The sequence below is a fragment of the Lithobates pipiens genome, unplaced genomic scaffold (genome assembly GCF_037356315.1).
Source record: "Lithobates pipiens isolate NorthernLeopardFrog02 unplaced genomic scaffold, aLitPip1_a1.2 Scaffold_25, whole genome shotgun sequence".
Taxonomy (NCBI): Eukaryota; Metazoa; Chordata; class Amphibia; order Anura; family Ranidae; genus Lithobates; species Lithobates pipiens.
Window position 1 is genome coordinate 143,792,477 of NW_027507787.1, and position 144,179 is coordinate 143,936,655.

The following is a 144,179-nucleotide window of genomic DNA, read 5'->3' on the forward strand; positions in this document are numbered from 1 at the left end:
GCCCGGAAGAGAATGCCTGTGGGCTTCACATGCCCACAGGCAAGATGACAACGTTGTAGATCTTTTTTTATAAAGCATTCTTTTATTGACAAAAAGTAATGTGCAAAGAACAAAAACCGGAACATGTGAGTAACATATTTAAACACTAATTCGTTTTTAAATGTCCCAAAAAAAAAATTTGTCGGAAGCAGTGGAACCCCGCTTTAATGTCATGTAGTAATGACCATAGTTCAGGAAAATTGGCTCGTTTGAAATTCAGTGTTTTTGTACTACCCACATGCCACCTTTTCCTGTGATTTATGCTAAATGCGATCATCTTATGGTCGCTAGATCCCAAGTTGTCACATATCTCCACATCTGAGATCAGACCTGGATCATTCGTGATTAATAGATCTAACAGGGCATTCTTTCTAGTTGGGGAATCCACTAATTGGGAAATGAAGTTTTCTTGTAAAACATTTATGAAATGATGGACTTTTAATGAGTGAGCAGTTCCCTCTGCCCAGTCAATATCAGTGTAATTTTGAAGATTTAAATTGTTTCCTGTGTACTTTATCCTGTTTCCTTCCACATGTATTTGAAGGCATGTACCTGGTCAAGGACTGTTACTTTCTTTGGGGACCAAAGGTTCTTTGGCGGGGAGAGTGGTTAACGGGTGCCCCGTTTTTCCTGCGGCTTTGTCAAGCTGCCCGCTGCGAGTGCATAGGCTCCTCAGGGAAAGAAAGGACTGTCAGTGTCTGTGGGGGATTTCTCCCCCTTCTTTTTCTTCTCCTTACTGACTCACTCTGCATCCTCCCCTGTGTTCCTATTGACAGGAGTAGAGGGAGCCAATCAGAGAGGAGGCGATTACAGGAAGCAATGAGAAGGACTTTAACAGCAGCAGCAGCTTCAATGAATTCTGGGACATGTAGTCCCCATCTAAAATGGCCCCATAGTTTTCTATGGACACAGAACTACACAGAGTAGTTGCCCTCAGGATTAAAGAAAGCAAAGGATTCCATCTTGATTTTCTGAGGGAATTCAGTCACCACGAGGCAGGAGAAGGGACTAGAGCCAGGGGAGAGGTGCTGCCTCCCTGGTCAGTCCACCTCACTGTTCCAGGTGTCTACAGTCAGTCGGAACATCCAGCCTCAGGGAGGGGGATTCCAGGTGCACATCCAGGCGTACCTGCACCATTGGTGGTAAGTGTTCCAGCATGAGGTGACCAGTCTGGTCACTAGAAGTCTGGGCCTTGACCGCAGGATTTAGTGAGAGGGCACTTGCTATTTGCAGGAAACAATGACACTGCACACAGTTGGAGATGCTTAACTTTGCTCATCCAGCTCTATGAACACTGTATAAAGACATCCTTGCTCTTAGTTACCTTGCTGACACCTGTAGTGCCACAAGACACAAGGCCATTTAGATACAGAGGCACTGTATACAGACACCATTGTCCTTTCATCTGGGGTGGAACCTGCATTCTTTGCTTGATAATCCAGGCCAGTTTTATAGGTTGACCCTGCTATTCAGGAGTTTAAGTGCACCAATGATAGTGGATAGCCAAAGATACAAAGCATAGCTCCCAACTGTCCCTGATTTTGAGGGGCTGTCCCTGATTTGGAGCAGTGTCCCTCTGTCCCTCTTTCCTCCTCATTAGTCCCTCACTTTGGTCTGATCCATATAGTTTTATATAAAATGCACTTTTTATCTTTCAAAAAGTGTTCCCCAGTGCTAAACCTTTCATCCAATTTCTAAATTGCTGCATTTATACATTTTAAAAGCCAATATAAAGGAATAGTAGTGGTAAAAATAAAACACTTGTGGATTTAATTAACCTTTTTTTTTTGGTTAATTCTCCTTTAAGGGTGTGTGGCATGAGCGTGTCCTATGCTTACATATGTTTTTTAGTAGGTGTCCCTCATTATTATCTCAAAATGTTGGGAGCTAAGTACAAAGCCTCATCCTTCTTTAACTAGTAGCTGACCGCCGGCCGTCAAATGACGGCCAGGCGGCGCAGCTATTGTGGCGGGAGGCCGTCATATGACGGCCTCCCGTTTAAACAGGGAATGCGCGCGATCGTGCGCGCGCATCCCTGTTTCTTCGGCGGCGGCATGTCACGGAGACACCGCTCGCCACCGAAGGGGGTGAACAGCCATTCGTTATGGCTGTTTACCACGTGATCGGCCGTGATGAAGTCACGGCCGATCACAGATGGTAACACCCCGAACGTGCACGGCGCATGCGCGCGATCGCGCTGCGCGTGCACGTCGGTGGCGGCGTGTTCCCCGGGAACACTGCTCGTCACCGACGCTGGTAAACAGCCATTGGCCGGCTGTTTACCCACGTGATCCGCTGTGATCCTTTCACAGCCGATCACTCAAATGTAAACAAACCGCGGTAACGGGATGTTACGGGGTTCTCCTCCTCACACACCGATCGTGTGTGAGGAGGAGATTGCGGTAACATCTCGTTACCGCATACAGTGTACACCAAACATACTGATTGCCCCCCCCCAATAAAGAGGACCTGTCACCACCCCTCATAGTACCTGTCAATCACAGTCCATTAGAGTACCTGTCACAGCCCATCAGAGTATTTGAGTACCTGTCACAGCCCATCAGAGTATTTGAGTACCTGTCACGGCCCATCAGAGTACCCGAGTACCTGTCCCGGCCCATCAGAGTACCCGAGTACCTGTCCCGGCCCATCAGAGCACCCGAGTACCTGTCACGGCCCATCAGAGTACCCGAGTACCTGTCCCGGCCCATCAGAGTACCCGAGTACCCGTCCCGGCCCATCAGAGTACCCGAGTACCCGTCCCGGCCCATCAGAGTACCCGAGTACCCGTCCCGGCACATCAGAGTACCCGAGTACCCGTCCCGGCACATCAGAGTACCCGAGTACCCGTCCCGGCACATCAGAGTACCCGAGTACCCGTCCCGGCACATCAGAGTACCCGAGTACCCGTCCCGGAACATCAGAGTACCCGAGTACCCGTCCCGGCACATCAGAGTACCCGAGTACCTGTCACTGCACATCAGAGTACCCGAGTACCTGTCACGGCACATCAGGGTACCCGAGTACCTGTCACGGCACATCAGGGTACCCGAGTACCTGTCCCGGCTCATCAGAGTACCCGAGTACCTGTCCCGGCCCATCAGGGTACCCGAGTACCTGTCCCGGCCCATCAGAGTACCCGAGTACCTGTCCCGGCCCATCAGAGTACCCGAGTACCTGTCATGGCACATCAGAGTATCCGAGTACCTGTCACTGCACATCAGAGTACCCGAGTACCTGTCACGGCACATCAGGGTACCCAAGTACCTGTCACGGCACATCAGGGTACCCGAGTACCTGTCACGGCACATCAGGGTACCCGAGTACCTGTCACGGCACATCAGGGTACCCGAGTACCTGTCACGGCCCATCAGGGTACCCGAGTACCTGTCACAGTCCATTAGAGTACCCGAGTACCTGTCACAGTCCATTAGAGTACCAAGTACCTGTCACAGTCCATCAGGGTACCCGAGTACCTGTCACAGCCCATCTGAGTACCCGAGTACCTGTCACAGTCCATCAGGGTACCCGAGTACCTGTCACAGTCCATTAGAGTACCGAGTACCTGTCACAGTCCATTAGAGTACCGAGTACCGGTCACAGTCCATTAGAGTACCGAGTACCTGTCACAGTCCATTAGAGTACCGAGTACCTGTCACAGTCCATCAGGGTACCCGAGTACCTGTCACAGTCCATCAGGGTACCCGAGTACCTGTCACAGTCCATCTGAGTACCCGAGTACCTGTTCCAGTCCATCTGTGTACCAGAGTACCTGTCACAGTCCATCTGAGTACCCGAGTACCTGTCACAGTCCATCTGAGTACCCGAGTACCTGTCACAGTCCATAAGAGTACCTGTCACCGCCCTTCAGAGTACCCAAATACCAGTCACCAAACCATCAGAGTACTTGTCACCAGGCCATCAGAGTACCTGAGTACTTGTCACCAGGCCATCAGAGTACCTGAGTACTTGTCACCAGGCCATCAGAGTACCTGAGTACTTGTCACCAGGCCATCAGAGTACCCGAGTACCTGTCCCGGCCCATCAGAGTACCCGAGTACCTGTCATGGCACATCAGAGTATCCGAGTACCTGTCACTGCACATCAGAGTACCCGAGTACCTGTCACGGCACATCAGGGTACCCGAGTACCTGTCACGGCACATCAGGGTACCCGAGTACCTGTCACGGCACATCAGGGTACCCGAGTACCTGTCACGGCACATCAGGGTACCCGAGTACCTGTCACGGCCCATCAGGGTACCCGAGTACCTGTCACAGTCCATTAGAGTACCCGAGTACCTGTCACAGTCCATTAGAGTACCAAGTACCTGTCACAGTCCATCAGGGTACCCGAGTACCTGTCACAGCCCATCTGAGTACCCGAGTACCTGTCACAGTCCATCAGGGTACCCGAGTACCTGTCACAGTCCATTAGAGTACCGAGTACCTGTCACAGTCCATTAGAGTACCGAGTACCGGTCACAGTCCATTAGAGTACCGAGTACCTGTCACAGTCCATTAGAGTACCGAGTACCTGTCACAGTCCATCAGGGTACCCGAGTACCTGTCACAGTCCATCAGGGTACCCGAGTACCTGTCACAGTCCATCTGAGTACCCGAGTACCTGTTCCAGTCCATCTGTGTACCAGAGTACCTGTCACAGTCCATCTGAGTACCCGAGTACCTGTCACAGTCCATCTGAGTACCCGAGTACCTGTCACAGTCCATATGAGTACCTGTCACCGCCCTTCAGAGTACCCAAATACCAGTCACCAAACCATCAGAGTACTTGTCACCAGGCCATCAGAGTACCTGAGTACTTGTCACCAGGCCATCAGAGTACCTGAGTACTTGTCACCAGGCCATCAGAGTACCTGAGTACTTGTCACCAGGCCATCAGAGTACCTTAGTTCTTGTCACCAGGCCATCAGAGTACCCGAGTACCTGTCACCAGGCCATCAGAGTACGCGAGTACCTGTCACCAGGCCATCGGAGTACCCGAGTACCTATCACCAGGCCATCGGAGTACCCGAGTACCTATCACCAGGCCATCAGAGTACCCGAGTACCTGTCACCAGGCCATCAGAGTACCCGAGTACCTGTCACCAGGCCATCAGAGTACCCGAGTACCTGTCACCAGGCCATCAGAGTACCCGAGTACCTATCTCCAGCCCATCAGAGTACCCGAGTACCTATTTGCAGCCCATGTCTCATAGAATATATGTTGGGGTGTTTGCTTTCCAAAATGGGGTCATTTTGTGGGTAATTGCACTGTCCTGGTGGTCCAGGACCTTCAAAAGTGTGATGGGTAGGAATGAAATAAGATGTGTCATTTATGCTCCTAGAACGCCTGAACGTACTACTTCAATGTTCGGCCTCTCTATGTGGCCAGGCTGTGTAAAAGTATCACACATGTGATATTGCCGTACTCGGGAAGAGTAGCAGAATGTATTTTGGGATGTAATTTTTGCTATATACATGCTATGTGTTAGAAATATCTTATAAATTGACAAACTTGTGTAAAAAAAAATGCGTTTTAATTTTTTTCCACATATTCCAAAAACTTCTGGAAAAAAATTAACCATTCAAAAGACTCATTATGCCTCACAGATTATATGTTGGGGTGTCTGCTTTCCAAAATGGGGTCATTTTATGGGAAATTCCATTGTCCTGGTACTCCAGGGACTTCAAAAGTGTAATAGGTGGTTGAGAAATGAGATGCGTCATTTTTGCTCGTAGAACGTCTGAAGGTACTACATCAATGTTGGGCCTCTGTATGTGGCCAGGCTGTGTAAAAGTCTCACACATGTGGTATCGCCGTACTCGGGAAGAGTAGCGGAATGTATTTTGGGGTGTAATTTGTTGTATGCATATGCTGTGTGTGAGAAATAACCTGATAATATGACAATTTAGTAAAAAAAAATAAAAAAAAATTAAAAATCTTCATTTTGCAAAGAATTGTGGGAAAAAATGACAACTTAAAAAAACTCACCATGCTACTTACTTAATACCTTGGGATGTCTACTTTGTAAAAAGGGGTCATTTGGGGGGTATTTGTACTTTCCTGACTTGTTAGTGTCTCAAGAAATGAGATACACCTGATGTACTGAAGGCCTGATCAGAAGTGATCAATTTTCAGTGATTGGCACCATAGTTTGTAGACTCTATAACTTTCACAAAGACCAAATAATATATACTAATGTGGGTTATTTGTACCAAAGATATGTAGCAGTATAAATTTTGGCCAAAATTTATGAAGAAAAATTACTAATTAGCAATAATTTATGACAGAAACTAAGAAAAAGGCATTTTTTTCACAAAATTTACGTTTTATTTTATTTATAGCACAAAAAATAAAAACCCCACTAGTGATTAAATACCACTAAAAGAAAGCTCTATTTGTGTGGAAAAAAGGACGCAAGTTTCATATGGGTACAGTGTTACATGACTGAGTAATTGTCATTCAAACTGTGAGAGCGCTGAAAGCTGAAAATTGGTCTGGTCAGGAAGGGGGTGTAACTGCACTGTACTGAGGTGGTTAAAAGGACTGAAGTTACTAGTGCCATACGGGCATGCACACACATGTCCAGGGCTCTGTATATGTAGTGGGTGTGCGGGATAGTTTAATTTGAAGTTAAGCCATTAACCTCCCTGGTGGTATGATTATTTTAGATTTTAGTTGCTGAAAGCGGTACCATTATTTTGCATGGAAATTTAGCATTTTATATTGTAGGCCTGTAATTCTTATGCCGCGTACACACGATCAAACAATCCAGTGGAAAATTCCAGCGGACTCAAGTCCGCCGGACAATCCCCCCATGTGTGGGCTCCGGCTGACTTTTTTCTACCCAAAAGTCCGGCGGACTAAGAAAGTAGTTTTGCACTAAAATATGTCCGCCGGACTGGCAGTCCGACGGACAATATGGCCGTGTGTGTGCTAGTCCGGTGGACAATACGGCCGTGTGTGAGCTAGTCTGCCGTACTTTTGAAATGAACAGACTTTTCCGCCCGGAGAAAAGTCTGCTCATTTTGAGCGCGGCTCCAGCTAGCCAGGGTTAGCGAAGGAAGCATCGCTGGCCCCATCACCTGGTATGGAGTTAAAGGGGAAGCCCTAAGCTGAAAAAACAGCATGAGAGTCCCCCCCAGGTCCATATGAGACCCTTATCCAAGCACGCAACCCGGCCGGTTAGGAAAGGAGGTGGGGACGAGCGAGCCCCCCCTTCTGAGCCGTACCAGGCCACATGCCCTCAACATGGGGGGGTGCTTTGGGGATGGGGGGGCCGCACGCCCCCCAAAGCACCTTGTCCCCATGTTGATGAGGACAAGGGCCGTTGATTGTCGGGAGCTGCGGGCCGGGGGCTTATCGGAATCCATGAGCCCCCTTTAATAAGGGGGCCCCGGATCCCGGCCCCCCACCCTATGTGAATGAGTATGGGGTACAATGTACCCCTACCCATTCACCTGTGAAAAAAATGTAAAAAAAACACAACACACAAGGGTTAAAATAGTTTATTGCACAGCTCCGGGGGTCTTCTTCTGTCTTCGGGGGTCTTCTCGCCGGACTCCTCCACTATCTTCTGCTCTTTTGCTAGCTCTTTTACTAGCGGAGGAGCCCGGTTTTCTTCTTTGCCGCTGCCCTCTTCTTCCAACTTCGGGGGTCTTGCACCCCTCTTCGGGGGTCTTGTCCCCCTCTTTGGTTCTTCTTGCCGGGCCTCCGTGCCTTTTTCTAGCTCTTTTACAAGCGGTGGCCCGGTCTTCTGTCACCGCTTTCTGTTCTTCTGTTCTTCTCTTTTGTTCTTCTTCTTGAGCTGTTGCCTAGTCGCTGTCTCTGGCCACAATGACAGGCACGCGGCGTGTGGGGACTTATATAGGGACATCACCGGATGATGTCCCTGCCCATTATGATGTCACAGTCCCAGAGGATGCTGGGTTTGAACAAAGCTGCCTAGTTTGAAACAGTGATAGGTGCACTTAAATGTCTAATCATTAAGTGGATGAGCATGTTGTGTTTGGATATATATTTTGATATCTAAAAGACAAAGACAATCACAGTAAAAGCTGACCTGAATTTGTGCCATTCCAGAAGCACACAGACCATGTCAAAACGTTTTAGGAAAATGGCAGACAGCCTTTAGCCTGTGGCTTAATTTTACCTCACCCGGCCCGGACACAGAAAGGATTGACAGATTGATAGCTCTTTCTCGATTCTGTGGGTGGTGGTGCATAGCCGTTCTTAGTTGTGGAGCGATTTGTCTGGTTAATTCCTATAGCGAATGAAACACCTCCCTACTAACTAGTTACGTGACCCCCGGCAGTCCGTGTTCAACTTCTCGGAGAGACAAGTGGCGTTCGGCCACACGAGATCAAGCAATAGCAGGTCTGTGATGCCCTTAGATGTCTGGGGCTGCACGCGCGCTTAGTTTCAATATCCTTTGCTTTTTTACAGCTTTTAGGCTAAACACATTTTATACTGGGCCTTTTTGTGCTTTCTGTAAGCCCTATATATCAGTAGTGGCTGGTGCTCCATCTTTTTTTGGGGGGGGGGGGGGAACAAAAGGACTCCACATGATCTTACAACAGAGCATGCAGTGTCAAAAATAGTTCTAAGTGCTTTAAGAGATCAGCTAATAAACTAATGCCTTTTAACAGCCTTCCCAGCTTCCAGAGACAACACTGTTAATAGATTCTATTTAGAGATCCATAGAACTCTATAGTTTAGAAATTATATAACAGTTTTTGTTCACCCTGGAGTTATATTTAAAGGCTACATGTGTGGATGATTAAAAAAATCTAGGGACAACTAACAAGTGCTAGTTTTGGAAATAGGAATTTATTGAATTAATATATTGTTAGCAAGCTCAGACTAGCCCACCAAAGGACCAGAGAATCCTCTGGTGGCCCCCAACACCGTCTTCCAGTCTCCAGTAGCCAGTAGGATTTTTATAAGTTCAAATATTTTTGTTAAACAAACTATTTAGGCTGCAACTGCTATAAAGGGCCAAATCACCGCTGCCTAATGGCTCATACACACTATAAGAAAATCGTGTGAACATTTTCGTCTGAGGAACAATCGTATTATTTTCTGATAGAGTGTACACAACTTTTGACAGCCAATTCTGACCTACTGAATTAAAACTTCCAAAGGGACAAACTCCCAAATTTTTCTTGTATGGGAAAATAATTAATTAGTTTTGTTTAATGAATTTACCAAGAAATATCAGATACGAAAGGCTGTGCATGATATTTAACCACTTTCAGACCGGACCAATTTGCTGGTCAAAGACCAGACCACTTTTTGCGATTCGGCACTGCGTCGCTTTAACTGACAATTGCGCGGTCGTGCGACGTGGCTCCCAAACAAAATTGACGTCCTTTTTTTCCCACAAATAGAGCTTTCTTTTGGTGGTATTTGATCACCCCTGCGGTTTTTATTTTTTGCGCTATAAACAAAAATAGAGCGACAATTTTGAAAAAAACGCATTATTTTTTACTTTTTGTTATAATAAATATCCCCCAAAAATATATATAAAAACATTTTTTTCCCTCAGTTTAGGCCGATACGTATTCTTCTACATATTTTTGGTAAAAAAAATCGCAATAAGCGATTATTGATTGGTTTGCGCAAAAGTTATAGCGTGTACAAAGTAGGGATAGTTTTATAGCATTTTTATTAATACTTTTTTATTATTATTTTTTTACTAGTAATGGCAGCGATCAGCGATTTTTATTGGGACTGCGACATTGTGGGGGACCCATCGGACATTTTTGACACATTTTTGGGACCATTGTCATCTATACATTAATCACTGCTATATAAATGCAGTGATTCCTGTGTAAATGACACTGGCAGTGAAGGGGTTAACCAGTGGGTGGCAGTGTAGGGGTTAAGTGTTCCTAGGGGTGTGTTACTAACTGTGGGGGGGTTGGGCTTTCATTTAGTGAACACTGATCTCTGCTCCAATCACATGGAGCAGAGATCAGCGTCACTAGTTGCTAGGCAGAATGGAGAAATGCTGTTTACTCGGCATTTCCTCCATTCGGCCGCTCCGTGAGACGATCGCGGGGATGCCCACGGCGATCGAGTCCGCGGGTCCCGCGACCGGACTCACGGGGGTCACAACCAGCGCGGGAGCGCGCCGCCGGCGGCGCGCTCCCGATGGCAGGGCGGCATTGAATATTGGACGTACCTGTACGCCAATATGCCTGTCCGTGCCATTCTGTCGACGTACATCGTCGTGTGCTGGTCGGGAAGTGGTTAACATAGGCGTGCGCACAGGGTGTGCCAGGTATGGGCACACCCTAATCACCTTGTGAAAACAAAGAGGAAAATCAGGCGCAGAGATCAAATACTAGACAGCACCTCATCCCAATGTTGGTAAATTAAAAAGAAGGGAATGGGATTATTACGGTGCCTATCAATTTGGCAGACAAAAAGGGGTGAGTAATGATTAGATCAACATTATAGAATACAGAGGGAAAGAGAAAAGGGTACCATATAATAAAAAGAAGAAAATGTTTTTTATTTATTTATACAATTCATAAAAAGGTAGTCAAAATGATACACAGACCATATTGACAAATTTGTACATTAAAATTCATATCTATTCATTCTACTTGGTCAGAGTTGTGTTGGCTGTTTCAAAAGTTTCCCGACATGTTTCACCTTTACAAAGGCTTCTTCAGGGGAGCCAGTACTTGACACCAAGAGAATTCGACAGAGTTAACTATAGACATGACAAAAATAATAACTATAAGACAGGGCTCATAGTATGGTGCAGCTAGGTCCCCCCCATCAAATTCCAAAAGCTAATTTATATATATATAAAAAAAAAAAAAGTAAATAAATAATCGATTAGATACCTACCCCTGGCCTACAACCCACCGCAACAACCGATTGGGAGATCTTTCCTGAGACAAAAACTATCCCACCATAAGTACTGCCACAGGTGACTGCAGAGGATAAATAAGATGGCCAATTACCTATTGGCTCTTAAATATTAAGAACCCTATGTAGCCTTTAGTAAAACAAAGACTACAATATATTGCAAAAGTATATATACTATATATATATATATATATATATGTATATATATATACACAATATATATATATATATATATATATATATATATATATATATATATATATATATACAATAAATAAATAAATATATATATACAATGTATCTTTAAATACATACCCTAATTGCAGTACTATAGTAGATTGAGTCAAAAAGCGAGACGTCGCTGTTGGAGACAATGAGACCCCAAAGATAGTAGTGTCAGCCAGCCTGTATATATCAAACATAGCAAAGTCCCATATTGAAAATTAAAGTATAAAAAATCCCTTTAAATGAGTAAAAATTACGAAATAGCATTATGCTTTATGTTATACTAATGTTGCAAATGGGCTTACCTAGTCCCAACAGTAGTTGAGAATATACCATGCACATCCACATGGAACGTAACACACTGTGCAGCTAAAAGGCTGAACACAGTATGGAGTGTGCCGCTGAGCAATGTATCAATCTGGACAAGTCCTATCAAAACAAGATATAAGGGGGACATAACCACCAAGTCAGATAGTCCAAACATGAGGAAAGCCGTGGAAGGTGTGGATCAGTCCAAGCTAATTCCCTTCACTAACCTTAGTCCAAAAGTCTCCATACAACAGCGGCGTCCTCGCAAAGCCAGCACCGGCTTGCAATGCGGGCGTCTTATTTATCCCCCACTCAATCAGCGTAACAACGTATTTGCCGAGTGAGAGCGGACAGGGGAGTAGTGCTGCGCATGTGCACAGAGTATAGTAAAGCCTACAAGTCCCAGAGTACCTAGCGGCGGAGGTGCGTTCCCAAGGCAACAACAACGCCGTTGTAGGCATCGGCTGGACTTGCGTATGCCACAATGAAAGTATTAGTGGCTACGTGCCAGCAGGGATGTAGTGGGAAACCATAATCGGTGACTGGATGGTAATGTTGCAGCAAATACTTTAACGGGTCCGGCTTCCACATAGCCAGACCCGGGTGTCCATACAGGCACTATGGGCAGAGAGATTGGTGTGCTCAAAGAAAGATCCTACCCAAACCGCCGAATATGCGGAGGGGAAGGGGCGGGGGGCAAAAGTTTAGTCAAAAAAAAAAAGGTGAGATATATTGGAAGCAATAAAAAAAATTTAATAGATATATGCTAAATAGTTTGTTAAATGATGGGGGGACCGAGATGCCTCAAACACCAGAGCTCCATATAACAATGAATATAGTAAGGAAAAAAAAAAAATAAATTACAATATTTGTATTCGTCCACCTTCCCTTCTAATCACCTTGTGTGGTGCAGATTGCCCCTGTTTAAACCCCTGACATTTCAGCAAAGCCCCCTAACGGGGTTCCTAAACAATTTGTAAAAAAAAAAAAATTGTAAAAAATTAAATAACAATAAAAACTACTAACCCCAATCTCTGCCCTACTGGCACCATCCACTGCTCTACTGACACAGTCAGTATATATATATATATATATATATATATATATATATATATATATATAAATGCATGTGTTTGAGCTTTGAGGTGCACACCCTAATGCAATAGGCTGTGCACACCTATGATCAGAAACAACAAATAAAAAAAAAATCCTTTGTCGTACGAGAATTTTCCTACATTATTTATATCCTCGGTTCCAACTTGCTGCGAAACATTGAGAAAAACCATCCGATCGTTCCCCGATTTTCTCATAGTGTGTATGAGCTTAACCCTGCTTATGATCGATCACCCTGGTGTGCAGTCAATTCATTCACTGTACAAAGTGCTGGAGATTTGCTAAAACTGGTGTACACAAAATCTGGTGCAGCTGTGCATAGTAAACAATTAACTTCTAACTTTAACTTGTTCAATTAAGCTTTGACAATAAAACCTAGAAGCTAATTAGTTACTATGCACAGCTATACTAGATTATGTGTGCACCAGTGTTAGTAAATCTCAAACACTGTTGCTGGAGCTTGCGGTGGAATGGGATGTCCTGATTTGTCCTATTGGGTTGTTGAGGGTCAGAAGATAGGTAGCTTATCTAAAAATGCTTAAAAAGTATTTTGTTATGATACTGTGTATGTGCCCTAGTCTAGCCCCCATTGAATTCTTGGGCAGGATACCAACTAAGACACTTTTTGATTTTGCTCCCTGACCCAAACCCTTGATTCACTTCGAATGACTGTGTAATGAGGGCACAGTTGTACCCTTTATCCTCTCATCCATAGGGTGCTGAACACCTCTATGGAGGACTATGTTCCTCTGTATATCTGCATGTGGGAATCTGATTGGCAGGTTTCCCTTTCAAAAGCACAAATTAACAGGGTCATCCAATTATCCATTAGCTTTTCCTGTCGCTAACCACTTTCGGGAAGAGGACTATAAATTGTTGTCTAAGTGGTAGAGGGGCCCCATGTTACTGAACACATTTTACCTTCAAGTCTCCAAGATGTGCTGGAGAGAAAGCCCGGTACGCTATTAAATATTTTTTGGCAATGTCCTTTGACATTGTCTTTCAGTTGACCAACTGACATCAATGGGCCTTGGCACAGATCCTTTAGGTTACCTATTACATCTTGTGATGGAACCATCCAGCACCCTGCTTAGGTGCTTTCGCCAAGATACATATTGTAGGTTCCTCCAGTCTGGACATAAGAACCAGATATTATAAGATATTATAGCTGAACTCTGGAACTGGAACTCCTTATTGAAAACTCACATAGAATTTATAAAACACACTAGGTCAGATGAGCCTAATCACATTATTGTATGCAAAGGAAACTGTATGTATACAGGAATGTAATTAATATAACTAAAGAACAGCCAACATAAACTATGCTAAACCACCTCTAGCAACTAATAGCTGAGAGTGATATAATTAACATGAGCTAATTAACTAGTCGCTTAAACCAGCCTAGGTGACCAGACTGTTAGGCATCTACAACCCTGGTTACAAAGTACTATACAATACACATTATTACTAGTATGAACACATAGATGATCAGACAGACAGAAACAACAGGTGACTCAGTTAACAATGGGAGAAATACACTTGACACATAACACCTTAAACAAATTATATTAGGATACTGCAGAATCAGGTTACTTTGAGCTGATGATATTAACATCTGTTCTGAGTCTTATGCCTTGTACACATGGTTGGACATTCCGACCACAAAATCCATCGGATTTTTTCAGACGGATTTTTATCCTAAACTGATGTTGCATACACACGGTCAGACAAAGTTGTTGGAAAATCCAATCGTTCAGAACGTGATGGCGTTTGTTTGTTATGACGGGACTACGTTGAGGCTAGTAGCCAATAGCTTTGGTCTCGTAATATGATCTGAGCGTGCGTAGCACTTTGTCCGATCGGAGTTCTCTACAAACAATGGGAAAAAGTCCGATCAGATTTTTTTGTCTGAAAATTTGAGATCCTGCTCTCAAATTTTTTTCCGGCAGAAAAAGTCCGAGAGAACCCACACACAATAGAGCCCACACACGATACAAGGCATTACAGTCTGAAGCAATCATTGTTGGTAATGGGGCATCTAGGCCCTAAACATGGATCCTGGGCCTAGATTCCCAGAGTGTGTGTGTTTTGGGGAGACATGAACTTGAATCAGAAACAAGACCACTCCAAGGGTCTACCAGACATACACCTCCCAATGAGTAGTGCTCCCCTAAAAGCCAGGACCCATAGTCAGTGGGTAAGAGGCCACCCTGCAGTCCCCTCCAAAAGCCCCTGTCCTGTCTGGGTCTGTCGCACGTCTCAGTGAGGTACCACTCCATCACTATAGATCTTCACTGGCCATATGCTGAATGCATCTTGTGCTTGCATTCCAGACTTATGGAAGCAAACTTCCCCATCAACTCTTGGTCACTGGTTTCACGGATTGAATCTCAGAAGAAGAAAGCGGAGGCCCCGCAAGAAGAACCGAAGAGGGCAACAAGACCCCCGAAGTCGGAAAAGACCCCTGGATGGCGACGAAGAAGAAAGCCGGGCTCCGCTAGTAAAAGAGCTAGCAGAAGATAGCAGAGGAGTCCGGCAAGAAGACCCCCCACAAGACGGAAGACCACCGGAGCTGTGCAATAAATTATTTTAAAAACATGTGTTGTGTTTTTTTCTTTACGCTTTTTTTCACCAGGTGAAATGGGTAGCAGTACATGGTACCCCAATACTCATTCACATAGGGTGGGAGGCTGGTATCTGGGGGCCCCCTTATTAAAGGGGGCTCCCGGATTCCGTTAAGCCCCCCGCCCGCAGCCCAAGACAACCAACGGCCAGGGTTGCTGGGAAGAGGCCCTTGTCCTCATCAACATGGGGACAAGGTGCTTTGGGGTGGGGGGGCGCAGGGCCCCCCCTTCCCCAAAGGACTCCCCCATGATGAGGGCACGCGGCCTGGTATGGCTTAGGAGGGGGGGCGCTCGCTCATCCCTACCCCCTTTCCTGACCGGCCGGGCTGCATGCTCGGATATGGACCCTGGGGGGGGACCCCATGCAGTTTTTTCAGCGTAGGGCTTCCCCTTTAAGTCCATACCAGGTAACGGAGCCAGTGAGGTGTCAATCTTGCCGATGGAGGCAGTGACATTGACTTCCTACGCTAGCCCCGTCTACCTGGAGCCACGTTCAAAATGAACAAACTTCTCTCCGTGTGTGGGCAAGTCCATTCATTTCAAAAGTCTGGTCGTGTGTGGGCAGGTCCGTAGTTCAGAAAGTCCGATGGAAAAGTCCGGCAAACCCAATTCTGCCGGACAATGCGCCCGTGTGTAGCCTCCGGCGGACTTTTTTTTACCCAAAAGTACGGCGGACTAAGAAAGTATTTTTGCACTCCAATCTGTCCGTCAGACTCACTTTTCGGCGGACAGTACGGCCGTGTGTGTGCTAGTCCGCCGTACTTTTGAAATGAGTGGACTTTTCCGGCGCGGAGAAAAGTCCGCTCATTTTGAGCGCATCTCCAGGTAGCCATGTCGCTGACCCCATCACCTGGTATGGACTTAAAGGGGAACCCCTACGCCGAGAAATCGGCGTGGGGTCCCCCCTAGGTCCACATCAGACCCTTGCCCGAGCACGCTACCCGGCCGGCCAGGAAAGGGGGTGGGGACGAGCGAGCGCCCTGAGCCGTGCCAGGCCACGTGCCCTCAACATGGGGGGTGCCTTGGGGAAGGGGGGGACATGCGGCCCCCCCACCCCAAAGCACCTTGTCCCCATGTTGATGAGGACAAGGGCCTCTTACCGACAACCCTGGCCGTTGGTTGTCGGGGTCTGCGGGTGGGGGCTTATCGGAATCCGGGAGCCCCCTTTAATAAGGGGGCCACCGGATACCAGCCCCCCACCCTATGTGAATGAGTATGGGGTACAATGTACCCCTACCCATTCACCTGTAAAAAAAAGTAAAAAAAAACACAACACACAAGGGTTAAAATAGTTTATTGCACAGCTCCGGGGGGTCTTCTGTCTTCGGGGGTCTTCTCGCTGGACTCCTCCGCTATCTTCTGCTAGCTCTTTTACTAGCGGAGGAGCCCGGCTTTCTTCTTCGCCGCCGCCCTCTTCTTCCGACTTCGGGGGTCTTGTCCCCCTCTTCGGGGGTCCTGTTCCCCTCTTCGGTTCTTCTTGCTGGGGCACCGCGCCTTCTTCTAGCTCTTTTACAGGCGGTGGCCCGGTCTTCTGTCACCGCTGTCGCCGTCTTCTGTTCTTCTGTTCTCTTCTTTCTTTTATTCTCTTCAGATGTTGCCTCGTCGATGTCTCTGCTCACAATGACGGGGACGCGGCACGCGGCGACTTATATAGGGACATCGCCGAATGATGTCCCCGCCCATTATGGTGTCACAGTCCCAGAGGATGTAATTGCAATAATTGCAAGCTTCGCACATAAATGTGCCATTGTATTTGCACGGGTCTTTTCTAGCTTCCCCCTTATATTCACTGGTAATGAGCTTGTCTTTTATTGGTGGCGCCCTCCTAAATGTAAAGAGGGGACAATCAAGAACAAATTGTCCTAATAAAGGATCAAAGGATATGCCAATACTTGTTGACAATGTTGTTAACTTTGGGTTGTTGGTTTGTATATTTTGTGATGATACGTAGAGGATTTGTGTCATTTTTAGGTTTATGTATATATTCAATTTTTTTCTATCTTGTGTTGATGCCCGTTGGTATGCTCTTTTAAGGGAGGCATGCAAATAACCTCTCAGTAAGAGCCGGTCAGTTTTTGCCCCTCAATTTTAAAACTTGCATCATCAGAGCAATTCTGCCTAGTCCGCAGGTACTGGCTGAAGGGTATAGAGTTGACCAATGTTTGGAGGTGAAAGCTGGATGTATGCAGGATGTTATTTACTGCCGTGGGTTTCCAATATAGGTTATTGCCAAGGGTACCCTCAATGCCTCGATACACTTCCACATCCAGAAATGCTATGTGCTCGCTGTCATACGCCATGGTAAAATTTAAATTGAACTTGTTTTTGTTCATCCTAATCAAGCATTGCTGAAGTGTATCAATGGGTCCATCCCAAATGACGAAAAACATTGTTGATATACCTTACCATACTAACATATGGCCCGTGTACATCGACAGTGACAGTCCATGAAAAACATTTTTTCACACTCCCTCAGATACAGGTTGGCATAGGATGGGGCACAGCAAGTCCCCTTGCCACCCCCTGTATCTGGAGGTTGTGGGATCCATGGAAGGAAAAAATATTTTGTCCTAAAATAAATTTGAGAAGGGAAAGAATGAACTCATGGTAAGCCAGGTCCCTCTCTCCTCCCGAACGCGTAATATGTTTTATGACTGCAAGGCCTTTAGAATGTGGGATTGAACTATATAGGGCTTAGGGATATGTAAGATGTCTAATATTTTCCGAAAATGTATGGTGTCTTTTACATAAGGCCCCAAAATTATGGGTCTCCCTGGTGGGTTGTTTACATATTTGTGGCTTTTGGGTAGTGCATAAAAGGTTGGTTTTATGGGAAAGTTGGTTCTAATGAAATCCCATGTGCTTTTTGTGATGGTACCATTCAAGTATACTGTATCAACAAGTAAGTAATATTCGCTGTTGTATTTCTCCACTATATCTGCCGTGATCCGCCTATACCAATCCTGGTTTCTAAGAATTTTACATATAGCGATATATTTCTCATTGTCAAAAACAACAATGTTGCCTCCCTTATCAGCAGATTTTATCGTGATAAAATTATTTTGAGAAAGCTTTTCTAATGCTTGGGCTTCCTTATCGTTAAGATTAGTATGTGTTTTAGTCTGTGTTTTTTTTGTTTTTCCAGATCTTTATTTACCAGCTTTAAAAATGTTGCTGCATTAGGATTAGTGCTTGGGGCTGGACATTGATCTGACTTCTTTTTGAGTTTTTTTTAGGATTGCTGATGGTGGATCCTGATTCCTCGATTGTTTTTAATACTTGATCATTGATCAATCCGATCAATCAGATCGGCTGTATCATTCTCATCTAGCAGAGAGATGAGTTGGTCGAGAGCTTGATTTTCCTGTGCCGTGCAATCAGTGTTGGCTTGCTGTTTTTGGTACAAACTTTTCAAGAGCAGTTTACGAATGAAAATTTGAAGAGCTTTAAATATTTCAAATTTATTAAGGTCGTTACATGAGCTATTGTGACTGTTTTTATATTGGCAAGACAGAACTTGATTTCTGGAGACAAGCATATAGACACATAAGAAGTATGTAAATTAATAACCCTGATTTATCTTTGGGCAGACATATTAAAATTGTACATGGAGGTAAATTTCCAAAAATGAAGTTCCTTATACTAGATCGTATCCACTCCAGCTCCAGAGAAGGAGATTTTAACAAGATTCTCCTCCAAATGGAGCTGCACTGGATACACAATATCATCTTCGCCAGGCCTTAGTGAGGCCACATGCTTCAAACCCTTTCTCGAGGGATTTTCTTCAGGGGGAATGGAGAAATAGGATATAGTGTATCTATTCGCATCCCCAGGTCTGTTATAAGCATCCCCATTTAAGTAATTTGAGTTAATTTATATGTGATTAAATAGCAATCTTTGAGCACCAATATTATATTGGAATTGTAAAAACCTTTCATGTCCCCCTATGGTTGGCTCTATTCACGATGATTGAATATAACTAATGCATGAAATTCATTGATTTATGCCAGCTGACCCTTTGAGGATGGTCTGTAGGGCGCCTGGCACACGTAGCCGCCTGGATTTTCTAACCGTGGCGGCTCTCTATGGGGGCCATAGACGTTTCAGCATCTCGTCTGGTCTCCATCTTACTACTGCAGCGGACATGCACAGTCTGCTGGAGTAGCTTTTTGTGTCGGTGGGCTGTGTGCGCATTCTTTCGCGATGATGTTGCGCATGTGTGGTCGGGATGGGAACGTGAGCACACGGCTCAGGAAGCCAGCATAGGCGTGCTCTGGGTTTCTCATCCTCCCTCCCTCCCAGGCATAGCTGAAGCAATTAGGCCTGGGATTGGAGAGGGAAGTATATTTTAGGTGTCCTTGGAGTCATGGCCGACATCTACCTTTCTGTTTGGATGCCAGGACATTTCTCCATGTGACCACCGTCTGTATGCAAGGTTTGATATATTATCATTCTTTCCCCCGCCCCCTTTTTCGTCTCATTTGACATTGTGGGCATTTGACAAGTTTTACCATATTGATTTACTAACTAGTAACATGCTAATATAGAGATAGATCTCTGGCAATGGTATACATAACCTAAGCCAGGCATCTATGTAAATGGACATCAATTAGTTCATTATTATATATCTGGAATATATGTTACCTGGTCTATATCTGAGATTAATTTATATTTCTATACTTCCGTATCTCGCAGTATTATTAAAATACAATTATATGATCGATAAATAAAATACAAACTAAAAAATACATCAAATTGATGGAAACTTAGATGTTTAAGTTATTAGTTTATATACCTATATGACTAATCCACTGCTATGCATGCATTACTCCTTTAGTTTATGCCAGGGGTAGTGAATTAAAATTCAAGGAGGTCCGGTCACTAAAAATGTTTCTTGGCCGAAGTCCGAATCACAAATCTGTGCCATGAAAGATTGTATGCCTCTTCTTTACTTTTTTGGTGCAAGCCACACTCTCTGGTGCTTTTCTTACTGTTTCCTGTGCACATTCTGGTAATACTCTGTAAATGTAAATGTCCCCAATAGTGTTCCCCCTTATATCAGGTGCCCCTATCAGAGTAATTCATTACATTGGGTGTCCCCATCAGACTACCCCTATAAATAAGTTGCCATTCTCTTATATCAGGTGTCCCCATTAGAGTGTCCCGTTACATCAGGTATTCCCATCAAAGTGCCCACTTACATCAGGTTTCTTCATCAGAAAGCCCCCTTACATCTGGTGTCTCCCATCAGTGTGCCCCTTTACATCATTTGTCCCCATCAGGGTGTCCCGTTACATTAGGTACCATCATCAGAGTGCTCCTTTAAATCAAGTGTCCCCATCACAACAGGTGTGCCCCTTTTACATGAGGTGTCCCCATCACAGTGCCACCTTACATCAGGTATTCCTGTCAGAGTTCCCCCTTACATCAGGTGTCCCCATCACATCAACTGTACCCATTAGAGTGCCCCTTTACATCAGGTGTCCCCATCACAGTGCTCCTTTACATCAGGTGTCCCTATCAGAGTGCCACCATATATTAAGTATTCCCATCAAAGTGCCCCCTTACATCAGATGTCCCCATCACAGTGCCACCGTATATCAGGTGTCCCCATCACAGTGCCACCGTATATCAGGTATTCCCATCAAAGTGCCCCCCTACATCAGGTGTCCCCATCACAGTGGCACCATATATCAGGTATTACCATCAAAGTTCCCCCTTACATCAGGTATGTTCTTCACAGTGCTCCTTTGCATCAGGTGTCCCCATCACAGTGCCACCATACATCAGGTATTCCCGTCAGAGTACCCCCATTAGTATAATATGTACCCATCAGCGTGCCCTCTTAACATAAAATGTGCCCATCAGCACATCAGCATCCCCCTTATTTTATGTTACGGTTCACTTTGATGGGCACATTTTATGTTAAGGGGCGCTCTGATGGGCACAACATTTTGTTGTCCCTATCAGAGTGAGCTTTAACATACAATGTGCCCATCAGAGTGAACCGTAACATAAAATAAGGGGGATGCTGATGTGCTGATGGGCCTCTTAAGAGCAAATGTGCCCATCTGTGAGCCCCTGTAAATATTACATCCCACATACCTTAATGGCAGGCAGGGAGTGGTAGCCAGCATAGGTAGCAAGTTGCAGGGTAGAGAGCTGCGCTGGGAGTCTTGCTGAAGGGGGCAGTGTGCGGCCAGTAAGGAGTGAGCCATGATAGTGAGCAGCAGGGGCGGGCACACATGTGACTTCATGCCTTACCTCGCGGCCTGGCCAGGAGCCGAGAGATAGGCGGCAGCAGCAGGGGGCGGGGCACACATGCAATGTCATTGGTTTCAGGGACACCCGCGGTCCCTGCAGCCAATGGCGGCGGAGTGAAGACACTTTAGACTGGTGGCCTGACGGTTCGAACAGAAGCATTGCTCGGTCCGTATACGGATCGCGGGTCGCTATTTGATGATGGCTGGTATATACCATCCTCATATCTTCAAACCACCCTTGTACCATCAGCCGTTCCCTATTTGGCACAGGTAGGATGAATTATCTATACAAATTAATAGTTCTAGGACTTATTTTAATTAAATTAAGTTTCAATTATGCTTATTCTACATATCTTATCATCTTACCTACAGAGTGACACAGTTGCATCATTTCTATGCAATCATTAAAGCATATCATAGCTATTTTGAGCAGAAGGTTTATAGAGACACAGTTCTGTCTATGTTTGTTTTTAATAGTTATATGGAATGTTTTCATTGGTGACACCACTACAACATATGTGAGTTTGTTTAAATAAAAAAAATTTAATGCAGAGATATTATATTGTACTATTGATCGCTATATGATAACATTTATGATCTTTTGAAACCGCTATATTGTAGATACACAATTGATCTCCTCAAGACCCCTGAAGAAAGAGTAAGCCCACGTACACACGATTTTGCCAACCAAATCCGTCGGATTTTGCCTGTCAGATTTAGTCCGACGGATTGTGTCCGAAACTGTTGCATACACACGGTCGGGCCAAGTTGGCGAAAAATCCGATCTTTCAGAACGTGATGACGTAATTTCGTTACGATGGGACTACATTCAGGCTAGTAGCCAATAGCTTTGATGTAGGAATTTGATCTGAGCATGCGTGGCACTTGGTCCGATGAAAATTACTCTACACATGATCGGATTAGGTCCATCCGGCCCAGTTGGTCGGGAAATATTTCCAACATGTTGGAAAATTGGGTCGGACGGAGATTCGGACGGAATCAGTCTGATGCATACCACACACAGTCGGATTATCTGACAACACGGTCCGATAAGACTCATTCCGACAGATTCTCCGACCGTGTGTACAAGGGCTTACTCGATACTCTGAAACAGGTCAGGGGAACCCAGAGAATTCCAAAATAGAATATATGTAGTGATTTTGTTCAGCTATTGTAATCATTCCAATATATTTTATTGTTATGTTTTTTACTATGTTTAATAAATTATATACTTTTTTCAACAATTTACTACGTCAGTGCCTTTAAAGTCCATTTAGGGGTTTTCCTTTTGTGTCTAATCTACATGCAGGGCTGCGGACACATGAATTTCAATGTTTTTTTTTTTTTAAACAGATGATTAGAGCCTGAGGCTCTAATTGGCTTCAAAAAAGGGTGGGCTTGGGGCACAGTGACAACAGCGAATTAATATTCTCTATGGTCTTCCTGCTTGGCCAAGAGGAGAAGAGATTGTATTGGATGCCGAGGAGAAGGAGACGCAGGGGGAACCCGCCGAGGAGGATGAGACGCAGGAAGGAGCCGAAGCTGCCGGCGACCTAGGTGGGGTAAGTGCGGGTCTGGTGGGTGATCTGCCGATTGACCGAGCAACGGGGGGGGGGGGGTAGATTGGTGTGAACAACTGACTGGGAGGGGTTTTTTCTTGCCCTCCGCCAAAAAAAATGGAGCACCAGCCCCCACTGCTTTAGAACCAAGACTGATGGCCAGGCCTACTCAGGGGAGGAATTCATTGGCTAGAATAGATTTTATTTACTGATGATTATTCAAAATAATGATTATTCGGCATCTGGATTGTGCAGATATGGACAGGTACATTTTAGGTTTTATAGGTACTTTAAGGTGCACATTGTTTTCTCAATATAAAACCATTCTTTGATAGTACTTTTTTATCAGTACCTAGCCTATATGACACACTAGACATTATATGACTAGAATGGGTTAAACTGATAAATCATATATGAAGTAGACTTTTGAACAAGCAAATAATGATTTTTAAGCAGACAGAAAACACTTACAGGAGAAGTATGCCCAGAGCTTTTCAGTGGACAGCAGGCTAAAGCCCTTTGTTGGCTGATGTCACTTAGCTGGTTTAGTTTGTGGAAAGTTCCCGAATTTACAGTCTGAATCCACTCAGATACCTGGACAATAAGCCACTGGGAGATTGAGCCAGCCGCTTCTGCCCCCTCCTCAGCACAGCGCTCCAGTGAGTGCTGAAGGGGCAGAGCAGGGAGCTGGTGACTGAAAGTCACCAGCTCTCTTCTCACTGGAGATTGAGAACTGAGTGATCTGCTGTGTTTTATTGCTCAGAGCTTAGAGCTGGTGAAGGACAGATGCAGCATGAATAAAGTATGAATGTTTTTTTTTCCCCAAACTTCTCTTTTAAAAGAGATTTCATATTTTCTGGCACTTTACATGATTTGTTTGGCCCAGACTGGACCAAACAAATTACTTCCATGTCAGAGTTGACTGCTGCTTAGACTGTAATCTACTGTAGTAAGACTCAAGATACACTATAAACGCCTCCCTTCTAGTATATCATCACAGCGCTCAAATGCCCCCCTCCCTTCCTAGCTGCCACTTAAAAAATTGGTATACTTCTCAGAAGGTGATGAAATAAAGGAAAATAAACAAAATAGTAAATAATAAACAAAAATCACCTTGTGGCGCTGAATAAGCGCAATAACGCTAGATAACAGTGTACTCTAATGTCCTACTGGACTCCGTGAATAATAAACACAAGTGCATGAATATAATCCACATTGAAATAAATAGCAATAAGATCACAAAAAAAAATCACATGTGGGTGATAGCAATCAAAAAATCGCATAAACATACAAATATGTATGTTATATGCTAACTAGCACTAGGAAATGCTGGCAGGTTGGGTAAGACATTGAACGTCCCTTTAAATTAGTGGGAATCAATATACAGGATTTGTAATCCTTTATGTGATCTCCTCCGCTATCTGATTTATTTACTTTAAAGCATCTCACAGGTGTCACCTCATTATAAGTACGTATTCCTGTTTGTGGAGTTGAGGGCGAGAACACTGATATATGAGGCTATACATAGTATTATTTAAAACTACTAGTATTTTTTTGGAGCGATTAGATTAATTTTGCTGATTTCCCCCTGACTCGTTCAGCGATGATGCAGTTTGAAGGGGTTTGCCGATGGGGAGGAGTTTTTGCTCTCCTCGCTGTGGCATTATGTATGGGTTGGCGCCTGTGCAACCTATGGTCTATTCCGGGTGTAGTAAGATGCCGTGGGTGGAGTGGGCGGTCCACGGGAGGCATGCTAGCACAAGCGTGATGACGATAGTGCTGAGATATAACCAATCAGCTTGCGCACTGTACCAGCTTCCCCGGAAGTCCGCGCATGCGCGGAAATGAAATAAAAGTACTCATTACGGCGGGGACGATTTAATGGATGAGGCAAACAAGCGGTCGGGTCGGTAAGCCTCTCTTGATGTGGATGGTGATTGGCCTCTTTGGTAGAGTAGCGATCGGCTGATTGCTTATTTAATCTGGCTGTGAGCAATATATGGGGGTGGCCAATGAGGGACCCTGGACACAGAGATGGGGAGGAGCTGGGGAGTGACTGACTATGAACCACCCACCGCTTGTGCTCAATGACCAATTGGGTTACATAGGGGGGAGGAGCTACCTGTGCTGGGAGGGACTGGTCGCCTGTGATTTATAATAAAAGGGGGGTCGAGACAGCTGGATAGCCAAACCCATGAGGAAGTCCATTGGACGAAACATGTCGGGGGCGTGGCTATACGGCGACCAGTTTACACAGTATTAGGTAGAGAGAAGGCGGAGGAAGGAGCACATACCTACTGAAGGATTGACTATCACAATTTGGCGCTGCTTTCAAACCAGGCTGTCTGTTGTCAGGTACCACACAGCTGCCTTGTTATAGAGTTTGTGCTTTTTGATATCAACTGGACTAGCCTCCGATGTGCTTACCAATGCCTAAGAGTAAAGGATCTCCTGATTGACCAGTGGAATGTTGATTTGAAGTGCCTGTTTTTAATTTGATTCATGTGAGTGCGACTTTTTAGCGATTTTTCTAGTGAGATTAAAATTATCTTTGCAATCTTGCACTATGGGAAGTCTCTTTTGTCTCCTTGAGATAACTCTGAGATATTAACCAAATAACCTCTGCTGCGGAGCTTGGCACAAGAGTTGGCTGGAGGAACAGTTACCATCTGTATTCACTATAAGCGTTTCTGCCTGACACGAGAGTGCTGGGCAATACTGTTGGTGAGTGTTCTAAACGAGGGGGGCACGAACACTGAAGGTGTGGTGGAGGTTTGCGTTTATGGACACTTTATAGAATTTTCACTGGAGAAGGAGTCTTTGAACTACTGCGATCATCATTTCAATATTAGACATTGAATGTGTCTGATTGAATATTGGATTTGTGAGACCACATTTTTTTGGGACTGCACATTGTTATAAGAGCACTTTTATTTGGCTTCACTTATTTGCTTTATATAATTGTTTTCACGTATTTGACATTTTTTTTATTTATTTTATGTTTATGCGATTTTTTGATTGCTATCACCCACATGTGATTTTTTTTTTGTGATCTTATTGCTATTTATTTCAATGTGGATTATATTCATGCACTTGTGTTTATTATTCACGGAGTCCAGTAGGACATTAGAGTACACTGTTATCTAGCGTTATTGCGCTTATTCAGCGCCACAAGGTGATTTTTGTTTATTATTTACTATTTTGTTTATTTTCCTTTATTTCATCACCTTCTGAGAAATCTACTGTAGTAGTTTGTGCTACATACAGTATAGTAAGCATTGCTGTGTTCCAGCAGCAGCACAAGCAACTTTTCTTTTACTCTTGCATAGAGTTCCTCATTTCTGCCATTTAGAAGAAGCCTAGTATTTTAAGCAATGAATGCAAGGCTTCTTTCATTGTCCAAGGTGGGGCTGAATGATACCCTGATCTCCACCTCAGCCACTAATGTAAAATGCACAGTACAAATATAAACCCAGTTCTGGAACATTTGTTAGATCAGTGGAACATGAGGCCGCGTACACACGCGGGGACTGTTCGCCCAACTTTGTCTGTCAAACAGTTTCGGCAAACAGTCCGCTCAAACTTAGCATGGACGGACATGGCCACACACGACGGACGAACAGTTTGCTGAAACCGTGCGCGATGACGTGAACGGCACGTACGATGGGACGAAAAATACGACGTCCTATACACTGCATTATAACTTTCGGCGTGAAAATCCTTTCTGAGCATGCGCGCAACTTTGTTTGACGAACAAGCCTACACACGAGCGGACTGTTCGCTGAAACAAGGTTTCAGCGGACAGTTTTTCGGAAATTCCGAAAAACCTTGTCCGTCAAACTGTCCGCTGAAACTGTCCGCTGAAAGCCCACACACGAGCGGACTGTCCGCCCAAACACTGTTCAGCGGACAAAGTTGGGCGAACAGTCCGCCCGTGTGTACGCGGCCTAAGTGTTCTGCAGAGCAGGTAAAGAGTTTGTATTCAGGATGAAGACAGCAAGAGAACTGAAAATTTCATCCGGAGAAATTGAAGACTCACTGGTACCATAGGGAAGGCATAAGCTCTTTGAAACCTCCACTGATCCAAGAGAGCATCTATCCCATACGCCTGAGGGTCTCTGAACACCGAATAATATTTAGGCATCTTGTAATTGCATGGGGAAGCAAATAGATCGACCACTGGAGACACTCCAGGGTTAGAAGCCATTTGAACACCCCTCTCTGTAGAGACCACACGTTGTTGTTCATTTGAACATGAGCAAGGAAGTCCGTCTGTACATTCTGAATTCCTGGAATGTAAACTGCAGAGATGTTGGACAAGTTCTTCTGAGCCCAGCTCATTATTGGCTCCACTTCCTGTATCAGTGACCAGCTGTGAGTTCTGCCCTGCTTCCTTATGTAAGCTACCGAAGTTGTATTGTCCAACCTGAACATTACTGAAGAATTCATTGTTAGACGGCAAAATGACAGGAGCGCCTGCAAGGCAGCCCTCAGCTCCAGTATGTTGGAGACAATCCCTCAGGAAGGGGAATTCCATCTGCCTTGAGCCACTTCTGAAAGGCAATGAGTGCCCCAGCCCCGGTTGCTGGCATCTGACATTATCCTGACCCAAGAGATGGGAATTATTGAATGACAATTGCACACATTTTTCCCTTGAAGCTACCAAAGGAGAGACGTTCTCATGGTTGGAGTAAGGTGTTTGACCTGGATTTGGCTGGAGGAATCCTATTGTTGAAGGAACCCTTTTTGGAAGGGCCGTGTATGCCATTGGGCCCACTTCACCATAGGAATGATAGCTGTAATTGTGCCAATTACTTTCAGGCATTGGAGAGCGGAAAGATGAGATGACTTGAGAGCTGCATGTATTCTGTCTCTAATCATTCCAATCTTCTTTTCTGGAAGGGAGATAGTGCCTTCCACAGTATTGTAGTGAGCCCCTAGAAACACAAGGGATTGTGTTGGGTCTACATGGCTCTTCTCTAAATTCAGGAGTGACCTGAATTCTTTCAGGGTGGAAATGACTAAGCTCCTGTGCACCAACAGTTGGCCTTTGTTTTGAGCTAGGAGAAGTAGGTCATCCAAATAGTGGTGGAGACAAACCCCTTTGACCCGGAGAAGTGTAACCACTGCTAATAGGACCTTGGAAAAGACCAGAGGTGACATGAAACCGGAAAGGGAGACACGTGAATTTCATATGCTGATCGTCTACCGCAAAGCGGAGGAATTGTTGGAAGTTCTTTGCCACTGGAACATGAAAGTAAACGTATTTTAGATCGATCAAAATCAACCAGTCTCCTAGATGTACCGACTGTTGAATTGTAAGTAAAGATTCCATTTAGCATTTTTCCTTCCGGATAAAGAAATTGAGATGGGTCAAGTCTATGACTGGTCTCCATGTGCCGTTTTTCTTTTGCATTATGAATAGAGTTGAATACATGCCTTTGCTTCGTTCGTCTTCTGGAACAGGGATGGCTTTGCCATGATCCAATAAACAATTCACGTAAGTTAACAGGACCTGCTTTTTCTCTTTTGAACCTGGAAGAGTTGTAGGAACAAATCTTAGTCTTGGGGTGTTGTTGAAGACCCACGTGTGACCGGAGGAGACCGTCTTGATGGTCCAGTAATCCCGAAATGAGGCTCCTGGTTGCCAGAGGAACCACCTTTTGTGGATTTTTTTTTTAAAAGGACTGCCTGGATTTCTATGACCTTGAAAACTTCCGACCCGGTCTGTAGCTGCGTGCTTCCCTAGCACGATCAGAATTTTGTCTTCTTGGAAATGAGCAGTTCTGATTCTGTAGGCGTCAGTCTTGAGGGATGAAACCAGACTTACTCCCTGTGGCCCAGGTTATGGCACTATCAAGCTTGTTGCTAAAGAGAGAAGTTCCTTCAAAAGGAATTCGGCACCAAGCCAACCATGGACAGAGCCATAAGGCACAACGTGCTGAAACAGATGCCTGCATAACCCAGGCCATTAGGCAGATGACATCAATAGAAGCCTCCCCAAGAAAGGCAGACGCCAGCCTTATCTCCTGGATAGGAGAATCTTTAGCCGTTTCAACGGAGATACTTCTTAGGAACTCATCAACATTGTCAGACCAAGATCCCATAGGTTTGGATACTGCAGCTATCGCAAGTACTGGCTTGCATTCCGTTTCTGTTGTCAGGTAAATCCTTTTTAAATCTGAATCAATCCATCTTTCCAAAGGATCTTTAAAATATACAGTATCTTCTAAGGGAAGAGTTACATATCTTACTAGTCTCATAAGTGCTGCATCCACCAAAGGAGCTGACTTAAGGTGTTTTACTTCCTCTTCTTTGAAAGGACACAGTTTTAAGACTTTTGATTGCATGGAACTCTTTTTGTCCATCTTACTCCATTCATCAAATGTGATGTCACCCAGCTCAGGGAGAAAAGGAAAGTATTTTCGCTCCTTATTGAGCTGCTTGAAAATTTTTCTCTGTTTTGGGGGGAAAGTGACATGGTCTTCCAACTTCAGAGCCTCTCTTACTGCTTTCACCAAGGAAGGAACTAAGGCATATTCAAACCCCATACATGGATATTCCAGATCTGATTCGCTGTCTGAGATAGGAGCGGAACGGCGACTTGGCTGGGAAGATTCCCATGTCTCATGTACTAAACTTTCTCTCACTGATGAGTCTGATGGGGAATCACAGGGCTGTTGAGCCTCTCTTTCCTGCAGAGATTCTTTCACAACCCACCTCACCATACATTTTATACGCTGGTCTGCACCATCCCTCTCATCTACGGCTTTAGAGAAGCAGTGATCACAGAGAGATTTATCTACTGGAACAGGCATCCTACACTCCCAGCATCATTGTTATGGTCTCTTGCTAGAATGAGATTAAGAGGGGTGAGGAAGATCTTTACTGCGCCAATCAGATCTGGAAGGAGACCTATAATGGCTAGACCTGGAGGAAGATTGCCAGTGGTGTGATTTTGAGAATCCACTTCCTCTATGGGAACTGCGTTGTGGATCGGACCTAGAAGGGCTGTGAAAAAACAACACAGAAAAGAGAGAGAAACAGAGATCAACTGGTGCCCTAAGCCCTACTCTCTTTCCTTTAAAACAGGCAGAAAAGCACAAAAGTGCAAACATACATGCTACAAGCAGGTTGGCCACTAGGAGGCAGTGAGGAATCCATGGTATCAAAGCCAGATACTACAAGGATAAGACAAAGGTCAGCTGCCTATTCAGGTAGCCTAACCTCACCACTAGTGTCAGTGCTTACCTGGAAGTGCTAAATCAGCACAGGGAAGTCACTGCAGTGCCCACAATCATTCCCAGGGCTCTGTGGGATTATTCCAGCTTTTAAAAGCGGCGCCAGTGACGTCATCAACAACGTGAACCAAGCCTCATCTTCGCATTGGTTCCGCACATGCACAGAGCGCATGCTGGTACCCGGAAGTAAAGGAGCGCAAAGAGAGCCAGCGCCATTCCTAGGAACACCAGTGACAGGAAAACCAGAAAGAAAGGTACAATACAACACACAAACACTGCTGCCATGTATATAGATAGACTAACCACTCCACCTACAATCACCTGGGCGAGGGAACCAATACACACTGGACTTTCTTGCAGATAATGGCCGCCTGATAATGATAGGCAAACAGGCCGTGCGCACTCTGATGATCGAATATTCAAATCTTCAGCGCTACTTTGCCTCACCACTCCATGCCCTGCTTAACAGACAGGGCCTATCGAAGGAATTAAACTGGCATTTGGCCGATCCAGATCGCAGGGGAGTCATCTTCAGGTAAAGAACCAACAACATGGTCCTACGGAGGAGGACAAAAAAGGAACATGGATAGCAGCCTAGAGCAAAGATTTATGGGAGAGGGGTCCTATTGGGTAGTTATGGAGGTGGGGCTAACCCACATGTTGTTGCCATGGAGTCTGTCAGGAAAATAATATACTATAAAGAGGTATAGTACATAGTAGAAAAATGTATTTAAGAAAATGTATTATTAGGTCACGTTTTACCTAACACCAGATAGAAAAGGGTCATTATTATGAGTTCTGAAATTGTGCCTTGCAAGAAGACCAAAGGAATTTGTGACAGAAAATAGTTGAGAGCCCAAGGACAGGGAGGGATTACCAATAACCCTGTTTTCACAGGTATTAGTCAGTGCCTTAAGACAGACTATGACAAATGATAACAGCAAGAAACAAAGATCAAAGGCAACACACACTAATAAAGTTTAAATACTTGTTGGCTATAAATCATCATACCAAAAACAAATCATTATTATTATACAAATGCTATATATATTTTTTCTATTCTTACTGTAATATAATTGTCGAAACTTAAAAGTATGATAAGAAAGAAATAATACCCAGGTAAATATTCATGATAAAGCGGAGTTCCACCCAAAAGTGAAAGTTCTGCTTTAAGCACTCCTCACCCCCTTCACATTTGGCATGTCATTTTTTGGGTGGGGAGTGGGTACCTAGTTTTGACATGTACTCCGCTCCCACTTCCGCTCGGGCCGCCTAGATGTCTCAAGCAGAAGTTCCTCTCTCCCCCTCCCTCGCTACAAACTTCCGGGACATATCGCAGGAGGTCCCAGAAGATTGCCCGGCCATTGAGCAGGCCCAGCGTGACTCGCGTATGCGCAGTGTGCACCCGGCTGTGAAGCCACAAGCTGTCACAGCCGGGTGCCAACACTTGTAATGCCGGCGCCGGGGAGAGACGAAGGAGAGAACTGAAGGTTCGGGTGGCCGCATTGATGGATCCTGGGATAGCTGAGTGTCTATACTTTTTGTAGCTGCTGACTTTTAATAAACACAAAAACGACTGGAACTCCATTAAACAGTATAATATAGATTTATATGTCACATATTATTGGAAAACAGAGATGCATTCTGACTTCTCACTTATAATATACAGTAACTGGGTACTAACATTTTGGCTTCATGCACACTGGACATTATAATAAAGCCAGTAACGTTAGCTGTAGAAAGCTGTAGCTGTAGAGTGAGTTTTTCAGCAATTTTGTAGTAGGGTTTTTTAGCGTTTTCTTTTTTGGTGCTTTTTTATGGGTAGCGATTTTTAGCTTTTTTTTTTTTTAGAAAAACTATACTCGTGTAGCAGTCATAACCCTTTGTAGGGTGGCCTTCACTTATTGGGCTTACCAGTTACCTCCGCTTGGCTTGTTCTTCACGTCTAGGGGTTCCCATGGTTGATACCCAACAACTTGGACGCTGACACCAATAAAGTCCTTTTGAAAGGTTTTATTTTGCAGGGGTAACATCCAACAACACAGTCTCATATAGGAACAGAGGGCAAGGGTGAAGAACTCCGGCACCTTGAACTGCAGACATAACAAAGTCTCTAATACCACCCAGAGAGTAGACACTCACAGCTGGGCACTTCAAGGTTGAACAGATCTCTAGCCAGAGATCATGGCAATCAGCACGTTGAGTCAGAACTTGTAAAATTTCTGAAGGTAGACAAGTTGTAACTGAGAGTGAACAGGAACCTTTTCCCTCAGTACCTGGAACTTTCTCTGTCTCCTTGATAGTACTGGAAAAAGCGTGAGTTTGTCAATGTCCTTCCCAACTCAGTAACCAGGCACTTCTCAGGATGCCACTTGTCGGCCCTCCTCCAAAGAGTCCTCCCCCGGTCACTTTCACAAGCTGTGGTGCCCCTCCAAGCCGAGAGCACACCCGGACACCTTGAATCCTCCCTCAGTTACTGCGCCTCGGACCAGCCGGTTCCGAGACTCGGAAACAGGCGGATCCCTACCCCAGACCAGGCGGGTCTATTGGGGGTAACCGACAGAAGCATGTTGCAGGATGTCGAACACCCCGTGACCAGGACCCCTCGTGGGGCTATCCCGGTCCTGGAAACAAGACCAGACCACACGGGCCTCACGAACTCCTGCTGAACACGTGACCTTAACATCTTCCGAGAAGGCTGATACCCAAAACGTCCAAACCAGGCCTGGTTCTGGCTGGTCATGTGCACCTCGCCATCCACATGACCAAGCAGAACTTCTAATACAGCCCAGCCAATCTGATGTTAAAGTTAACCTACATAATTAACCCTCAGAACTCCACTACTGTTCTGAGGCAAAAACTAAATTTACACATGAATGACACTTTGTCCAAAATGTCATCCGCTACACTACCATAAAAGCTTTTGGCTCAAAAATGCTGATAAATGCTGAATAGATGTTTTTAAGCTGGTTTCAGCTTTTTTTTCAGAGAAACTCCTCTCAAAACCTACTAGTTCTGGGGGTTTTTTCCAGCTAGAAAGTGCCCCTGCCAAAAACTGCTGAGAACAGCCTATGCGTACATGAACACATATGATAACATGCTGGGGAGTTTAATGGCTGCAAAAAAAAAAAACATCTGAAGCCAAAAACAACAGCTGTAAAAATGAATCCTTATGCCGCGTACACACAACCGGACTTTTGAGGGACTAGGTCCAACAGAGTTCTGACGGAGTTATGACAGAGTTCTGACGGACTTTCCGAATGAACGGACTTGGCCACACACAATCACACCAAAGTCTGACGGATTCGAACGTGATGACATACGACCAGACTAGAATAAGGAAGTTCATAGCCAGCAGCCAATAGCTGCCCTTGCGTCAGTTTTTGTCCGTCGGACTAGCATACACACGAGCGGATTTCTCGGTAGGAACTGGGTCCGACGGAGTTCCGGCGGGAAAAATTTGAAACATGTTCCATTTCTAAAGTCTGTCGGATTTTTGCAAATCAAAAGTCCGCTGCAGCCCACACACGATCGAATGGTCTGCCGGAATTGTTCCGTTGGACCTTTGATGTTGAAAAGTCCGGTCGTGTGTACGCGGCATTATAGGTAAAGTTGATCCAGGGAATATCCAGTTGCTTCCCAGGAGATCAATTTTTTCCCCATGCTGGAGCAAATTGGATCTTGCTTTGCTGGTTTTTCTTGCCTTCCTCTGAATCAATTGTGGGTATAGGATTTTGTACATGGGATTGTATGATTTTTTTTTTCTTTTTTTTTCTTTTTACCTGTGAAAAAATGTAGAAAAACACAACACACAAGGGTTAAAATAGTTTATTGCACAGTTCCGGGGGTCTTCTTCCGTCTTCGGGGGTCTTCTCGCCGGACTCCTCCGCTATCTTTTGCTAGCTCTTTTACTAGCGGAGGAGCCCGGCTTTCTTCTTCACCGCCACCCTCTTCTTCCGACTTTGGGGGTCTTTTCCCCCTATTTGGTTCTTCTTGCCGGGCCACAGCGCCTTCTTCTAGCTCTTTTACAAGCGGTGGCCCGGTCTTCTGTCGCCGCTGTCTTCTGGCCTTCTGTTCTTCTCTTCTCTTCTTGAGCTGTTGCCTCGTCGCTGTCTCTGGTCACAATAACAGGGACGCGGCGTGCGGCGACTTATATGCACATGGCCGGATAATGTCCCTGCCCATTATGATGTCACAGTCCCAACATCCTCTGGGTGGGAAAAGTCAGTTCATTTCAAAAGTATGGCGGACTAGCACACACACGGCTGTATTGTCCGCCGAAATGCGAGTCCGGCGGACAGATTTATGTGCAAAACTACAATCTTAGTCCGCCGGACTTTTGGGTAAAAAAAGTCAGCCGAGCCCACACACGGGCGGATTGTCCGGCAGACTTGAGTCCACCGGACTTTTCCACCGGATTGTTTGATCGTGTGTACAGGACTTTAGAGTAATTTAACAGACCTTCCATGTACTAGCAATATCAATCTATCCCTCCCATATCTCCAGTTCTGTGAAATCTATATTTCTCCTCCGGGACTGAAAACAAACATTTGAAACGCCTTTAGATGTAGGTAAATCCAGACTCCTGCATTTTCTGACACCAAATGATTAGTTAAGTCATGAAGCAATACACAACTTGAACTGAGCATCATTAGATGCCTGCATATCCAGTCTGACAATTCCTAAGGTCTTTACGAGACTGACACACCTCTCTAGATCGCTCTCTTCTTTTGAGATCCTATGCTGAGATGCAACTCCTATGCCTCATCCATGCTCCCTTCTCTATATAGCGCACACAGGCAGGCACACATCATTTCTGGCATTCTTCCTTTGGCCCAAAAGATCAGTCTAGGGGTTTCTCTTTAGGGTTTTTATTAAAACATTAACTTGGGGATCTCTTAGGATAGGTATGGGTAGCATGGGATTTCCTTCGGAACTGTAGGACTGTACAACTTGGGGACTGCTTGACTTTTGGCTGCTATATACAAAATTCAGGCTGTATTGCTCAACCTCTGGCTCCGCTGCACTCTCCTGACTGTATTGCACAGTCCCGGGCTGTTTTGTCGAACTACTGACTGTGCTTGGCAAACTTCTGGCAGTATTGCACAACTCCTGGCAGCACTGGACTTGCAAAAGAATTAACCCGCAGGGCTCCTGATGGCCTGTGGCCTGTACTCCCTGAGGAGATCAAAGCACTCCACTGTCACTTCTCCTCTGTAGGGGGGTGGGGGATGTCCATTACTCATTCAGCCACAAGAAGGTTGGACTACTTCCCACCAACATCCTTCTGGCTTAGCTTAGTCTCTGGACAACTGGTTTTCGGTAGGCCCCTCAGCTAAGCCTAATTTGGACCTCAATGTCTTCACAAGGTCTCCTATTGTTTTCTCTGGCCCAGGGGCAGCGCCCTTGCACATGGGTCTCTTCCTGCAGGACTGGACTCAGGAACACTGAACTCTGCTGCCAAGCCCCAGACTACTTATGGGCACTTCATCCACCTTCTGGGCACACCTCCCCAGGGATTAGTTGGAGTTCCATAAATATTCTAGAAGATAGGGAGGAGTAGCAGTACAGCAGCCTGTGAAACAATGAGCAGCTGTAAGCAATCAAACCCTGCTCCACTGTTTACACAGGAGCTAAACTAAATTTACTTAGCAGACTACTCTGAATTAGGAGGGTGCTACATCTATGAAACCCTCACTGCACCACTGGAGGAATATTTCCCTCCATACATACCAAAATAGGAATCAGAACTTTAAGCCTTCCTCATGCCAGGTCCAGTTCAGAGAGCCATTACATTGACACACTGGTTTTATTTTGCCAACTGATTTTAGGAGCAAGGCTATAAACTGTTTGAGGGTGGGGCCAGTTAGTTGGTACCCAGTATGAAAGAATGGCACACAGAGACCAAGTAAAATGGCACAATTATGTTTTGAGTAATTGAAGGTAACAAATTACACTGCTTAACAGCAGCAAAGTACTTGCTTAACAGTTCCAAAACAATATGGTAGCAGAGTCTCAGTTGCACAATCAACACAGGTGCAAAGGTTCTCAGCAATGTTAGAGGCGGTCAATAGCTTACGTTAACGGAGCAGTGTCTGAGTAGAGGGGTGGCTGTTAGGCAGAGTAGCGGTGTAAGCGGCACTGAGAAGATTTGATGCAAAACTTTTTCATAGCACTGGAGTCCAGGCAACCTCTCCCTAAATAAAATGTCCTGATCCATTGAGGATTCATTCCTAATCTATCCACTTCATATGTGCGTGCCAACTGCAGCGGGGCACTGCTATTTATTAGCACTGCCCTCAACTTGACCACTGCTTATCTTATGACATCTACGGAGGCTGCAGAGGAACAGTGTTCCACTCATCCTCAATTCCCTCTGTACAGCGACCAGCAACACAGTGCCACCTACAGAGGGAAGGGCAAACTGCATCTACACGTTGACACAATAATATTCGATCCAATGCCTTCTCTAGAAAATGTTCCCACATGTTGGGGATGTTAGTTGGAACCTAGGATGCTACTTCATATTTTTTGGAACTGGTTTGGTTTGAAGTCCATAAACATACTTTCCATTCCATGGATTTAGGGACAAATGCTATTAGTTATTTACTTCATGTTATTAAAGTACAACTGAAGCATGGTTTGGGTGGGGAGAGGAGTATCAGAGACAATGCCATCATCAGGACACCACTGGCCCCTGGCCAGTTTTGTTAATTATGGTTTACCATATTTAACAAAATAAAACAATAGAAGAATTGACTGTGTCTCTTCACAATCATGAAGAACAATTTTGCGATACATGGTTTCTACTATGGATGGTCATCCTGGCTACTGACTTCACTCTATGGAAGTCTTTCAGCTGGTGGATTATGACCCCAGAACAACTTTCTGTGGCCCAACAACCAGAGGCCAGTGGTGTCCTGATGATGGCATTGTCCCTGACGCTCCCCTCCCCATCCCAACTGCCCTCCCCTCTTTTGAAGAGGTTTTGCTTTTTACCCATTCTTTTGCATTACCCCCCTTTTGATCCTTCTTTACCTCCCTCCCCTTCCCAGCCAACCCTTTCTTCTAACATTGCCCGACTCCTTACACCTCCCTTCAACTCTGTTCCTTTCCCATTTGCCCCCTGTTGCCTAGACGTCACATTTTAAAAAGGATGCACATTTCATAAACACAGTTCATGGTTTGGGGTCTTACATGGCAGGTAAGTAAGAACTGAGTAGTGAACTGATAGTTACAAATGTAGTAGGCCTTGGTTTGGGTAAAGGTTTACTTGCGATGATGGTTTCTTGTATGGGAATAACTTTCTATTGTATTGAACTGAATACAGGCATACCCTGCTTTACGTACACTCACTTTATGTACACTCACGAGTATGGACACATTGGTGTCTATGGAAATTCTTGGTCAGTTTGGCATGGCACTGCTCCCAGTTTTTAACATTGGTGTCAATGGTAAATCTTGGTCAACTTGACATGGCATTACCATGCCACATATCCGATTTTGGGGTCAGCCAGCTTGCCTAGGTAATCAGTTATGCCTGTAAATGATTATTGCAATGCAGTACATGCATTGAGAAGTGAAAAAGGGTATTGCTTCACTTTAAGTACATTTTCATTTTACTTACATGCTCTGGTATGATGTGCATTAAGCCTTAAATGTTTTTGTTGTAAAGTGCCCAATATAAAGAATTAAAAAACAAAAAAACATTTAAACCCTTTTGTTTCCCTTCTCCCCCATGACAGTAATAGCCTGAACTACAGATCTAAGATCAGTGGGCAACTTGGACCAAATGCTCGACCTTTACCTGACAGGGACAAATTGTGACAAAATGTGATACAAATAAATAGGTGATCTTAGTGTAGTGATCAAACCAGCTGTGGGGTTAATGTAAGCTTAATGGTAAAACTTCAATAATATACATAACTATTCATCGCCCAAGGTATATAACATTATCACACCATTAGTCCATAAACCAAATTGGCAAGTTCCGTGGTATTATTTAAAAAAAATAAAGTGCTTGTTCTCATGAAATTCAATGAAAGACAGGTGCTCCACTAGTGCTCAACTCAGGTGTCCCACATGGATGTGCACTCACCCTGGATGTGGACTACCTATCTTTAGTGTGGTCACTTGTGCTTATTGGGAAATCCACCCCTGGATGGGTTAGTCAATGGACATGGACCTCCTATCTTTAGTATGGTCAGGGCCGAAATAAACATAGGGGCTTGTGGAGCTGCAGCTCCAGGCCCCTCCCTCAATATAGGCCCATGCCAGTGGCTTATCAATATCTGTGTGCCTTTTTGAAAGAAGAGGAGCCCTCTGTGCACAGCACACATGGAGGAGACAAGTGTTAGTCACTGCAGCCAAGGCTTGTCTCTGCAGATGTCTGACTCCTATCACAAGATCTGTTAAGCCGCGTACACACGGGGCGGACTGTCTGGCCAACTTAGTCCATCAGACAATCTGACGGACAGTCCGTCATACTTTCGAATGAACGGACCTGACCACACACACCACTTTTTGAGCGGACTAATACGGCGTACTAAGTCCGCCATACTATCCGCCCTACTTTTGAAATGAACAGACTCGCTCCCACACACGCGGAGGAAAGTCCGCTCATTTCGAGCGCGTCTCCAGGTAGGCGGGGCCCGCGAAGGAGACGTCGCTGACCCCGCTGCCTGGAATGGACTTAAAGGGGAACCCCAACGCCGAAAAAAATCGGTGTGGGGGTCCCCCCCAAGTCCACAACAGACCCTTGTCCGAGCACGCTACCCGGCCGGCCAGGAAAGGGGTGCGAGCGAGCGCCCCCCCTCCTGAGCCGTACCAGGCCGCGTGCCCTCAACATGGGGGGGTGCCTTGGGGAAGGGGGGGCCGCGCGGCCCCCCCACCCCAAAGCACCTTGTCCCCATGTTGATGAGGACAAGGGCCTCTTCCCGACAACCCTGGCCGTTGGTTGTCGGGGTCTGCGGGCGGGGGGCTTATCGGAATCCGGGAGCCCGCTTTAATAAGGGGGCCCCCGGATACCGGCCCCTCACCCTATGTGAATGAGTATGGGGTACAATGTACCCCTACCCATTCACCTGTAAAATAAAAGTACAAAAAAAAACACAACACACGAGATAAAATACTTTATTGCACAGCTCCGGGGGTCTTCCGTCTTCGGGGGTCTTTTCGCCGGACTCCTCCGCTATCTTCTTGTAGCTCTTTTGCTAGCGGAGGAGTCCGGCTTTCTTCCTCGCCGCCGGCCTCTTCTCCCGACTTCGGGGGTCTTGTCCCCCTCTTCGGTTCTTCTGCCGGGCCACCGCGCCTTCTTATAGCTCTTTTACAGGCGGTGGCCCGGTCTTCTGTCGCCGCCGTCGCCGCCGCCTTCCCACCATGTCATGTGCTCTCTTGTGCCCAGTGCCCCCCATGTAATGTGCTCTCTTATGCCCATGGTGGGTACTGCAATGCCCACCATGTCATGTGCTGTGCATTGCAGTGCCCACCATGCAATGTGCTATGCCCACCATGGCATGTGCTGTGCAAGGCAGTACCCACTATGTAATGTGCAGTGCCCACCATGTCATGTGCAGTGCCCACCTTGTCATGTGCAGTGCCCACCATGTCATGCTGTGCCCACCATGTCATGTCATGTGCATTGCAGTGCCCCCATGTAATGTGCTGTGCCAGTATGTAATTTGCTGTGCATTGCAGTGCTCACAATGTAATGTGCAGTGCCCACCATGTCATGTGCTGTACATTGCAGTGCCCTCCATGTAATGTGCTGTGCATTGCATTTCTCTTCATGTGATGTGCAGTGCCCACCATGTCGTGCTGTGCCTTGCAGTACCCACTATGTCATGCTGTGCCTTGCAGTGCCCACCATGTCATGTGCTGTTCCCACCATGTAATGTGCTGTGCCCGCCATGTCATGTACTGTGCCATGCAGTGCCTGCCATGTAATATGCAGTGCCCACTATGTCATGTGATGTGCCACCCAGTGCCCACCATGTCATGTGCAATGCCCACCATGTCATGTGCTGTGCCATTCAGTGCCCACCATGTCATATGCTGTGCCTTGCACTGCCCGCTATATAATTTGCTGTGTCCACCATGTAATGTGCTGTTCCATGCAGTGCCCACCACATCATGTGCAGTTCCCACCATGTCATGTGCTGTTCTGTGCCCACCCTGCCATGTGTTGTGCTCAGAATGTAATGTGCTGTGCTGTTCAGCAGTGCCCACCATGTAATATGCCATTCCTAACATGTAATGTGCAGTTGCATTGCCCACCATGAAATGTGCTATGCCATGCAGTGCCCACCATGTAATGTGTTGTGCCCACCATGTAATGTGCTGTGCCGTGCAGTGCCCACAATGTAATGTGATGTGTCGTGCAGTGCCCACCATGTTATGTACAGTGCCCACCATGTAAATTGCTGTGCAGTGCCCACTTGTAATGTGCAGTGCTCACTATGTAATGTGCTCAGCTGTGCCCGCCATGCCATGTGCTGTGCCCACCATATAAGGTCCTGTGCCCACCTTGTGCATGTGATGTGTTGTGACCACCATGCAATGTGCTGTGTTGTGCAGGGCTCACCATGTCATGTGGTGTCATGCAGTGCCCACCTTGTCATGTGCTGTGCAGTGCCCACTATGCCATGTTCAGTACCCAACATATAATATGCTGTGCCCACCATATAATGCGCTGTGCAGTGCTCACTTTTAATGTGCAGTGCCCACCATGTAATGTGCTTAGCTGTGCCCACCATGTCATGTGCTGTGCCCTCCATATTAGGTCCTATGCCCACTTTGCGCATTTTCTGTGTTGTGCAGCACCAACCATGTCAAGTGCTGTGCCAACCATGTCATGTGCTGTGCCTACCTTGTAATGTGCTGTATTGGGCAGTGCCAACCATGTAATGTGCTGTGCCCACTATGTAATTTGCTGTGCTTTGCCCACCATTAAATGTGCTGTATCCATGTATCCACCATGTAATGTGTTGTGCCAACCATGTAATGTACTGTGCTATCCCCCCCCCCATGTAATGTACTATGCTGTGCTGCCCCCCCACAGACCCACCCCTCACTCTCACCCCCCTCTCTTTCACTCTTTTACCCCCTCACCCCCTCTACCTCTCATTCCCTCTCTTTCACCCTGTTCTCTCTCTCTCACCACCTTCATCCCCCATTCTCTCTCTCTCGCCCCCTTCAAACCCTCTTTCCCACATTTCTCTCTTTCACCCTCTCTCTATTCCCCTTTTTATCACCCCTTCTCTCTTATTCCCTCTCTCTCAACCCCTCTCTCTCTTTCACCCCCTTTCTCTCTCTTTTCCCCTCCCTCTCATCCCCTCTCTTTCAGCCCTCTATCTCTGTATCACCCCCCCCCCCCCCCTCTTTAATTTAATTTAACAAAAAATTGTTTGCATTTTCATTTTATTTATTTTCATAAAAAGGCCCACCAAAATCCTTAGCACCAGGCCCACGATGCTCTTAATCTGGCACTGAGTATGGTCGCTTGTAATTATTTGGGGATCCACCCCTGGATGTTATCTTTAGTGGCAGGCGCATCAATGGGTTGACAGGGATGGGGATACCACATAGTGTAAAACCGTAGGATTTATTCACAAGTGAATGCAAAAACAAAGGTCAATCAAATCACATTTTAAGGTACCTGTGACCTGGCACCCAGTATATGCACCATATGTATACGGAATCGCTCCAGCCGGCATGTAATGAATACCGCAATTCGTGGCTCATCATGGTCCTGGGCATGACGTAGGCTGTAGTGATATCGCAGTGAATCGATCAAGCCCCGACGCGTCTTATGCTGCGTACACACGATCGAATTGTCCGGCAGACTTAGTCCGGCAAACAATCCGGGAAACAATCCGCCGGACTTTCTAACGAACGGGCTTGGCCACTCCGAAAGTCCGGCGATTTCTAACGCAATGACATACAACATGTACGGCGGGACTAGAAAAAGGAAGTTCAGTAGCCAAAAGCTTCCTTCTCGTACTTGCTTCTGAGCATGCGTCATTCTTAGTCAGTCGGACTAGCACACTGACGAACGCATTGTCCGCTGAAAGCCAAGTCTGGCGGACAAATTTTGAGTACGCCGGAGTTTACTATGAAAAAGTCAGCTGGAGCCCACACACGATCGAATTGTCCGGCATAATGCGGTAGTCCGCCGGACAATTCGATCACGTGCACGCGGCATTAGCCAATAAGATGGGCCATCATCAGGAAGCTCTAATTTCCACCATTTTAGATGTGGGATTTTTATCTGCCCATTCCAATCAAACCAGATTTCTATAAATATATCAAATATCAATCATTTGCTGCATATTATATACGCTTAAAGTCTACTTATTTCAAATACATGAAATTGTTAACCCAAAAAATAAATAAAAATAAAAAATAAAGATCCTGTTCCTTTAAAGCATGTTATACCCAGAGCTTGTGCTGTGTAATTTGGCTCCCTGTATCATTTAAAAAAACTGGCTGATCCTGCCTGGTTCTGCCCTCCCCCCTGTAAACTGACCACGTTTTATCATGGCTGCTGAGCCCTGACACCGTGGTCAGCAGGGATGAGCTTTATGCTCGAGTCGAACGCATGTTCAACTTGAACATTGGCTGTTCGCCAGTTTGCCGAACAGCGAACAATTTTGGGTGTTCTAAACAGGGGAAACCTGCGCTCCTTTACAAGCATACTATAGACACCCCTCCGGTATGAAATTTAAAGGAATATTACACTTGTATTGTTTCACTAAGAAAGAGAAAGTGTCTCTAGAGATGTGACCAAGATGAAGGCAGAGATAATCTGGGCTGGATGGCTTAAAGCGGGACTGTACTGGGGAAAAAAATATTAAAAGCCAGCAGCTATAAATACTGGAATCTCTGCTGACTGCTGCTGACTTTTAATAAATGGACACTCACCTGTCCCGGGGTCCAGCGATGCCGGCAGCCGAGGCCGATCGATCGCTCGGCTCTCAGCTGCTGCCGCCACCATTCTAGGTGAGGGAGTCAGGAAGTGAAGCGAATCGGCTTCACTTCCCGGTTCCCTACTGCGCATGCGCGAGTCGCATAGCACAATAAGAATTGTCCACGCTGTCTCTGGGACCCGTGTGTGTCCCAGCAGACAGCGTGGCAGGACAGGAAGAGGCATAGACTCCCACGGGAGTCTATGCCCGGAAGTGGGTGTAAATACCTGTCTTTGACAGGTATCTCCACCCCCCTCCCCCCTGAAAGGTGCCAATTGTGACACCGGAGGGGGGGAGGGTTCTGATCAGCGGAAGTTCCACTTTAGGGTGGAACCCCGCTTTAAGTAGGCAGGACTGATGAGTTGGATATCATCAACATGGGAGTCACTGTGGAGAGATAGGAGCTGCCAATTAACCGACAGCCAGCTCAGAGAAGGAAGGACTGAGCCCAGCCCTGACAGTAATGACCCCTCCCGCTCGGAGGACCACCAGGCTTGAGAGGAAAATGTCTATGGAAAAAACAAAGGAGGACAGGGTCATGTATGTCTGAGGATGAGACCCAAGAGCGTTCCTCCGGACCTTACCCTTTACAATGCCCCAAATACTGCATGCACCCATGGAACCTACGGGAGTCAACAATGCACTGTACTTCATACTCCTCATGGCTCTCAACCTGTACAGGGTGAAGACGAGGCACTGAGGTGGTAAACCGGTTGCAGACCAAAGGTTTGAATAAGGAGACATGAAATACATTTGAGATACTCATATTAGAAGGAAGGTCTAATGTGTGAGCCACTGGGTTAATCCTGGGAAGAATATGGAAAGGCCCAATAAATCAAGGTGCAAAATTCAGAGAGGGAACACGAAGTTGGAGGATGCGAGATGACAGCCAGACCCTGTCCCCAACCTGGTAGGAAGGCTCAGGCAGGCATCTGCGGTCAGCATGGAGTCTGTACGTTTCAGCATGTCGCAAAGCCTCCTGGACTTGTGCCCAAGTGGAACAAAGACCACGGAGATGCTCCTCTAATGCAGGAATACTCTGCGGAACAAACGAGTCAGGCAACATGGAAGGTTGGAAACCATAGTTCGCCATAAACAGGGACAATTGGGAAGCAGAATTCCATGCACTATTGTGAGCAAACTCCGCCTACGGTAAAAGGTCTGACCATTTGTTATGACGGTCAGAAATATAGCAACGTAGGAATTGCTCCAATTACTGATTGGCGCATTCTGCAGCCCCATTAGACTGCGGGTGATACACAGAGGGGAAAGCAAGTTAAATTCCCAACTGTGCACAAAAGGCTCACCAGAACCGGGACACAAACTGACTACCCATGTCCGAGACAATCACCTTGGGTAGCACATGTAAACGAAAGATCTCCCGAGCAAAAATGGAAGCCAGTTCCTTAGAAGTGGGTAACTTCTTAAGTGGAATACAATGGGACATTTTCGAGAAATGGTCAACCACCATAAGGATAACTGTGTTGCCTTGGGAGTTGGGTAATTCCACAATGAAATCCATGGACAGGTTGGTCCAGGGCTTCTCTCCATCGGGTATTGATTGTAGGAGGCCTACTGGAAGGTGTTGTGGAGTCTTACTCTGAGCACACATGGAACAGGCAGCTACGAAGGCAGTTACATCAGTACGCAGACTAGGCCACCAGAATTGTTGGGAAATGGGCCAAAAGAGTTGATTCTTCCCAGGGCGGCCAGCAGCCTTGGGAGAATGGTAAGTCTGGAGCATGGCAGTACGGAGCCTCTCTGGGACAAAGCAGCGGTCACAAGGTTTCTCAGGAGGAGTATGGGCCTGAGCGGAAAGAATTTTGTCACCCAAAGGAGAAATGAGATCGGTGCGAACCATAGCCAGAATACGATAAGAAGGAATCACAGGAACGGGAACCGACTACATCTTGGAAGTGGAGGAAAATTGTCTTGACAAAGCGTCAGCCCTTTCCTAGTATCAGATAAGAATGAGACAATGTAATTGAAACTAGATAAGAAAAGAGCCCATTGCACCCTTCTGGGAGAGAGGCGTTTAGCCTCAGACAAGAATGTGAGATTCTTATGGTCATTAAGAATGAGAATCAGCACAGTGGTACCTTCTTTTGCTGGCGGACATACCCCCACTCCGCAAACACCTCTTTCCAATCCCAGGAAGTTATCCACTACCTAACTACGGATCTCAACCAGCGTCAGTCTGCCCCAGTCAGCTCTTTTAGCGCGGGCCAGGGGAGAATGGACACAGGAGGACTCTTATGACAATACATATAACATTTTCCAATACACAACATCTGGGTATGACGCTGAGCAGGTGCAGTCAACTTCTTTCGTCATCCGTGGCGAGGCCAGTTCTGAGAACGTGTCCTGTATGGTCTTGGCCACCGTGCTGCAGCTCAGTTTCAGGGTCTTAGCAATCTTCTTATAGCCTAGATCATCTTTATGTATAGCAACATTTTTTTTTCCAGATCCTCAGAGAGTTATTTGCCATGAGGTGCCATGTTGAACTTCCAGTGACCAGTATGAGAGAGTGAGAGCGATTCACATCTGAGACCTTGTAACACTAAGAGTCCATTCACACAGGAGCAACTTTGGATCCGACTTGAAGTCGTCCCAAGTTGCCTCAAGTCGCGCAAAATGATAAAATCAATGTAAGTGAATGAGAGCTGTCTTAATGTACACTACTGAAGTCGCTCCGACTTCAGAAAAGGTTCCTGTACTACTTCAATCCAACTTCTAGGCAACTTGTACCCATTGATTTCAATAGAAGTTGCCTCCAAGTCTGATCCCCTGTCTTAACTGAAGCAACTTTCCAGGAAGTAAAAATAGTTTTCTAGGCAAACCCCTCCCTCCCACAGAGCTGATTATTATGTGATTGACCACTGGTAAAGTCCCCTGTCCTGGAAGCAACTTCAAGTTGCCTTGTAAGTCGCCTCAAGTCGTGCTATGATTCATACTCAAGTCGTGTCCAAGTTGCCTCCCAAAGTCTCGCTCAAAGTCGTGTTGCCCCTATGTGAATGGACTCTAACGAGTCACATGACACTGGGGAGGGAAAATGGCTAATTGGGCCCAATTTGGACATTTTCACTTAGGGGCGTACTCACTTTTGTTGCCAGTGGTTTAGACATTAATGGCTGTGTGTTGAGTTATTTTGAGAGGACAGCAAATTTAAACTGTTATAAGCTGTACACTCACTATTTTACATTGTAGCAAAGTGACATTTCTTCAGTGTTGTCACATGAAAAGATATAATAAAATATTTAAAAAAATGTAAGAGGAGTAGTCACTTTTGTGAGATACTATATATTTTAAGAGAAATTAAGAACAATGCTAGGTGCCAAATTTCCTTCACGCTGAATGACTTCTAATGTATGATATTTTGATTCTTTAGAACTTTACAAAGAATATTTATGAAAATAAAAAGAACTACAGCACTCACAAAAATAAATAAATTTAACATGTGATAACGTCCATATGAATTGTGCAAATATGCTCCAAATGATAAAGTGCAATCGTGCTCCGAACTTCTAGGTGTATCACACACCCCTCCTTTGTCCCCACTCGAAAAGAATGGACCCCTGGCTTCTCAGTCCAGGAGTCAATCAGGCTTGGTTTTTGGCCATAAATAGCATATCCTTGAAGGATCCTCCACAAATCTTCAACACTCGTGATGATCATAAGGTGAGTATGGCACCAAAAAGTAAAGGAATGGCTAATAGTGAAGTACTGTTAAATAAACACTTTATTGCGCAAAGTGGATAGGTATTTTCAGACTAGCAGAATTAAACTCGCATGAGGTATTGTAGTGAAAAACAGACAGGAAATGCTGCGAAACCGGAAGTGACGTCGCTTGGACTGAAAAACTGGAAATTACATTGACGTGTTTCACTCTCCCACAAGGCGTCGTCAAGGACCTCTTGAACCTTTTGGAGGTCCTTGATGATGCCTTGTAGGAGGGCAAAACGTGTCAACGTAATTTCTGGTTTGCAAGTCCAAACGACGTCACTTCCGACTTCGGTGGAACACGTGCTGGATGCAGTGTTTCCTATCTGTTTTTCACTGTAATACCTCATGCGAGTTTAATTTTTACTTTAAAAAAAAAAAAGGGGGAATGAGTGAACACCCTTCAGTGAAAATATAAGGGAAGCAAATACATGCTTTGTTTTAATTGCTAATAGTCGGTGAAGTCCTCCCAATTCTGGGATTTAATTTATTCCAAATGTATTGCTGGCCTGGGGCTAAGGGATGATTCATAATTATTTACATATTGTCCAGTGAAGCATTTAGGATTAGGATGCTTCTATACAAAGAAACTATAACTGCTCAGACAAGTCTCTGTCTGAATCCTGGCATAACATACACTCCTCACTTAGTCACAGGGCTAGGCTTACAGCACTTTGTCAGGAGATTCCTCTAATCAGATGTTTTTCTTTCATCTACTATCATTAGATAATCCTATTTAATTGGACCATCTTCATTTAATATAACTGTTTTGGAAATGTATACGGTAAAAACTGCATTCTTCTTCTGCACAGTCCTTCCTGGCCCCCATGGGTAAAGACCTAGTTAAAGGGACGTTGGGGCGTGGGGATAAAGCCTGTGCTGCTTAAACTTTCCTTCTTTCTTTTTCCCATTTACTTCCTTTTTCTGTTGGCCAGTAACACGCAGGAGCGGACTGACCATTGGGCCACTTGGGCACTGCCCGAGGGCCCCGTGCCACTAGGGGGCCCCATCAAGGTTGCCACCCTCAGTAAAACCAGGGAAAGTATTTAAAAATCTGTGTTTTTTTTTACATCTGTCTCTGAAATTTCCCTTACCGACATCCTTTTGGTCTAAAAATCATGAGATTATAGCTGCCCCACCTCTCCAGTACCTTCTCAGCCAATAGAAACATGTCTGTGTATAATGTGTGATTGTATACTGTGTGTGTGTGTTTGTGTATACTGTGTGGCCCCATAATGTCTGATTGCCTGGGGGCCCCATGAGTTGTCAGTCCGCCCCTGGTAACATGTCTTCCTTTGTGCTTTCCTTCTGGCCAACTTTCTGCTCACATCGCAAGGTAATTAAGCGCCTAAGGCCTCATTCATTCACGTATCAGCCACATATCAGTGTTTGCTTGCGTGGCCCCTGAATTCACGCTGTCTGCATTTGGGGCTCTTACGTGGTTTTCAAACCCGGATGTGTGGTAGACATGTGTTTTAATTTCGTACGAAACAAAAATTCCTACGAATTTCCGAAAATTCGTACATTCGTACGAATCCGAAATACGAATTTTTATGCGTACGAAATTTGGTTTATGAATTTCGGATCCAAATTCATAACAAAAATTCGTACTTAATGAAAAGTTAACAAACCTAAAAGTTAAAAACCCAGGAAGTCAACACAACACAGGGATGGTGGGAACCCCTCATAATGATAAATTCATCATAACGAAAATTCGTAAACGTTACGAAAAGTTAATGAACCTAAAAGTTAAAACCCCAGGAAGTCAGCACAGGGATGGTGGGAACCCTATGGGAATTTCTATGCTTACGAATTTCATACGAATTATGAAATTTTGTTAACGAATTTCAGATCCAAATTAACAGAAACATGACTAGTGTTTTGTTCTCCAATCAGAGGAAGTCAGCACAGCACAGGGATGGTGGGAACCTCTAAAAATAGGCACAGCAGGTGTACAGACCTGGGAACTCAGCACAGAGATGGTGGGAATCCCTCATCATGATAAATTCATCATAACGAACATTCGTAATTGTTATGAAAAGTTAACGAACCTAAAAGTTAAAAACCCAGGAAGTCAGCACAGCACAGGGATGGTGGGAGCCCCTCATAATGATAAATTCATCATGTGATTGGACACGGCCATCATGTGATCAGGAGGGCCAATCACAGAGCCCTCCTGCTGATCCGAGATGCGCTGTTTCCTGGTGACATGAGCGCATCGGGATCGCGCTGCTGTGCGGACGCGCACGCGTGATCCCCCTCCTCCTGAAGGACGTTCAGGAATGTCCAGTCAGAAGCAGAGGGCATCCACCCAGCCATATATGTACATTGGCCGGGTGGGAAGTAGTTAAGGTAGAACTATGAGCAAAACTTTTTTTTTCATTTTGGATATAGTATAGGAGAGGTATGACCCCTGTCAGATTTTTCCTGCCATCTGTATCCCATCCCATAGCAAAACAGGAAGTGAGAAGAAATCCCTGAAAATTAAGGGAATTTCTTGGGGACCCTCAGGTCACCAGAAATAGTGTCTTCAATGGAAGATTTCCCCTCTGTTACTTTACCGGGGACAACACAAAATGTGGGCTTTTCTTTTACTTTCCCTCTCAATGATAATGGTAAGCAGGACAAACACAGAGGGTGAAACTCCCTAATGGGGGTACAGGTAGCAATTAAAACTGACAGATGTTCTAATTCACTCTCCACTCTATCCAAGACTAGAAAAAACATTTTTCCTTTAGTTATACTTTAATGGAAGTTACTGCTTCAGCCTGTATCCATTTAAAGAACCCTGTACCCCCCCTCCCCCCTCCTGGCCACCCACCTGAATGCTAACATTACAGCCTAACAGGGCTATACACATGACAGATGGCGCTGCCTGTCATCTCGCTGGAGCTACACAGAAACCTCAAGCCAAATGCTTGGCTTGCAGTTCGGGAATTTAAATAAAAAATAAAAAGAAACAGACATGAAAGGCTCTCAGGCACTTTTCTGCCCTCTTAAAAGCTATCCACAGCGGGTCGCTTTTCAGTGGTTGGCAAACACGACTGCCTATCTGAAAGAAGCCTTATAATATATAACTATAGAATAGACCAGTGAGTCTTAACCAAGGTTCCGTGGAACCCTAGGGTTCCTCCAGAGGTTGCTAGGGGTTCCTTCAGCATTGGGCAATTTCTGCCTCTGAGATAAGTTCCCACTCACACCAGTGATATTTTTAGCTATCTGTAAGGAGGTTATTATTCCCAAAGACCTCAAGTGTAAGGACCATTCTTCCCACTGACCATCATACTAATGTATCATGAGTTGTAGATCTCTAATTTTTAGCAGGGGTTCCCCTAGACTGGAGAACTATTTCAAGGGTTCCTCTGTGTTGAAAAGGTTGAGAAAGGCTGGAATAGACTCTCTCCTAAAGTGGTCCTGGTCAGCTCAGTAGATTGCTTTAAAACAGGCCTGGATTCTTTCCTAAATGTAAATAATATAAATGGGTACTAACATTAAGTAAAGTAAGTTGATTTGGGGAAAATCTGATTGCCTCTTGGGGGATCAGGAAGGACTTTTTTTCCCTGCTGGAACAAATTGGATCATACTTTGCTACGTTTTTTTTTTTCCTTCCTTTGAATTAACTGTGGGTATAGAATTGTGTATATGAGATTGTTTTTTTTCTTGTTTTGAACTAGATGGACTTGTGTCTTTTTTCAATCAGACTATGTAACTATGTACAGTATAATGTCCCGCTTAGTTTCCAGGACTGTCCTGCTGAAGAAAAAATGAAGAGAAGTAATAAGGCAGCTCAAGGTAATGAAGATGTTTGAAGTGCAGTAACCCAAAGCAACCAGAAATGTAAGCTCACTCTAGCAAGATGAAAACTGATTTGTACTGTTTAGTTCAGTGGTCTCCAAACTGTGGCCCTTTGCTTGCTTTGGGGTGATATTTCATCCTCTGACACCAACAATGGAACATAATTCCCCCCCACTGACACCAAAGATGGGACACAGTTCCTCCCAGTGACACGATGGGCAGGGTTGCTGTCCTCCCTCCTAGCACAAATCTCCCTCACCCCAAAAAAAACCCACCTAGCACATATCCTCTTTCTTCTCAAACTTTCTATCCTAGTACAAATCTCCCCCAAATTCCCCATTGTTTACTTCCACTGATGCTGGGACATTTTCTACTTCCAATGGCCACAGACCAGACCCCTACAGTCTGAGGGTCAGTAAATTGGCCCTTTGTTTAGGAAGTTTGGCGATCTCTGGTTTAGAGGATAATATTTCCAGCATCCTCTCAAATCCTTATGGGGGCAGCTTTTCCATAGAAAAGAATGGGGATTTCACATTGCACGCAGCTCACCTGGGAGACTTTTTCAGAAGAAGACCCCATAGTCAAGGTCTACAGAAAACAGAGACGAGTATTTATGGTGTGGGTTTACAGGATAACTGTACTACAAGTTATATATGTAAAAAAAAGTGCATGTAGAATTTATACATACTGTATACCCCACAATTAAGTTAATAAAAGTAAATAAATGTATCCTATGAAAGCATTTGAAAGTTTAGTGTCTTATAGACCTTTACTCTTCACAATGTGTTACTTAGTAAGTCAACCGTACTACTAAAACTACTACACAGCTCCTATATCCCAGAAAGCCAACAATGAAATCTGCCTGCTCAACTAGATATCATTTATCATGCCTATCAACATTGTACGAAATTGAAGCCCGGCACACCTAAAGTTGCCTATTGTTCTTCATTCCAAAGGCAGTCACAAGCTCTAGACATTTGCCTCTGGAAATTTCCTTCCAGGACACTAATCATTGTATTTTCTCCAATACACACTATTGTTCTATATGCTGCACCTGTTCACTCTGTACTATGTGTTCTTACCTTCAAATATCTCCAATCTGCGTATTACCTCTACTCCACTCTATATGGAATTTTCATAGCTGCCAACTGAACCTGATTTTGAGGGACTGTCCCTGATTTGTAGGCTCTGTCCCTCATTCCTCCTCATGTGTCCCTCATTTTGATCTGATCTGTATAGTTGTATATAAAATGCACTTTTTATCTTTCAAAAAGTGTTCCCCATTGCTAAACGTTTCATCTAAATTGCTGCATTTGTAAATTTTAAAAGCCAATATAAAGGAATAGTAGTGGTAACAAAAAAAGCCTTTGTGTATTTAATTAACCTTTTGTTTTTGGTTAATTATCCTTTAAGGGGGTATGTCAGGGGGGCATGTCCTATGCCTTCATACGTTTTGCTAGTAGGTGTGCGAAATTCCTATCGCAAAATGTTGGGAGGTATGCATTTTATACTTTGCCCCACTACACTGTTTTGTAAATTAAAGCTAAAGTTAAGCAATAGCAATTTTTACACAGTTACATTGGTTCACCTTGGACCCATGTAAGTATGTGTGTGCCATACCTGTGGGATCCCTTTGGAAGCTGAAAATCACTGTAGTAGTCACCGTTACTACATTGGTTGTTGCTAGCTTCTGGGTGCTATGCTGAGTGGCTGCCCTTCTGCTTGATGAAAACAGGAGGTTGCTCATCAGCACGGGGCCATTTTCTCAATGAATGCAAAGGGTTCTCTGATTGGATGAGGTGGAAATCAGGATGTCATCATCCTGTCTCTCACGCTCATCCAACTAGAAAATGCAAAGTGTTTTTTGAATGGCGCCCATGCTGAGCAAGTGACCTCTTGTATTTACAATGCAACAAGGCAGTTGCTAGTAGCGGTGCCTACTATAGTGATTTCCAGCTTCCATGGGGATCCCACAGGGTCCAAGCTGGACCAGTGTAACAATGTAAATTGGCATACAAAAAACTTCAGCTTTAAATATACCACACTGCTTCCCTTTGTACATTATGAACTCCACAACATTCCACTCTGTACAGTATGCTGCACACTACTTCACTTTGTACTACGTACTGTACTTTCTAATCTTTATTTCTACTCCACACGGTTAAAAACTATACACTCCGATGTATATGTTTTGTGCTACACTTCTCCACTGTATGTACACTAGTATATACTCTGCCACTGTCTATTTCCTCCCTCTCCTGATGTATACATATATAATGTATACATATATACTGTGTGTGTGTATATATATATATATATATATATATATATATATATATATATATATATTAATATATTTACACACAAATGTGTGTATATCCCATAAAATACGTAATTTGGAATAATGATGTTAACTTTTTTTGATTGGATTTTTAAGGTATAATATTATTAGTTATGATGGCCAATTATATTACGATCTCATTGTACAATCTGTTGAGTTTAACCTCTTGCTGACCTCCAGCAGTACATTTACTGTTGACAGGTGGCAGCCCTAGGCACTGGGACGTACCCGTTTGTCACGTTGTACTTCCTGGTTTAGAGGCACGCATGGACGTACCTCCTTCTGACCTGTGCTGTGATTGGACATAGCACAAGTTTGTTAGCAAGTTGCAGCCAATCATTTTGGCTGTATACCTGCTGAACGGCTGTGGCCAATCACAGCACAGATATCTGTGTGTTGCTAAACAGAATATACAGATCTGGCTGTATTTCTCCCTGCTTTTAGTTACTATTTAGAACTGAAAGCGGAGAGACTCCAGCCAGATGATCAAGTATGCCTTGGTTGCCCCTGTGATCAGTCCTGTCACCCAGCCAGTGTCATCAGTACAGTGTATACTATTATCACTGATCACTGTATTACTATTGACCTAAGTGTCAGTTAGCGTCCATCCCAGACAGTGTCAGTTTGAGCCAGACTTCCTGCCACACTATAGTAGTCACACTTTAAGTTGATGATTACTGCCATTACCAGTATAATGTCTGTACGGATCAGTATCTTTGTTATAATAAGTATTATACTAATGTTCCCTCTAGAAGGAGCAGCCAGCTCTGAGCGCATAGCCTTTCACCACTGCAGCCCTGATTGACAAGATTGCAGCCTTGCCTTAGTCCAATCAGACGTCGGTGACATCACTTCCTGTTCCACGGTCCATGCTGGTCAGTGTGGAGCTTCCTGGTTCCTTAATCCTGGAGAAACACACATGTGATCCATTCCAGCCAGCTGCTCAATCCTTTCCTTCTATCCAGAACAGCGGGACCCGCAGAGCCATGAGGAATGCCAGGACTGCACTTTACTTTGACAAGCATACATCTTCTATCATCTTGTGTTTTTAATCTTATCCTATTAAAGTCATAATTTTAATACTACACTCAGGTCAGCGCCTCCCCCTCCCAGTTTTTTCCTAACATTGCCATTTTATTCCCCAAGGTCTCTGTTAAAAAAAAATATATATTGTTTGGGGGGTTCTAAGTAATTTTTTATGGAAATGTTTACAATATTTTTACAATAAGTTCTTTATATTAGTTCTTATAAGGACATCACGGCGATTCCACACAAAACAGCAAGCACGTGCCGTCACCGAGAAGTGAATGCGCGTACCAGACAGCAAATTAAATGAGTCTTTAACTGTGAACCATCCGTGTCATTACTCATACACCAAAACTTATGGATCAGCCCTCCACAGGAATCTACGGTATCACTTAGATCTCCCAAGATCAGCAATCCAAAACGGATATTTGCACTATTGGTAATGATCACTAACTGCAAAGAAGTTCCTAATTTCTCTTTCCAGGCTCCACACACTCTGTGTTCATTCCTCGGCAGTGCTGCTGAGACTTTTCAGTCAATGCTGCTCTCTATTGCCACCTGCAGGCTGGAGGGAAGAGGCCTGTGCAATTTGCAGGAGCATTCCCGACTGGCCAAAGAAGAGGCCAGAAGGCCAGCACTCAAAAGAAATTGGCAGTGCCCAGGAGGGCCTGTTGGACAGGTAAGTATTTACCCTTTAGTTGCACTTTAATATATTCTTGCTACACCCGAGTGCCTCCCACTAGGTCAAGTAGCTACCAAGTCCTTATCCAGTTATAATTACTGTGCAATCCCATTTGGAGCTGTACAGCCTTTCTCAAGAAAACTTACACTTTGTACTGCACATGGAAAGCCGTACTCATGTCAGCCTACAGTGCTGCCATGCCATCACTTTTTATCCCACAAGAGAATTGAGCATTTTTTCACAGAAAAGGCTTACGTAAACAGTATTGTATTTTTTTTCTTACTGTGCAATATGACAATGTGATCCTGTTTAGCCCCTTGGATCCTAGTCTGCAGATGGTACCACAATGTCTTCCTCAGACAAAATATAACACCGCCCCTTCCTGACACTAAGCCTCACCCTTCTATTCAACTGTCAGAACCTCTATTGTCGCCTTTTGAGAAAGACTGCCAGAGAACTAGCAAGATCTAAAAAAAACAAAAAAACAAAAAAAACAAAGGCTAAAGCTATAGTATATATAAGTAAAGTTTTATATTTCATAATATCAGTAGTTCTCAATTTCTGTATGGCACACAATGCATTGGAGCTTGATATACAACTTTGAAAGTGTCGTTACGTACAGCTTGGATTAGCTTCCAATGCATATCAGAAGAGTGTCCCAAAATCCTAGAATAATATGTGAAAAAGTCATAATGCAACACAAGTTACTGCAATAATTTTTCACTCGTCATGTTCCTCTGTATCAGCCATTGGTTCTTTGTCCTCTGTTTCAGTTTGCTCTGCAATTGTGTTGGCTGAATCGAGGCCTGTGCTATTTTCTTCTGCTGGCTCATCAACCCTCACAGGAGCTTCCAAACCCTCTCCATGTTCTGCTCCTAAAGCAGGTGTCTCAGAGACTTCCTCAGGGTCTGTGGTGCCACTCTTCAGCTGGTCTTCATCTGGTTTTTCTTCACCCACTTCAGTTGCTTCCTCTGTGTCCTTCTGTCTCCCACCCTTAGGATATGAATATATGGGAAAATTATAACAGGTTTACAGAAAAGCCATTTATAACTCATTGTGGTCCCTACATACAGTGGCTGGTTCTTTTTAGATTTGAAGTGAAAATACTTTGGGGCTTGTGTATGATAATTGGAAGCTTAGTGGTTCTTATAGGCAACAGGATATGTCCCCGTTTTCATTCTTTTCATACGTAAGCCTCAATAAGGTTAACAAGAAAAAAAAAAGAGTCTCATTGTGCTCTAAGTTCAAGTTCATCAAACCTTAAATCCGGGAATGAGAATCCACAGTCAGAAGGGAATTTTAAGGCATAAGAGAGAGAGGCTCCAATTCCACTACTCCTAAGGAGTCTTGGTTCCAGTGGGATGGATCTGGGTGGAATACATCAATCAGCAGCCTAGTGAAAATCAATGTGGACTAAATCACAGGAGAGGATGTGAGTGGTGATGGATGGATGACGGCTCATATTGTGGTGCAGCAGGGCTCATCAGGTCTGGGAATCCTCAATAACATGTAAAAAAAAAAAGTGACCACAGCGCAAACATCAATATGAGCATATCTCATTTAATAAAAGCATAAAAGCACACTTACGTATGGGTAAGCAAAGGGCTGCAAAACTGAGAAAATGGTGAAGAGCAGAACAATCAGCACAAATAGCTGCCATGCATGGACTCCGGGACTGCCAGAAGGGGAAAGCAGCATCTGCAGGCTAACTGGACCAAAGTAGCAACCTGTCAGGGCTGGCTTAGCCCTTCCTCCTCTGGGCTGGCCGCTCAGCTGTCGGCTAATTGCCAGCTCTCTTCTCTTTCCACAGTTACCAGCTGTTCCCGATGATGCTCGTCTGACCTGCCTATTTAAAGCCTTCCAGCTCACTTTTTCCTTTGCCTTCGCGTTGGTCACATGACAAGGAACCATCTCCTGCTGTTTGTTTCAAGACTGGCTTGCTGACATCCCTCCTGGCTTCTTATCCTGCTTGTAGTTGCTCTCATTGGATCCCTGACTTCTGGCCTGGCTGATTACCCGATCCGGTTAATGAACTTTGGACTGGCTGACTACCCGATCTGGCTACTGGACTCTGGCTAGGCTTGACTACGCTTTTTTTCTATTTACCTTTTTATTTTTATTAATAAACAAGTGTGATTTGATTGTACTTCTGTCTCAGTCTCTTTCATGTTTTCTGACAGTACGCGAAGGCCATGAATTCAGAAGATACAGTCAATCCACTTGTTGGTAATATTTTTTCCAGATTGGATGAGCAAGATCACCGCATGGATCAGTTTGTCATGGCGTTACAAACGCTCCTGAATCGCACGGCTCACCTGGCTGCTCCGGTACAACTTGAGTCGCAGGCCGCCCCTGCTGTTGCGCCAGTCTCTGTGCAGGCACCAGCCTTGAGTATTTCCTCTATAAGAGGTATGTCTGGTTCTGCTCTGCTTCCCCAGTGATTTGGGGGCGATCCAGTTCAATGCAGAGGGTTTCTCAATCAGGTTGAGATATACTTCGAAATGCTGCCCCAGGCGTTTCCCACGGACAGAAGCAAAGTAGGTTTCGTGATATCTTTGCTTTCCGAGAGAGTCTTGGCCTGGGCTAACCCTCTATGGGAGACGCAAAAACCTGTTGTCTTGAGTTACCCTCAGTTTTAGGCCTCCTTTAAAAGGGTTTTTGACGTTCCCGCACGCTCCGCTTCTGCTGCCAAGTGCCTCATGTCCATCAGAGTACAAGAACTGTTGCCGACTACACCATTGAATTCCGTACTCTGGCAGCAGAGGTTGCTTGGAACAATGAGGCCCTCGTGGCTGCTTTTTCTCATGGTCTTTCGGATTCCATCAAGGATGAGATAGCAGCCCGGGATATACCCACTGAACTAGAGAGCTTGATCTTGTTTGCTATCCTCATTGACTCCAGACACAGGGAAAGACTTTCTCTTAAGGAGCGCTTGCAGAAGCCTCCTGTACGTTTGCCTCCGAGCTTTGTAATCCCACCCATGCCTCCCTCCCCTACCATGCCTCCTGGTACCGAGTTGGTCAGTGAAGATGAACCCATGCACCTGGGCTTCACGCATCTCTCTGCGGATGAGAGAGCCTTCAGGAGGAGGGAGAGACTGTGACTTTATTGTGGCCAGGCAGGTCACTTTTTGAAGTCTTGTCCTAACCGTCCAGGGAACGCCCGAACTTTGAGGTCCTGTCATGGACAAACCTTAGGTGGCGTTGTTTTGTCCCCAGTTATCCAGAAGGATAAGCCCCTGGTTTTAATCACCCTTTCTTGGGCTGAGTCGCCCATCGAGATACAGGCTCTATTCAACTCTGGGGCTGCAGGCCTGTTCATTGATGCTGCATTTGTTTCGCAGCACTCGATTCCGCTGCAGCTGCGTGACACTCCACTTGCCATTGAGGCTCTTGATGGGAGACCTTTACAGCCTGCCCATGTGACTCATGAGACGGTTCCGTTGTCCATGGCCGTAGGGGCTCTTCACCATGAGATAATCCAATTCCAAGTTATTTCCTCATCCAGATTTCCGCTGGTTATTGGTTATCCTTGGTTACAGAGGCACAACCCCTCTTTTGATTGGCTCCGTGCTGAGGTTCTCTCCTGGTCACCACAATGCAGTGAGACATGCTTCCTGAAGGTATCCAAAGTCCTGTGCACCGCTTCACTCCCCTCCCTGCCGGAGGAGTACCTTGATTTTGGCAATGTCTTTGATAAAGGTCAAGCCGGTAGTTTGCCTCCACACCGGCCTTATGATTGCGCAATTGACCTTCAACCTGGTGCCATACCAACTCGTGGCCGGGTTTACCCTTTGTCAGTCTTGGAGGATAAGGCCATATAGAAGTATGTTGCTGATGCACTTTCTCGAGGTTTCATCCGCAAGTCCTCATCTCCTGCTGGTGCTGGTTTCTTCTTTGTGAAAAAGAAGAGCGGTGAACTGAGACCTTGTATAGATTATAGGGGTCTCAATCGTGTCACGATTAAGAATGCCTACCCGATTCCATTGATTACAGAGTTATTTGACCGCCTCAAGGGAGCAACGGTTTTCACAAAGCTTGACCTAAGAGGGGCATACAATCTCGTGCGCATTAAGGAGGGCGACGAGTGGAAAACTGCGTTTAATACCAGAACAGGCCATTATGAATACCTGGTAATGCCTTTTGGCCTTTGTAACGCCCCGGCAGTTTTCCAGGAATTTATTAACGATGTCCTCCGAGATTTGTTGCAATTGTGTGTGGTAGTTTATCTTGATGATATCCTCATATTTTCCAAGTCCCTGGAGAGCCAGCACACAGATGTCTGTCGTGTACTTCAGAAACTAAGAGAGAACAATCTCTATTGTAAACTATTGTAAACTGGAGAAGTGCGAGTTCCATCATTAACAGGTTACATTCCCATACATGGACCCAGAGAAACTGTCGGCAGTCCTACAGTGGCCTCGACCCGTGGGTTTACGTTCTCTGCAGCGTTTCCTGGGCTTTGCCAACTACTATCGGAAGTTTATTTGTAACTTCTCGTCTCTGGTCAAGCCTCTGACTGATATGACCAGAAAGGACGGTAACCCACAGAGTTGGTCTCCGGAGTCCATTAAGGCCTTTGAGACTCTCAAGGCTGCCTTTGTTTCTGCTCCTGTGTTGGCACATCCTGATCCTACGTTGCCTTTTATCCTAGAAGTTGATGCTTCTGAGACTGGAGTTGGCGCCCTTCTGTCTCAACGTCCTAACTCTGAGAGCGATATGCATCCGTGTGGCTACTTTTCCAAGAAATTGTCACCTGCTGAGTGCAATTATGAGATTGGTGACAGAGAACTGTTGGCGATCATTTTAGCCCTGAAAGAATGGAGACGTCTCTTTGAAGGTACCACTGTGCCCCTTCTTATAATTACTGACCATAAGAATCTTACATTCTTGTCTGAGGCTAAGCGACTCTCTCCCAGAAGGGCACGATGGGCTCTTTTCTTTTTGAGCTTTAATTACATTGTCTCATTCTTACCCGGTACTAAGAATGTAAGGGCTGATGCCTTGTCACGCCAATTTTCCTCCACTTCCAAGTCGGAGTCGGTTCCTATGATTCCTCCTGAATCGTATCTTGGCTACGGTTCGCACCAGTCTTACTTCTCCTTTGGGTGACAAAATTCTTGCTGCTCAGGCCCATGCTCCTCCTGATAAACCTTGTGACCTCTGCTTTGTCCCAGAGAGTCTCCGTACTGCAGTGCTCCAGACTTACCATTCTCCCAAGGCAGCTGGCCATCCTGGGAAGAATCAACTCATTTACGGGCTGATGTTACTGCCTTCGTAGCTGCCTGTCCCGTGTGTACTCAGAGTAAGACTCCACGACACCTTCCAGTGGGCCTCCTACAACCCATACCCAATGGAGAGAGGGCCTGGACTCACCTGTCTATGGATTTCATTGTGGAATTGCCCAAGTCCCAAGGCAACACTGTTATCCTTATGGTGGTTGACCGGTTCTCAAAGATGTGTCATTGTATTCCACTTAAGAAGTTGCCCACCTCTAAGGAACTGGCTTCCATTTTTGCCTGGGAGATCTTTTGCTTACATGGGCTACCCAAGGTGATTGTCTCGGATAGGGGCAGTCAGTTTGTCTCCCGGTTCTGGCGAGCCTTTTGTGCACAGTTGGGAATCCAGCTTGCGTTCTCTTCTGCGTATCACCCGCAGTCTAATGGGGCCGCAGAATGAGCCAATCAGTCCTTGGAGCAATTCCTACGTTGCTATATTTCTGAACATCATAACAACTGGTCTGACCTATTACCTTGGGCAGAGTTTGCTCACAACAGTGCCTTGAATTCTGCCTCCCGATTGTCTCCATTTATGGCGAATTATGGTTTCCAACCTTCCATGTTGCCTGACTCGTTTGTTCCGCAGAGTATTCCTGCGTTAGAGGAGCATCTCCGTGGTCTTCATTCCACTTGGGTACAAGTACAGGAGGCTTTGCGTCATGCTAATGATAGGTGCAGAATCCATGCTGACCACAGACGCCTGCCTGCGCCTTCCTACCAGGTTGGGGACAGGGTCTGGCTGTCATCTCGCAACCTCCGGCTTCGTGTTCCCTCACTGAAGTTTTCACCTCGGTTTATTGGGCCTTTCCGTATCCTTTGCAGGATTAACCCAGTAGCTTAGGCGTTGGACCTTCCTCCTAGTATGCGCATCTCAAATGTATTTCATGTCCCCTTATTGAAACCGTTGGTCTGTAACCGATTTACCACCTCGGTGCCACATCCTCACCCTATTCAGGTTGAGAACCATGAGGAGTATAAGGTACAATACATTTTTGACTCCTGTAGGTTCCGTGGGCGCATACAGTACCTGGTGCATTGGAAGGGGTACGGTCCGGAGGAACGCTCTTGGGTTTCATCCTCTGACGTACATGCCCCTGTCCTCCTCCATAGACGGTTTCCCCTCAACCCTGGTGGCCCTCCGAGGGAGAGTGGTCATTGAGGGGGGGGGGGGGTACTGTCAGGGCTGGCTTAGCCCTTCCTCCTCTGGGCTGGCCGCTCAGCTGTCTGCTAATCGCCAGCTCTCTTCTCTTTCCAGTTACCAGCTGTTCCCGATGATGCTCGTCTGACCTGCCTATTTAGGTGGGAGAGTGAATTGATTATAACAGATTAAAATGGGCCAAACAACTGGTAGGGATGGCATGGCAGCTATTTGTGCTTTCTGTTCTGCTCTTCACCATCTTTACAGTTTTGCAGCCCTTCGCTTACCCATATGTAAGTGTGCTTTTATGCTTTTATTAAATTATATATGCTCATATTGATGTTTGCGCTGTGGCCACATTTGTTTTTTATATGTCAATAAGGTTAACACCTTTAGCAAAAATTCTACAAATTGTACAGATACAGTATAGAAACAAAGCAAGATCCACATGCAGACCTGATAACTTAGGTCATTGATGCTCATTAATTTTCAGAGCATTGAGAAATAAAGCAGAATAACCCATAATAACCAATCAGAAATGTGTGTTTTTGTTGAATAATCCTGAATACGTTGGCTCTGAACTGGTATGTACAGCGGGAGAAGGAGTACAAAAGATACCTTTGTTTATTATTAGTTATGCATTATGCATAAGTGAACAAGCAAATATTTTTTAGGGATTTTATTTGTTCTTTACTCAAAATTAAAATCAATGTAGGAGTAAATAAAAGGTATAATTTACAAACTATGTACTACAAAAGTCAGTCCAAACATTTGGCTTACCTGAAACTAGGGCTGAAACAACTAATCGATTAATCGACAACTAATCGGTTATGAAATTAATCGATTACTATTTTCATAATCGATTAATGGGCCACTAACATAATGGGGTTAAAAAAATCTAAAATTAGCCCTTTATAGTACAAAATGAGCAAATTGCTACTGTAAATATTACTTTCACTGACCCATAGTAAAAAATTAACCCCTTACAGTAGCGACTATTTGCTCTTTTTGTACTCATTTTATTTTTTTTAACCCCATTATTTTACTAAGCATCTCAGGCCTGGGTCACACCTCTGTTTTTTGGTGCTTTTTGCAGAAACGCACTACAGTTCATTTACATGGTTTTCTGTGGGACACGTTCACATCCATGATTTTTTTCAGCTGCTGCGTATTTAGAAAAGATAAGGACTTTTTTTAACGCAAAACCGTGCTTTTTTGTTTTTTTGCCTCAATATACTTCAATGGAGAAGCTGCAGAAAAGCATGTAATAATGCATTTTTGCGGCAATTTGTGTTTTTAATCTGCCCACAAATTGGGCAAAAAAAATATGTAAAAATGCAAATCGCAGCAAAATTACCATTTTTTTTAAGGTTATTAACCGATTATTCGATTAATCAAAACAATAATCGGCCAACTAATCGATTATGAATATAATCGTTAGTTGCAGCCCTACCTGAAACTATGGCACGTTTCATCATAAATTGAAATAGCTTAATAGTCTGGGTAGCTATATTGTTTCAAATCCTGCTTACAGAGCCTTTTTTTAAATGGTCAATGGCTAATATGCAATGCTCTTTAAGTAAACTAGTGAGTTCACCTTAAAGAGGAACACTACAGTCTGCTCACATAATTGGTAATAAAAACATCTTTGCCAACATCTCTAAAGCTTCCCTCCAATCACTTTGCATATTATTTGATACCATATTTATCGGCGTATAACACGCATCCCAAGTTTAGGAGGGCATTTTAAGGAAAAAAACTTTTAGGAGGGAAGTTTAAGGAAAAAAAAAACTTACATTTAAATGCTCATCAATGAAGCCTTATCAGTGTCCATCTGCAGCCTTGCCCATCATTGCACAATGATCAGTGCCATTTGCATCCTTGCCCTTGCAGCCTTGCTCAGTGTCATTTGCAGCCTTGCCCTTGCAGCCTTGCTCAGTGTCATTTCCATGTGGCATGTAAATAGCCTTGCCCAGCACCGTTTGTAGCCTTGCCCAGTGTTTAAGTTTCCCGCCGCCGAGATAGACAGAGCCTGTGTACTGTCTACACAGTACAGTCGGCTCTGTCTTTTTCGGCAGTGCTCGCTCCAGAGACAGCAGGAAGGCGGGCAGCGAGCGGAGCGGAGCGAGCCGGAGCACTCGGCTCTGTCTTTTTCGGTGGCGCTCGGTCTTTTTCGGCAGCTCTCTGTATTTTCTTCGCTGGAGCTCAGTATTTTTTGGCTCCCAGACAGTAGGGATCAGCGTATAACACGCACCCACGATTTCCCCCCGATTTTAAGGGGAAAAGATAAATACAGTATATACTGTGATTCTGTACTTGCCAAATTTGCTGCAGAAATCTCCCTCCACTGAGTCTGGCTGCAGCCACTTTAAAGCGGGGTTCCACCCTAAAGTGGAACTTCCGCTCATCGGAACCCTCCCCCCCTCCGGTGTCACAGTTGCCACCTTTCAGGGGGGAGGGGGGTGCAGATACCTGTCTAAGACAGGTATTTGCACCCACTTACAGGCATTGACTCCCACGGGAGTCTATGCTGTTTCCTGTCCCGCCATGCTGTCTGTTGGTACACACACGGGTGGGTCCCAGAGACAGTGCGGACCATACCTAGTGCGCTGCGCGACTCGCGCATGCGCAGCAGGGAACCGGGAAGTCAAGCCGCAGCGCTTCACTTCCTGATTCCCTCACCTAGAATGGCAGTGGCAGCAGCCGAGAGCCGAGCCATCAATCGGTCCCAGCTGCCAACATTGCTGGACCCTGGGACAGGTGAGTGTCTATTTATTAAAAGTCAGCAGCTGTAGTATTTATAGCTGCTGGCTATTAATATTTTTTTTTGTAGGTGGATTCCCTCTTTATCTGTGGGCAGCTGAAGCTGCTGCCTGTTCAACTGCTGGATTTACACAGACACATGGAGGCACACCTCCAGCTTTCATTGGCCCTCTTATGACTCACCCCCCTCCCTTCCTGGCAATCTCTCACAAGAGTGAAAGAGAGAGCTGTGCATGATGTCATAAGCCTAGGCTTTTTACCAGACAAGAAACAGGAAGTGGGCTGTATAAGGTATTTACTGGCAGAAAAAAAAATGTTTTACTATTCAAAGTTAAAACAACAAGAGCAGAAGATTTAATAGATGGAAAGTTGAAAAAATGACTGAAGTTCCACTTTAAACTTGTTGTAAACCTCAGACATGAAATATGAACAAAGCATATCCCTCTATTGTGTACTTGTCTCAATTAAGAGCATTAAGTGCCATTTCTGTCTACTGCCTCATTGCTCTGCTATCAGTCACTTTTGACAAGTTTTCCCTGACACAGCGAAAAAAGGTGACATGGGAGGCAGCTCCAGCTGATTGACAGCCTCAGCTTTGTTCCCATGTGCTGTGTGAAGGGGGGTGTGTCCTTTCCCTCCAATCAGCTCCAAAACCTCTCCTCACTGAGCTCTGCAGAGTGTAACTTCAGCTCTCTGCCAACTGGTTTTCTGAACTCTCAGATGAGCTTTAAAATTCAGCACTTAAATTTGAATGAACGATTGAGGAGAAGAATTTGCTGTAGATAAACAAGTACAAATTATGTAGGAGGATTTTTTTCATCTCTGTGTATCACCTGAGGCAAGTCACTTCAATGGGTATATGTATGGCCTCATTCTCATGAGGCAGATGCGCTCAGCGGAGTCTGCCAGCTCAGCAGGAGATTTCTCTGTTGATCTCCGCTGATCTGGCGGATGACAGGTCCGTCTCTGCTCACTGAGCGGGGAGGGACCTGTCAGAGCGCCGCTGATTCCTATGGAGGGATCGGACATCATCAGATCTCATCCTATCCACCAGAACGGATGCAAAACATATCGCCATAAGTCTAATTTTAGCGGATCGGATGTCAGTGGACATGGTCACCGCTGACAACCGTCGCTCCATAGACCTGCATGGAGTGTCTGTTAAGGTCAGCCGTGAAAAGGCCCTGTGAAAGGGGCCTAAGGCTTTACAACCCCTTTAACTTATATGGAGGCCCTGGGTCCACAGAGCTTGCAATTCCAGGTGCCAGCATGCATGCTCAGATTACAGTGGGGCAAAAAAGTATTTAGTCAGCCACCAATTGTGCAAGTTCTCCCACTTAAAAATATGAGAGGCCTGTAATTGTCATCATAGGTATACCTCAACTATGAGAGACAAAATGTGGAAACAAATCCAGACAATCACATTGTCTGATTTTTGAAAGAATTTATTTGCAAATTATGGTGGAAAATAAGTATTTTGTCAATATCAAAAGTTCATCTCAATACTTTGTTATATATCCTTTGTTGGCAATGACAGAGGTCAAACGTTTTCTGTAATGCCGCGTACACATGATCGGAATTCTCGCCGGAAAAAGCTCTGCTGGTTTTCCCGACGGAATTCAGCTCAAGCTGTCTTGCCTACACACGGTCACATCAAAATCCGATCATTTATAACGCGGTGACGTACAACATATACGTCGTGACTAGAAAAAGGAAGTTCAATAGCTTCTGTCTCGTAGTTGAATCTGAGCATGCGTGATTTTTGGCGTGTCGGAAATTGCATGCACATGATCAGAATTACCGATAGAAAGTTTTTCCGTCGGGAAAATTGAGAACATGCTATCAATTTTTGGCTGGCGGAAATTCGGACAGCTAAATTCCGATGGAGCATACACATGGTCGCATTTTCCGATGAAAAGCTCTCATCGGTCTTTTTCTGGCCGGAATTCTGATCGTGTGTACGCGGCATTAGTCTTCACAAGGTTGTCACACACTGTTGCTGGTATGTTGGCCCATTCCTCCATGCAGATATCCTCTAGAGCAGTGATGTTTTCGGGCTGTCACTGGGCAACACAGACTTTCAACTCCCTCCAAGTTTTTCTGTGGGGTTGAGATCTGGAGACTGGTTAGGCCACTCCAGGACCTTGAAATGCTTCTTATTAAGCCACTCCTTTGTTGCCCGGGCGGTGTGTTTGGGATCATTGTCATGCTGAAAGACCCAGCCACATTTCATCTTCAATGCCCTTGCTGATGGGAGATGATTTGCACTCAAAATCTCACGATACATGGCCCCATTCAATCTTTCATGTACACGGATCAGTCGTCCTGTTCTCTTTGCAGAGAAACAGCCCCAAAGCATGATGTTGCCACCCCCATGCTTCACAGTAGGTATGGAGTTCTTTGGTTGCAACTCAGCATTCTCTCTCCTCCAAACACGATGAGCTGTGTTTCTACCAAACTGTTCTATTTTGGTTTCATCTGACCATATGACATTCTCCCAATCCTCTTCTGGATTATCCAAATGCTCTCTAGCAAACATCAGACGGGCCCGGACATGTACTGGCTTAAGCAGGGGGACACGTCTGGCACTGCAGGATCTGAGTCCCTGGCGGTGTAGTGTGCTACTGATGGTAGCCTTTGTTACGTTGGTCCCAGCTCTCTGCAGGTCATTCACTAGGTCCGTCTGTGTGGTTCTGGGATTTTTGCTCACCCTTCTTGTGATCATTTTGACCCCACAGAGTGAGATCTTGCATGGAGCCCCAGATCGAGGGAGATTCAGTGGTCTTGTATGTCTTCCATTTTCTAATTATTGCTCCCACAGTTGATTTCTTCACACCAAGCTGCTTGCCTATTGCAGATTCAGTCTTCCCAGCCTTGTGCAGGTCTACAATTTTGTTTCTGCTGTCCTTCGACAGCTCTTTGGTCTTCACCATAGTGGAGTTTGGAGTGTGACTGTTTGAGGTTGTGGACAGGTGTCTTTTATACTGATAACAAGTTCAAACAGGTGCCATTAATACAGGTAATGAGTGGAGGACAGAGAAGCCTCTTAAAGAAGAAGATACAGGTCTGTGAGAGCCAGAAATCTTGCTTGTTTGTAGGTGACCAAATACTTATTTTCCACTATAATTTGCAAATAAATTCTTTCAAAAATCAACGTGATTGTCTGCATTTGTTTCCACATTTTGTCTCTCATAGTTGAGATATACCTATGATTACAGGCCTCTCTCATCTTTTTAAGTGGGAGAACTTGCAGAATTGGTAGCTGACTAAATACTTTTTTGCCCCACTGTATCTCCAAAGTAGCTGGGTACTCCGGAATCTGAGAAGCTACAAATCAACCCATAGGTAACCAGCCAAGCTGATTAGCATAATACAACCTAAATCCAACAAAGTAATAATTGATAAACAAATGTTTTTTTTTCATGGAGAGTACTTACTGTTGCCAGACTTTCATCTATCTCTTCTACGGTAGGTAATTTTGGTGCACCAAATTTCTCGGTAAGTTCGGCTATGGTTTTTTGGGGATGCTCTTCAGAAGCCATTTTCTGCAAAATAAATACACATGGTAGTCATTTGTATATGTTAAGACATTAACAAGAAAAATTAGGGATGCACCGATATATCAGCCCCTGAAAAGTATCCGCCGAAAATAGGGTTACCTGTGTTTTCCTCAATAGCCCCAAGGGATATCAATCCACATTGTGTGTGCCAAATACCCGTTTCTTACTCAGGTATTAACCTGTAAAAGTAGCAGTGACATCACCACTGTGTTGTACATAATTGGTGCAGAGAGCAGAGCTGTGGGAGGGGCCCAAAAGGCCTAACCTACTACATGTTGTCATCAGAAAACCACAGGAGGGGCAGAGACAAGACCAGTCACTACGCACATGATTTGAGAGCAGCAATGACTGGTCTTCATTACAGGAAGCTCCTGCACAGAGGCAAGCTTGGGTTACTGAAAAGATCTGAACGAAATGCTCAAAGCACACCGAGATTCAAGGGAGAATACAAATGTTGAATGTATTTAGACAATATTTGCTGATCCTGGACCTCAGCTTTAAATGCCCAGGATTTTTGATATTTTTATCTCTAGTCCAAAGACTTCCCATCACACCCTGTCACCACAACAGGAAGTAAAGAGAAATGTCTGCAGTGGGTCAAAGACCAAATCTTACCTTCTGTTCTTCAATCCTTTGTTGAATCAAAATTTCTTCTTCCTTCAGTCTTTCAATCATCTCAAGCTCTTTTCGTGCTTCTTCCTTTTCTTTTTCAAGCTCCTCCCTTTCCAGTTTTCTCTTTAAAAAAATAAATAAAAAAATTGTAGTGTGATTCAAAAAGAAACAAAGTTCAATACCTGGACCTCTCCTAGTGGACTCTCGCCTTCTCTCTACATAGTCCCTCCCCCTGTACTAACTCCTCCTGGAAGTCCTGGTGAGAATGAAATCTGGGGGGATTGGGTGACCTTAGTTTACTTTTCACCCTGTAACAGAAACACTGAAATAAACAAAATCCTAAAAGTGGTTGTAAACCTTTACATATACCCAGTGTAGTGACTGGCCTCAGGTGATACACAGAGATGGAACATATCCTTCTACATAAGCTGTACCTGTTTATCTGCAGTTTTCTGTTCAAAATGCTGAATTTTCTAATGTCTGAGCTTTCACAAAAAGCAGTAAGGAGCCACACACACACACTCACACACCTTCACAGAGCACACAGGAACAGAGCTGAGGCTGTCAATCACAGTCTGTGTGCTGGAGCTCCCGCCCTGTCACCTTTTATTCTTTTGGTGCCATGAAAACTTGTCAGAAGTGACTCATGCCGATAGCAGGGGAACAAAGCAGCAGACAGAAATGACACTTGGGGGGGGGGGGGGGAATTTACTATACCTGGAGCACACAAAATCTGGTGCAGCTGTGTATAGTAACCAATCAGCTACCAGGTTTTATTGTCAAAGCTAAACTGAACAAGCTGAAGTTAGAATTGCTTTAAGAAAGGCCTGGATTATTTCATAATGACACGTACACACGACCGGACTTTTTGACAGCAAAGGTCCAATGGAACGAGTCCGTCGGACAATTTGATCTTGTGTGGGCTCCATCGGACCTTTGCTTGCCAAAAATGCAGCTGACTTTAGAAATAAAACATGTTTTAAATTTTCCCACCGGAACTCCGACGGACAAAAAACGACGCCAGGGCAGCTATTGGCTATTGGCTATGAACTTCCTTATTCTAGTCCGGTCGTACGTCATCACATTCAAATCCTTTGGACTTTGGTGTGATTGTGTGTGGCCAAGTCCGTTCATTTGGAAAGTCTGTTGGAACTCCGCCGAAAGCCCGTTGGAAAGACCGTCGGACCTTGTGCCTTGAAAAGTCCGGTCGTGTGTACGCGGCATTAGTGTACATAATATAACTGGGTAGTTGATCCAAGTAAAATCCGATTGCCTCTCGGGGGATCAGGAAGGAATTCTTTCCCTTGCTTTAGCAGATTGGATCATGCTCTTCTGGGGTTTTTCGCTTTCCTCTGGATCAACTGTGGGTATAGAATTGGGTATTTGGGATTGTATGATATTATTATTATTATTATTATTTTTTGTGGTTGAACTGGATGGACTTGTGTCTTTTTTTCAACCTAACTAACTATGTAACTATGTAGAAGCTGATTGGTTACTATGCACAGCTGCACCAGATTCTGTGTGCACCAGTTTTAGTAAATCTCCCCCTTAGACCCCTTTCACACTGGGGCGTTTCTCAAGCGCTTTAGCGGTAAAAAAAGGGCCTGTAAAGCACCTGAAAGAAGCCTCATCTGCAAACCCAATGTGAAAGCCCGAGTGCTTTCACACTGAGGTGCTGCGCTGGCAGGGCATAAAAAAAAAGTCCTGCAAGCAGCTTCTTTGCAGCGCTTTTGGAGCGATGAATACACCGCTCCTAAAGCGCCCCTTCCCATTGAAATCAATGGGAAGCGCCTGAAAAGCGCATTTGGTATCGCCGCTTTGTGGGCGCTTTTAACCCTTTATTTGGCCACTAGCGGGGGTTAAAAGGAACCCGCTAGCGCTCAAAAACGCTGGTAAAGCGCTGCTACTTTAAGCGTCGCTTTACCAGGGTTTTTTCGGGGTGCTGGCAGTGTGAAAGGTCTCTTAAAGCACTTGGGCTTTCACATTGGGATTGCAGATGAGGCTTCTTTCTTGCACTTTACAGCCGCTTTTTTTTTAATGCTAAAGCACCTGAAAAACACCCCAGTGTGAAAGGGGCCCTGGTTCACACTATTGCAATGCCAGACATCGCATGTAATATAAAAGAGGCCTAAGGGAGCTGACAGCGTCTGTTGTTAAAACAAACCAGTAGGTGTCTGTAATTTACTAATAATGTTGCTACGGTATGCACACTTTGGTTGACATAACAGGTTCACCTTTGTGGGAACTCGTCATGATGAGCTTATGCAATCCTAAATTATAATAACTGCTGAGGCATAGTCATCGAATACTTATGTTAACCCTTTCCTAACTGAAAGTCAGTATTCCGGGGCTAATGAAAAGCTGCAGACCTTCTCAACTGCCTGACCTCACACACTGCCTCCAAGCTCCTGACTGTGCATAACAGTATTCAATAAGAGAACCAATTGTGACGGATCCTATTTAACATTTCATTGTGCATTTTAATAGAACTTAACTTACAATATACAAATTGTGATTTTTCACAATTTTGCAGCTTCTGCCCCACATGTAATATCTGCGTTACAACGTGGCACAAATATGTGCCGCAGAGCTGTGCCTGGTCTGACCAGGAGCAGATTTGCACATCAGGGTGACCCTGTCAATCAGAGGTAAACTGAGCCAGGGGGTGCCACCTCCACCTTTGCCTAATGCTGGGTACATAATGTCTGAAAATCAGCCAGTTCAGCAGCAATCGGACACATTGTGGTCGATTTGCACAGCAGTCTTTCCGACAGACGATCAGATTTTATCAAAACGACCCCTGTCAAAATACAACAGCGCGGGAGATCATTGCACTATCATTGCTTGTGTTGGTATGGTGACCTGTACTAGCTATGAATAAGCTAATTTTAGCGTGAAACGCGTCAGTATTTGTTTCTCAATTGTCTTTATCCCTTTGCTGTTGTGACCTGTATGATGTGAATATTTTTTGAGTGGAAACAATAAAGGCACGATTTATTTTACTTGATCCGGAGTGCGGCTATCCAGAGTTTTTCTGTTCCTTTCTATTTGGTATGGCGACCTGTCAGTTTTTTTTTGTTTTTTTTTATTCAACCCGCTGCGTTGAACGAAAAAAAAAAATATTACAGTGTGAACTGGACTTAAAGTGCTTGTAAACCCTTACCGATACCCAGTAAAGTGATTGGCCCTAAGTGACACACAGCCATGAAAAAAACAAGACAAATCCTCCTACATAAATGTCACCTGTTTATTTGCAGGCTTCTCTTCTCTGCTGCCATTCACAGTCCAGAATTTCTACAGCTTCTCCGAGCTGTCAGAAAAGGGAGAGGGGGAGGGACTGAAGTTACACTCTGCAGAGTTCAGTGAAGAGAGCTGATTGGAGGGTAGCCCCCCCCCCCTTCAGACAGCACACAGGAACAGAGCTGAGGCTGTCAAGCACAGGCTGTGTGCTGGAGATCCATCCCCTGTCACCTTTTTTCTCTTTGTATCGGGAAAACTTGTCAGAAGTGATTCATGCTGATAGCAGACGAATGAAGCAGGCAGAAATGACTCTTAGTGCTCTTGAGACAAGTACACAATATAGAAGGATATGCTGTGTTCATATTTCATGTCTGAGGTTTACAACCACTTTAACTGAGCAAAGGGGAGGAGGCAGTCGACCGGCTTCCTCTGATGAGGGTCTGGATAGGCACAAAATGCAACCTGTCCACATGAGACCATTTTAACCACTTGCCGACCGCCGCACGACAATGTACGTTGACAGAATGGCACGGGCAGGCATATGGGCGTACATGTACGTCCCTGCCTTCCCGCGGGTGGGGGGCCCGATCGGGCCCCCCCCGGTGCCAGCGGCGGTCGGTATCCATTCAGGAGCGATCCGGGATGAGGGGGCAGCCATTCGTTCATGGCCACCCCCTCGCGATCGCTCCTGACGAATGAAATCCCTCCTCTACATCACTTCCTCTCCTGTAATGTAAACACAGGCAGAGGAAGTGATGTAATCTCTCCTCGTGTCGGTCTTTTTCGTTCCGGCACAGAGGAGAGAGGATCGGTGAGTTGCACCTAACACTACACTAACAGTAGAACACGCCAGGCACACTTTTCACCCCCCCTTCACCCCCCGATCACCCCCCCAATCACCCCTGCACCCCCAGTCACAGTGACACCAATAGCATTCTTTTTAATTTTTTTTATTATTGCATTGGTGTCATTTGTGACTGTAATAACTGTTAGGGCAGTTAGGGTTAGCCCCCTTTAGCTCTAGGGTACCCCCCTAACCCCCCCAATAAAGGTTTAACCCCGTGATCACCCCCCGTCGCCAGTGTCACTAATAAGCGATCGTTTTTCTGATCGCTGTATTAGTGTCACAGGTGACGCTAGTTAGGCAGGTAAGTATTTAGGTTCACCGCAGCTTTTTATAGCGTCAGGGACCCCCATATACTACCGCATAAAGCCCCCTGATTGCCCCCTAGTTAACCCTTTCACCAGTGATCACCATATAACTGTTACAGGTGACGCTGGTTGGTTAGTTATTTTTTTTTTGTTTCAGGGCACCCGCCATTTATTACCTAATAAAGGTTTAACCCCCTGATCACCCGGCGGGTGATATAAGTTTGAGGGTCAGATAAGGTCTGCGTCGCCCCAGCGTCAGGTTAGTGCCAGTACCGCTAACACCCACGCGCAAAGCATACACCTCCCTTAGTAATATAGTATCTGATCAGATCTATATTAGCGTTGCCAGCATTTTAGGTTTCCCAAAACGCATTGTTAGCGGGATCAGCCCAGATACCTGCTAGCACCTGCGTTAAGCCCCTCCGCCAAGCCCAGCCCAGCCCACCCAAGTGCAGTATCGATCGATCACTGTCACTTACAAAACACAACACACATAACTGCAGCGTTCGCAGAGTCAGGCCTGATCCCTGCGATCGCTAACAGTTTTTTTTGTAGCGTTTTGAAACAGTCGCTGACAGGCTAGGTGCTTTTTTACCTGTGAGTCTCACTAGTGTACCCCTAAATTTAGAGCCCAAAATGGCAAAGCGAAGGTACACTAGTGAAGAGGCCTACACGTTTCTGAGCATGACAGATAGTGAAGAGGAACTCACTCATCTGTCAGATTCAGGCTCAGAATACGATCCTGTAGAGGACAGCGGCTCCATGACAGATAGCTCTGGCGACGGAGATGAGGTCCCTGTTAAGGACAGGTGTGCCCGATCCCGAATGTATTATGTTGTTCAGGTGCAGGAACCGCAGGTCACTCGTATGGAGCAGAGACGTACTAGAGCCGCTCATCCTTCTGGTGAACTGGCAAGCACCAGCGGCCTAGTACACCCTGGATGTACATCCAGCACTGCAGTAACACGTGGTGACGTGGCGAGTCCCATAAGTGCAGTTCAAGCTGGCGAGGTGGCAAGCACAAGTAGTCTCCCGCTGCCACCAAGAAGAAGACAAAGACAGGCCCGTCGTACCCATAGTGCCCTTCCTGCAGAATTTGCCAATCCTAATTGGGTGCCCACCACTTCTGCAGAACCCGTACTTCCCCCATTCACTGGCCAACCTGGCATTAACGTGGAAACAGTTGATTTTACGACACTTGACTTTTACTCACTGTTTTTCACCGAAGATCTCTATAGATCTATTGTGGACCAAACCAATTTGTACGCTGGTCAACACATCGCCACTATTCCCCAGTCCGCCCTTGCCAGACAATGGAAACCAGTTACGGTTTCCGAATTTAAAATCTTTCTGGGCCTCTCCCTCAACATGGGCATAACCAAAAAGAGCGAGTTGCGGTCATATTGGTCCACTGACCCAATTCACCATATGCGCGTGTTCTCTGCTTCCATGTCCAGAGCACGATACGAGCAGATTTTGCGGTTCATGCACTTCAGCGACAATGAACTCTGTCGTCCTCGTGGAGACCCTGAATTTGATCGGCTCTACAAAATTCTGCCCCTCATAAACCACTTCAACCAACGTTTTGCAGACTTGTTTACTCCCCATCAAGTTTTCTGCGTTGATGAGTCCCTGATTAAGTTTTCTGGTCGCTTGTCATTCAAACAATACGTTCCCAACAAGCGTTCCAGATACGGGGTCAAGATGTATAAGCTCTTTGACAGGGCCACAGGCTATACACGTAGTTTTATGGTTTATGAGTGTAAAGATAGTCACGTAGAGCCGGAGAACTGCCCTGACTACATAGGAAGCGCTGGCAAGATAGTGTGGGACATGGTGTCACCCTTATTCGGAAAGGGGTACCACTTGTACGTGGACAATTATTACACAAGCGTGCCACTGTTTAGTCACTTGTTTGATCAGCAGATTGGAGCATGTGGCACCGTGCGACCTAATCGCCGGGGCTTTCCCCAGCGGCTTGTAGAGTCCCGTCTTAGGCTGGGGGAGAGAGCCTGCTTGCGCAGTAATAATTTGCTCGCTATGAAGTGGAGGGATAATAAGAATGTTTTCGTTCTTACCTCCCTTCATGCAGACACGACGGTCCAAATTCCTACAGTGACTGGTATTGTGGAGAAACCCCTCTGTGTCCACAAATATAACCTTAATATGGGAGGGGTGGACCTCAATGACCAGTTGTTGGCGCTGTATCTAGTTGCCCGTAAGGCCAGACGCTGGTACAAAAAAGTGTCTGTTTATTTATTCCAATTGGCTATACTGAATGCTTATGTACTACACAAAGCTTCAGGACGGACTGGATCCTTCCTTAAATTCCAGGAGGATATCGTCAGAGCCCTTCTGTATCCAGGCGGTGCTCCACCTCACGTTCCCCAACCAGATGCAGTAAGCCGGCTGCATGAGAGGCATTATTCTTATGTCATCCCGAGTACCCCTACCCAACGAGCCCCCCAAAGAAAATGTCGTGTCTGCAGAAAGCGCGGATATAGGCGTGACACCCGTCATTATTGTCCCCGCTGTCCTGACAATCCTGTCTTTGCATTGGTGAATGTTTTGAACGCTACCATGAACTAGTTGAGTTTTAGAGTAGGGTACAGCATTGCACAGGCTAGGCTCACGTTCACAGGGTCTCCCAAGATGCCATCGCATTTTGAGAGACCCAAACCACTGGAAACGTTACAACAGAAGTGTTAAAGTTACATAAAAAAGTGTTTAAAAAAAAAAACAAAAAAAAAAAGTTAAAAAACCAAAAAACCTAAAAAAAATATAAAATAAAAAAACCAAAAATAGTTGTCGTTTTATTGTTCTCTCTCTCTCTCTATTCTCTCTCTATTGTTCTGCTCCTTTGTACTGTATTCTATTCTGCAATGTTTTATTGTTAACCATTTTTTGTTTTCAGGTACGCCATTCAGCTGTAGCGTGGATTTATTTATCTTGACAGCAACAGCGTTTGCTCCCACGATACGTAAAGCCGCGACTCCAGCACTGTCGGAGGTGATTTCACCACCACAGTTAAAAAAGAGCATATATGCCGAAACATGGGGGCATAAGGGGTGGAGGAGCGATCTGCTCCTACCTTTTGCGGGAGGATGCCCCCATGCTTCGGCATATATATATTTTAGGCACAGATTGTGTTAAATGTGTTATTTTTTGCTATTTTTTTTGTATTTGCTTTGCAGGTATGGTAAGTCCTACTGTTATACTGTAATGTTACTTTGTTTTATTGTTAACCATCATTTGCTTAGCAGGTACGCCATTCTGCTGCAGCGCGGATTTATTTATCTTGACAGCAACAGCGTTTTGCTCCCACGATACATAAAGCCGCGACTCCAGCACTGTCGGGGGTGATTTCACCACCACAGTTAAAAAAGAGCATATATGCCGAAGCATGGGGGCATAAGCGGTGGAGGAGCGATCTGCTCCTACCTTTTGCGGGACGATGCCCACATGCTTCGGCATATATAAATGGTGCATGTATGCCCACCATTAGAAGTGGGTGGATGAAGGGAGGTATCTAATGGTGGGCATACCCACCGATCAATATTTTTTTTTCGTTCAGCCCACAGGCTGCATGAAAAAAAAATTACAATATATGCCCAACCAGTTCCAGCAACATACTGGTATGTTGCTGGACTTTGAGTGCTTATACCAGAATGATGCCTGCAGGTTTAGGTATCATCTTGGTATCATTCTTTTCAGCCAGCGGTCGGCTTTTATGTAAAAGCAATCCTAGCGGCTAATTAGCCTCTAGACTACTTTTACAAGCAGTGGGAGGGAATGTCCCCCCCCCCCCCCCGCACCATCTTCCATGGTTTTCTCAGGCTCTCCTGTCCCAACAGGGAACCTGAGAATGCAGCCGGTGGTTCCGCCAGCTGACCATAGAGCTGATCAGAGACCAGGATTGCTCCAATCATCTCTATGGCCTAAGACACCGGAAGCTACGAGCATTTCATGACTTAGATTTTGCGGGATGTAAACAGCGCCATTGGGAAATTGGGAAAGCATTTTATCACACCGATCTTGGTGTGGTCAGATGCTTTGAGGACAGAGGAGAGATCTAGGGTCTGATAGACCCTAATTTTTTCAAAAAAGAGTACCTGTCACTACCTATTGCAATCATAGGGGATATTTACATTCCCTGAGATAACAATAAAAATCATAAAAAAATATATATAAATGAAAGGAACAGTTTAAAAATAAAATAAAAAAGCAAAATAAATAATAAAAAAATAAAAAAAACACCCCTGTCCCCCCCTGCTAAGGCGCAACGTCGAACGCAAGCGTTGGTCTGGTGTCATATGTAAACAGCAATTGCACCATGCATGTGAGGTATCACCACGAAGGTCAGATCGAGGGTACTAAATTTAGCAGTAGACCTCCTCCGTAAATCTAAAGTGGTCACCTGTAAAGGCATTTAAAGGCTTTTAAAAATGTACGTAGTTTGTCGCCGCTGCACGTTTCTGCGCAATTTTAAAGCATGTCGTGTTTGGTATCCATGTACTCGGCCTAAGATCATATTTTTTATTTCATCAAACATTTGGGCAATATAGTGATTTTTAGTGCATTAAAATAAAAAAAAGTGTGTTTTTTCCCCAAAAAATGCGTTTGAAAAATCGCTGCGCAAATACCGTGTGAAAAAAAAAATGAAACACCAACCATTTTAATCGGTAGGGCTTTTGCTTTAAAAAAACACTTCATGTTTGGGGGTTCAAAGTAATTTTCTTGCAAAAAAAAATTTTTTTTCATGTAAACAAAAAGTGTCAGAAAGGGCTTTTTCTTCAAGTGGTTAGAAGAGTGGGTGATGTGTGACATAAGCTTCTAAATGTTGTGCATAAAATGCCAGGACAGTTCAAAACTTCCCCAAATGACCCCATTTTAGAAAGTAGACACCCCAAGCTATTTGCTGAGAGGCATGTCGAGTCCATGGAATATTTTATATTTTGACAAGTTGTGAAAAAAAAGACATTATTATTATTATTTTTTTTTTTTTGCACAAAGTTGTCATTAAATGATATATTGCTCAAACATGCCATGGTTATATGTACAATTACACCCCAAAATACATTCTGTTGCTTCTCCTGAGTACGGGGATACCACAAGTGTGAGACCTTTTGGGAGCCTAACCGCGTACGGTACCCCAAAATCCAAGCACCACCTTGAGGATTTCTAAGGGTGTAAATTTTTGATTTCATTCCTCACTGCCTATCACAGTTTCGGAGGCCATGGAATGCCCAGATAGCACAAAATCCCCCCAAGTGACCCCATTTTGGAAAAGAGACACCCCAAGCTATTTGCCGAGAGGTATAGTGAGTATTTTGCAGACCTTCATTTTTGTCACAAAGTTTTGAAAATTGAAAAAAAGAAAAAAAATATACATTATTTTTTTTTTTCTTCATTTTCAAAAACAAATGAGAGCTGCAAAATACTCACCATGCCTCTCGGCAAATAGCTTGGGGTGCCTACATGGGGTCATTTGTGGGGGTTTTGAGCCATCTTGGCATTTTATGGCCTTCAAAACTGTAATAGGTAGTGAGGCGTGAAATCAAAAATTTACATCCTTAGAAAGCCTGAAGGCGGTTCTTGACTTTCGGGGCCCCGTACGCAGCTAGGCTCCCAAAAAATCCCACACATGTGGTATCCCGGTACTCAGGAGAAGCAGCAGAATTTATTTTGGGGTGTCATTTCACATATGCCCATGTCATGCGTGAGCAATATATCATTTAGTGACAACTTTGTGAAAAAAAAAATTAAAAAAATAAAAGTTTGTAATTTTCCCGCAACTTGCGGCAAAATATAAAATATTCCATGGACTCAACATGCCTCTCAGCAAATAGCTTGGGGTGTCTACTTTCTAAAATGGGGTCATTTGTGGGGGTTTTGTGCCATCTTGGGGTGTCATTTCACATATGCCCATGGCATGCGTGAGCAATATATCATTTAGTGACAACTTTGTGAAAATAAAAATAAAAAGTTTGTAATTTTCCCGCAACTTGCGGCAAAATATAAAATATTCCATGGACTCAACATGCCTCTCAGCAAATAGCTTGGGGTGTCTACTTTCTAAAATGGGGTCATTTGTAGGGGTTTTGTGCCATCTTGGCATTTTATGGCCTTCAAAACTGTAATAGGTAGTGAGGAGTGAAATGAAAAATTTACGCCCTTAGAAAGCCTGAAGGCGGTGCTTGGTTTTCGGGGCCCCGTACGCGGCTAGGCTCCCAAAAAGTCCCACACATGTGGTATCCCCGTACTCAGAAGAAGCAGCAGAATTTATTTTGGGGTGTAATTTCACATATGCCCATAGCATGTGTGAGCAATATATCATTTAGTGACAACTTTGTGAAAAATTAATAAAGTTTGTAATTTTCCCACAACTTGTGGCAAAATATAAAATATTCCATGGACTCAACATGCCTCTCAGCAAATATCTTGGGGTGTCTACTTTCTAAAATGGGGTCATTTGTGGGGGTTTTGTGCCATCTTGGCATTTTATGGCCTTCAAAACTGTGATAGGTAGTGAGGAGTGAAATTACAAATGTATGCCCTTAGAAATCCTGAAGGCGGTGCTTGGCTTTCGGGGCCCCGTACGCGGCTAGGCTTCCAAAAAGTCGACCACATGTGGTATCCCCGTACTCAGGAGAAGCAGCAGAATGTATTTTGGGGTACAATTCCACATATAACCATGGCATGTGTGAGCAATATATCATTTAGTGACAACTTTGTGTAAAAAAAAAAAAAAAAAAAATTTTTTTTGTCATTATTCAATCGCTTGAGGCAAAAAAATAAAATATTCAATGGGCTCAACATGCATCTTATCAATTTCCTTAGGGTATCTACTTTCCAAAATGGGGTCATTTGGGGGGTTTTGTACTGCCCTGCCATTTTAGCACCTCAAGAAATGAGATAGGCAGTCATAAACTAAAAGCTGCGTAAATTCCAGAAAACGTACCTTAGTTTGTAGATGTGACAACTTTTGCGCAAACCAATAAATATACAGTTATTGACTTTTTTTTTACCAAAGACATGTGGCTGAATACATTTTGGCCTAAATGTATGACTAAAATTGAGTTTATTGGATTTTTCTAATAACAAAAAGTAGAAAATATCATTTTTTTTCACAATTTACGTTTATATCGCAGAAAATAAAAATCGCAGAGTCAGTCAAATACCTTTAAAAGAAAGCTCTATTTGTGGGAAAAAAAGGACGCAAATTTTGTTTGGGTACAACATTGCATGACCGCGCAATTACCAGTTAAAGCAGCGCAGTGCCAAATTGTAAAAAGACCTCTGGTCATTGACCAGCAAAATGGTCCGGTCTGAAAGTGGTTAAGAGACACAAGCTGCACACCTACAGCTTCCAAGTGTCTCCTTTATATTCAGAAGAAGGACACCTGTTTTTCTATTTTGCCCCAGAGCATACACCTAGGATCCTTTTCATGGGCCTCAGCTGGTCCTTCTTCATGTCCCATGTGCTTTGAGCCCTTTTGATGATTTTTGGGGTTGCTACTATAATCTTTCCACACTGGGTCTCCAAAGGGCGATGGAGCTCTCCTATGACCACTGTGTTGTTTTTGATGCTGTTTTTAATCCTATGGAGTGTGCTATAAGCATCTGATTGTTGCAACTTGTTTCCATATCCTATTTACCCCTGAGGAAGGAGTATCTCTTGTAGACTCCGAAACCCGTTGGGTGAAGGATCTAATTCAATCTCCATCCATTTTGACTACTTGCGATATCAGTTATGGTTGATATGTACACTCCATGATATACAGTGCCTTGCGAAAGTATTCGGCCCCCTTGAACTTTTCAACCTTTTGCCACATTTCAGGCTTCAAACATAAAGATATAACATTTTTATTTTTTGTGAAGAATCACCAACAAGTGGGACACAATTGTGAAGTGGTACGAAATCTATCGGATTTTTGAAACTTTTTTAACTAATAAAAAAATGAAAAGTGGGGCGTGCAAAATTATTTGGCCCCCTTGCGGGGGGGGGGGGGGGCGAATACTTTGTAGAGCCACCTTTTGCTGCGATTACAGCTGCAAGTCGCTTGGGGTATGTCTCTATCAGTTTTGCACATTGAGAGACTGAAATTCTTGCCCATTCTTCCTTGCAAAACAGCTCGAGCTCAGTGAGGTTGGATGGAGAGCGTTTGTGAACAGCAGTTTTCAGCTCTTTCCACAGATTCTCGATTGGATTCAGGTCTGGACTTTGACTTGGCCATTCTAACACCTGGATACATTTATTTGTGAACCATTCCTTTGTAGATTTTGCTGTATGTTTGGGATCATTGTCTTGTTGGAAGATAAATCTCCCAGTTTCAGGTCTTTTGCAGACTCCAACAGGTTTTCATCCAGAATGGTCCTGTATTTGGCTGCATCCATCTTCCCCTCAATTTTAACCATCTTCCCTGTCCCTGCTGAAGAAAAGCAGGCCCAAACCATGATGCTGCCACCACCATGTTTGACAGTGGGGATGGTGTGTTGAGGGTGATGAGCTGTGTTGCTTTTACGCCAAACATATCGTTTTGCATTGTGGGCAAAAAGTTTGGTTTCATCTGACCAGAGCACCTTCTTCCACATGTTTGGTGTGTCTCCCAGGTGGCTTGTGGCAAACTTCAGATGAGACTTTTTATGGATATCTTTGAGAAATGGCTTTCTTCTTGCCACTCTTCCATAAAGGCCAGATTTGTGCAGTGTACAACTGATTGTTGTCCTATGGACAGACTCTCCCACCTCAGCTGTAGTTCTCTGCAGTTCACCCAGAGTGATCATGGGCCTCTTGGCTGCATCTCTCTGGTCTTATCCTTGTCTGAGCTGAAAGTTTAGAGGGACGGCCAGGTCTTGGTAGATTTGCAAGGGTCTGATACTCCTTCCACTTCAAAATGATCGCTTGCACAGTGCTCCTTGGGATGTTTAAAGCTTGGGAAATCTTTTTGTATCCAAATCCGGCTTTAAACTTCTCCACAACAGTATTACGGACCTGCCTGGTGTGTTCCTTGGTCTTCATGATGCTCTCTGCACTTTCAACAGAACCCTGAGACTATCACAGAGCAGGTGCATTTATACAGAGACTTGATTACACACAGGTGGATTCTATTTATCACCATCAGTCATTTAGGACAACATTGGATCATTCAGAGATCCTCGCTGAACTTCTGGAGTGAGTTTGCTGCACTGAAAGTAAAGGGGCTGAATAATTTTGCACGCACCACTTTTCAGTTTTTTATTTGCTAAAAAAGTTTAAAATATCCAATAGATTTCGTTCCACTTCACAATTGTGTCCCACTTGTTGGTGATTCTTCACAAAAAATTAAAATTTTATATCTTTATGTTTGAAGCCTGAAATGTGGCAAAAGGTTGAAAAGTTCAAGGGGGCCGAATACTTTCGCAAGGCACTGTATGTTTTTATTCTTGTAAATTCTTAAATATATGACTATTTTTCTAAATGATGGGTGACTCCTACTCTAGTGTCGTTAAAGTCCTACCCAAGGGGAACCCCTCTCTCTTTGTACTCACAGAGGGAGCAGACATAGGGGAACTCTGTGCTGCTCTGCTGTCTGCTCTTCTCTCTCCCCCCAGAAATCACTTCTTGATAACAGGAAAGAGAGGAGAAATATTACAATGATCTGCTATAGGTGGATGTATCGTTACCTGTACAGTGACAGTGTGCCGGAGGTGCGTTGTCACCACAATATGTACCTAATAAACAGAGGTTTCCTGCGGGAGCACTGCACATGTGTTGGGGCAAACAAACATACAATTTTGGCATCTGTCAGGATGAATGACCCCCTTGGCATGTACAGGGTGTATGTCATCCTGGCATGGCCAATCAAGATGGCGGTAGACCCCGAACCTGGAAGAAGACCGGAAGCTGGCACAGGATCTTGTGAACATGGCATAGCTGGAGGGGAGGAGATTATAGTCCTGCTTTAAACGTACCTTTTCGTACTCATCTAAGTTACTCCTATATTTGTAGATCCAGTGTGCCAGATAATAAATAGGGTCCACCGGTCTTTTCTCTGCTACTTCCGCCAGTCCCTCTGCAAGACACTTTCCTACACATCTCTTCAGGTATTCAGAATCCATTTATGTTGTTTGTACTGCAACGAAAGAAAAGAGAAACAACGCATTGTGCGTTTACAAATGAATTTTGGATTTTTGAAGTGCGGCATGTTATCATGAGCAATCAAAGGGTTACCATAGTGTGGTCTGGGGGAGCCCATTTGTTAGATTTTTGTCATTTCTCACTGTAAAGTGAACTCGTTGGGCATTTAAAGTGTTACTAAACCCAGGAGCCTGTATTCACTATATCTGGTCTCCCACAGTACACAGAACATGGAAATGCAATTATTTTTGTACATATAAACTGCTAAATACTAGGGCTGCGGAAAATAACGATTAATTGCTCGATTAATCGTTAATTTCTTTGATCGATCAAAATATTTTTGATCGAGGACGATCCGCTGATTGAGCTCCGCGGTCTCGCCCATAGGAAAGGCTGGGGCACCGGCCTAGCTCCGGAGCGGCGGCCATCTTGGTTCACCTGGCGGCGGCCTAGTAGCGGCGCAATGACATCTACTGCCTTCTACTCTGCTATTCGGGACAGCTATTCCGGACAATCGGATGTGTGAATAATATTACGGTATGGGGGGAGATGTTGGGAGATGTGGACATTACAGTATGTGGGCAGATGTGGACATTACAGTATGTGGGCAGATGTGGACATTACAGTATGTGAGCAGATGTGGATATTACAGTATGTGGGCAGATGTGGACATTGCAGTATGTGGGCAGATGTGGATATTACAGTATGGGGGAGATGTGGATATTACAGTATGTGGGCGGATGTGGATATTACAGTATGTGGGCAGATGTGGATATTACAGTATGGGGCAGATATGGATATTACAGTATGGGGGAGATGTGGATATTACAATATGGGGCAGATGTGGATATTACAGTATGGGGGAGATGTGGATATTACAGTATGTGGGCAGATGTGGATATTACAGTATGGGGGAGATGTGGATATTACAGTATGGGGCAGATGTTGATATTACAGTATGGGGGGGGGGAGATGTGGATATTACAGTATGTGGGCAGATGTGGATATTACAGTATGGGGGAGATGTGGATATTACAGTATGGGGCAGATGTGGATATTACAGTATGTGGGCAGATGTGGATATTACAATATGGGGCAGATGTGGATATTACAGTATGGGGGCAGATGTGGATATTACAGTATGGGGCAGATGTGGATATTACAGTATGGAGGAGATGTGGATATTACAGTATGTGGGCAGATGTGGATATTACAGTATGGGGCAGATGTGCATATTACAGTATGTGGGCAGATGTGGATATTACAGTATGGGGGCAGATGTTGATATTACAGTATGGGGGAGATGTGGATATTACAGTATGGGGCAGATGTGGATATTACAGTATGGGGCAGATGTGGATATTACAATATGGGGCAGATGTGGATATTACAGTATGGGGGCAGATGTGGATATTACAGTATGGGGGAGATGTGGATATTACAGTTAAAGTTAAACTAACTTTCGACGTTTTTCTTAAAGTTTAATAAAAAAAAATTTGTAAAAACTGTATGTGCGTTATAATTAATCGAAATTAGTCAATATCGATAAAAAAAAAATCTATTAATCGAACAGGAAAATTTTAATCAGTAACAGCCCTACTAATCTTGTGTGTCATATGCAATAAAAATGAATGTATTCCAATAAGCCTAGTTTACAGCACTGTGTGTTCTTGTGCAATTCACATGCGGTTCTGTTCAGTGATTTCTTGCGCATTATAAAAAAAATACAGTATGTAGCATTTTTCCACACTGGAATGCACTGATAAAGTACACGAACACATGCAAACTCACTGAAAATAAGCATGAACACATGCAAATACACCATAGTAAAGAAATCAGATTGAAATGAAAAAAAAAAAAAAAAAAATGCACATGTAGAAACTCCCAAGGGCTCATTCACACCACAGCACACGTATTAATGGGTGTTGCATTATTTGGAACATGCTGTAATGCATTGGTGTGTTTTTTTTACATGCGTTGCATGTTTTATCTTGTTTCATTGTTTCATAGTCCATTTGTTTTTTTTGTTACCAAGTATTGGGAATGCATTCACAAATGCAGCCCAACACATCTGCTGTGAATGAACCCTTAGCGCCCGTTCACAGTGGAGTGACTTGTCATGCGATTTGACAGGTCATCACATGAAAAGTCGCACCCTATTGGCGGCAATGGCACTTTGTGGTGCCGCAATAAAGAGTACCTGTCACTGCTTATTGCTATCACAAGAGATGCTTACATTCCTTTTGATAGCAATAAAAGTGCTAAAAACAAAAAATGAAATATATATTATAATAATATAAATTATATTTATGGTCGAAGCACTATGGCCGATACGGATATGAACAAATAGACTTACCATAAGATTTACAACATGAAATGGACCTGAAGTGTGCCCTGGTCTGATGGTCGATATACCAAAATAAGGGGGCATACCCTAGATTAGAAATGAATATTTTGTGAAGAGAAATGAATTTGAGAAATGCCCTGAAAAGGGGATGGGAGGGTGGGTGCCACGCACAGGAAACCGACAAAGACCACAGGCGAGCGGGCTGGTTAAATACCCCCCGGGCTCCTCCCATAAATTCAGGCCACCATACTGGCCTTCCTGCTTATGGTCGAAGCCCTATGGCCGATACGGATATGAACAAATAGACTTACCATAAGATTTACAACATGAAATGGACCTGAAGTGTGCCCTGGTCTGATGGTCGGTATACCAAAATAAGGGGGCAAAAACATTCAGGTAGGGGTGTGGTTTTATTAGTTTTAGCTTAGTTAGTTGAGCAAGTTTGGTGAATGCTTGTGCCATTTCCACCCAAGGATTGGGAATGTACCGGGCGAGGTAGGCAGGGTTCTAACTGCTTAGTCTCTCAATGACGTGACCTGGGACCCAAACCAAGATGCTGCCAAGGGTGCTCCCATACTAAAGAGTGACCACGGTTACGGACCGGGGTCGAGGTGTAGGCTGCGTAGAAGAACCCCATGTGTTTGGAAAACTGGCAGGTACACAAGTGTTAGCACGAAAAGGCAACAGGTGACTAGAGTTTACGCGTTCCGGTAGGAGTGACAGTAGGTGGTCGAGTATGGTTACTCGACACCAGGCACTGTTTGTTCTATAGAAATGGACGTCTATCCTGGAGCCAGATTGCTGGGTTTTAGACACTGCAAGGTGGAGGATGAAATGGTGTTGGTAGCGAGCCAAGTGACGACTACGCAGAACTTGGCCTGCGAGATTGCTGAAGGTGAACTTGCTGGGCCATCAGAACCTGTAGTAGGCTAAGTAACTGGCTGTTTGTATGAGCAGGCTGGGCAGAAGGCCAAATTGCGAACTAGTGAAGATAGTAGACCTGTCCCAGAAGATGACAGCCTAGAATGAACATACAATGGACATTAAACTGGTGCCGCAAAGATAACTGCAGCAGTCTGCGCAGGAAGGACATAACCGAGAGCGGTCCAGACCTGGCTTCATCAACAAGATCGACCTTGGCCCAGTTGTCGGTGGTGAAAGCCACAGCCTGTCCTGTCCTGATATGACCCCAGAGTCGAGAGGCTGTCATGACCGGGTATAGCTTGAAGAGGGAGGAAGTCCAGGTAAACCCGGGGTTTAGGAGTATCCCTGATGCCATGGTTCTGTAAACCAGTGGTGGCCAAAAATTGCAGCGAAGCCTGTGGAGGCTGCGGCATCTGTCACTACCAGGGCTGACAGGGGCATCGTAGATGGTATAAACATCGCTATACCAATCCATGCTGTAAGGAACCTTCCGACATTGATAGGTCTGCTATTGCCACGGCGTCTAAATTAAGGATCTGAGAGGGGTCCTGTGTCCGTGAGAGGAAGATCAGGAGGCGTGACATAAAGATCGACCCTGGGGAATGGAACGTATTGCAGATTTGAGCATTCGTCAGGTGGTATCTGTGTAGAACCTGCCTGCCAGTGCTACTAATGATAAATTGGCTAGGCCGTGGAAAACCACAAAGGGCCAGGTAGATGGCCGCTTGGATGACTAGACTGGGGAATGTGCAAGGCTTTTATATGTCCCTAAAGATGGCAGTTGTGATGGGCGAGCGTTTGCCGTTGGCTCGTAGTGGGGATCTTACTGTATGGGCCGTAAAGACAGATGGCTCTCCGGGTCCTGTAAGGATAAGAAATGCTGAACGCTGGCTAGGTATAGCCTGACCGTGTTACAAGAAGAAGCCAGTTGCGTGTGTCAACACGATCCTGGTGCAGGACGGAAGTTGAACTCAACTGTCCTAAGGGGGAAATGACAGACAGGAAACGGTGAGTGGCTTGTAAGAAAAAGCCACAGGAGACAAGTGGCCAATTAAGTGCTGCTGAAAATGACGTGTAGCCAGTTTGTGTGCCACTGAGAATGTGCTTGCAAAAGAATGATTGCAAGAAGTTATGCTAAGTCACGTGCCTTGGCATGATTGCAAAAGTTGTGTTTAAACGTGTGCTTGCGACAATTGCACGGGAGTTTGTCACTGGAGATGTGTTCGTAGTGACTGTGAGAAATTCGTGTTACCGCATGTGCTTACGAAGACTGCAGGAGTTGTGCTTGAACGTGTGTTTGGATGCGTGCTTGCAATGATTGCAAGATGTGATGCCAAGATGCGTGCTTGCAACGAATGCAAAATGTTATGCTAGGATGCGTGCCTGCAACGATTGCAAGGAGTTACACCAGGATGCGTGCTTGCCATGATTGTAAGGAGTTATGCCAGGATGCGTGCCTGCAACGATTGCAAGGAGTTATAGTAGGATACATGGGTAGCCAGGTCGAAAAAGACAGAAGTCCATCCAGTCCAACCACAAATCAAATAAATAAAGTATCGCACAACCCAACATACCCAATTCTACACCCACAGCTGATCCAGAGGAAGGCAAAAAACCCCAGCAGAGCATAGTCCAATTTGCTACAGCCGGGGGAAAAAATTCCTTCCTGATCCCTCGAGAGGCAATCGGATTTTCCCTGGATCAACTTTACCTATAAATATAAGTACCCCGTTATATTATGTACATTTAGGAAAGTATCCAGGCTTTTTCCTAAAGCAAACTATTGAGCTAGCCAGAACTGCCTGCTAGCAATGATTGCAATAAGTTTGTGCCTGGACATCTGCTTGCAACGATTGCAAGAGGTCTATGCTCGAATGCGTGCTTGCAATGATTGCAAGAGGTCTATGCTTGAACGCATGCTTGCAACGATTGCAAGAAGTCTATGCTTGGATGCGTGCTTGCAACAATTGCAACAAGTCTACGCTTGGATGCGTACTTGCAACGACTGCAAGAAGTCTATGCTTGAATGCGTGCTTGCAACGATTGCAAGAAGTCTATGCTTAACCACTTCCCGACCAGCACACAACGATGTACGTCGACAGAATGGCACGGGCAGGCATATTGGCGTACAGGTACGTCCAATATTCAATGCCGCCCTGCCATCGGGAGCGCGCCGCCGGCGGCGCGCTCCCGCGCTGGTCGGGACCCCCGTGAGTCCGGTCGCGGGACCCGCGGACTCGATTGCCGCGGGCAACCCCGCGATCGTCTCACGGAGCGGCCGAATGGAGGAAGTGCCGAGTAAACAGCATTTCTCCATTCTGCCTAGCAACTAGTGACGCTGATCTCTGCTCCATGTGATTGGAGCAGAGATCAGTGTTCACTAAATGAAAGCCCAACCCCCCCACAGTTAGTAACACACCCCTAGGAACACTTAACCCCTACACTGCCACCCACTGGTTAACCCCTTCACTGCCAGTGTCATTTACACAGGAATCACTGCATTTATATAGCAGTGATTACTGTATAAATGACAATGGTCCCAAAAATGTGTCAAAAATGTCCGATGGGTCCCCCACAATGTCGCAGTCACAATAAAAATCGCTGATCGCCGCCATTACTAGTAAAAAAAAAAATAATAAAAAATTATTAATAAAAATGCTATAGAACTATCCCTATTTTGTAAACGCTATAACTTTTGCGCAAACCAATCAATAATCGCTTATTGCGATTTTTTTACCAAAAATATGTAGAAGAATACGTATCGGCCTAAACTGAGGGAAAAAAATGTTTTTTTATATATTTTTGGGGGATATTTATTATAACAAAAAGTAAAAAATAATGCGTTTTTTTCAAAATTGTCGCTCTATTTTTGTTTATAGCGCAAAAAATAAAAACCGCAGGGGTGATCAAATACCACCAAAAGAAAGCTCTATTTGTGGGAAAAAAAGGACGTCAATTTTGTTTGGGAGCCACGTCGCACGACCGTGCAATTGTCAGTTAAAGCGACGCAGTGCCGAATCGCAAAAAGTGGTCTGGTCTTTGACCAGCAAATTGGTCCGGTCTGAAAGTGGTTAAATGCGTGCTTGCAACGATTGCAAGAAGTCTATGCTTAAATGCGTGCTTGCAACGATTTCAAGAAGTCTGTTCCTAGATATGTGTTTGCAATGATTGCAGGGAGTGTATGCTTGGGTGCGTGCTAGCAGCGATTTGCAAGAAGTTGTTTCTTGGATGTGTATGGAATGAATCCGATATGAATCGGTCGTAAGAATGAAACGAATCCTATATGGGTCGATCGCATGAAATTAATCTGATAAGAACCGGTTTTAGAGTGTATGAATTTAATCTAATATAGATCAGACCGTGGAGAGTACGAAATGAACCCTGTACGAATCTATTTGCCGCTGAGGTGACTGGAATTGAAACGGGTTGTAGCATGTATGAAAATGGAACTGAGGCGAATCTGTGTAACTATATGTAATCCTGATAGGAACCGGTCGTAAGGTGTATGAAAGGAAACCAACATGCATTGGATTGTGCGACTATCAGGGGGAGTAGCAGTGAGGCGAAGGTTTTAACGAACGAATTCGAGACCCTTGGCTGAAATTCGAAGCATGAAGGATCGATCTATAGTGAGTGTCGGACTTGGAGGAATGACAGGCAACATGCGAAAAATACCTGTAATGCTGAAATGACGGGTGCGAACCAATGTATTGTTGGTATGAGTGGATTAGACTCAAGTGACAAGCGTGTGAAGTGAATGAGTGAAATGTTTGCCGTGACAGGCTGACTGTGATAAACGACGCTTCAGACGATAAGTGACGAGTTGAACTGTGGAGCATGTAATGAAATGCAACCGAGCCAATTGGGGACAAAACAACTGGAGCACACCGGAACGAATCAGCGCATCTCGGATGCGACCGATTCGAATCGGGGCACAGTATATGACGGTCAAATTAATGAAATATCTGTTATGACAGAGGCATAAGTCGGTCGTGCCGCGACTGCGACTGATGATGAACCGGACTCTGGCGCATGCACTGAAATGAGGCTAAAGCACTGGGGCACACCGTAACGAATCGGTGCATCACTTATGCAACTGGATTCGAAACGGAGCGTGCTACGTGGTGGTGAAATTATTTTGATTGCCAAGACAGAGGCACGAATCGATCATGTCGCTGTTGCGACTGGCCGTTAATCGTGCATGCTCTGGAGCATGTACGGAAATGTGGCTGAAATACCTGGGGCGCGCCGAGACGAATTAGCGCACGATGAGACTGGATTAGTATCGGAGCGTGATACGTGACAGTGAAATGATTTCCCATGACATGAATCAGAGAACCGAAACCTGCAACAGACAATGAATCCTGACTCTGGAGCATGTACTAAAATGAGGCCGTAAACAACTGGGGCACATCGGAACGAAACGGTGCATCACGGATGCGACTAGATTTGAATCGGAGCGCGGTGAGTGACAGTGAAACTGAGTGACAAAGTTTACCATGACAGAGGCCCGAATCGGTCGTGCAGCGATTGCGACTAACAACGAACGGGACTCTGAAGCATGTACTGAAATGAGGCCGAAAAATACCTGGGGCACGCCGGAACGAATTGGTGCATCGTAGATGTGACTGGATTCGTATCGGAACGTGATACGCGACAGTGAAATTATTTCCTATGACAGAGGCACGAATCGGTGCGCCACAACCTGCGACTGACAACGAACGGGACTCTGGAGCATGTACTGAAATGAGGCCGAAAAATACCTGGGGCACGCCGGACGAATTGGTGCATCGTAGATGCGACTGGATTCGTATTGGAACGTGATACGTGACAGTGAAATGATTTACCATGACAGAGGCATGAGTCGGTGACTCAACAAATGGGACTTTGGAGCATGTACTGAAATGAGGCCGAAAAAACAACTGGGGCGCACCAGGACGGATCGGTGCATTGTGGATGCGACTGGATTCGAATCGGAGCGCGGTAGGTGAGAGTGAAATGATTTGAAATGATCTGACATGGTTTGAAATGGTTTGGCCTTGACATGGCACTGACCAGTGCCCATCAAATCCATGAGAAACATTGATTAGTCTGTGGAGCATAAAACAGTGAGACACGCCTAAACGAAGCTGTGTCTTTGCGTCGGTGTGAGGTACACAAAAAACAAAGAAATGTTTGGTATGATAACGTAACGAGTAGTATACAGACGTTGCGGCTGTGTGTAGGGTTTTACGAATGACTCGTAAGTTTGATATCGAGGTTTAGTGACGAGACATTTACAATATATGAAATGACAGGAAACCGACAAAGACCACAGGCGAGCGGGCTGGTTAAATACCCCCCGGGCTCCTCCCATAAATTCAGGCCACCATACTGGCCTTCCTACATATATATATATATATATATATATATACAGTGCCTTGCAAAAGTATTCGGCCCCCTTGAACTTTTCAATCTTTTGCCACATTTCAGGCTTCAAACATAAAGATATAAAATTTGTAGTTTTTGTGAAGAATCACCAACAAGTGGGATACAATTGTGAAGTGGAACGAAATCTATTGGATTTTTGAAACTTTTTTAACTAATAAAAAAATGAAAAGTGGGGCGTGCAAAATTATTCGGCCCCCTTGCGTTAATACTTTGTAGAGCCACCTTTTGCTGCGATTACAGCTGCAAATCGCTTGGGGTATGTCTCTATCAGTTTTGCACATCGAGAGACTGAAATTCTTGCCCATTCTTCCTTGCAAAACAGCTCGAGCTCAGTGAGGTTGGATGGAGAGTGTTTGTGAACAGCAGTTTTCAGCTCTTTCCACAGATTCTCCATTGGATTCAGGTCTGGACTTTGACTTGGCCATTCTAAGGCCGCGTACACACGCGCGGACTGTTCGCCCAACCTTGTTCGTCAAACAGTTTCGGCAAACAGTCCGCTCAAAATTAGCATGGACGGACATGGCCACACACGACGAACGAACAGTTTGCTGAAACCGTGCGCGATGACGTGAACGGCACGTACGACGGGACGAAAAATACGACGTCCTATACACTGCATTATAACTTTCGGCGTGTAAATCCTTTCTGAGCATGCGCGGAACTTAGTTTGACGAACAAGCCTACACACGGGCGGACTGTTCGCTGAAACAAGGTTTCAGCGGACAGTTTTTCGGAAATTCCGTAAAACCTTGTTCGTCAAACTGTCCGCTGAAACTGTCCGCTGAAAGCCCACACACGAGCGGACTGTCCGCCCAAACACTGTTCAGCGGACAAAGTTGGGCGAACAGTCCGCCCGTGTGTACGCGGCCTAACACCTGGATATGTTTATTTGTGAACCATTCCTTTGTAGATTTTGCTGTATGTTTGGGATCATTGTATTGTTGGAAGATACATCTCCGTCCCAGTTTCAGGTCTTTTGCAGACTCCAACAGGTTTTCATCCAGAATGGTCCTGTATTTGGCTGCATCCATCTTCCCCTCAATTTTAACCATCTTCCCTGTCCCTGCTGAAGAAAAGCAGGCCCAAACCATGATGCTGCCACCACCATGTTTGACAGTGGGGATGGTGTGTTGAGGGTGATGAGCTGTGTTGCTTTTATGCCAAACATATAGTTTTGCATTGTGGGCAAAAAGTTTGATTTTGGTTTCATCTGACCAGAGAACCTTCTTCCACATGTTTGGTGTGTCTCCCAGGTGGCTTGTGGCAAACTTTAGACGAGACTTTTTATGGATATCTTTGGCTTTGGCTGTCTTCTTGCCACTCTTCCATAAAGGCCAGATTTGTGCAGTGTACGACTGATTGTTGTCCTATGGACAGACTCTCCCACCTCAGCTGTAGTTCTCTGCAGTGATCATGGGCCTCTTGGCTGCATCTCTGATCAGTCTTTTCCTTGTCTGAGCTGAAAGTTTAGAGGGACGGCCAGGTCTTGGTAGATTTGCAGTGGTCTGATACTCCTTCCATTTCAAAATGATCGCTTGCACAGTGCTCCTTGGGATGTTTAAAGCTTGGGAAATCTTTTTGTATCCAAATCGGGCTTTAAACTTCTCCACAACAGTATTATGGACCTGCCTGGTGTGTTCCTTGGTCTTCATGATGCTCTCTGCGCTTTCAACAGAACCCTGAGACTATCACAGAGCAGGTGCATTTATACAGAGACTTGATTACACACAGGTGGATTCTATTTATCACCATCAGTCATTTAGGACAACATTGGATCATTCAGAGATCCTCGCTGAACTTCTGGAGTGAGTTTGCTGCACTGAAGGTAAAGGGGCCGAATAATTTTGCACGCACCACTTTTCAGTTTTTTATTTGCTAAAAAAGTTTAAAATATCCAATAGATTTCGTTCCACTTCACAATTGTGTCCCACTTGTTGGTGATTCTTCAAACAAATAAAAATGTTATATCTTTATGATTGAAGCCTGAAATGTGGCAAAAGGTTGAAAAGTTTAAGGGGGCCGAATACTTTCGCAAGGCACTGTGTATATATATATATATATATATATATATATATATATATATATATAATATTAATAATAAATAAAACTCCCCCCCCACCCCATGTCTCATACAAACTTGATTAAATTAAATTAACACATTCGCATCTGCTGTCTATTCCCTCCAAACCAAGGTCAAAAACTATAAATAGTAAATATTAAAGAGCGCTTGCTATATACCTTCCATACATATCTGAATATTCATACATGTGCTGATCAACTAAACATAATAATACATTTGTGATTCCAAATAATAATTACTACAGCTATGTGTAGACACCATTGCACAAGTAATTAGTATTTGAGATCACAAATGTATTATTGTGAAAAAAAAAAAAAAAAGACAATGTAAAAATAAATAATAAAAGTAAAAAAATAAAATTGCCCCTATCCCACCGTGCTCCGCGCAAAGGAGAGCGCACACGGCGGCCTTGCACCGATATGTATGCACTAAAAATGCATAGGTGTGAATCAGGCCTAAATCCAAAGGCTATTAAAGCATTGCCTATAGAGATTATTAAATACTCTAGTTTGGCGCCATTTCACGAGCGTGCGCAGTTATGAAGCATGACGTTGGGTATCTATTTCATTGCAGTAACACCATATTTTATATTGCGCGTAAAAATAGGGTATTATATTATATTGTGTTTGTGTGTATTAAAATTAATTCTGGGTTCACACTGTTTGCGGACACGGCTCACAGCAGGGGGTCTGGTGTGTCCCCGTTCTATGTTTCAGGGACAAAGGCCTGAATTTTGTCTAAATTTGGACCTGAAACAGAGCCAAAGCCACACAGGACCCCTGTGCAGTGTGCTCCGCTGAACCCCCCCCCATCCCTGGAGATGTGTGAACTGGCTCCATTGAGAGCTGGTCACAATCTCCTGTAATGCGAATTGGATGCGGAGAAAGCCAGATCCAATTTGCATCAGTGTAAACCCAGCCTAAAGTGTATTTATTCCAAAAAAAATATTGCGTTGAAAAACTACTGCACAAATACCGTATGACATAAAGTGAAAGACGTAGTATTTTATTCTCTAGGGCCTCTGCTTAAAATATATATAATGTTGGGGGGGGGTTCTACGTAATTTTCTAGAAAAAATACAGATTTTTACAGGTAAACAAAATTGGTTAAGCCCCATAAACACTATCAGTTTTTCTAATGATTTTTGTCTTCAGATTTACCAAAACCATGTAGTGCAAGGGCCTCCCTGATTGCATACAAAGGATACAGGATCGGTTTGACCTATTATATGGTTTTGGTAAATCTGAAGACAAAAATCAGCAGATAATCTGATAGTGTGTATGGGGCTTTAAAGAGGCCTAGTATTAAAGTGGGGATTGTCAGCACCATCTAGTGGCAGTAAAGCTGTATTTTTCATTAGATTGCACTGAAGATCTAGGAGATGATTTGAAGATATGTAACGCTGACGCGAATGGTTGACGCATTTGCACAGCACATTTTTTTATACATGGTCCTTATAGTAAGTGATATTGTGTGTTATATGTTGTGAAACCACACTGACTTTATACCTTGTTACTACATCTTACATACAGAAATTACAGAACCTATACTCAGCTTGGGTTTCCTTAATGTAAAGCTCCTCCCACTGTGCCGAGCACTGCACTTCATACTGTACCCTGGAAAAGGCAGCATTGGAGCTCGAACAACTTTTTGCTTGATGGTTTCATTCTAGCTCAGGGAATCCAGGGTAAATTAATTTTTAACATCTTTAATTTTACTTATTATTAATAATTATGCAATGTATTCAATTGCAGTGAAAATAATACATTTGGAATAGGTGATCGTGTGTTTGCTGTGTGTATACAAACTATTTTTTTTTTGCAATACTAGCACATCAACCTAATATAGTGGACAGGTGGCAACACTAGTTGTGTTAATAACTGATGTCCCTATGTACTGTATACATCCTTTGTTCAGGGGTAGCCAGAATGTAAAATCATTGTAGTAACATACAGAAATGCTTTAAACTAGGGATGAGCCGAACACACCCCCAGTTCGGTTTGCATCAGAACTTTCGAACGGACCACAAATTCGTACGAACGTTAGAACCCCATTGAAGTCTATGGGACTCAAACGTTTGAAATAAAAAGTGCTAATTGTAATGGCTAATATGCAAGATACTGTCCTAAAAAGGGTTTGGGGACCTGGCTCCTGCCCCAGGGGACATGGGTCAATGCCTAAAATGTTTTTAAAAATTGCCATTTTGGCGGGAGCACTGATTTTAATGACGATTAAAGTGAAAAAAAAAGTGAAATATTCCTTTAAATATGGTGCCTGGGGGGGTGTCTGTAGTATGCCTGTGAAGTGCCACGTGTTTCCCGTGTTTAGAACAGTTCCTGCAAAAAAAATAAATTAAACGGAAATAACATCATTTAAAACTGCTTGCGGTTTTAATGTAATATCTGGTTCCAGGAATAAGGATGAAAATCATTGAGAAAAATGGCATGGGTAGCCCCCCCCCCCCCCCCCCCTGCCCATTACCAGCCCCTTTGGATCTTGTACGGATATTAAAGGGAACCACGTACCCATATTAAAAAAAGGAAAGATGTGGGGACACCAGGCCCTATATACTCAGAACAGCAGTATACAGGCGATGCAAACAAGACAGGGACTGTGTAGGTTTGTTGTGTTAAGTTGAATCTGTTTGTAATTTTCAACTGGTACATTTTTAAAGTGTAGCTCCAGTCAAAAAATCTATTTTTAAGCTTTTTGGAAAACATAGGGAAGGGTTATCACCCCTGTATAATTTGTTTTGCCGTCCGTCTTTTTTCATCTCACTTCCTGTTGTCTCCTTCCGTTTGCAAGTAGGAGATGTTTGTAAGTTGGATGTTTGAAAGTAGGGGCCTGCCCTATATGCTCTGCAGAAATGGCGGAACAAGGTGTTGGTGTTGTCACAACATTGTAAGCCCTCAAAGTGACTCTTGAGCCCCGTACACACTATCAGATTGTCTGCTGAGTTTTTCCTTCAGATTTACCAAAACCATGTAGTAGAAGGGCCTGCCTGATTGCATACACATTGAAACTCCTAAAGTTTGACCTCATATTATATGGTTTTGGTAAATCTGAAGGAAAAACTCAGCAGACAATCTGATAGTGTGTACGGGGCTTTGGTGGGCGCTGGAGCGGCCTGCTGTGAACGATTATATCAAGAATTGTAATTACATGCCATTGTTGAACAGTGGTAGAAAAATTTACCTTTGGTGGTTGTGGTGCTGGTGCCACAACACTATAAGTCCTCACAGTTACTCTCGGTGGGCACAGGAACAGGCCCTCCTGTGAACTATTATATCAAGAATTGTAATTACATGCCCCTGTTACACAGGGGCTGAAAAATTGGGCCTTAGGCACTGGTGCTGGTGCCACGACACTGCAACCTCTCCCATATACTCTAGTTGTGGTGCAGGAATGAGCCCTGCTGCAAAGCATTGCATCAAAAATTTTAATTAAACGTCCCTGTTAAACAGGGGCTGAAAAATTGGGCTGATGGCATCACCCAGAACCAAAAATGTTCTTCCAACATATCAGCGGAGGAGGAAGAGGATAGACAATCAACATAACAGGACAGTCACTCAGCATCAGCATAGGTAGTCTTGAAGGGATGTGATATTTCAAAAAAAATTATTCGGTTACATCAGCTTCAGGTGCTTGGTAGCTGTGGGTGATCCAAGACTGATTCATCTTGATGAAGGTCAGTCGATCAACTGAGTCGGTGGACAGGCACACCCTGTGATCGGTAACAAAGCCACCAGCAGCACTGAAAGAACGCTGGATGCAGGACAGGCCAGTAGCTCAATTGCATACTGTGCAAGCTCTGGCCATCGATCCATCCCCAAGACCCATTAAGCCAGAGGATTTTCGGTGGGAAAGGTGTCCAAGTCTGACCTTGCCCCTAGGTATTCCTGCACCATGTAAATCAAACGCTGGCGATGGTTGCTGGAACCGATCATACCTTGGGGCTGCGGACTAAAAAATTGTCTGAATGCATCGGTCAGACGGCCACCTTCTCCACCGCTCCTTCTGACCGATGCCTCAGCAACACGTTGTCAAGGACCAGGAGTTTGTAACCTCCCAGTCTCTGGGAACGCGTTGCACAGACCTTTCTGCAAGGCCTCCCAGAGATGTCTCATTCTCTGCTCCCTCTGCGACCGCAAGATAAGGTCGGCAACCTTACCCTTGTACCGTGGATCAAGGAGAGTGGCCAGCCAGTAATGGTCCCTCTCCTTGATCCAAAGAATACGAGGATCCTTCCGCAGGCTTTGCAGGATCAGGGAGGCCATGCAGCGTAGGTTAGCTGAGGCATTCCGTCCGGAGTCCTCTGGGTCACTAAGGACAACATGATCCGCAGCTACCTCCTCCCAGCCACGTACAAGTCCACAGGTTTCTTGGGACTGTAAATCATCCCTACAAGACTGCTGCTGCTGCTGACTGCCAGCCTCCACCTCCATGCTGACACAATCATCCTCCTCCTCCTCCTCCTCATCCTCTTCCTGTGTGATGGGTGGCACAGCAGGAACACTGTCTGGATAAAGGGGGCCTTGAGAGGTAAGGAAGTCCTCCTCTTCCTGCCTCTGTTCTGCCTCAAGTGCCCTGTCCATTATTCCATGCAGCGTATGCTCCAAGAGGTGGACAAGAGGTACAGTGTCACTGATGCATGCACTGTCACCGCTCACCATCCTTGTGGCCTCCTAAAACGGTGACAGGACAGTGCATGCATCCCTTATCATGCCCCACTGGCGTGGTGAGAAAAAACCGAGCTCCCCTGACCCTGTCCTGGTGCCATAGTCGCACAGGTACTCATTGATGGCCCTCTGCTACGTGTGCAGCCACTGCAGCATGGCCAACGTTGAGTTCCACCTGGTGGGCATGTTACATATAAGTCGGTTCTTGGGCAGGTTCAACTCCTTTTGGAGCTCAGCCAGCCGAGCACAGGCATTAAATGATCGGCGGGAATGCACACAGACTTTCCTGGCCTGCTTCAGGACATCCTGTAAGCCCGGGTACCTGCCCAAGAACCGCTGCACCACCAGGTTAAGGACGTGAGCCACACAGGGCACATGGGTCAGTTGTCCCTGTCGGAGGGCGGAAAGGAGGTTAGTGCCATTGTCGCAAACCACCATTCCTGGCTTAAGCTGGCGTGGCGTCAACCACCTCTCGGCCTGCCCCTGCAGAGCTGACAAAACATCTGCCCCAGTGTGGCTCCTGTCCCCCAAACAAACCAGCACAAGCACGGCATGGCATCGTATTGCCTGCGTACTTGCATAGCCCCTGGAACGCCTACGGAGCACCACTAGTTCTGAGGACAGAGCACTGGAAGAGGCCATGGAGGAAGAAGAAGTGGAGGGGGTGGAGGAGAGAGGTGTGTCACAACCAGTAGTAGCATTTTGGAGGCGTGGTGGCGGAACAACCTCCAACACTACTGCACCTTGTCCTGCATCCTTCCCAGCTGCCAGAAGAGTGACCCAATGGGCCGTGAAAGACAGGTAACGTCCCTGTCCATGCCTGCTGGACTATGAGTCAGCGGTAATATGCACCTTACCGCTGACCGCCCTGTCCAGCGAGGCAAGGACATTGCCTTCCACATGCCGGTAGAGAGCCGGAATCGCTTTCCGTGAGAAAAAGTGGCGTTTGGGGACCTGCCACTGAGGGACCGCACATTGTACAAACTCACGGAAGGGGGCAGAGTCTACCAACTGAAAAGGCAGCAGTTGACGTGCTAGCAATTTGGCCAAGCTAGCATTGAACCGCTGGGCATGTGGATGGCTGGGAGTGAACTTCTTTCGACGGTCCAGCAGCTGGGGCAGGGACATTTGCCTGCTATAATCGGACGTGGGTGTACTGCTAGCAGAGTGCCCGGAAGCACTTGGCTGTGACACACCTAATTCTACACCTTCATTCCTCTCAGAGCAGGTTTCAGAGAGGACTGAAGCTCTAGTGGGGTTGGAGATCCCAGCTGATGAGGAGCAAGGAGAGATCCGCTGTTCTTTGGTGTGGGTCTTTGATGTACGCTTGCCAATGAGCTGCATGGCAGGTCAACATATGTCTGGTCAAGCATGTGGTGCCCAAGCGGCTGATGTTTTGGCCACACGAGATACGCTTGAGATATATGTTGCAAATAGCAGCAGTGCGATCTGATGCACTCGTCTCAAAAAAGGCCCACACCAAAGAACTTTTAGAATAACGCGCAGAGGCAGTGACCTGCACAGGCGGAGCTCTGCGGTGTGATTCAGTCGGTGTGCTGCCCCTAAGCTGGCCCCCGGAGGGCATCCTGCCTCGTTGGACGTGTGCCTCCTCCTCCTCCCTCCTACCAGGCACCCATGTGGAGTCAGTGCCCTCATCATCCCCTCCCTCTTCATCGCTGGAGCAAACCTGGCAGTATGCTGCAGCTTGTGGAACATGACTGCCAGATTGCTGTCCTTCTTGAGCATCCCCTCTCTCTGCATTCACGCTACTGCCTTCCTCTAGCTGAGTATCATCATCAGAGCCTACAAAACACTGGGCATCCTCCTGGAGCATGTACCCAACACTGTGCTCAAAGAGTTCAGGAGACTCCTCAGGAGGACGTGGTGGGTCTAGGGAAGGAGTCACTGATGATGACATTGAGAGGCGGGAAGACGATGGGTTGGCAGCTGCTTTGCTAGTACCCTGAGCCTGGGCGAGAGAGGATGAGGAGGATGAAGAGGGCTTGGTCATCCACTCTACTCTTGCGGCTCAACATGTCCAGCTGCCGAAAAGAAGGACAAGCGTGTCCCATGGCCACGTGCTGATGATGACGATGCACCGCGTCCACGACCAGCACTGTTGTCTCTAGACACAGAGCCTGCTTGCCCTCTTTTATCGGCTCGTGTCTGTCTGCCTCTCCTTGTTGGCCTTCCAGACATGGTAATGGACTGAAGGGAGATGGGAAAGACAGCAATTGGGTAGTGTATATTGTGCTGGAGGCACACACAACTTCCACTAACTCCTGCAGATGGCTCAATTAGAGAAGAGCTATGTAGGTGGATATAACGGTGTATACTGCGTTCAGAGCACGCAGACAGCACGCACAATCTCCTACAACTGACTGCAAGCTTTATTTTAAAAAGAGCAAGATAGCTAGCTATATAGGTGGATATAACCGTGTATACTGCGGTCAGGGCACAAGCTCCTACAACTGACTGCAAGCTCTTTTAAAAAAAGAGAAATATAGCTAGCTATATAGGTGGATATAAAGTAAAAAAGTAACAGTACAGCGCATAGATAAATGATGTAAATAAATAATAAAGTGACACTCTATTAGTGCATAAAAACACAAAAGTCCATAGGTGAAAAGAAAACAAGTAGAGTTGTCAGGGAAAAGATCCACTTGTGCAGTGTGCCTTCGATCAACAAAACAAGTGATGATGTGATTCCTTCACCAATGAGCAAGATGGACTCTCACCTCAAAATATGGACCCCTGATTTAACAGACAGGTCAGAAAACGCATGTTCCCATCATGGGTAAATCACAGCATTCAGTAGATATAGCGGAAGTACTCAAAGATTGAATCCTTTTCAGTATCCTCAAGTTAATATGATTCCATATAGAAACATAAAAAACAAAATCTAGTGCTCTCCGTTTAAACAAATTTATTTAAAACAGAAACAGTAGTAAAAGAGATACACTCACATTCTGGTGCACTGATCTCCAGTGCTGAGTGCTGAGCATGAAAACAAATATAATACAGCGTCCATGCGTGGATCAGTGTAGCAGCTTGCGGATGACGTCGCGGCTTAGGTCACGTGGTCCGTACGCGTTGCGTCCCCGAAAGTAGGCGGGACTTCATCAGCGGCGACGGCGTGACGTCGGACAGCCACTTTTAAGCTAGTACACAGATAGTGAGCCAATGAGAGAAAAGATAGTGCGCAAGACAGTTTCACAGAGACAACACGCATCAAGCGTGACTCCGGAAGCCTAATTTGAGCCTGATCAATTACCGAAAGGAGAGGAAAGAAATATAAAAACTAATAAAACTAATAACATAGAGGGGTGCGCATGAATTCTGCCACATCAGTAGCAACATACATACACTACACAACCCGTTGCCCTCAAATGGAGCGTATAAGATAACAAAAGAAATTCCTAACAAACATAGTAAAGCAGTATTTTAGCACTGATGTGGGGACACATAAGTGTCTCTCAACCTATCACTGCATCCCTGCAGAACATAAAATAAAATAAAACCACAAAGCCGCCGACGCCATCAGCAAGCAACACTGATCCATGCATGGAAAAAACAGTCAATACAAAAAATTAATATAGAAAAAAAATATATAATAATACATACATAAAAATAAATATCAAAAAAATATAAAAATAAAAATAAAAATAAATATGAAAATAAAAATAAAAATAAAATAAAGATGATACATACATATATAAAATTAATGAAATTATCTATCCCAAATGAAGCAATTTAAATCAAAATCAACATTCAAGCCACTCGGGGCAAGAACCCTTGTTTCATGAATCCAATGCGATTCACGTCTGCTCAATTGGCGTATGAAGTTGCCTCCACGCCAATGTTTCGTAACCTTCTCTATCCCCCAGAAGCTCAAACTTTTGGGATTCTGAGCATGTACCAATTTAAAATGTCGAGACACATTGTGTGTCCTAAGACCCTTCTTAATATTGTTCACATGCTCACCTAACCTCACATGGAGGGGCCTGGACGTCCTACCAATATATTGGAGGCCACATCCACATTGTAGCATATATACCACCCCAACCGTGGAGCAAGTGATCAATTGATCGATCTTGTACTCCCTGTTATTACTAGTAGCAACGAAGGATTTCCTCTTTTTATGTTACATCTGGAGTGTTTGCAAGCAGTATACCTACCACACGCATAAAAACCAGACAAGAAAGAAAAAAGCCTGCTTTCAGTTTGTACAGGAGGGTTAATGACACTAGGGGCTATCTGATCACGTAACGAAGGAGCCTTTTTATATATGAAAGAGGGACGTGTGGGTAGGAGAGGTCCTAATACCCGATCCTGTTTCAATATAAACCAGTTTTTTGCGACAAATTTTTCGAATTTTTTGTGCTGGACGTTATAATCCAAAACCATTCTGAAGTTGACACCTCCACCTACTGGTTCTTTTATTCTATCTCCTAATAAAAGAGATCTATCTAACTGTTGGACACGAGCTACTTCATGATCTAGGCCAGATCTATCATAGCCTTTTTCCTAGAATTTGGAGGATAAAATTTGAGCCTGAAGTGAAAAATCATCCACTTTAGAACAATTACACCTTAATCTTACATACTGTCCTCTGGGGATGTTGCACAACCAGGACTTATGGTGGCAGCTCCCCAGAGGAATGTATGAATTGCGATCAGTTGGTTTGAAATAATTTTTCAAAGACAACCCATCCTTGTCTTTACTAATCTCCAAATCCAGGAACACCATACGTTCCTGACTAATATTCCAGGACAGCTGGATGCTCTTATCATTCGTATTCATGGTCCCAATAAATTTATCCAGACCAGCCCGATCACCCTCCCATATCATGATCAGGTCGTCAATAAATCTCTTGTAGCAGATTAATTCATGGGGGCGGTTGCGAAAGACAACGTCCTCCTCCCAGTGGGCCATAAATAGATTGGCCACACTGGGAGCGAACTTAGCCCCCATGGCAACCCCCCTGGTCTGTAAATAAAACTGATGATTAAACCAAAAATAATTTCTGGTCAAACAAAAATTTTAACATTTACGGAGGAATTTTTTATGGCACTCAGAAAGATCGGAAAATGTGGACATAGCCCACTGGACTGAAGCCTGCGCATCATTGTGCCCAATAATTGTATAAAGGGAGCCAACATCAGCAGTCACAAGGAAGCAAGATGCCGAACATTCTAATGATTCAAGGATTTGGATGATATGTTTGGTGTCTTTGAGAAATGCCTTTCTTTTCAACACCAAGGGCTGCAAGAAGGTATCTATATATTGGCCCACCCTAGATGAGATAGAATCAATGCCATTAACTATAGGCCTGCCGGGAGGATTAACACAATCCTTATGTATCTTCGGCAGGCTATATATAATGGGGGTTCTACAGAACAACGGATCAAGATAGAGTCCCTCTTTTTTATTTAAAACATTCTTATTTTTTCCTTCCTCTATTAGCCAATGTAATTCGTCCTTATATTGTAACATAGGGTCTTTATTTAAAACTCGATATGTGTCTGTATCACTCACAAGTCTATTCATTTCGGACATATAATAGTTCTTATCTAGAATAACCAACCCACCACCCTTATCGGCGGGGCATATAATGATGTCATCCCTACTTTTTAAGGACTCCACACCTAGTTTAATATACTGGGGATCTTTCACTTTACATATTTTGTCTAGATCATTTATTACGACATTTTTAAAAACCTCCAAAAACTTGTTATCAGTATTAAGAGGGTTGAACGTAGATTTGTTAAGGAGATTAGAATGTTGAGTTTCAAATGTTTTAACCTGTTTAACCGGATTAGACAAAAAATACTTTTTCATGTTCAGATTCCTAATGAACTTCTGAATATTAACATTAGTATGAAATTTATTTAGATTCCGAACGGGAGCAAATTTTAAACCTCTATCTAAAACCTTTAGTTCATTGTCACTTAGTGTGCATCCACTAAGGTTATAGATACCAGCTCCTACTGGGGTTTTTGTTTTTTGAATTCTCCTACCCCCTCTTCTTCCTCTCTCTCTTTTCTTTTTCGAACCTGACTGCCTGACCGAGGGGTTCCGTAGGGTTGCTGTTTCCACCACTCCTGATGGATAGGTGGTTGTACATAAGGTGGGTTGATGGGTTGATGGATTGGTGGTTGCACATAGGGGCCCCCCCAGGACCGCCCCGTGCGCCCAAAAAATCCCCTCCCTCACCTGCTGAACCATATTGTAATGGCGCAAATCTGTTGGACACAGGTATAGGGTACCTCACAGGACCACCATAAGAGGCCCCCTGGGGGGAAATATGTTCATGCTGGTACCCTCCCTGTCTGTTTGGGGAGTGGTAGCCATAATAGTATTGGGAGTCATTCCCAGGGCCTTCCCTAGGAACCCAATTCCTATTAAAATTGCTATTACCTCTCCCCCTATTTTTCCCATGATTATTACGGGCTCCCCTCCCATACGTACCTCCCCTAGGGGAGTTACTTCTATTGCCAATTGGCCCAGTTGGAGGATACTGTGGAGTGAGAATGGCTTGGGAACCTGGAGGGGGTAAGGAGGTTATAACATCAACCTCAATAGGGACATTATTAGAAATATCTCCCTCAGACTGATTCATCTTCTGCCATTTAAACACATTCCCCCCATTAAAATCATCAGAATCTCTCAAGAATTTTTTCTTTTTCTTATTTTGGACCTCAACGTCCCATTTAGTAACCTTATCCCTTAATTCTACAGAGAGTCTAGTGAAATCAGGAGTATCTTTAAACAGTTCAATAGAACTCCTGATGTCATTTATCTGGGTTTCTAAAATAGTCATTTTCCTTTGCTTTCGTTTCAGCAAAAAATCCATCAGTTCCAAACCTTTTTCCAAGAAAAAACCTTCCCATTCCAACATGGAATCTCTGTCGAGAAGCCCATCGTTGGGGGGAACATCCCATCTCAAACAACGAGGTATTAATCTGGCTGAAATATATTGCTGAAAGGAAACAATATCCCACCAAGCTTTAACCTTTTTCTCAAAAACATGACCAAGTTTCCTAAAGGCCTGAACTACATCTGGGGTTTGTTCTAAAGAGGGAGTACGTGAGAAAATATCACTCAACTTAACTTCCCTTTTTTCCAAATATTGGAAAACATCCATGTTAGCAGCTGTAATTGTAGTAAATTGGTGCAAAAAACTATAAAACGAAAAATCAATCAGCGCTGAACACAACAAATAAGTGAAATACTAAAAAACATGCAGCTAGAATACTATAGGTCAAAATACCAAATCCCACATTACAAAGTAAAAAAGTAACAGTACAGCGCATAGATAAATGATGTAAATAAATAATAAAGTGACACTCTATTAGTGCATAAAAACACAAAAGTCCATAGGTGAAAAGAAAACAAGTAGAGTTGTCAGGGAAAGTTTTGTTCAGCGCTGATTGATTTTTCGTTTTATATAGGTGGATATAATGGTGTATACTGCGGTCAGGGCACGCAGACAACAACCACTACAGAAGAGCAAGAATGCAAAATCGGCCGATAATAAATGGTGTATACTGTGTTGAAGGTACACAGAACACCCACTAACTGCGCTGGCGGCCTTATATAGTGTGGGGCGTGTACTACACAGCCTGAGCTATGATTGGCCACAGGCATCCTGCCTGTGGCCAATCATGGCTCTCCTTGCTGTCGGCGCTGTGATTGGCCAAGCATGCGGGGTCACAGTGCATGCTTGGCCAATCATGAGCCAGCAATGCACTGCGGTGGCGCAGTGCATTGTGGGCCGTGAGCGCCACACAAATTTGGCGCGAACAGCCCATAACATTCGGTATTCGCCGAACGGACGAACAGCCAATGTTCGAGTTGAATGTATGTTCGACTCGAACACGAAGCTCATCCCTAGTGAACAGTGTAGTGGACAGTATAGTGTAGTGATCAGTGTAGTGGTCAGTATAGTGTAGCGGACAGTATAGTGGTCAGTGTAGTGGACAGTATAGTAGTCAGTATAGTGGACAGTGTAGTAGTCAGTGTAATGTAGGACAGTATAGTATAGTGGTCATTGTAGTGGACAGTGTAGTGCAGTGGACAGTATAGTGGTCAGTGTAGTGTAGTGGTCAGTATAGTAGAGTGGTCAGTATAGTATAGTGGTCAGTGTAGTTCTCAGTGTAGTGGACAGTATAGTATAGTGGTCAGTGTAGTGTGTAATGGTCAGTAAAGGAATTAATCAAGTAGGTTAGTGTAGTGGTCAGTATAGGAATCAGGTAGGTCACTGCTATTGTATTTGAAGTAACTCGGGGAATGCTAAAAGTCCGCAGGTTAGGGGGTGCAAATTACTTGCCTTGACCCGGGTGCTGACAACCCATGCTACTCCACTGCCGCCCAGTAGATGGCTCACTGCGGGTCGATCAACCAGGGACAGTGGGGAGACAGACGAGTGACCAGCTGAGATCCGGAAACTGGGTAGGTAGCAGGTGGATAGCAGCACGTAACAGACCGATAAGCAGCTACCATGGTGGGGGCACAAATCAGCTTTAACACGGAAATTCAGGCTCACTTAGCTCACTATTCGCTCGGGGGGAATGCCTAGGAGCTCACAACATCACGCTGCTGCTTGGCGCCATGTAGTAACTCCGCCCCACCGTCATCTGCACTTCTTTCTGATGAATATGTGCAGCTGGAAATATCCCCTACTTTGAGACATATGAAGGGTGGTACAGAGGTTTCACTTGGAGGAACAAATCAAATATCTGCACTGTATCTCCCACCTGCAAGCTTAGTTCTTCATTTTTTTTGCTTGAAAGTTGTAGATGGCCACTCCGAACCTCTCTCTCCTGCTGGAGTGCTGTTTTTCTTGGTTAATGTCTGGTTTAAACTTATGTTAAAAGAGAACTATGTCCCAACCTTTTTTGGCCTTAGTTCTCTTTTTGTTCACAAGGTGACATATAGTATGTTCTCCTGTGACAAAAAACCTCATGTGCATGTGGCGGGCCATTGCCCACTATATCCTGCCAGTGCAGATCAATGCTGCAGCCGATACAGATCCTGACAATACTGTTGAGATCCACCCTGCCGCCTGATTGACAACTGCTCTGGCTCACTAGAGCCAGAGCCATCTGTGCCCGCCCCCTCCCTGTCTGTTCTTCCATTCAGCACTAGAGAATTGGAAAGGGGGGGATCCCTGTGGGGGTGGCAAAACTATGCATATGAAGTAAAACATGTATAATATCCACCAAATCTGCACAAACCATTAACAAATAAATCTAGTTGTATGTATGATTTAATAACGAGGTGCTAAGTTGTTGTGGTTTGACAATATATACTGCTCAATATCTCTGCAACTATACCAGCAAAAACCCGGCAGAAGCAAATGGTGTGTTTGTTTTTAAGATTCAGCAACATGGGGTGGAAAGTGGGCGGGGTTTCACCAACTATAACGCACAATATCTCCGCAACCAAAGCAGCACAAACGTTTATTTTTGCAGCACAAACCAGCACAAATGCGGCAACAAACGAATGGCGCGTTTGTTTTTCAAATTCGGTAATGTGGGGTGCAAAGTGGGCGGGGTTTCAGCAACTATAACACACAATATCTCCGCAACCAAAGCGGCACAAACGTTTATTTTTGCAGCACAAACGCGGCACAAAAGAATGGCGCGTTTGTTTTTCAAATTCGGTAATGTGGGGTGCAAAGTGGGCGGGGTTTCACAACATATAACATGCAATATCTCCGCAACCAAAGCGGCACAAACGTTTATTTTTGCAGCACAAACCAGCACAAACGCGGCACAAACAAATGGCGCGTTTGTTTTTCAAATTCGGTAATGTGGAGTTCAAAGTGGGCGGGGGTTTCAGCAACTATAACGCCCAATATCTCCGCAACCATAGCGGCACAAACGTTTATTTTTGCAGCACAAACGCGGCACAAACGAATGGCGTGTTTGTTTTTCAAATTCGGTAACGTGGGGTGCAAAGTGGGCGGGGTTTCAGAAACTATAACACAGAATATCTCCACAACCAAATCGGCACAAACGTTTATTTTTGCAGCACAAACCAGCACAAACGTGGCACAAATGAATGGCGCGTTTGTTTTTCAAATTCGGTAACGTGGGGTGCAAAGTGGGCGGGGTTTCACAACATATAAACGCACAATATCTCCACAACCAAAGCGGCACAAACGTTTATTCTTGCAGCACAATCCAGCACAAACACGGCACAAACGAATGGCGCGTTTGTTTTTCAAATTCGGTAACGTGGGGTGAAAAGTGGGCGGGGTTTCAGCAACTATAACGCACAATATCTCCGCAACCAAAGCGGCACAAACATTTATTTTTGCAGCACAATCCAGCACAAACGCGGCACAAATGAATGGCGCGTTTGTTTTTCAAATTCGATAACGTGGGGTGCAAAGTGGGCGGGGTTTCAGCAACTATAACGCCCAATATCTCTGCAACCAAAGCGGCACAAACGTTTATTTTTGCAGCACAAACCAGCACAAACGCGGCACAAACTAATGGCGCTTTTGTTTTTCAAATTCAGCAACGTGGGGTGCAAAGTGGGCGGGGTTTTTAGCAACTATAACGCACAATATCTCCGCAACCAAAGCGGCACAAACGTTTATTTTTGCAGCACAAACCAGCACAAACGTGGCACAAACGAATGGCGCATTTGTTTTTCAAATTCGGTATTTTGGGGTGCAAAGTGGGCGGGGTTTCACAACATATAAGGCACAATATCTCCGCAACCAAAGCGGCACAAACGTTTATTTTTGCAGCACAAACCAGCACAAACGCGGCACAAACGAATGGCGCGTTTGTTTTTCAAATTCGATAACATGGGGTGAAAAGTGGGCGGGGTTTCAGCAACTATAACGCCCAATATCTCCGCAACCAAAGCGGCACAAACGTTTATTTTTGCAGCAGAAACCAGCACAAACGCGGCACAAACGAATGGCGCGTTTGTTTTTCAAATTCAGCAACGTGGGGTGCAAAGTGGGCGGGGTTTCAGCAACTATAACGCACAATATCTCCGCAACCAAAAGAGTACAAACGTTTATTTTTGCAGCACAAACCAGCACAAACGAATGGCACGTTTGTTTTTCAAATTCAGCAACGTGGGGTGCAAAGTGGGCGGGGCTTGCATTAAATTGAATGTTTAATATCTCAGAAACCGAACTGGCACAAACGCTAATTTTTGCGGCACAAATCAGCACAAACGCGGCACAAACGAATGGTATATTTTTATTCAGGTTTTACAAACATGGGGTGCCAACTTCACACAGCTCGTGATCAGCTGTCATTGGCTGACAGCTGATAATGTGGTAAGGGGTTGGAATCTCACTGACACGGGTGATCACAGCGTGCGCCCTTCAGGAGGGAGTGGCCAGCTTGCAAAGGGGAGGACATCTATTGACACCCTCCCGGCAAAGCAAATCATTGCTGTAGCCGTCATTCGGCTATAGCGCAGATCTGAAGAAGTTAATCATGTTTATACAATAAAAATTAAAACATTTAATAAATATTGTATCTTTGTGCTCACCTCAGTGACAATTTATTATCCTTAAAAGTCATATTCGCCATATGGGCAGGAGTAATTCCTCCCATCTTTTTGAATGACATACACACCTTTGTACACAAGACCTAACACACCAAAAGCAGACCAGGTTGATGGAAGAGTCGATCGACAAAATTCAGGAGACAGAAGAGGAAATTCAAGGGAAATGGCAAAAATGGCTGACATTCTTAGAGAATGGGGACTATCGTGGTTGATTAACAGGCGAGGGGGACTGAGAGGAGGACGAAGGACACGGGGGGGGGGGGAGATAAGGGGCACATCTCCCCTTTTTTTTTCTTTGCCCCGGGGGGGGGGGTTAAGGGTTACATTGTATATTGTAAGAGGAGGGATACAAGGAGACTATGTAAAATAATTTTATAATCGACTCCCTTCATTAACTGTATAAATGTTTATGTATAAATTGTCAAACTGCTAAAAAGAAAAATAAAGAATATATAAAAAAAAAGACCTAACACACCAATGTCATATGCTCATGCCAACTCATTTCAAGATGGCAGCTAAATCTGAAGCTGTTTTTATATACAGTATCTCACAAAAGCGAGTACACCCCTCACATTGTTGTAAATATTTTATTCTATCTTTTCATGTGACAACACTGAAGAAATTACACTTTGCTACAATATAAAGTAGTGAGTGTACAGCTTGTATAACAGTGTCAATTTGCTGCCCCCTCAAAATAACTCAACACACAGTCATTAATGTATAAACTGCTGGCAACAAAAGTGAGTACACCCCTAAGTGAAATGTACAAATTGGACCCAAAGTGTCAATATTTTGTGTGGACACCATTATTTTCCAGCATTGCCTTAACCTTCTTGGGCATGAAGTTCACCAGAGCTTCACAGGTTGCTACTGGAGTCCTCTTCCACTAATCCATGATGACACCACAAAGCTGGTGGATGTTAGAGACCTTGCACTCTTTCACCTTCCGTTTAAGGATGCCCCACAGATCCCCATTAGGGTTTAGGTCTGGAGACATGCTTGGCCAGTCCATCACCTTTACCCTCAGATTCTTTAGCAAGGCAGTGGTTGTCTTGGAGGTGTGTTTGGGGTCATTATCACGTTGGAATACTGCCCTGCGCCCAGTCTCTGAAGGAAGGGGATCATGCTCTGCATCAGTCACAGTACATGTTGCTATTCAGGGTTTCCTCAATGAACTGTAGCTCCCCAGTGTCGGCAGCACTCATGCAGCACCAGACCATGACACTCCCACCACCATGCTTGACTGTAGGCAAGACACACTTGTCTTTGTACTCCTCACCTGGTTGCCGCAAACATGCTTGACACCATCTGAACCAAATAAGTTTATCTTGGTATCATCAGACCACAGGACATGGTTCCAGTAATTCATGTCCTTAGTCTGCTTGTCTTCAGCAAACTGTTTGCAAGATTTCTTGTGCATCATCTTTATAAGAGGCTTCCTTCTGGGACAACAGCCATGCAGATCTATTTCATGCAGTGTGTAGCGTTTGGTCTGAGCACCTTACAGGCTGACCCCTTCAACCTCTGCAGCAATGCTGGCAGCACTCATACGTCTATTTCTCAAAGACAACCTCTGGATATGACGCTGAGCAAATGCACTCAACTTCTTTGGTCGACCATGGCAAGGCCTGTTCTGAGTGGAACCTGTCCTGTTAAACCACTGTATGGTCTTGGCCACCATGCTGCAGCTCAGTTTCAGGGTCTTGGCCATCTTCTTATAGCCTAGGTCATCTTTATGTAGCGTAACAATTATTTTTTTCACATCCTCAGAGAGTTCTTTGCCATGAGGTGCCATGCTGAACTTCCAGTGACCAGTATGAGAGAGTGAGAGCGATAACACCTAATTTATCACACCTTCTCCCCAGTCACACCTGAGACCTTGAAACACTAATGAGTCACATGAAACTGGGGAGGAAAAATGGCTACTTGGGCCCAATTTGGACATTTTCACTTGGGGGTGTACTCACTTTTGTTGCCAGCGGTTTAGACATTAATGGCTGTGTGTTGAGTTATTTTGAGGGGACAGCAAATTTACACTGTTATACAAGCTGTACACTCACTACTTTACATTGTAGCAAAGTGTAATTTCTTCAGTGTTGTCACATGAAAAGATATAATAAAATATTTACAACAATGTGAGGAGTGTACTCACTTTTGTGAAATACTGTAAATGTAATGTGATTAAAAAGGGGGGGAGTCATATGACCCATTGGGGGAGATTTACTAAAACTGGAGCATTCAGAATCTGGTACAGCTGTGCATGGTAGCCAATCAGCTTCTAACTTGTTCAACCAAGCGTTATAAGCCCTGGTTCACACCAGTGAGGATTTGAAGTTGCACTACTTCAAAGCAGTGCGATTTCATGTGCAGATTGCTGATATCTGTGAAATTTCATTTACCGCCCCTGGCAGTACCATTAAATTGTAAGCTCTAACGAGCAGGGCCCTCTGATCCCTCCTGTATTGATTTGTATTGTAAGTGTACTGCCTGCTCTCATGTTGTAAAGTGCTGCGCAAACTGTTAGCGCTATATAAATCCTGTATAATAATAATAATTAGCAGTAACACCGAGCCATACTCGGGATTGCATTGCAGGATGCTGGTGCGGTGTACTTACCTTGTCCCCAGGATCCTGCGATGTCCCCCCGCTGTGTCTGCGTGTTCTGTCCTCCATCTGAAGCTCTGTGTGCCGGGCTCCGTTCCTTGCGAGCGTTGCGACGCACGGGGGCGGAGCCTGGTGGCAAATTCAAAAAATTTAAAATTCATAACACATACAGTACACTGTAATCTTACAGATTACATTACTGTATCAAATTATTTCACCTCCCTAATGCTTGCAGTGATCTGCATGCACTTTTATATTATATATATACTGTTCTTTCTTGGCAATCTCAAACTTGAGATTGTCCATAGCAACCAAAAAGTGTCCCTTTATGTCAAAAGCGTTTTTAGACCAGCTAGAAAACAGCGATAATAAAATTAGAACACCTGCAGAATTGAGCGATAGTGAATTATTTTTTTTTAATTATTATTATATTATTATTTTCTATAATTATTTATAGTTATTTATTATATTAAAATTTATGATTTTGTGTTTCAAACTTTATCATACCCGGAACTAGACTCTTGTTTGGACAGATTTAAGTTTGTTATTACTAATGCCCTGTACACGCGGTCGGAAATTCCGACGGAAACGGTCCGATCGGATTATATTGTCGGAAAATCCGACCATGTGTGGACTTTATCTGACTTTTTCCATTGTAATTCCGACGGAAAAAATTTGAGAGCAGGATCTCAAATTTTCCAACAACAAAATCCAATCTGACCTTTTGCGATAGTTTGTAGAGAATTCCCGATCGGACACAGTGCCACGCATGCTCAAATCAAAGTACGAGAGCAAAGCTATTGGCTACTCGGCTGAACGTAGTCCCATCGTAACGAACGAACGTCATCATGTTCCCGAACGATCAGATTTTCCGAAAACTTTGTCCGACCGTGTGTATGCAACACCAGTTTCAGACAAAATCCGTCGGAAAAAATCTGATGGATTTTGTGGTCGGAATGTCCGACCGCGTGTACAAGGGCTAAGAATTACAGACCTACAATATAAAATGGCAAATTTCTATGCAAAACAATTGTACCGCTTTCAGTCACAAAAATCTGACATAACCAAACCGCCAGGGTGGTTAACAGATGTCAATGCAAATCGTACTGAAATCGCACAGAAATAGTACAGGAACCAATTTGAACAGTTCCATTGCCGCAAATGGGGGTGCATCTTGTGAAGTTGCACTGATGTGAAGCAGGGCTTATCCCTCGTTCACAATGAAGCAATTTGTCATGCGATTTGACAGGTCACATTGCATGACAAGTCTCAGCCTATTGTTGGCAATGGCACCTTTCCAATCGCTGCGAAGCCGACTTTGTGGCGCTGTACATATTTATAAAAGTACTTCCTGCATTACTTTTGTACATGAAACCGCACAAATTTCTTTCAAGTCGCACCCGAAGTCACACTGAAACCTGGCTTTGAAATAGTGCGCTTTGAGATGGACCCGCACGATTTTAAAGCCACCTTCAATTTGAATGAGGGCTAAAACCTGGAAGCTGAATGGTTACTCTGCAGAACTGCACCAGATTTAGCATTCTCTAATTTTAGTAAATAACACCCTTTGTGCCTGTTGGCCATTTACATAATTCCAAATGTAATGCCCTGAAACGAATGCAATTCATGCAGGCTTACCGTATAAAGAAAAGCGTAACACTGCATGGGAGGCAAAGATACTATAGATTTACAGCAGGAGATGAATTCTGATTGGTTCATGTGGGTTAGGGTCATCATGAGTATAGGTAAGCTCTGGCGTGTTCGGTTCCCAGCCTGAATTTAATCTGAAGAAAGCTGTCACTGTATTGGTTGCTCTAACCCCGTCATCCAGCCATTATAATCTGGCCCTTGTCAAAGGTGCTTATATCCTTGCCTATTCTTTTCTACTTTCAGCACATCAACTTCAGGGACAACATGTTCACTTGCTGCCTAACATACCCCACCCACTTACAGGTATCATTGTAATCAGAACATTCGTGTTATTCACTTTACCTGTCAGTGGTAATAATATTATGGATGATGGGTGTATATTAATGACAAACAAATGAGCTTTTCTTTCCTCATCCCCAGTCATAAGGATCACTTTGTCAGTGTGAGTGTTCAGCTACTATCTATGGAGATCAGGGCCGTCTTTAATATTGATTGGACCCTGCGCAAACATTTTCTTGGGCCCACCCAAATTCACTTATCGACTATTTGCGGGCAGTGCAGGCTCAACAAACAGCTGCTTTTGGCCCCACAACAATGAGTGGGCCCGGGGCAGCTGCCCCTTTTGCCCTATGCTAAAGACGGCCCTGATGGAGATGAGAGAAATGGTATTTGAACACTTCTGCCTTGCAGCACTGATATCCCCCATTCAAAACCCAAGCAGGACACTATCTGCATGGAGTTTGTATGTTCTCATTGTGCTTGTGTGGGTTTCCTCCGGGTACTCTGGTTTCCTTCCACACTCCAAAGACATGCTGATAGGTTAATTGGCTCCTGTCTAAACTGGCTCAAGTATGTGTATGTAGGGACCTTAGATTGTAAGCTCCTGAGGACAGGACTGGTGTGAATGTACAATATGTAAAGTGCTGAGAAAATTGTTGGCAATATATAAATACCTGTAATAAATAATAACTGACGGCGATAGATGATCTATGTGACAATCACAGACCTGTCCTCACCTGTCATCTCAGGGAGATATATGCACCCCCCCAGTATGTTCATTGCAACTATTAATTAGATACACAATATGGAGTATAGTTTAAAAAAAATCATAAATCAATAATAAAGAAATAAATAAATACAATTATAAATGAATAATAAAAACATTATAAATTAATAATACAAAATATAACAGTTCATAAATTGATAATAAAAAAAAAAAGTACAGAATAAAAATATTATACGTTATTAAAAAAATATATATATATCTCAGAATAAAAATAATCTAAATTATTAATAAAAAGATAATAAATCAAGAATCACAATTAAAAAGATCAATAATACAATTGCAATCATATTCAGAATACGATGAGACACGAGAAAGCTGCATACAGCATATTTCTTGTAGAAGTTCAGTAGAGATATGGAAGCTCTGATCTCAGTACACACAATCCATTGATTTCTATCACTGATCGTTAGGATACCACCGGCACTTACCGCACGGTATAAACCTACCTCTCTACTCTCCTGCAACACAAGCAGCCACAACGCGTCCCGTCTCCAAGCAACCCAAACAAGGCGCCGAAAATACGTAAACAATACGTACATGCTCAGCGACCTCAATCGGCCATACTTGTTTAGGGCATGAAACTTTTCATGGTGTAATGTCACATTTTGCTGCCTATCACAGGATGCTGCGGAAGTGACGTTGTTGCGTACTGCGCATGCGCGATGCGTTCCAAACGCTCGCGCCGTGCGTTCCAACATAGTTTCGGCAATACAGTTCAGCGAAACCATCACATAATGTTACGGAAGTGATGTTACACACAACACAAACACTGGGCCACGTTGTTGCGTACTGCGCATGCGCGATGCGTTCCAAACACTTGCTCCGTGCGTTCCAACATAGTTTCGGCAATACAGTTCAGCGAAACCATCACATAATGTTACGGAAGTGACGTTACAGACAACACAAACACTGGGCCGTTCGTTACAACACTAATACTTCCCTTGTTACCTAGTAGGTTTTGCATTGCTGGGACTTGTAGTGCCTATCCTGAGCTACATGCTTCAATGTTCAGTGTCCTCATCCCTATCCCCATGCTTCAATGTTCAGTGTCCTCATCCTTATCCCCGTGCTTCAATGTTCAGTGTCCTCATCCCTATCCCCCTGCTTCAATGTTCAGTGTCCTCATCCCTATCCTCGAGCTTCAATGTTCAGTGTCCTCATCCCTATCCCCCTGCTTCAATGTTCAGTGTCCTCATCCTTATCCCGAGCTTCAATGTTCAGTGTCATCATCCCTATCCCCATGCTTCAATGTTCAGTGTCCTCATCCTTATCCCCGAGCTTCAATGTTCAGTGTCCATCCTTATCCCCGTGCTTCAATGTTCAGTGTCCTCATCCCTATCCTCGAGCTTCAATGTTCAGTGTCCTCATCCCTATCCCCCTGCTTCAATGTTCAGTGTCCTCATCCTTATCCCCGAGCTTCAATGTTCAGTGTCCTCATCCCTATCCCCATGTTTCAATGTTCAGTGTCCTCATCCTTATCCCCGAGCTTCAATGTTCAGTGTCCATCCTTATCCCCGTGCTTCAATGTTCAGTGTCCTCATCCCTATCCGCGAGCTTCAATGTTCAGTGTCCTCATCCTTATCCCTGTGCTTCAATGTTCAGTGTCCTCATCCTTATCCCCGATCTTCAATGTTCAGTGTCCTCATCCTTATCCCCGTGCTTCAATGTTCAGTGTCCTCATCCTTATCCCCATGCTTCGATGTTCAGTGTCCTCATCGAAGCAGGGGGATAAGGATGAGGACACTGAACATTGAAGCTCGCGGATAGGGATGAGGACACTGAACATTGAAGCAGGGGGATAGGGATGAGGACACTGAACATTGAAGCTCGGGGATAGGGATGAGGACACTGAACATTGAAGCTTGCGGATAGGGATGAGGACACTGAACATTGAAGCACAGGGATAAGGATGAGGACACTGAACATTGAAGCACGGGGATAAGGATGGACACTGAACATTGAAGCTCGGGGATAAGGATGAGGACACTGAACATTGAAGCTCGGGGATAAGCATGAGGACACTGAACATTGAAGCTCGGGGATAAGGATGAGGACACTGAACATTGAAGCTCGGGGATAAGGATGAGGACACTGAACATTGAAGCACAGGGATAAGGATCAGGACACTGAACATTGAAGCTCGCGGATAAGGATGAGGACACTGAACATTGAAGCAGGGGGATAGGGATGAGGACACTGAACATTGAAGCATGGGGATAGGGATGAGGACACTGAACATTGAAGTTCGGGGATAAGGATGAGGACACTGAACATTGAAGCAGGGGGATAGGGATGAGGACACTGAACATTGAAGCTCGCGGATAGGGATGAGGACACTGAACATTGAAGCACGGGGATAAGGATGGACACTGAACATTGAAGCTCGGGGATAAGGATGAGGACACTGAACATTGAAGCATGTAGCTCAGGATAGGCACTACAAGTCCCAGCAATGCAAAACCTACTAGGTAACAAGGGAAGTATTAGTGTTGTAACGCACGGCCCAGTGTTTGTGTTGTGTGTAACATCACTTCCGTAACATTATGTGATGGTTTCGCTGAACTGTATTGCTGAAACTATGTTGGAACGCACGGCGCGAGTGTTTTGAACGCATCGCGCATGCGCAGTACGCAACAACGTCACTTCCGCAGCATCCTGTGATAGGCAGCAAAATGTGACACTACAATGGCACAGACTCGGGACGCAAACAGAGTAATAATATAAACAAAAGGATTAATTCTAGCTATTATAATTCTATTCTCATGTCTAATATCTGAACTATTTGAGTGTTTATTTTTACCCTGAAGCCATGTGTTTAGCTATAGGAGGGGATATGTGGCGGACATTTTTTCGGAGACCAATTCTTACTGGCTTCCTTGCTGCACCCTGTGTGTAATGTGTGTGCTGCTGCCCCCCTGAGGGAGAAATTGTCAAGCACATGCATCACAGCTACAAATTTTCTTATATTCTAATCTACACCAACCAGTCACCTGTTCTGTATTAAATAATAAATGTTTATATTAGAAAACTTTTTTTTAAATGATCACGTTTTTCTTTTATTATTAAATTCTAAGTGGATTCTGCCTTTGTTTTATTTTTCCTCCACTCCACCAGTATGTGCTGCAGTCTGCCCCCAAGTATGGCCTTGCATTAGGGCTGAATTGCAAAATACTGGCTAATAGATTTGCAAGCCAGACATCAGGAACAACCCATAATGCACTACTAAGGACTTTACACTTGCTTTGACTTCAACACACATTAACGGCTAGTTAATACTTGCTTCAAAACAAGGCTTCGGACAGGCTTTGTTAAAGCTTTCTGAATGCTAGTCAAAGCCCTGTCATTAAATAAAATGGTTAGCCTACAGTCCTGTTTACACCTTGCTTTTGCTTTGCTACGGCTTTGCTTCAAAAATGATACCCCATGTAGCTTTACTGGTGCTTCAATGTGTCTTCAAAGCCTCCATAGAAGTCTAGACAAAGCTAGCTTGAAGCCCCACCAAAGCCCCATCAAAGCCTCATCGAAGCCCCACCGAGGCCGTACCAAAGCCCCATCAAAGCCTCATCGAAGCCCCATCAAATCCTCACCCAAGCCCCATCAAAACCTCATCGAAGCCCCACGAGGCAGCACCAAAGCCCCATCAAAGCCTCATTGAAGCCCCACCAAAGACCCATCAAAGCCCCACCAAAGCCCCATCAAAGCCCCATCAAAGCCCCACCAAAAACCCATCAAAGCCCCACCGAAGCCTTATCGAAGGCTCACCGATGCCCCAAGCAAAATCAAGGTGTAAACATGACTGTAAACTAACAATTTTATTTAGTGACAGGAGCTTTGACTGGCTTTTAGAGAGCTTTAACAAAGCGTGTCCGAAGCCATGTTTTGAAGCAAGTGTAATCTAGCCCTAAATGTTTGGCCCTGGAAACTATAATCTGAAAGAATGGAGGACTCAGCCCCCTCACTATAAAAGAGTGGGCTCCCAGCAGCCATACTGTCTGAGAGCTGACGATTCTGTGTGTGGAGAGGTACCATGCTATCCTGTGGATTGCAGCATGAGGGGTTCCATCTTGCCTTCTCCCTCCATGCATTCACTCCCCACGCTCAACGTTTCATTGACCCTGCTGTCTTTTATAAGGCCTCTTTCACACATCTGAATAGGTCCTGGACAGCGAATTTCTGTGGCAGACCAATTGCATGGATGGACTTTTATCTGCCCCTATTCACTTGTACCTGCTGGATGTGAGGATGCATATAAACAGTGACAGACAGCCATGGCCTCTCTTAGATTGTTATTAATCTGTACTGGTTTAGCAGACGCAGCTCTTCACATACACCTGGGATTCCAGCTGCTGGAGTCATCTATTGAGCCATATTCAGATGTGCAAATGAGGCCTTGTGACTGCTTATTTGCCCCCTTAATGACCAGGCCCTTTTTTGAGATACGGCACTGTGTCACTTTAACTGACAATTGCTCAGTCATGCAACGTTGTCCCCAAACAAATGTATGTCCTTTTTTCCCACAAATAGAGCTTTCTTTTGGTGGTATTTGATCACCTCTGCGTTTTTTCTTTTTGCGCTATAAACAAAAAAAAGACCGACAATTTTGAAAAAAACAAAACAATATTTCTCCAGTCATCTTCCAGGACGGCACACCTGAGAGATGACTGGTCCACCTGACAGGAAACACAATCAACAACAAGTTTAAAAGTCCCCACCCCTCCCTCAGACCCTCAGTTCTTGATTGTGTTTCCCACAGATGACAGCGAAACCAAAGTTTCTCCTTTTATTTTTTTATGGAGAGGTCTGGGACCTCGCTTTTTCCTAGAGAGGATTATCTTTTTTTGTGGGGCTCAGCGGACAGGGTCTGCCTTTCGCCCTTGCAACCCCCAGAGACACCTGGGGGAGATAGTCCTCGCTTAAGGTCTCCTTTAGGAGCCCTGTTTGCAGCTACGTGGGACAGGGAAGTTGTCCTAAACGTGCTGCTCCCCATTTGTGTTTGCCTACCTGAGCTACTCTTCGTTGGTGGTAAGCTGCATTTCCTCCAGTGCTGAACACGGTGACGTGCGTTCCAGCTCTACGGCGCAGGTCCGGAAGTCCGGATGCATCACTTCCGGCTATCGGATTTCCGGATGGAGGCTGGGAGGTCTGGACGCATTGGCGTGCGTTCCAACTGCACGGCGCAGGTCCGGAAGAGGCCGTACGTCACTTCCGGCCGACGGACCTCCTAAAGATGGCACCGACCGGCGGGAATATTCAAACAGCAGAGGCTGCAGTTTGTGAAAACGCCGTTTACCTTGCAGCACTTTCAAAGGCAAACAGGGGAACGCTCAGGACTGTACCTTAACCCAGCGATTCTGCAGGGCAGCTAAAATCGCCATGGAACCGGAAGGTCCGTCTGAGCAGACAGCCATTGAGGTCGTCACAGGGGGTGAGTGATCCAGCTGTGTTTTGAGGGGCGGGGTACTCTGAGGTAGACTCCCCTTGGCCCTTTTAGACTTGAGTAGCTAATTGTTAAATTTCCTATTTTCCAGGGACTGAAGGCTCTGCCCAGGGGTCAGCCTGTAGGTCTAAAGGAAAGGCTACTTCAAAGTCCAAACGCTGTGGTTATTGTAATGCCAAATTAGCACAGGACCACAGCAAACCTTTCTGCGATAGATGTATCTTTAAACTCGCAGGCAGGGAGACCGCTCAGGTCGTGAAGGAATGTAGGGCTTTACAGTCTGAAATGTTAGCCACCCTTCAATCTTTCCAAACTACTCTAGTGAAGAGCCAGGATGAGAGTCCCTCTGAGAGAGAGATTCCTCACCCACAAGAAAATTTTTCCACATCCTATACGGAGAGTTCCCAGGGCCAGGCCTCCCTATTGTCTGAGGTGGAGGAAGGTCAGGTCCCAGAAGTTACTTCTGGGGAGGATTCGGACCAGGATAGCCAGGGGGAGGCAAAACCTGGGGGTTTTTTGTTGGAGGGTCTTTTAAAGGCCATTTACACCTCGGAGGATATCCAGGTCCCCTCTGCCCAAATTTCAGCACAGGACAGGGTGTATAGGGGCCTAGGAAGGTTGCAGGCCAGAACCTTTCCCATCCACCAGTCTCTGAAGGAGATAGTCCTCAGAGAGTGGAAGGAACCTGAACGTAAGCTTCTCAAATTGAAAGCTTGGAAAAGAAGGTGTCCCTTTAAGTGTGAGGAGGAGGAAAGATTTTTTTAAACTCCTCGTTTGGATGCAGCCCTGGCACAGGTGTCCAAGAGGTCTAAATTAATCCTTTGAAGATTCTGGAAATATCCAAGATCAGATGGATAGAAAATCTGAGACATTACTAAAAAGGGCCTGGGAGGCGAATGCGGCAGCAATGGCGCCGGCCCTAGCTTCCGCCTGTGTAGCCAGAAATACAGACACCTGGCTTGGCAAATTAATAGATCACGTCTCCCGGGGTGAGGAGACTAAAGATATTTTAGACTCACTGGAGGTAATCAGTCGAGTGGCAGATGTGGCAGATGCAGCGGTGGAGACTGTTAGGACCACAGCTAAGGCAGCAGCACTCTTAAACTCCGCCAGGAGGGCCCTATGGGTAAAGACCTGGGATGGAGATTTCACTTCCAAATCCCGCTTGTGTGGCATTCCCTTTGAGGGTTCCCTGTTGTTTGGGTCAGGCTTGGATCAGGTTTTGTCCCGATCTACTGAAAAGGGAAAGAAGTTCCCGGTAAAACCCAAGAGGGAAAGGGTTAAGAAATTTTTTCAAGGCCCCCACTCAAAGACTCATCATAAAGGGAAAGTTGAACAAAGGAAGAGGTGGAATCTTGGAAAAGGAAAGGATAAGAGTACAATTCTTTTTTCCAGTTCCGGAGCCTCTCAGAAAGAGGGTAAATGACGCCACCATAAGAGTGGGCGCAAGACTCAGCAACTTCCTTCCCCATTGGAAAAGGATTACGCAGAGTCCATATATTTTAAATCTCTTAGAAGTAGGGTACAGACTGGAATTCCAAAGTCTTCCCCCACAGAAATTTCTAATTACCTTTCCTCCCAGGGACCCAGCCAGGGCAGCGGGGTTACTGGAAAATTTAAAGGAGCTGGCAGAGCAAGGAGTCATTGCTCCAGTACCAGCCAGTCAATTAGCCCAGGGTTTTTACTCACACGTATTTGTGGTTCCAAAACCCTCAGGCAGATTTTGCTTAATAATAAATCTGAGAGCACTAAACCGTTACTTACTTCAGAAGAGGTTCAGGATGGAAAGTATTTACTCAGTAAGAAAACATCTTCAGGCAGGAGTTTTTATGGTCACTCTGGACCTGAAGGACGCGTATTTACATGTGCCCATTGCTCCCGAGCATCAGAGATACCTACGTTTCGCAGTCCACGTGCAGCAGAGAGTAGAACACCGGCAGTTCAGAGCTCTTCCCTTTGGGCTGGCGGCAAGCCCAAGGGTATTCACAAAGGTGATGGCCGAGGTCGTAGCATATCTACACCTACAGGGCATAAGGTTAATATCCTACCTAGACGACTTGCTGATCTACAGTGTGGATCAGAAGCAAGCAGTGATAGACAGATACATCGTGTTAGAGGTTCTGGAAACCTTGGGCTGGATGGTCAGCCGGGAGAAGTCCTCACTGACACCTTCTCAGTCCAAACTATACCTAGGTTACCTGTTAGATTCACAGGCACAGAAGGTATTCTTACCAGCGGAAAAGGTAGTGAAGGTCCAGAATGCGGTTGTCACCCTTCTCGAAAGAAGAGAAGCCTCTCTGAGATATATAATGAGACTGCTGGGCCTCATGACGGCCTGCATACCGGCAGTAACCTGGGCACAACTTCATTCTCGACGACTTCAGTCTTTCCTACTTGCCTCATGGGGAGGGAAAAAGGAAACATTAGAGTGGATAGTGTCCATCACAGAGGAAGTCTCTCTCTCTCTGCAGTGGTGGCTCGACCCACACAATTTGGTGAAAGGTCGCCCCTGGGCCCAGGTAAACCCATTAGTCTTGACCACAGATGCCAGCACTTGGGGCTGGGGGGCTCATCTGGTAGACCAGTATACCCAAGGGTCTTGGAACCACAACCAAGCCAGGGAATCCTCCAATTTCAGGGAGCTCCTGGCAGTAGGCAAAGCCCTAGACTATTTCCAACAGCAGCTGCAGGACAGAGAGGTTCAGGTCCTCTCGGACAACCGGGTCACGGTGGCATACTTAAATCACCAAGGAGGGACAAGGTCTGGCAAACTGAGGGAGTTAGCGCAGCAAATCCTTGGGGAAGCAGAAAGGAAGGTCCTTTCACTGGCTCACTCAATCTACAGGCAGATTTCTTAAGCAGACAGCCCATCCTTCAGGGGGAATGGGGATTGAGCAAAGAAATCTTCTTCCTGGTTTGCAGACATTTCGGCAAGCCAGAAATAGATTTATTCGCTTCCCGGAGGAATGCGAAGGTCAGCAGATTTTTCTCCCTTTACAAGGATCAAGAAGCAGAAGGGATAGACGCTCTGGTTCAGGTGTGGGATTTCAGGCTGGCTTACGCCTTTCCCCCGTTGTTACTCCTTCCCAGAGTCCTACAGAAGTTAACTTACTCAGGGACAGATCTGATACTGATAGCACCCTGGTGGCCCAAGAGGGTTTGGTTTCCCACCGTTCAGAGTCTCTCGGTAGCTCCCCCGCTGCATCTGCCGGTGCAACGGGACCTGCTTTCTCAGGGTCCAGTCTTCCACCCCGACCCGGGACGTCTCTCTCTGACAGCATGGCTATTGAGAGGGAAATACTCCGAGACAGGGGCTGTTCGGAGAGAGTGATAGACACTCTCCTCCTCAGTAGGAAAGGTGTCACCAGAAAAATTTACGCGAAGGTCTGGAAAGTTTTCTCCTATTGGCTGCAGTCTAAGGAGGGGATTCTCCAGATGATACCTACCATCCTAGACTTTCTTCAAGAGGGGGTGGACCAGGGTTTGGCAGTCAGCACCCTCAAAGTCCAAGTGGCAGCCCTGTCCGTATTTTTTGACAGGAAGCTGGGACAAGAACCACTAATAAAAAGATTTTTGTTGGCCAGGGAAAGGGTAGTTCCAGTTAGGTCGGTCAGTTGCCCTCCATGGGACCTGTCCCTGGTATTAGATGCCCTAACAAAGGGGCCTTTTGAGCCGGTGGCTCAAATTTCTGTTAAACTTTTATCATTTAAGTTGGCCTTCCTTCTGGCTATCACTACGGCCAGAAGGGTGGGTGATATACAGGCTCTTTCGATTAAAGAGACGTTTTTGCGCATCCTAGAGGATAGGGTAATCCTCACTCAGGATCCTCTTTATTTGCCAAAGGTGGCTTCATTATTTCACAGAACACAGGAGATTATTCTCCCGTCTTTTTGCCAGAATCCCAAGAATAAGGAAGAGGAAAGGTTCCATTTCTTAGATGTCAGGCGTTGTCTCCTAGTCTATTTGGAAAGAGTGAAAGACTTTAGGAGATCCAGTCACTTATTGATCACCTTCTCAGGGAAGAGAAAGAGTCTACAAGCTTCCAAGACAACGATAGCTAGATGGGTTAGACAAACCATATCTATTGCTTATAGGCAGGCAGGTAAACCAGTACCAACCCGCCTTAAGGCGCATTTAACCAGATCCCTGGCGACCTCCTGGGCAGAAAGGGCAGGCGCCTCAATCGACCAGATCTGCAGAGCAGCAACATGGACGAGCCATAGAACTTTTCTGAGGCACTACAGAGTGGAGCTGTTGTCCCCTCAGGATTTGGCATTTGGCAGGAAGGTCCTACAAGCGGTTGTCCCGCCCTAAAGGTAGGCCTGAACTTCTTGCTCATCGTCTCAGGTGTGCCGTCCTGGAAGATGACTGGAGAAAATGACCAGTTACACTTACCGGTAACGGCTTTTCTAGGAAATCTTCCAGGACGGCAGGCCTACTTCCCTACCCTTGTTTTATTGGTGTAGTATATTGATTCCTCACAGAATGTTCCCTCTGACACCGGTGTGGGCTTTTCTTTACCATAACTGAGGGTCTGAGGGAGGGGTGGGGACTTTTAAACTTGTTGTTGATTGTGTTTCCTGTCAGGTGGACCAGTCATCTCTCAGGTGTGCCGTCCTGAAAGATTTCCTAGAAAAGCCGTTACCGGTAAGTGTAACTGGTCATTTTTTTACTTTTTGCTATAATGAATATCCCAAAAAAATGTCTTCATCAGTTTAGGCCAATATGTATTCTTTTACACATTTTTTGGTTAAAAAAAAAATCGCAATAAGCGTATATTGATTGGTTTGCGCAAAAGTTATGGCATCTACAAAATAGGGAATAGATTTATAGCATTTTTTATTATTATTATTTTTTTTTTTACTAGTAATGGCGATGATCTTTTTGTGGGACTGCGACATTGCGGTAGGGAGATCTATACAGTGATTAGAGCTAAAAATAGCCACTGATTACTGTATAAATGTCACTGGCAGGGAAGGGGTTAACACTAGGAGGCTCACTAGGAACAGCAGATCTCTCTCTACTCCCCTGTCAGAACAGGAATCTGTCTGTTTACATTGACAGATCCCCGTTCTGGCTCTCTGAGGAGTGATCGCGCGTGGCCGGCGCATATCGCAGCTGCCGACCATGTTTATCGGCTCCAGCGCGGGTGGGGGGGGGGTGGGGGGGATAAACCTGTAGGGTTTATATGGGTAGCAAAGTCAAAGGTTTTTAGGAAAAAATAATACATGCGCATATTTTTTGCAAAAAAGAAAAAAAATGTGCATTTAAAAATTTTACCTACAGGAACCTGCAAAGCATTGTATCGACCGTCAGTCAGTGGATTATAGGTGCAATGTCAGGCTCCTGCAGACATTTCCTCCAGCTTTCTTGCCTGTAAAGCCCAAATTGTCAGTGAGTTAAGAGGGTGCTTATCACCTCCCTCGCAGTCCATTGAGAACAACTAAGTCTGCCATGGTGGAAGATGGGACTTATAGTTTATTCATTCACCATGTTATACCGATTTAAAATGTGATAGTGGCTGCGGGAAAATACCCCAGCTTCTGTCACAGGGGAATCAGCTTCAGGGTGTGAAGCATACACTTGTTACTGAACGGTTGCTGGAGCTGCCCTTTCTTTGAATAATGCCACTGCATTGCTGTGCGGTGACTAGTGTGTACAGACACCTGCAATATACAGTAATGTTATACTCATGTGGCTGCAACACTTCATTGAGGCTCAACTGTTGTTGCCTAAATTTCCATTTGGCCATGGCTGTAGATCTATGGTAAAGCTAGACAGGAGAAATGGCCCTTACTGTAGATTTAAATTGGCAATATAGATGCCATCAATGTAGTATGAGACTCCAGCAGTATGGAAACCTTTAAAGTATTCTCAGAATCCATTTTGGGGGTTGATTATGTAGTTTAAGGCTATAGGAGTGTGGGGTGCAAGGCTGGCCTTGAACCCTAATTATAATCTTGGACCCCCAAGATAAGTAATTCTGTCTGGTCAACGAGACCAGGTATGTCATTAATAACAGTCCAACTATATGTGACCCATATGCATCGCTCAAAGCCAGTGGCGGCTGGTGCTCAAGACTTTGGGGGGGGGGGGGGGCGCAAACAAACTGAAAAATACTGAAAAAACCCATCAATTGCAGCCTTACTGTGCCATCAAACACAGCCACTGTGCCCATCAAATGCAGCCACTGTGCCATAAAATTCTGCCACTTTGCCCATCAAATGCTGCCACTGTGCCATCAAACACTGCCACTGTGCCCATCAAATGCTGTCACTGTGCCTTATAAATCCATGCATGGCTTGTAATGGGTCTAATGTTCTCCACTGCTACCCAGTACTCAGTTACAATGAACAGGCTAAAGCTGATCTAAATAAGTATGTTGAATTACCCAGCAGCCATATGGCATTCAACTTCTGTAATTGCAAAATATTCTTATAAATCTTAGGACTGATAGAAAGTATGAGCTAGCTTGATTGTTTATGTTCCAAAACTAAAATATTCTATGAAGATGGAGCTTTTCTGGATCAGAATTTTGTGATGGTGGAAAATGGAAATCTCTGTAAGGAAAGCACTCAGAGGAGAGACTTACCAATGCCGATTCTGGAAAAAAAAACTCAGCTCGGGCCGTGCGTTCCACTGATGTCACTTCCGGTTTATTACTGGCACAGATAAATCAGAAGTGACGCCGTAACTCAGAGGGAAAGCACAGCCCTTGTCCTAGGGAAGTACCAATCAAAAACGAGGCATCCATAACAACATTATGGATAGGAAAAATACGGTGCAATGGATTGCGCCACAAGGCGAATCTACACAGGGCAAATGAAGTGTCTCCTGCAATCACGGGATTGCACAGACATCACGCTTCTCATGGTGCACTGTGTCCAGCACCCAAACATAGTGCACTTAAAGGACCTTTATTATTATTATTATTTTTTTAAAGGGCCCATTTTATTTTTTATTTTTTTGTGCCTGCCTTGGGGGGGGGGGGAAGGGGGTTGCCACTGCTCAAAGCACTACAAAATCTCTCCCTGCAGTCCAAAGCACAACACGTGTTCAAGCAAGCTGATCCAGGCTATCAGAAGCAAATTAATAGACAGAAGGTAAGAAAAGGCCACACACCAATCCTGGTGTATGATATGATCCATATTATGGAAATTCCACGCCCTCACGTATCTCAGTATCTCAGCCCTGTGTTTGTCCCTTGCAGCAGGAAGTCTATGTGCTCATAAGCATCAGTCTTGTCTTGAACCACAATCTATGTTTTCTTCCTTTGGGGACTTTAGAATATGAATAGACACTTTTTTGAAAGCGTTCTTGATGCAGTCTCAGAGCCCCACCAAGGGGACACAAGCAATTAGCCTCTGACCCTGGCACATGGGATGCCTTAGATTTAGCCTTAGATTATATTTTTGAAGTTACATAGTTAGTCTGGCGAAAAAAAGACATAAGTTCATCTAATTCAACGGATAGATGGAAAAAATAAATTATATATATATATATATATATATATATATATATATATACACACACACACACTATCTTACAATAGTGAGTACACCCCTCACATTTTTGTAAATATTTTATTATATCTCTTCATGTGACAACACTGAAGAAATTATACTTTGCTACAATGTAAAGTAGTAAGTGTATTAATGTCTAAACTGCTGGCAACAAAAGTGAGTACACCCCTAAGTGAAAATATCCAAATTGGGACCAAAAGTGTCAATATTTTGGCCATCATTATTTTCAAGCACTGCCTTAACCTGTTTGGGCATGGAGTTCACCAGAGCTTCACAGGTTGCCACTGGAGTCCTCTTCCACTCCTCCATGACAATATCACAGAGCTGGTGGATGTTTTCACTCCTCCACCTTTTGTTTAAGGATGCCCCACAGATGCTCATGTAGCGATGGTCCCGTGGGGTTGCTATGTGTTACAGCATCCACACATTTCACCCTGCTTCCATTAAACACACTTCCCAGTCAATGAACGGTCTCTTGCTTGTTTTCATTGTTTTTTATTAGGGGTTTGATCTTGGTTGGGGAAAAGGGACATGGGATGCCCATAGGATGAATATTGTTTGTCAGAATAAAAGTAACTGCGTCACACTTCTCAGCAGAACAAGATGGCTGACTTGACAGTCCTTTACCTCAAAACACTTCCTCCAGCACACTACTTAGGAGCTCTTATTTCACTGTGCAACTTTAGTACTCCTGTCACACCATCAGCACATGACTAGGCCTCACTCTGAATAAGTCCCAGTGTCTTTACTTGATAGCCCTTTGTAGACCGGGCTTGCAGTACCCCTCTGTGGTAGCAACTGATTTAATTGAGAAACTTTTTCCTGGAAACAGAGGAGGCGTCCAAGAGATGAGGCACATGTCAGTGACCTACTGCTATACTAAACCACTCCCCTGCCCCCAGATGAAAACAAACAGGCCTAGCTCACAGCATAGGCCTGCCTAAATTTACCTGCGCTGGCAGCTTACACAAAACCTACACTAGCACCTACCTAAGTTAGAGGGTGCTACACTCAATAGGGTTTAGGTCTGGAGACATGCTTGGCCAGTCCATCACCCTCAGCTTCTTTAGCAAGGCAGTGGTCATCTTGGAGGTGTGTTTGGGGTTGTTATCATGTTGGAATACTGCCCTGAGGCCCAGTCTCTGAAGGGAGGGGACAAAGCACTGCTTCAGTATGTCACAGTACATGTTGGCATTCATGGATTCCCCATCGAACTGTAGCTCCCCAGTGCAGGTAGCACTCATGCAGCCACAGACCATGACACTCCCACCACCATGCTTGACTGTAGGCAAGACACCCTTGTCTTTGTACTCCTTAACTGGTTGCCATCACACAAGCTTGACACCATCTGAACCAAATACGTTTATCTTGGTCTCATCAGACCACAGGACATGGTTCCAGTAATCCATGTCCTTAGTCTACTTGTCTTCAGCAAACTGTTTTAAGACTCTTGTGCATCACCTTTAGAAGAGGCTTCCTTCTGGGACAACAGCCATGCACACCAATTTGATGCAGTGTGCGGCATATGGTCTGAGCACTGACAGGCTGACCCCCCACCCCTTCAACCTCTGCAGCAATGCTGGCAGCATTCACATGTCTATTCCCCAAAGACAACCTGGTGAGACCTGTTTTGAGAGGAAACTGTCCTGTTAAACTGCTGTATGGTCATGGCCATCGTGCTGCAACTTCCAGGGTCTTGGCGATCTTATCGCCTAGGCCATCTTTATGTAGAGCAACAACTCTATTTTTAAAATCCTTTCGAGTGTTCTGTACCATGTTGTACTTCCAGTGACCAGTATGAGCGAGTAAGAGCGATAACACCAAATTTAACACACCTGCTCCCCATTCACACCTGGGACCTTGTAACACTAACAAGTCACATGACACCAGGGAGGGAAAATGGATAAATGGGTCCAATTTGGACATTTTCACTTAGGGGAGTACTCACCTTTGTTGCCAATGGTTTAGACATTAATGGCTGTGTGTTGCGTTATTTTGAGGGGACAACAAATTTACACTGTTATACAAGCTGTACACTCACTACTTTACATTGTAGCAAAGTGTATTTCTTCAGTGTTGTTACATGAAAAGATATAATAAAATATTTACAAAAATGTGAGGGGTGTACTCACTTTTGTGAGATACTGTGTGTGTGTGTGTGTATATATATATATATGTAGTGCTATCCCCCGCAGGAGCCACCCTGCACATCCAGGCACACTGCATCTTCACAGCACTCTTGAGTCAGAAGAACAGTCCAGTGCCTTGTTTTATGTTTTATTGAGGGGAATAAACTTGGATAGGGATATGGGTATTATGGGATGTCAACTTGATCAAAGCAGTAGAACTCTTCAGGGGCACAACTATATACAGCCCGTACAGTATATACACTCCTCCTTTAGCTCCAGTACAACTCTTGCTTGTAGAACTACAACTCCCAGGACCATTTTGTTCAACCAATAAATTCTCTTATTACCAGATAGGATTTTACTCACTTTGGAAATGGCAGCTGGGTATTGCATGCCATTATTAAGCTTATGATCTACCAGAACACCCAAATCCTTCTCCACCATTGACTCCTCTAGCCATTCTCCTCCTAGTATGTATGATGCATGCATATTCTTAGGACCCAAGTGCATACAATTTTACATTTAACAACATTAAACCTCATTTGCCACATAGTCGCCCAATGAAAGAGTACATTGAGGTTGACTTGTAAGTTGGAGACATCCTGTAATGATGTAAACACTGCATAGCCTGGTGTCATCAGCAAACACTAAAATGGTACTTTTAATCCATCCCAGACCCTATATCATTTATAAATATATTAAAAAGTAAGGGTCCCAAAACTGAACCTTGGTGTACACCACTGGTTTCCTTAGAACATTCAGAGTATCAATCATTAACCGTTACTCTCTGAATTCAGTCTTTTAGACAGTTTTCTATCCAAGTCTGTAAGTTGCTTGTGTGGTCTCAGGCACCAGCACTAGGAATGCTAGACTGGCCACAGACATCAAACTTGCAACTGACTGCATCAGTGGGTTATCTATCTGGCCATGGACACAAGTCTTGTTTTAAATCATAGTCTAGCCATTGATCCAAGTGGTAGAGGTCCGATGCTGAGGTTTCCAGTTCTGCAGCTAACTGTAGCGACTCACCCAGTAATCGTGTCTTCTAAATATTTGCAACATCTCAGTTTCCACTGTGTTCATTCAACTTGATTGCACCCTTCTTCAAAGGTAAATTGGCATATGTATAGAAGATTCCACTATGTATTTTAATGAAAATTGCTGTTAAGAATGTTTACTCAATAAAGCAACCTTTTGTGAGGACTTCTAGTAACATTTACTACTTAGAAGTGAGTGTAATGCAAGATCCTGGCAATTGCTGTGCTTCACCTGCTAGTGTTATTCTGCCTTGGTTTCTACCTAAATCTTTTGACCCAGGATCCCTGTAATATTCAGCAGCTTCACCTTCTTGGAGGTTTTATAACCTTGCCTCAGTCACAGCAAAGGTCTTATCATTCAGTTTTTTTCCATGCATACCCTTGTGTGCTCAGGTCCATTGTGAATCTTGGGATACACTCACACTAGCACTCGGAACTGGTCCAAGGTGTGATTCAGCCCCTTGTGCCAGTTTGTTTGTGTCTTGTGAGTGCTCCAAACTGCACACGGGACTGGTTAATCAAACATGGAACAGGAGGTCCTGGGCAAAGTTCACAGTAGGGTTTGCTGCAGTGTGAGTGCAAGCTGTGCTAGAGCATAGTTCTCTAAATAGAGAACTGTGTAGTGAAACAGGAATCATTGGTCTGGTGATCACCCAGGAACACCTGTAACTTTTCCTAGGAACACTTTCTTACGAACCATTGTGAAACTAGCAGGGGAGTAGAAACAGAAGATAAGTGGACCCGGACACTGCTCACCTAAACTAGTCTCAGTGTGAGGGTACCAACAGTTCACTTACACCAATCACACTGGGACTGGTGTAAGCAGTGATCCCTGCTTCTGTACACATCCTTTTATAGAGAGCTCTATGCTCTGGCATGGTTTGCGCTCACACTGCAGCAACTGTTTTAGACCACAAGTGAACCGCGCCTGATATCACCTTCTCCAAGTGGTCCCAGGTATGATGCACCAATTGATCCCAGGAGCGGTTCAGAGCCCTTACAGTAAACAAATGTAGCAAATAGGGATGAGCTTGGTGTTCGAGACGAACGCATGTTCGACTCAAACACTGGCTGTTCGCCCGTTCCGCGAATTACAAATGTTATGGTCCGTTCGCGCCAAATTCACAGCGGTGGCAACAAGGAGAGCCATAATTGGCCACAGGCAGGATGCCTGTGGGCAATTATAGCTCAGGGGGTTTAGTACACGCCCCACACTATATAAGGCCGCCAGCGCGGCGTCCTTGTGTAGTGTGTTCCGGCGTGAAGGGAGAGAAGGATAGACAGGGACAGTGTGTTCTTTTCTTGTGCATCTGCAGGAGTTAAAGTGGGTGTTGTGTGCCTCCAGCACAGTATACACCTGTAGCTACCCTTTATTGCTGGTGTTCTCTAATACAGGCATCTGCAGGAGTTAAAGTGGGTGTTGTGTGCCTCCAGCACAGTATACACCTGCATCTACCCTTTATTGCTGGTGTTCTCTAATACAGGCATCTGCAGGAGTTAACGTGGGTGTTGTGTGCCTCCAGCACAGTATACACCTGCATCTACCCTTTATTGCTGGTGTTCTCTAATACAGGCATCCACAGGAGTTAAAGTGGGTGTTGTGTGCCTCCAGCACAGTATACACCTGTATCTACCCTTTATTGCTGCTCTTCTCTAATACAGGCATCTGCAGCAGTTAAAGTGCTACCCAATTTCTGGTTTTCTTAACTCCCTGCAAGCCATTACTATGTCTGGAAGGCCAACAAGGAGAGGCAGACAGTCACAAGCCAATAAAAGAGGACAAGCAGGCTCTGTGTCTAGAGACAACAGTGCTGGTCGTGGAGGTGGTGCATCGTCATCAGCACGTGGCCATGGGACACGCTTGTCCTCATTTTCGGCAGCTGGACGTGTTGAGCCACATCATGCCGAAGACTTGGTAGAGTGGATGACCAAGCCCTCCTCATCCTCCTCATCCTCTCTCACCCAGGCTCAGGGTGCTAGCAAAGCAGCTGCCAACGCGTCCTCTTCCCTCATCTCAATGTCATCAGTCACTCCTTCCCTAGACCCACCATGTCCTCCTGAGGAGTCCCACAAACTGTTTAAACACAGTTGGGTACATGCTCCAGGAGAATGCCCAGCGTTTTTAAGGCTCTGATCATGATACCCAGCTAGAGGTAGGCAGTAGCGTGAGCGCAGAGAGAGGGGATGCTCAAGAAGGACAGCAATCTGGCAGTCATGTTCCACCAGCTGCAGCATACTGCCAGGTTTGCTCCAGTGATGAAGAGGGAGGGGATGATGAGGTCACTGACTCCACGTGGGGTGCCTGATAGGAGAGAGGAGGAGGAGGAGGCCGAATTCCTCAGCTAACCTACGCTGCATGGCCTACCTGATCCTGCATAGCCTGCGGAAGGATCCTCGTATTCTTCGGATCAAGGACAGGGACCATTACTGGCTGGTCACTTTCCTTGATCCACGGTAAAAGGGTAAGGTTGCGGACCTTATCTTGCCGTCGCAGAGGGAGCAGAGGATGAGACCTCTCTGGGAGGCCTTGCAGAAAGGTCTGTGCAACGCGTTCACAGAGACTGGGAGGTTACAAACTCCTGGTCCTGGACCACGTGTTGCTGAGCCTCGGTCAGTCACAGAAGGAGCGGTGGAGAAGGTAGCCATCTGACCGATGCGCTCAGACAATTTTTTAGTCTGCAGCCCCAAGGTAGGATCGGTTCTAGCAACCATCGCCAGCGTCTGATTTACATGGTGCAGGAATACCTAGGGGCAAGGTCAGACTTGGACACCTTTCCCACCAAAAATCCTCTGGCTTACTGGGTCTTGAGGATGGATCACTGGCCAGAGCTTGCACAGTATGCAATTGAGCTACTGGCCTGTCCTGCATCCAGCGTTCTTTTGGAATGCACCATTAGTTCTGCTGGAGGCTTTGCAACCGATCACAGGGTGCACCTGTCTACCGACTTGGTTGATCGACCGACCTTCATAAAGATGAATCAGTGTCACGTACCTTAAGGCAGAGCCCGGAATGCAGGGAGCGGCTTTTCGTAGACCTCTGACTCAGGAGACCCTGGAAGTGATGACAGGGGCTCGGGAGCACAGAGGGGCACAAGTGCCTGACTGGACAGTTGAAGTAGAGCAGCAGACCGATGATGGTGGAGGTGTCCTGTAGTCCAGCAGCAGAGTGTAGGTAATGGAAGGTTCAGCAGACAGCAGAAGGATTCCTGTAGTCCGGCAAAGGGATACAAGTGATCGCAGGGTACAACGGGAGGAGTTCTGTAGTCCGGCAGTAAATGCTGGTGCAAACTGAATACAGCAGGAAGTGGGAAGAGTCCAGTAGTCCGCAGCAAGAGGTAGAAGGCAACAAAGTGCAGAGGGAGTAACAACCGGGTACAGTGGTAGACTGGGAGGTGTCCTGTAGTGTAGCAGCGGTAAACAGGCAACAGACAGATAACGGATGGTGTAACAGTCCAGGTCAGGCACAGGCGAGCAGATCAGGTACAAAAACGGAATTCAGAAGAGTAGTCGGGTACACGCCAAAGTCGGGGGGCAGGCAACAAACAGCAGTGTCGGGAACAAGCCGGGTTCAATACGGATCAGGGTACGGATGCGGGTTCAGGTTCAGATACAGGATACCAGGATACACGGGAACGCTGTTGATCAGGCAGCAAGGCAGTGAAGCAAGGATCCACTTTAAATAGCGCTATTGGCGCCAATTGCGTCAAACGGCCACGCGCGCACCGCTGATCGCGGTAACGCTCTTGAAACTGCACAGAAGATTTTCTGCGACTTACGCCGCTCGGACGCCTGTGAGAAGGATCTTCCTGACAATCAGTCTTGGATCACCACCAGCTATCAAGCACCTGAAGCTGATGTAACTGAATATTTTTTTTTTTTAAATGTCACGTCCCTTCAAGACTGCCTATGCTGATGTTGATGCTGAGTGACTGTCCTGTTATGTTGACTGACTATCCTCTTCCTCCTCAATGATCCTGCCGATAGATAGCTTGGAAGAACATTTTTGGTTCTGGGTGACGCCGCCAGCCCAATTTTTCAGCCCCTGTTTAACAGGGGCATGTAATTACAATGTTTGATGCAGTGCTTTGCAGCAGGGCTCATTCCTGCACTCCAACTAGAGTATTTGGGAGAGGTTGCAGTGTCGTGGCACCAGCACCAGTGCCTAAGGCCCAATTTTTCAGCCCCTGTTTAACAGGGGCATGTAATACAATTTTTGATTCAATGCTTTGCAGCAGGGCTCATTCCTGCAATCCAACTAGAGTATATGGGAGAGGTTGTAGTGTCGTGGCACCAGCACCTTTGCCTAAGGGCCAATTTTTCAGCCCCTGTTTAACAGGGGCATGTAATTACAATTTTTGATGCAATGCTTTACAGCAGGGCTCATTCCTGCACTCCAACTAGAGTATATGGGAGAGGTTGCAGTGTTGTGGCACCAGTACCAGTGCCTAAGGCCCAATTTTTCAGCCCTTGTTTAACAGGGGCATGTAATACAATTTTTGATGCAATGCTTTGCAGCAGGGCTCATTCCTGCACTCCAACTAGAGTATATGTTCCACCAGCTGCAGCATACTGCCAGGTTTGCTCCAGTGATGAAGAGGGAGGGGATGATGAGGTCACTGACTCCACTGACTAGAGTATATGGGAGAGGTTGCAGTGTTGTGGCACCAGCACCTGTGCCTAAGGCCCAATTTTTCAGCCCCTGTTTAACAGGGGCATGTAATTACAGTTCTTGATATAATATTTCACAGCAGGGCCCGTTCCTGCGCCCACCGAGAGTAACTGTGAGGACTTATAGTGTTGTGGTACCAGCACCACCACCACAACTACCAGAGGCCCAATTTTTCTACCACTGTTAAACAATGGCATGGAATTACAATTCTTGATATAATCGTTAACAGTAGGGCGCTCCAGCGCCCACCAAGCGTCACTTTGAGGGCTTACAGTGTTGTGGCACCAACACCTTAGGCCCCCATTTCTGCAGAGCATATAGGGCAGGCCCCTACTTTCAAACATCCAACTTACAAATGTCTCAAAAGTCAGATGAAAAAAGACAGATGGCCAAAAAAATTATACAGAGGTGATAACCCTTCCCTATGTTTTCCAAAAAGCTGAAAAATAGATTTTTTGACTGGAGCTACACTTTAAAAATGTACCAGTTCAAAATTACAAACAGATTCTACTTAACACAACAAACCTGCACAGTCCCTGTCTTGTTTGCACCGCCTGTATACTGCTGTTCTGAGTATATAGGGCCTGGTGGCCCCACGCCTTTCCTTTTTTTAATTTGGGTAATATCCGTACAAGACTCAAAGGGGCTGGTAATGGGCAGGGGGGCTACCCATCCCATTTTTCTCAATGATTTTCATCTGTATTGTCAGAACCAGATATTACATTAAAACCGCAAGCAGTTTTAAATGACTTTTTTGCCGTTAAATGTCATTTTGTGCAAGGACTGTTCTAAACACGTGCCACTTCACAGGCATACTATAGACACCCCCCAGGCGTTTAAAGGAATATTTCACCTTTTTTTCACTTTAATCGTCATTAAAATCAGTACTCTTGAAAAAATGTCCGTTTTGAAAAAAAAATTGGCATTGACCCATGTCCCTTGGGGCAGGAGCCGGGTCCCCAAACCCTTTTGAGGACAATATCTTGCATATTAGTGATTAAAATTAGCACTTTTTATTTCGAACGTTCGAGTCCCATAGATTTTGAAATGGATATTTTGATGATAGGCAACTCCTATCCTCATATTGATTAGTGGTTCCAAATTAATAACTACTGCAGTAGGGAACAGACACAAAAGATACGCTCAGCATCTTTCCAATAACCGTTCTCCTTTATTATGACGCATTTGAAGGCTTTTATACACATGATTACGTAGGTATCACATTAATATTACAATTGTACGTTTATGGTAACAAGGGGCGTTACATAGGCAGGCTAATTCTAATCAGGACTTGAAAGAATGCAAAACATGTACTGAAAACATTTTTAGTGCCGTGTGCACAGTGAGGGCATTATGCAATACATATAAAATAGAATACAATTATATACAGAACCTACAAATTTCCATTACAATTTCAATGGGGTTCTAAAGTTTGCATGAATTTTCGGTCAGTACAAAAGTTCTGGTGCGTACCGGGGGGTGTTCGGCTCATCCCTAGTAGCAAAGTCCCGAGTCCCTTGAGGCCTAATGGTGACCTCCAAAATTAAGGACAGCTGACATCCTTCTGTGTAGAGTGGCTTACAAGGCATGGTGGGTGTACTGAAAGATGAAATGGTGTGTGGCAGACACTTTTTGAATACAAAGAGATTTACTGTCTCTTGAACAGACCTGTGGGAGAGAGGGTTAGGGCCAGGACACCCTTAAGTAGATGCAATGATAATTGGCAGACTTCGAGACTTCTATAGGAAGACAACTATACAGGTTGAGGGCCTTTAAGCTGGTTGCAGCACTGTATTTGTAGAAGTGCTTTCTCCTATGGCAACTGAACTTGTAGGTTGACTTCAACACAGATCTGTACACATATCAGACTTGGTATCCCCATTCTTTAGGACTTGGTCTCCATCTCCAAGCCTCCCGCTGTAGCTTTTCTCACTGAGCTCCCAGTCTTCTCACCAGACCTTCAGATCCCAGCCGCCCACTGGATCCCCTGAGCTCTTGCACAGCTAACCCGCTGTACACTCCAAGCTTCACCCACACTACCTGCTGGGTCCCTGGCTTGGATCTCAGCTAACACGCTGAATCCTCTTCAAATGTCACCCGCTGGGTCCCTGACTTGATCACTGAAGCTTTCCCAATTTGTTCACCGTCCCTGGCTAGTGAAAAAGGCTGCTCTGGTACTACTTCAAACTTCACAAACCTGGCCTCTGATAACAGGAGTAGTTGTCACTTACTGGTCATGGTGTCCTCTTTATCTCTGACCTCTGGTTCTCACTTGCCTCTGGCAACAGGAGTGGTCGTCCCATGTGGCGACTGCTTTTCCTTCACCCCTGGCAACACTCGGTTCATCGTCCAGCTGAACCTCTGCAACGATCACGCTTCCCTCAGGCTGAGCCTCTACACATGTGGCTAGGCCTAACCTTCAGCTGCTGCTTCACATACAGCCCCCAGGCCTTAGCCTGGGGCCAACAGAACACTGATCACCTGGCTCATTCTTCTTAAATAGACTCTCCCAGCATGCTTAGCCCCAAATATTAATGGCGGAGAAAATATGGCTATTCACAACCTGAACTCACTGTGGTCTTGTCATACTAATGCCAAAGACAGCAGTGCTACCTATTGACAGAAGAGAGAAATGCACCAGATTCAGGCTTAAGGCAAAAAGTCAGAGGACGCAACTACCAATTAGCCAGGCTAATTACTGCCTGGCATAACTAAATTTGTTAGTAACCCTGCCTAATACCAGGGTGCTACACAAACAAACAGGCCCAAGGGGTATAACAACTTACAGGGCCAGTTCAAATTGTCAGTGTGAGTGCACCCTTATTTCCAGTCTACATCTTGACATGGTTAGTATCTTTAAGTTCTTTATTATTTAGTTACATTCATCATCCTGCCCTACTATTACATACGTTGAATCTTGTCTTGCATAGATAGCCTCCACTAGGCTTCTGTCCTTAGCCTGCAAGAAGCCTAATTTAGTATTTGTTTTATCTCCTACATTTTGCCCTTGTGTGAATTCCTTTGCTACCTTGTATGCCATGCCAGTAGGTTGCTTTGTGTTCACATTTCCTACATCCTTATTAATCATTACCTTTTTCTATGCAGTCTTCGTTTAGTATGAAGTGAGTGGTTGCTCACTTTGATTCCTCTTACCTGAAAAGGATCCCTTGCTTGCTTGAACTGCAGAAGGATACATGGACATAATCTTTTTTTTTATTTTTATTTTTTTATTTTTATCAGGATTTTAACTTTTCTAGATTTGTTTCTATACAAATACATTCATACCTACACTATTTCGTTGTAAAAGAGTTAATTGTAAGTCACCAAAACAGTGTACCTTATTGACCCTGCCTAGATTCATATTATAGTGTTTCCATACATTAAGTTCATTCATAATGTAGCACTGACCCTCGAAGGAGCTGCTGGTTTTATTGGGCTTACCGTTACCTTCTTGACCTCATCTCCGTCTAGGGTTTCCCGTGGTAGATGGCCAAAAAAATTTAAAAAAACTGACACTGAATCTTCTTTTGGGTTATTTATTTGAAAATAGAAACAGAGTCTCTCAGTTTAGGGTAGAGGGTTAGGAGGAAGTTCAGGTACTTTTGGACTGCAAAAATGGAAAGTCTCTTATAGAAGAAATCCAGAGAATAACCGTTTCACAGCTGGATTCTCACAACCCCCGGATAGACCTCCTCTCACTAGGCCTAGCAGCTGATAGGGTGTTAAGTAAAGCAAAGTCTCTACCACAGACTTGAGCGTAAAATACTTGAGAAAAGTCTCTGCCACAGACTTGGATGTAGAATACTTGAGAAAAGTCTCTGCCACAGACTTGAGCGTAACTAGCATAACCTAGTATGATAGCTCTCTAGGTTTGTCTTCGTCCCTCAGTTACCGTATAAGTGTAGATCCATGAAGTGTCCTTGAACTGAGCCCCCAAGCTCCATCAGAGAAACCAGCCTTGCGCATGGCCTTCTCCTGAAGAGTCCTCCCCTGGATGCTTCTCCAGTTGCTGGGCCTCTCCTTAGCTGAGACAGCACCAGACCACCCTTTAATCACCGGGCCTCGGTATCCATTCAGGCCTGTCCCTGCAGTTGCTTTGGCTCGGGCTATCCATCCCCGAGACTTGGAATTGCATGGATCCGCACGCCAGGCCAGGAGGGCCATAGGGGCTGGTCAGGAGGACCAGAACCCAACAGACAGAAAATATCTTCTGGGACGGAGCCCCGAAGCACTTGATGTCAGTACCTTAAATACCACCTCCCAGAATGTACAGCAGGAGAACACTCCCACTGGGCTGGTTCAGAGAGAAAGAATGGCATTCAATACACTTGGCTAAACTGCATTCTCATACTTGCCGACGTTGACAGTGACACCTGCGGCCAAGCAAAACTCAGTGCAACCCAGCTAAACTGGTACTGAAACCACAAATTAGCAAAATTATCCCTAAAACCAAACTGTGGTTTCAGGAATATTAATTTTCAAAACAATATAGAGCATGCTCGTCAGGAGCCAGCGCTACAATAATATGGCTCAATTTTTTGCATTGGAATTTTGGTTTTGTGGCATATATATATATATATATATATATATATATTTGCACAAAAGTATGTAGCGCTGCCTTCTTGATGGTCGCAAGATAAAGCTATACCCCTCTGGTTGCCCTGACCCTATGAGTTCTCTGACACCCTGGGTTCAAACATTTTTCCTTTAAATAACAGCAGCAATAAGGAAATACACCAGAATTACTTAAATTTGGAATAGTTTACTCAATGAGATGAATGGGGAATGTATCAAAACACAAACCTGAATTTAACCCAAAAAGTTGTCTTGCATAGGATATTATTGGTAGCAATACAACTTTATGATTCAAACATTCAACAGTGCACACTATATTTCCTATACCCAAATAAGTGCATATAATGTCTATGTGAGTGGGCTACAGGAGAGCAGAGGAATGATTCTTATGAATGTCAGACCACTCTACTGCTCCTTCACATAATAGGAAAATGACAGATAAACAAATACAACCTTAGCAAACAGTAACGGTAGCACAATTCAACCTGCTCTTACAGAGAGTTATCGGTGAAATGCAGCTTTAACAGCTTCAGCAAACAATTCCCTAAAGTGGGGAGGGAAGTGAAAGTCATCCAGTGTTGTTGTGTAGCAATCTGGTTAATCTTCAGCTAGCTCTCAGGTGTTTCATTGCATGCAAAGAATCTTGAAAGATAAAGCAGAATGGCTGATACAATAGATGTGTAACCAGGAGACAATATTCATGTGAAAATCAGAACTGTATTTTAATTTACACTGATAACTGACTTAAAGCGGAGCTGCACCCAAATGCCTACTCCTATGCCTATAGTAGGGTTGCCACCTGTCCAGGATTCACCTGGACAGTTCGGGTTTGGAATCATTCGTCCAGGTTTCAGACTGTCTGAAACCCGGACACATTATTTAGACTGGACTATGGCTTCCCAGCAACCTCAGATCCATCTGGATGAGAGGTGCGGACTGCCAAGTGAGCTCACCATCCATCCATCCATCTGTCTGTCTGTGACTGAAGTCTCCCTCTTCTCTCTCTTGCCTCCGAGTGAGTACACTAAGGCAAATCAGGGTTCTCAGAGCACCCCTTACATCAGAGTTCCCCTTTACATCAGAGGCCACAGTGTTTCCCCTTACATCAGAGTCCTCTCCGTACATCAGAGTTCTCAGTGTTTCCCCTTAAATCAGGGTTCCCAAAGCATCTTTTATGTTAGAGTCCCCAGAGTTCTCCTTTACATCAGAGTCTGCAGAGTCCCCCCTGACAGTGAATGGGAACTCTGCGAATGCAGATTTAAAGGGGAACTCTGATGTAAAGGGGGACTCTTGTTATTAACTTAATATGATTAGAAATGTTATTTAGTAGCAAAATATATGTATAGTTTATACTATAAAAAAAATTGCTGTGCACCGCTAAAGTGTTCGGGTTTGACTTGAAGAAAAAGTGGCAACCCTAGCCTATAGGACAGTGATGGCGAACCTTGGCACTCCAGATGTTTTGGAACTACATTTCCCATGATGCTCTGGCACTCTGCAGTGTAGTGGAGCATCATGGGAAATGTAGTTCCAAAACATCAGGGGTGCCAAGGTTCACCATCACTGCTTTAGGACTATCTTGTTCTCTAGTTGCTGGATATCCCCCTTACCTTGCTGCTGTCATCTTGTGTTTTTTTCTTTTTTTAAATTTCCTGCTCCTGGAGATTCCAGAAAGGGTGTGCTGCTGCGGATATGGGCGGGGCTTCAGCGGCAGGTCAGCGATTCCTGTTGGCCGCACTGGCTCCTGGGATAGTTTTTTCAATTTCCCAGGAGTCTGTGCGGCGCATGCATGAGATCGGATATTATACTGGCGGTGTATGCTGGGACAATAGCAGCACAGTGTCCCGGAAGACAATGCCTGTGGGCTTCACATGCCCACAGGCAAAATGGAAAACGTCAGGAGACATTTTTAAAAAGTCTCCAGAATACGGAAAAACGGCAGCAGGAGGATTAGAAAAAAAAAAAGTAAGTTAACCAATTAGAAAACGTACTTCATGCAATTAACAGCAAAAAAAAAAAGGCGGTGGAACCCCGCTTTAAAGATGTTAAACTCTGTGGAACTACAAGCAACAGCAGAACAATGGATGGCATAAATGTCTGTTCATAGTCTATGATATGCTGGAACAGATCTTTAGACTAAAGACGGTAATGGATGCAGGAAACAATGATGTCTTTACAAAGTGTCTATCAGACTGGGTTATCGCCCGCTCAACACACTGGAACAGAAGAGATTGGTACCGCTACCAGGAGGACGCACCAGGCCCCAAACCTGTTCTCTTATAGTCCCTCCTAGTGGTCTGCTCTTCACCATCAGCCAGCTGGTAGTTGTAGTTTCACATTATTCAGACAGAGGATCAATCCTATCCATGTGGACTACATGTCCCAAGATGCTTCACTCTGTCTTGTCTCTGATTTAGAAAGTAAAAGGACATCCCACACCAAAACACTAGATAGAAACAGCTCCCTCTGAAACAAAGCCACACAGTGTCTTCTGATTGCAGGAATAAACAAATATCCAGCTCCTGGCTACACGTATAAAACAAAAACGTTAGTTTTATCATTTAAAAGCAGTCTAAGCCCTTGTACACACGGTCATAGATTCAGATGGAATGTTTCCGATCGGATCGTTTTGTCAGATATTCCGACTGCGTGTGGTCTGCATCGGACTGTTTCCGTCGGAATATCCGACGCACCAACTTTTCCAACTTGCCGATAATATTTTCCGACAAAATGCTCCGATCGGACATACTCCGATCATGTGTAGCCTACTCAGACGGACAAGGTGCCACACATGCTCACAATCAAATTCGGACACGAAAGCGCTCGCTCAGGTAAAACTACTGCTCGTAATCGATATAGCACATTCGTCACACTGCAATGTTACAAAATTCTTTCATGAAGCGCATTCTCTTGTTCTTTACAATGCTGCAAGAAGGAACTTTTTTGATGCTCATAGTCACAAACACTTCTCCCGAATGTATTTCTTCAGTCTTTTTTACTCATTTCAGCAATACAATATTTTAAATCGTCACATCTACACATTTTTTTTTTGTTTTTTGGGGGAATTTTGTGTTTTTTTTTTTTTCATAAACATCTCCTTTTTTGACAGTTTGTTCATCTTTGCATTTTTTGGGGTGTGTTTTGTGTGTCAACTTACCACAACACCATTATTATATATTTTTTATTTTCTTTTTCTTTTTTTATCTACAGGAGGTTGTTTAGTGTTGGTGCCCCTTGTTATTCATTTCACTTTGTATTTTTGAAATGTACCTGCCTGCTCACAAATAAACTGTCCTTTTCGAAGTCAAACACATACACAAGTATTTCTTCAAACAAAAAAAAACCTTTATTTAGGTCTCAAACAAATAAAAAGAGGGAGGCAGCACTGGAGAAATTTGTCAATTTGGCGAAGCCTTTGGCCCCCAGGGCAGACTTGAACTAATTCGAAAAAGAAAAATTGATGGCCTGAGGAGTACATATCTCAGGGAGTGAAGTCTGGTCCAGAAGTCCTAGAGATCAGGAAAAGCAGATGCCATCTATGTCCCCAGGATGTGGTTCTTCAAGAGGCTGCATCTTCTGTCAGACCAGACTGAACCCAGGCCATCACTCTCTCGTCTTCCTTAGGCACTTCCCGCCAGGCATCCTTCGAGGCTGTGGCTGGGTTCCTGTAGTTGTGGCAGGAGGAGGAGAAGGAGGGCGTTGGTTGACCTCCTGACAGCCACTTGCCACAGCCTCCCCCCTGCTGAGGTCTTCCTGTGTATGAAAATGGGACATAGTTTTTCGTTTTTTGCTCATCAATTACACCATTTTGTGCTTATGACTGTTGC

General features: G+C 44.8%; 1 protein-coding gene across 1 annotated transcript; it reads right to left on the minus strand.

The window, feature by feature from the left end:
* Positions 1-55,301: 55,301 nt before the first annotated feature.
* On the minus strand, positions 55,302-115,574 carry LOC143930537 (DPY30 domain-containing protein 1-like). Its single transcript, XM_077454908.1, has 5 exons — positions 115,429-115,574; positions 82,490-82,650; positions 68,144-68,263; positions 67,406-67,513; positions 55,302-55,782 (listed from the first exon to the last, which is right to left on the minus strand). Exons 2-5 carry the CDS (start codon positions 82,634-82,636, stop codon positions 55,510-55,512), a joined length of 648 nt encoding a protein of 215 aa, XP_077311034.1. The 5' UTR covers positions 82,637-82,650; positions 115,429-115,574; the 3' UTR covers positions 55,302-55,509.
* Between the last annotated feature and the right edge of the window lie 28,605 nt (positions 115,575-144,179).

What these genes read in the sequence shown, in the direction of transcription:
- LOC143930537 (XM_077454908.1), bottom strand. Translation starts at nt 82,636, where the DNA reads ATGGATTCTGAATACCTGAAGAGATGTGTAGGAAAGTGTCTTGCAGAG. An exon ending in AAAGGATTGAAGAACAGAAG is followed by an intron (nt 67,514 to 68,143) that starts GTAAGATTTGGT and finishes TTTATTTTGCAG; the next exon opens with AAAATGGCTTCTGAAGAGCA. An exon ending in TAGATGAAAGTCTGGCAACA is followed by an intron (nt 55,783 to 67,405) that starts GTAAGTACTCTC and finishes TCATATCCTAAG; the next exon opens with GGTGGGAGACAGAAGGACAC.